Genomic DNA, 142581 nt, shown 5'->3' on the forward strand with positions numbered 1-142581 from the left:
TTCACATACCTGGGCAGCATCATCGACAGAGCGAGTGATTGGGAAAGCCAGAACAGCTTTTCTTCTCTTGAAAAGCATCTGGAATTCTAAGCCCATCAGAACTCAGACTAAGATCAGGTTATTCAACTCCAATGTCACAGCAGTTACTACTGTATGGAGCAGACACTAAAAAGAGGGGATACATTTGTCAGAACTGGAAAAGATCACCCAGGACAGGGGATGCTGGTGAATGGTTGTCAATGGTCTGTGCTCCAAGATGTAGGTGTGGAAGCAGCTTACTGCTGCTACTACTACTCTCAGAGGCAAACCCTAATGCAAGGAACAGATTTTTGGTCGTCAGTTTTTAGAGCCCGTCTTTTCACCCATCTTGAATTTTAAAAATGGGCCGAAATATTGAAAGTCTCCTGGAGACTTCACTGTGCTTCCTTCTTGTTCCAGTGTTCTTTGCTCTGAAACAGGCCGTATACACCTGGGCTGCTACCAGCTTAGTGGGAAAAGGAGGCTCTGCATGTCCGTAATTCCCTTTGTTTGAGGAGACTTGAGGCGTGTTCCGAATGCTGATGGACCACAACCTTGCGAAGGAGGCAGTGCCCTTGTGGTTGCACTGATGGGCATGTGGAGCATTGACTCTCCCAGCATCACTGAGGCAGTGGCAGGGCCAGGTCTGGCATGCAGGATCCCAGATTCCCAGTCCCCACCTCCTCTAATCAGTGGGCAGGGAGGGCTCTTCTTCAATCAGTGGCTTCCAAGAGGCCAGGGTAGGGAAGCCCAGCCAAGCGCTCGCAGTGCTATACAGAGGGGGGATATATGGCATTTTGCTTGACCCCTATGTCAGGAGCAGCAGTGCAGAGAGATTCCTGGGCCTGGGCCAGGAGCCAGGCTGTCGCCTTTTTGGCAGAACAGGTTTTATAACCAGAGCTGGCCCCCCGGGGTTCACTCAAAAGGCAGCTGGGGGGGGGGAGGGGGAGGGGGAGGAGGGACACCAAAGAGGTGCTGGCCATGCTGTTCAGGAGAGCTCCTATACAGTGTTCTCCACCTTTGTAAGCCCTGCTGTGCCCCACAGCAGGATGAGATCTGTGCCTTCCACGCGATCCAAGGAGTCAATGCTATCAGATACAGGAGGGGTCGCCACTGGGTTGCCTGGTCAGTGCTTTTGTCAGGTTGATGCCCTGGTCAGTGCCTGGAGGACCAAGCTGGTGCTGCAGCCAGGGAAAGGTGCTGCACAGGTGCGTTAATTTGGCCTGGATGAAAGGAAGTTCTGAAGGGTGCTATGGCATGGTGGGGTCACTGGGGTGGATTCACACTGCCTTGTGTCTGCACTGCTTTGGCCTGACCCGGTGTTACATGGAGGCGGCTGGCCTTTTGGTAGGCAGTCATACCGCTGAAAGGCCACAGGGTGGCAGCAAGTCCAAAAATTAATAACAAGAAGAAGTCCTGTGGCACCTTATAGACTAACAGATATTTTAGAGCCTAAGCTTTCGTGGGCAAAGATCGGCTTTGTTGGATGCATGGCTGCTGGCTCTGTTCTTTATCTGACTTGAGCACAAGAGGTGCTGCTAGCCGCAGCACCCAGGGGGTGGGGTATCAGAGGAGTGGACAGGGCATGACAGGGGCATTGTGCTCTGGGGAAGAGAGCTCAGAGAGAGGCACCACAGGGCTATCATGGTGCAAGGGGGCAGAGTGTAGCCTGCTTGTGAGCAGTAAGGGGTGTGTAAGCAGTAAGGGGTGTGTGATTGCCTGGTCAGTTGTGATCCCACCCAATAGCGGGTGCTCCCACCACTAGCCAGTTTGTTTTTCTCTCTCTAAGCAGAAACATGATGCAGCCCTTTGCTTGTGGGTAGGCCAGTGTGATTCTCCCCTGGGCTGCAGTCTGAAGCCAGCCCAGGTCAGCTGGCTTCATGCTGCCCTTTGGGAAACCAGATGGTACTCACTGTCTGGGAGGCTGGCTTTCCACGCCAACATATCTAGCACTAATTGCCTCCCTCCTTGGCACTCAGAAGCAGAGAGTCCAAGGAGAGAACTGGCTTGCTTTCCCACTGCAAGGGGTCCCTTCAGGGCAGGGCTGAGAGCATAGGGGGAACCTGTCTGCCTTGTTCCCAGGCTGTCCAATGGCTAACCAGGACATCAGTCTTCAGTGTCTTTAAACATAAGAGCTACCCTAATATCAGTGTCTTGTGCAGGTGCATCTGGTTCCCCCTCCCACAACAACCTCCTCCATATGGCGCTAACAGGTCCTACAGCACCAGGGCTCTGTGCTCTGCCTCGCTGTGTCTCGGATCTCTCGGCTAACAGGAAGCACTATGACAGGAGCAGCAGTGGAGCCTGCCCATGGCAATGCGTGAGAGGCACCAGTGCACAGGTCCAGTCACAGCAGAGGGCAGGTCAGCTGAGCTCACAGTGGACAGGGGGTAGTGCTTGGTTCTTCTCTGCAAGGCATTAAAGGCAGATACAGAGTGACCCCAGCTCACTGCAGCAGAGTCCCAGCTGTGCTGTATAGAACTAGGTGATTGATCACAAGCCTGGTCAGTGCTGGTCCCTGCCGCACTGGGATGTGTACCTGGGACTTACCCGCCTCCTTTTGGAGAGCTCTTCCAGTGTGCTGGGCACCGCCACAGCCAGACGTGATGACACAGGCTGGAATTTTCAAAAGGGCTCCACCCCACACTCAGGGCCCAATTTTCAAAAGAGTTCCGGGCCCACCGAGGCAGTGCTAAGCTGTAAGCATGGTGTGTGCTAAGCCCTTCAAAACCTGGCCCATAAATATCTTCCTCCTGGAGATGCCATGTCTGGACCAATCAGAATGCCCACAGAAGTTCAGAAGCAAACCCATATAACAAACCATGTGTTCTCCTCTAGCATCCTCATTGTGTGTCCCCTGATGCATATCTTTGAAATATCGCAATGAGAGAAAAGCTTAAGCTTAAGCAACTTTCTCAGCACCCAATAAAGTAAAGATTAGAATCCAGGTCTCCTCACTCCCCAACCTGGTCCTTATCCACTAGAGCCTCTCTGGAGTTTCAGTTAATTAATTGACAGTCCATCCTCCATCGGATCCAGCTGCAGCCTCAGTGCTTCAGGTCCATGTCTCGTTTACATCAGCGTGTGTTGTCACTGGTGAGAGCTACGTGCCACTGAGTCTCTTTGGTTCGTTTGCATTTACATATGTTTTAGTCATTCCATTTGCTTTGTGTGGTTTCTTCCTCCTCTGGAGGTTTGCTTTCAGGCTTGGGTTCCTGGCAATCTAGGAGGGCAAAGCTGAAACTCCAAACAGAACCCTTTTAAGCTCTGTGCATTGTGTCGTGGTGTGCAAGGGTTGTGGAGAGTCGGGTCAATTCAGATCTTTTGGGCAGGACTAAAGTCAAACCCCCAAACGTGGGCTCAGAAAGCCAATCTGTAGGCTCATCCCAAAAGAGATCGGTATTAGAGAGGTGCTTGAGATCCCCACAGTTAGCAGATGAATTCCAGGCCCCCCAAATTTTGGGGACGTTTGTGGAGGCCCATTATCTTAATGAAACCAGCTGCATTCATTACCCAGCCCCATTTCCACCCTGCATGAAGTTGGGAGCTGGGGTTTGGTTTGGATCCAGAATTTCCAGTGTGACAAAGTAAATATGCAAAGTCCAGCACAGTATGCAAAATCATCCTGACATTTCCCTTATATTTCCTTAACAAGTAACAGCTAAAAATATGTTGGTTCCAGCCAGAGGCTTGTGAACCAAGAGCTTTAAAGCCATAAACAGTGGCTCTAGCCTTGTACACAGTGCTCTCAGTTCTATACCACTGTAGCACCATTGGCTGATGAGAGTTATTCCTGATGTATGCTGTGTGAATGCTAGAAGTATCCCAGCCAGAGCCTTCAAATGGAGGTGCTCTTCTTGGGAGGGCTGGGGTGTAGTTTATAAGGCTCTTGACAGTGAAGGGAGAAACCTGGCCTTTGCGGACATTACTTTTGGTGGTGCTGCGAGTGCAGGGAAAGCATCTTTATTAGTCAAAACAGAGCTAGAATTGCACTGTTAGATCATCTGCAGTAGCGTTTGCTGCTCTGAACTGGAGCTGTGGTGCTGGGTGTCTTATGGATTAGAGGTCCAGTTCTGTGCTGCCTCTCTTGGAGGGACAGAAGGGAGAGGTAGGCAAAGGTGCCTTTAAGATCCCCAGATGCTGGCCCAAATGAGAGCCAGTTAGGTACCTTGTATAACTTAGAGCAACTCTGGGTGAGGTTATCCTTTGTGGCCACCTCCTAAGGGCTGTCCATCAGCTTTCATCATCCCCATGCCTGAAGTGTCATGAATTGCAGAAACTCCCTGTTCCATCTCTTGTACCCCCTCCACTGACTGGACTTGCCGGGTAGCAGGGCAGGATTACACTGATCAAGCAGCGTGCCAGGGGAATTCTTCCTTGGCCTTTGTGCAGTTTATAGAAGCCAGGGTGTTGGGGAAAGTGGCACCTGCATTTTAAAGGTATAGCTTCCCTGGCCTTTAAATAACAGATTTAAGTCTGTTTAAACCTTCTGCATTAGAGCGTAGCTGCATTGGTTTAGAACATCTGGGTCTCACAAAGTAAGATTCTGCTGCTAGCCTCCTGAATTCTCTTTTGTGCTGTTTCATTAACCGGCTGCTGAAAGGCTCCTGCTCAGTTATTTCTTATCCTGTGATCCAGGTCCTGTTTCACTCGTGATATTGTGGAAATTGCAGATGCCACAATATTAGGCTTGTGCCACTGTTTTTTTTTTAAATATAGCTTACTTTGCACACTGCACAGTTTTGCATACATTCTGAACATGCAGTTAGTACTGCACCAACATTCGCTGCTCGCTGCCTGTACAATGTAAAAGGTGAACGTGACTGGACTCGATTTCTACAGCAGTTGTGTTTAGACTTTGTCTTCTGGATTTTATATTGTACCAGTCACTTGGGCTTATTATTAGTCTTTTATTTTAATGACTGTAACATAGTTGCAGCAAAATGTCTGATTATCAAGAAATTTAACAGGTGTAACAATAATTGAGTGTTTATACCATTCCAGCAAATTTTTCTTTTAAAAAAAGAGGTCTATTCTGGCTTTTCCAAATTACTGGTATTCATAAAGACCTATTTTTACTTTTCCTTGTTTTGTCTGCAGTGGAGACACAATTATTTGGAGCCACATCCCCGCAATTCAAGTAGGGCCTTAGCCGGGATGGAAAACCAAAATTAGAGACATGCTTGTGGGAGCATCTCTGGAGCTGTAAAATACTGCATGTTGTGTGTTCCCACAGTTGCTTCGGGGAACAGGCTCCCTTCCAGAGGTAATAGCTAATCATAATATTCATTCCATGGTGCCTCTCTGGAGCATTTTCATTCCTAGACCTCAAAGCTGGCTCGATCCTCTTTCATAAATGGGGAAACTGAGGCAAGGAAAGGTTGGGGAATTTTAGGGCCTGATTTTCTGAGTTGCCAAGCACAGGCAGCTCCTGCTGATGCCAGCTGAAGTTGGCATGTGGAAATTATATTTGGAAAGCGAAGTCTGGCCCAAGTGTTACACGTAATTTAATGTCAGGGCCAGGACTGGAATTCAGGTGCCTGGAGTTCTGTTGTTCTGTGTAGTCCACTGGACTACAGTTTCCCCTTCTACTGAGTAGCATAACTCTGCTGGAGCTGGGGTAAGCATTCAGCCCTTCCTATCTAAAAGGGAAGCAATCCTGTCTGCAATGTGGCAGTACTGATCATTTATGAGTGCATAGAACGCGGGGAAGAACCAGCTCCAAGTACCATTAGAGCACTTAGTAGCTTGGGAATGACATTCTAATGAAATAATGGGCGTGTTCAGCTAGGAGAAAAGTTCCACTGTCAATTTACCTAGAGGCTATTGCCCAGGGAGCCAAGAACTCTGTGCCATTTTACACACAGGGCCAGGAGCTCCTGCTGACCACAGCTGCCATCCTCCCCTTGCAGAGTGCTGAGGCTGGTGCATCATGTCCCATCTCAATCAGGTTCCACTGGTTTTTCTGCAGGTGACTTCCTCTCTTCAAATTCTATCCTTGGGGGCAGAAGCGGCGTTTTCTGCTGGCTTTGTGCACAGGGCTGGAGTTTACCCCATGCTTAGTGTAGATGGTGATGTTCCTTATGAGCAAACTACTACATTGCCCATACCAGGGCAGCGCTGCCAGTGGTAACAAGATGCTTCTATACCAGTTCCCCTCCCAAACCCATTGCTCACAGAGAGGAAGGGATGGGGTTTCTTTCATTTTCCCCTTGTAAGCAAACCACACTGACTCATAACCAACACAGCTTGATGCATGCATTGACTATGATGGTAGCACCATGGACGCGGTTATAATAGGTGTTGCACACACATACAGTGAGAGAGACACTGGCCTAAAGAGTTTTGAACAGTGATGGAAACCTAAGCAAGTGCATGGGCTGCATGAGTAGCCCTCCTTCCTCTCAGTGGGCCACAAGATCGTTGCAACCAAGATGATCTTCCAGGATAGGGGAGTTTTGCTAATGGAACTTGTGTGTCTAGAATGAGCAGGCTGTGCCGATGGAACCGGAGCAGCACTTTGTTTGAATGCAGCAGCTCTCACAGTCAGTGTTGTGTGCAATCAACACATCACTCACTTCATGTGCTCTTGCTACCTGGAGAAAGAGCGATGCGTGTGGAAACCAGTGGAATTTAGCATCCCTGCACATAGTAGTGGTAAATAAAAGGCCTCATCAGCCACTCAAAGAACCTTGATGGACCACATGTGGTCCGTTGGCCACAAGTTGCCCCTGCTGGTCTATAAGCTCGGTAGACAAAGGGTGGGTGGGGATATGCACCATGATGAGCTCTGCCATTCAAGCCCCTTTTGCTTTCTCTCTCGGAAATATGTCCCCACATGCCCCAGCCTTGCCAGTCGCTATTCAGCTGACAAACCCTCTGTCTGGGCCAGTGTTCAGGCAAGTCAAGGCTGTGCCAGAGTCCTTGCATGGGCTGAAAATAGCAAACGGCTGAGCTGCAGGGTGCAAATGCCAGCCCGTTGATGGCCAATGCCGTGGCAATTGTGTAACTGGCCCTTGCCATTCCCTTTCAGCCATCATAGCTCCTCTCCTTGGAGAGGGCCAGCTGTGTGCATTGCTGTAACTTTTTCTTTCCATAAAGCTCAATTATACCGCCATGGGGGGCATTGGAATCCTCTTCTCTGAATCAGCTATGGGCAGGTGCTCTCCACCCAGCCCTACCTAGTGCAGTGGGCCTCAGAGCTGGGCTCCATCACCAATGTTCCTCTCATCTTTTCCACCCACATGTGGATATTTTCATCCATGTGTGGAATAACTTCTGTGTGCACCAAGGCATATGTGAATGTGCACCAGCAGTAGAAAGAAAACCTAGCTGCAGGCACCTTGCTCTTCAGATAGGAGGCATTTGAATCTCTCCTGGGTAGCTGTACAAGCGCACAGCTTACAGGGAATATTGCTAGGCAGCTGTCACAGGGATGTGATTGACATTGCTTGAGTGGCCCTCAGCACCACCAGCATTTCCATTCTGGTCCTCCCCTTTGTCGGTCACCTCTCTGCCTTTCCCCACACTTGCTCACACTCCCTGAGCTCATGTGCAAAGCCCCTTCCCTGGTAAGCCTATACCAGTGGTTCCCAACGTAGGGTCTGTGGACCTCTGAGTGTCCGTGCGGGTACTGTAGGTAGTCTGTGAAAAAAAAAAAGATACATAAGAATGATTGTAGAAAATGAGTTTTAAATAAATTGCAAAATTGCAATCAATTTTTATTTTTAAATTAAATATCTTTCAATAATATTATTAATGGCTGTCCAAAAATCTATGCTGTGGATTCCTTTTTCCTTGAATGAAGCGTACAAAGCAGCTAGAATTGGCTTTGATGGAGGCCTGCAAATGGTTTGGAGGGTGAGTGGGGATCTGCACTAGTGAAAAGGTTGTGAACGACTGGTCTACACCCTCCACGCCCCAAAATGAACCCCCTCTGTAGCACGGCTTGTCAGTGAATCTTGTTGATGGAGCTAGAGAGTCCCTTGTGCTCACCCCCATCTTTAACCTCTGTCAGTCCTTAGCCTGAGAAATTCCCAGGGCAGCCGCCTCCCTGTCTTGTCTGTCTGGAAAGGACTTGGTTCTTGGCAGGTGCTCTGGTTGACACATGAATGAACGAGCATCCGAGCTGCTTGTTTTCTAATGCACTCTCCCCGCAGGCAGATACCTCCCTGTAGCTCCTGCGGAGGCAGCCAAGTGCAGAGCGACTCCATGCCCATGTTCACCACTGGCAGGAGGGAGGTTTGCTGTATACCCATGGCCAAGCCAGTGGGACGAATCCCTTGGCTCCGAAAAAAGGGAAGCTTGTCAGTGAGTCAGCAGTGGAGGGAGATGGATTGTTCCCTGAAAGAACAATTTATCTCACCCCTGTCTGTTCAGCTCACATGGTGCCATGGTGGACAAGGTTCACGGCTGGAGCAAATTCCTTTGGCCGTGGTGTTGAACTGCTTTGCATATGAAATAGAGAGGGAGACCTGAGGGGTGCATATGACAACCTGGGCGTTGCCACATATATGGAGTGGGTTTCATCGTCGCTCTCCAAAGAATAAATAACAAAGATTTGCCCCCTCTCGCTTGGAATAATGAGATTGACAAATTAAGCCTCATAATTCCATTGTGAGTGAGGCTAGCTAACAGCCCCACATGTCTGAAGTGCAAATTGAGGGGCAGAGTAATCTGAGGCCTGGTCACTGCAGCACCTGTTGATTTAATCAAGAGTTCTCGGCAGTGTTCCCTGTAAGATGAGCGCCTGGGTGGCTGCCCAGGAGAAATTCAGGTGCCACCTAGCTGATCAGCAGAGTGCCCACAGTGGACAGTGTGTGTGTCTATTGGTGGTGCACATCCACACGTGCCTCCATGAACATACCATTTATTCCACTCATGGATGGAACAAATTAGAGGGAACCCTGGGTGTGTTTTCTCAGCTCATCTGGAGATCTGGCTCTTGTAGAGAATATAAGAACGGCCCTAGTGGGTCAGACCAGAAGTCCATCTAGCTCAGTACTCTGTCTCTGACAGTGGGCAATGCCCGGGGTTGCAGAGGAACAAGCAGAACACTCATCCCCAGCTGCTGACAAATGGAGGCTAGGGACGTTGTTCCTCGCTGTCCTGTCTAATAGCCATTCATGGACCTAACCTCCATGAACGTATCTCGCTATCTTTTTCCCACCGTGTTGCAAGTCTGGTCTTTAGAACGTCCTCAGGCAAGGAGTTCCACAGGATGTCTGTGCATTTTATGAAGAAATGCTGCTCTTGCGTTATATCACACCCGCTACCTGTTAATTTCATTTGGTGACCCCTTATTCTTGAGTTCTGGGCATCTCTCGCTGGGGATAGGGGAGTTCTGTTGACTACATTTGCATAACTAGAGTTTGGGTGGGGGGTGCACCAGTTGAACCGTAGCAGTGCTCTGAATGGCTGCAGAGGGAGCACACAGCTCTCACAGTCAATGCTGTGTATAGTCAGCACGCACCTCACTTCACCTGCCCTTGCTGTATGTGTGTGTCACTTCAGGAATACCGGTAGGAAAACCCACTATGCAAACAGAAACCAGCACAATCTGGCAACTCTGAAGATGGGCAACAGTGGACAAAGTGTCTCATGGGCCACAGCTAGAACCCCAATGACCCACAAGTTGCCCACCACTGATCTAATATCTGTCCCTCTCCCATGGAGACACTTTGGGCCAAATGCATTCCCAGCATTGTCAATGGAGGTGTAGCGATCGGCAGCCGTTAGAAGAGTGCAATTTGTCTCTGCGGGCAGACTCCCAGTTCTTGCATAAGAACTCAGGTCACTGAATTCCAGCCAAGCTTACAATTAGGTGCTTTGCTGAGTTCTTCACTTAACCTCCCTATCGCTGGCATAGCTATATTTGGTCCAGTGACCCAGAAGGGAGTTACCTGCATATCCTGTCCCTTTGCATTCCTCTCCCCAGCCAGTACACCTTTCACAGCCATGCTCTCCTTCCGATCCTGGGTGTGGAGCTAAGTTAGGCAGCAGAGGTCATGGGCAGCCTGGATTCCTGGAAATCTCTTATGTCAGTTAGCACTTGTCAGCCAGATCCTTGTATGAGCCACTTCTCCAGCAGATGGCTTTGGGTAAATAATTAGCAGCAAATATGTTGATTAATTGGGCCTGTGTGTCTCTACTAGGAAAAGGAAATGGTGGGGAGAAGCCCAGCGAGTTGACGGTGAGTGAAGTTCCACTGTTTTTCCCCCGGCTTGGGAGCCTCTTTGCAATGCAGGGCTTAGAAGGTATTCCCAGCCAGGGGAAGCCCATGTGGGTTCACAGAGCCCAGAAGCCCCAGCTTCCTTCTTGGAGCACAGGTGCCAGAGTAGTTAACGTGGACATGATCTGCCCATCTGTCAGGCACTATTTCTCCATTACCAGGGCCAGCTCAAGAGTTTTGGTGCCCTTGGCAAACTATGACTATGACTATTGAGAAAAGTGAGAGGTCTAGAATGAAATTTTACCTTTGTTCATTTCAAATGCCAAGTACACAATGTGCAAATAAATATTTGTATTGATTTTTTTTCTGTTTTTCATTAACCCTAAAACAGTTACACTGCTTGGGGTAAACCACCAGCAGTGGAAGGGTATGTTTATGTTAAGTGGTGTTCGTTAACATTAGCAGTCAGATGTTTGAAAATCAAGGCTTTACTGTTACTGGAACTGTACTATTCTACCATAAATACACAATTTTAATGTGACAAATACTTGTGATTCTCCTTTTACAATCTTTTACAAACCTCTTACCAAATTTTTCAAATCCGACACCATACCAATTCTCTGTGGGCCCAGCGTCTTCAGGGTCACGGCTTGTAACACAGCACAACAGCTGTTGTGGGTCGCAGACTGGCCTTACTCAACAGTATGACTGGCCAGTGCCAGGCTCCTGAGAATAGCTGAGCTGTCAGACCCTACCCCAATGCAGCCAACCCTGGCAGAGCTCTTTTGAAGCTCGTCTGTGACACATTTTAACTCTGTTTACGTACACAACTGTGCTCCACAATGGGAAACAATTAATATAACTCAACTTCTGATGTGGCAGTCAGGCATTGTTTTACAAGTACAATATGGGATACTTAAAATTCACTTCTAACTTAGCATCCTCAGAGCTGACTGCCCCAGGCAACCACCAAATTGCCTGGATGCTTGGGCCAGCCCTGATCTTTCTTAGAGCTTCCTGTCTCCCAGCAACTAGGAACCAAACTCTCTTGCTTTCTGTCTTCCCTCCGTCCCATTGCTCTTTGGAGAGGGTGAAGGTCCCCTCCCCCCAGTGCAGAGGCCTGACACAAGGCCTATGCACTACTTTGGTCCTGCTTTCAGCACTAACCTTAGCAAGTTCTGAATGCCTGCCTGGTTTGCCTGAGGTTTCCAAGCAAGTGATGCCTGTTCTCATGTCCACGAGCAATGGAAGGGGCAGAAAGAAGTCATTCTGAGCAGCACAGCCAAGGGTTAAGCAGTGCAAAGCGATGGCCAAACTTGGTGCCCTAGTCCTAAAGAGTCCTTTGAGTGGCAAAGAACGGCTATTGATTGCAAACCCATTGTTCGTTTTGCATGACCCTGCGTTTCAGCTTCTGGCTTTGCAGGATCCAAAGGCCATTTGAAAGGATTGACGCGAAAAGCGTGGAAAAAAGAGTTTCTGCATAATTTTTATTCCTGGCCTCTGGTTGCTAAGCGCACAGTTCTCTGGCTCTGATTGGCAGATCCGTTGTTATGGTGATGCAGCAAGGGCAAAATTAAGAGTCGTTGCAGCTGGATTTATTGTTTTCCTATTGGTCCATAGGTTGCTACGGTCAACTGTGTTTTGGCTGAGTCTATGTTCTTAGTTTGCATGAGGTGCGTAGTTCAGCATCCAGTAAGTTTAGTCGAGGGCCACAAGGTTGGCTGGTGGGGTTTCTTTTCCTTCCAGGCTAATGTGTGTCTAAGGGCATGTCTACACTGGACTGCAAACTGGGGCCTGGGCTTATGGGTCCACAGTGCAGGGTAAACCTGAGTTTACAGTTGCTGGACCTGGCTCTCAAGAGCTGTGTTAACATCTACGCTGCATGATACAGACTTTCGGACTCCAGTCCACACTGTATAATGACAGGGCTTGGACCTGGATCACCACAGAACGTGGGCTCTAAGGCACCTGCACCAGGAGGGTCGTAGGACTGGAGTCAGATTGATTTGTGTGTAGACGAAATGAGGATTTGGGCTCAAACCTGTGTCACCCTGCCAGATCAGTGTGTAGTGTAGACATACCCTCAGGTGATTAATCCTAGTGTGGGCTGATCCTGTGGTTAGTGCACTGGACTGGGGATGTAGGGCACCTGCGTTCATGTCTACACACTGCTACAGACTCCCTCTGTGAAAATGGGCAAGTCACAGCTCACTGGAAGTAGATACTACTCAGGGTAAGAGCATCTGAATCTGGCCTACTGCTTCCTGGACTTCCTGTAAAATCAGGAAAACAATATTCCCTTGATGGGTCTTGTAAATTTAGACTCTTTGAGGCAGGGTTTGTATCTCATTCTGTGTCCCAGATCTGTTACCTGAGTTGTAATCTGTCTTTGAGTGGGGCAGTTTTACTGTGCATGCTGGAACAGAGGCACAAAGAATGTCAGTTACAAGCTGTCCCTACAGTGACATAATAATTTTGATAATCTAGTGACCAACAAACCCTTTGTAGCACAAACAGGGTGGGGGAAAATGACAGGATGATGGCAGTTTAACATTCCTTCCTCTGAAGATCTGAGTGCCTTACACAAGTTAGTTGAGCCTCCAAACTTGGGAAACTGAGGCATGGAGCGATGTCCTGGCCAGCAAGGGTCTACACAGGCAGAAACAGAACTCTGGAATCTGGATGCCCAGCTGTCTGCTCCAACTTAAGACAGTAACAAAAATCACATGCATCAGGGCCAAACTTTGCAGATGTGGATGCTGATGTTGGACACCTGATTGAGGTGGACGTTTCTCAAAGGCAGTTGAGCCCTCACAGTTCCATGTGAAATTGGTGGGATTTTCAGGGTCTCAATACCCTGTGAAAACCAGGTCCATGGTGACTTACGTTGGGTGCCAAAAATCAGCAGCCAATTGCCAAATTGCAAAGGAAGCTTCCCATCATGAAGATAAAAGTCCAACCGAATGCTGCAGTGGTGTGCTTCTTGGCAGAGGTTTCCTTGTGCCTGCATTTGTATGTGCAAGAGATTAACATGGCTTGGGCTGTGTCGGGCGAACACGTTTTATCTCTGGGGTTGGTGCTTGTGTACCTCCCAAGCAGCAGGGCGATGGGAAACTGTAGTGATCCCTGGAAAGAGAGACTCTAGGCCAGTGTTTGTTAAAGTTTTTGAGACCACAGAACACCAAACAATAATATTTTTATGTGGAACACCTATGAACATTTTCTTTAAAAAAGCAAACAAAAACCCAGCAACATACGCATCAAAACCAAACTGAAGTCATTTAATCAAGTATCGCAGCAACAAAGAAGTTACATTATATCTTGTTTTTAAAACCAGAAAATACAGACTGTCCCTGTATTTTCCCAAATGCAGCAGCACACCTGCGAGTAGTTCCGGGCACACCAGTGTTCTGCAGAACATTGCTCTCAAACACAGTTTGTCCTGCTCCGCACAGGCCCGCCTGCCTGCTTCTGTCTGAGTGGAGCAAGTGTGTGTATGTGTGAGTTGTCTCCGGCAAGTGGAGGAGAAAACACTTGTGAGCATCTGTACGGGCTCCACTGTGAATCCCCCCAGGATCTGGGACAGCTGTTTCATTCCCCTGGTTCTCTACCAAGGAAAGAGGTGAAAGCAGACGCATTATGTAAAGAAAAGAGGTGGCTTCCCCTTGTGCTGGCGCTTGCTTCGTAGAGGAGTCGAGAATATGGTCTGAGTGAAGTGTGTGCATGCTGTGAATTCCTCACCTCTCCAGTCTAGTCTGTCAGATGCACCGGTGTCTGAGTGCTCCTAATAGGATTGTCATGGCTTTTTTATTAATGTGAATGCCTAGTGGTTAGAGCAGTAGGCTGGGCACCAGCACTCTTGGGTTCCAGTCCTGGTTCTGGGAGGGATAGGATTAGTGGTTAGAACACCAGACTTGGAACTAGGGCTTTATTTCCAGCGCTTTCAGTCATTCCGCATCCCCTTGGATAAGCTTCTTGGCCTCGTGCCTTAGTGTCCTCTCCAATGAAAGGAGGCAAATGTGGCCCTGCCTCACAGGCGTGCTGTGAGGGCTGAGTTGTTAAGGTTTGCACCTGGGCGTTGGGCTCCACAGATGGACGTTGCTCTGCGTGGGTGTGGAATGATACAGAGGGTGGTGCTGGTGCCTGATCCCCTCCCAGAGGGATGCTAGCAGCCTGCCTGTATGGAATGCCCAGCCAGGCTGCCTTTCCCAGCTTGGAGGCACAGAGCAATGTGAGGAGAGGTGACTGAAATCTCTGGGGGTGGGGAACCACATTCCAGGGCCTGGCCAGCTTGCAAGCAGGTCGCCTCCAGCCTAGCATGGGAGCAGTACGAGAGGTCATTGAGAGAACTGGTTGATGGCTTGGATGCAGTGGGCTGGGGTCTCAGTATGTTTCCAGTAGGCTCAGCATAGTACAAAACCACTGCTGCCTTTGGCCCCCCTCACAGCTAGTCTCAGCACAGACAGACTCTCTACCAAATGAGCCATAGAGAGTGGCCTCAGTCAAGTTAAAGCCCTATGCCTCAGTTTCCCCATCTGTTAAATGGGAATAATGAACCCTCCCTACTTTTCACTTGCCAGGCTTTTCTTTTAATTGCACCTAGAAGCTGCAACATGCTGTTCATACACCCAGGCAGAGATGTCTCTGCCTCAATTTATCCATCCCCCATGCCAACCAACATCAATACACAGCACATATGAGGCCACGCATCCAAAATGACAAATAGCCCAGGACATATTATCCAGTGGGAAGCAGGAAGGACTGCCCGTAAGTGCAGCTCCTCCTGGTGATGCCCAGCCGGGGTGGTAACCAACTGTTTCCCCATTGCCAGGCTAATACAGATTACCTCAGGAGCCGGTAGAAGGGGTGGCCTTGCACCTCCAGGTTTTGTACTGGTAGTGGTGGGCAAGGGTACAGCAGTATGGTCAGTGAGTGTTGTCTCCTGCTGGCCTAGCTACAGAACACTGGGATGCTGAGTCTTGCTTCATTTCTGGGGCCGGTTCTGCAAAGCGCAGAGGCGACAGCAGAAGAGGACCATAGCAATGAGCAGCCTGACCAGATCTCTTCAGTGGTCTGTGATTAAAATGCTGCTCAGAGCTCACCAACTTCTGGAAGACTCTCTAGCCTGCGTTCTATGGGCCAGAGAACCTCCTCCCCTTCTCTCGCCATCATTCTCATGGCTCGGGGGGTCATCCAGGATCTCTCTGCTGATCCTTGGGGTGGGGAGGTGCTGTGGGTTCAGTGGAGGAACATGGTGCTCTGTGTAGAAGGTGGACAAGCCCATATCGATATGCCCAACTCAAGGGGAACATACCTGCTGCTATGCATATTGCAGAAGAATCCCAACCCACTGCTGCCTGGGATTTTTCCCCTCTAAGGCCCATGTTGGTAACTTGACTGGAGCCCCAGGACTGTCCTGATTGATCTGAAACTGAGCAGGTCTCAGCAGCTGTCATTGCTCCCGTGGAGGTACATGACAGACCCATCAGAATCAAGATGGAGAGTCACAATCTGGGCTTAACTCTCCACTGCCATGCATCCTGGGTAGTCATTTCCTCCCCTGCACACCACCCCGAGCGAAATGAGTGAGCAGTGAGTGTAAAATACTGCTGTCCAGAACTGTGCCCACTCTGTGGAGGAGTGATTGCAGAAAATGCAAGGCTGGGGAGGAGCAGAGCTGATGTCTCCAAGGGATGCAACCTGTATCCAACTTGACAGCAGCCATTGGCTTCATTGTGACGCGCCTCTGACTGCATCCAACCCGTTGACTGCAACTTGGGCACTTGGCACTAGGAATTGCAGTTCAGTACCCAGGGTGCAGTTCCAGGGTTCACTGCACTGTCCAGCCGTGCAGATTCACTGAACAAAAAAGCCCTGGAGAAGCTGCCATGCTCTCAGTCATGGGCAAACTGGCACCTTCTAACCCACACCTATTTTTCAAAAATGTTCCTCACTGCATCAGATCCGTTTCAGCAAAATTGGCCTCTGGAATTTCACATGGTTGCTTGATTTCCCAGGCCTGGTTTGTGGCCACAGCAGGACATTGCAACAAACAAACAAAACCCCAAAGATGCCTTCATTTCAAGCAGCTGCTAAATTGCCATGTTGGAAAATCACCTTCCACGCTGCAGTGCAAATCACAGCATCAGAGAACCCTTTGCCCTTTGCTGATGTCTTAACCACAGTCCCTGCCCGCAGAAGACTAGAATATTGGGGTAAGAAATTTCTCAGTTACAGCAGCAAGGATGCCGACTCTTTCACAAAGGTCACATCCCTCCCAAGTCTTGGTTGGTACTTTCAGTGAGAAAGGTGTTAGGATGCACAAAACAACCTGACTAAAAATTCCTTCCTCTTGCAATGGCTCAGCCTGCACACTCTTGTCATGTCATCATTTGTCCAGTTCTGCAAGGAAATCCTCCAGCATAAAGCAGACAGCCTTGGTAATGCTATGTAAAAATAGACAGGGAAATCTCCTGGGATTTTCCCAACATGAAAAGGGAGAAGGGGGATGAGGGAACAGAGCCTATTTTCCTTCCTGGTTTGGGGGGCATTTCTGTCTACTTCTCCATTTCTGTCACCTACTGGCTTCTTGTATTCCACGTGCTCTTTCTCAGGGCACTTGTACCCTACCAGGTGCAGGTGTGTTATTAATATCCCCATCTTATTCCAACCCTCCTGTTTTCCCCAGCCACATTAACATACTCAGTTTAAACCCATGTACTCCCAGTGCAGCGTAGGTCATCTACAAGTCTCCTCCAGTTCACTCAATCCAGAGTGACAAAACTTCTACCTGACTCCAGGAGTACCCCAGGTGTTGTCCTTCACTCTCAGTAGGTCTTCTCCAAGTTGTTCAAGATCTTCCTCTTTTGCATTTTCCTGGTGGGTACCACTGTAGAGCTTGATGGACAATGAGGGAGTGTGGCGTAGCCATCCCCACTTTCTTCTCTTGATTTGGACATCAAGTGGTTTTTCCTGCTCTGCTGAAAAGCTCCTCATTTGTGGCAAAGTCTTGCCCTTTGTTGCAAAGGGAGTACCCCAACCATGTTATTAGTCCTAAATTTACTTGGATGATACTGAAATTTTCACCTAACCTTTCACTACCTATTGAAATTTTCGTGACAGCCAGACAGTGTTGGGGAGGGGGGTGGGAATGGGATAGCAAGTTATGTGAGAAGTTAATTAGTCACAGACAGATGATGTTGATACCTTAAGTAAGCCAGACTTATTTCCATGGGTGTCTATTTTCAGAAAGCTGAATGTGTTTGGCTAAATATAATACAGCAAAGAGTTACTGGTGAAGATGATCATGCTGTAAACGTGCAACTCGACAGAAACACATTAGGCTGATAAGTAGACATCTGAAAGGTCTGGGCAACCAGTGGCTCAGCCCTGTGTTTTCATGCCTATGGTACTTTGGGAAGGCAAGCCCACAAGCTCCACCCCCATGTGCTACAGCCACTCCACATAAAAGGAAGAGCTGGGTGGGGGCTGGAAGAGGGGTGGACACCCAGCCAGAAGGATCCAGGGCCCTTATCCCCAGCCACATTGGGCTGAGCATGACACAGACTCGGGGGTCAGGATCTGGACAGAATTTGGCCACCATGTCTGCAAGGGGCTGTATCGCACTCTGGATTTGCACTGAGTTCCTGATCCCGCTGTGTGGGCTTGGTGACCTCTTGAGGTCCCTTCCAGTTCCAATGTTCTGTGTGCCAGGGGATGGATTTTGCTGCTTGAAATGATAATGACTGATCGCAGCAACAGGGCAACACATTTCTGATGCTGCTTGGAAAGCTTATTAGACCCTTTTCCAGCAGCCACACTGCCAAGTGAGGGAATTACTAGTTCCCTGGAAACGACTCCTGGGATAGTCTGGGTTGAAAACCCCCTTGCACCAGGGGAAGGGAGTTTTGTGTGCGGGCAGACCCCTTGTAAGAGCCTGAGTTAACTTCCCATGAGGACACACAGTGGGCGTATTTGAGGTGGGTGGGAAAGGGGAAAAGAGACCTGGCTTGTTTTCCACGTGAGCAGGAGCAAGCGGCTGCTGCCACCCCGAAGAAGTGCATTGCACACCCATCCTTGGAACAGCTGGTGAAAGGACATCTCAGCAGAAGCCAAGGCTGGAATCCACACCCCAGGATTGGCAGCTGCCGGGCAGGGTTGTCAGCTTTGGGGTGGAGCCAGTGTCACACATGAAATACTCCAGCCGTATGGGAGGATTTCTCTCTCTCTCTCTCTCCTCCCTTTGCACAGTGCCTCTTGCAGCCCCAAGCTCAGGTCACAGCTGCGGGAAGAATCTTTCCCTACCTTTCCTGGGAGCCAAGTGCCCCAGGCAGGCGAGCTAGGCCGGTGCCGGGGAGAGTTTGGAGGCGGGCGAGACTTGGGGAAGCAAGAAAGTGGACTTGCTTTGAAAGAGAGGAAGGAAGAGAGTGAGTCTCCTAGCCGGGTGAGTACTGGCTCTCTGCGGTTTCATTTCACCAGCCTAGCAATGTAAACAGAGCAAAGGTACAGCAGAGTGAGGTTTGCTTTTAAAGGCACAGGTCCCCTTTTGTAGCCCCCTGACTTCCCAGCACAGCGCCCTTGCTGGGGGTTACTGATCTCTTTGTGGCTTGTGGTACTTCGTGGGAGCACGACAAGAGTGGGGGGTCAGGCAGTTGATGGCCAATCAGCTTCATGCCAAATGGAGCAGCAGGATATTCTAGCTGGCAGAAGAGATCCCTGTGTGTGTTTTGGTTTGGGGGGATGGTGTTCTGTTTGCCACTTCTCCAAACCCTTTTCCCAAACCCTGGGGAGTTTGCTAGCAGGGCGGGATATTGGCCTGTCTTTGAAGGAGGCTTGCAGGCTGGGAGAGGAGGGGAAAACCTGTTGTCGTAGGCATGAAACATGGCAGGGCTGCTCTGAGGGGCTGCTACTTGGTGTGACTTCTATTCACATGCTGAGGCTGGGGTCAGTTCCCTCCATGATGCACTTTGCTGCCCATGTGCAGTACATCTCCCTGTAGCTTTGCCACATTCTCAGGTATGTGGGGAAGTTGCCTCATAAGTGTTGCTCCCTTCAACTGCCTTATTATCATTTCCATCATCACTGTGGGGAGAAGTTCTGGTGGTTAATACATGCAGCCCAAATCCCTGCCAGGCCAGCTCTAGAATTTATCCCGGTGATGCTTTAAGAAACTGGCCTTTCTCTGGATGAAAACAAACCAGCATGAGCATTGCAGAGGGATTGGGATGAACACTGAAAAGGAAGAAACATCAGCCTCAGGTCTGAGGCTCTGGCATCGCTTTTTGCATCCTGGGCCTGCGCACGATTTGTGTGCAGGTGAGAGGGTGAGGTTGGCACATTACGCAGGAAGCAGGCAAAGGGTTAACAGCAATGGGCTTTGCTGTGTGTGGATGAAGAGCTGGTTACTGCAGGGTAACCTCTGGCTGTGGTTTGGTTGGACCACTGGGCATTTTCAGTGGCAGCTTAGTTTGGGCAGAGCAGACAAACAAACCAGGGACTGCGTGATAGATGTAAAACAGAAGCTGCACATCATCCTCAGCAACGAAGGGTCCTGTGGCACCTTACAGACTAACAGAAAAGTTTTGAGCATGAGCTTTCGTGAGCACAGACTCACTTCATCAGATGCAGCATCTGATTGAGCATCTGATGAAGTCTGTGCTCATGAAAGCTCATCCTCAAAACTTTTCTGTTAGTCTATAAGGTGCCACAGGACCCTTTGTTGGTGTTACAGATCCAGACTAACACGGCTACCCCTCCGATACATATCATCCTCAGGTGGCTGTGAAAAAGCTCCTGAGCAGTCAAGTCCTTGGAGAGGCCACCAAAACCCCAATTAGCTTGAAATCATTTGCCCAAAGCAAATGCCAGCTATTTAGGTGCACTAGTAACTGTTGGCACTTTTTGCTCTTCACTCGCGAAGCACTTCTATGAGCTGGCTAAGTAGCGTCATTTCCTAAGTATAGGAAACTGAGGCACAAAAGTGACATGACCAAGGGCTTGTCTTCTGACCCCTAATAGAATGGAATTGGGCACTATATCAGGGGAATTCCTAAGGATGAAATCAATTAGACAGCTGAATCATCTCCCCAATGGAGGCTGAAACCCACTCATTAAATAAAGAGTGACCTTGCACTGGTTTGCTCTTTTGGGTCTGCTTGGAGATGCTGGCAAGGCTTGTGCTTTGGAAGCACAGAGTATTGTGTTCAGTGTTGTATTTTTAGGGAAGGCCACTTTCACTAATTGACCACTACTGACTGGGCGCTTACAGATGTGGCTGAGCATGATGCAGTAGCCATGCACCCTGGCTTCACATTGGCTCTTTTAAGTGTGGCTCAGGTATGCCAGATGTATTTATTGTGGTGATAGTTAGACTCCGTCTGTGATGCGACCCCATTATGTCAGGCTCAGACACACAGTGAGAGTACTTGCCTGAAACTGTTTACTATCTAAACAGACAAGAGAAGGACTATTAGCTCTATTTTACAGAAGGGGGAACAGAGATGAGGGGACTTGCCCAGGTCACTCAGAGAGTCTGTGGCAGAACTGGGACCCACATCCTGAACTTGTGAATCCCAGACTATCTTCCCATTTCATATCTCACATGCAGAGCACTTGTAGTTTCATGTGCACCTGTGACACTGAGGGGGTGGCAATCGCTTCCCATCCATCATGTTTTCAGTCCTGCTTTGAGGCTGCACCATATCTCTGAGTCCATCAGTCCTTACTCTGTCCTCCTGAAGACACACCAATCAGTCATTACAAACCCTGAAATGCTCCTGTCTTTGTGACACACCCGACACTGGGGCCAGGTGGCATAAGAAAATGTTGAGTGTTTAAGTAGTCATTGGAGGTTCCCTGGGGCTGTGGGCATCTTCACTGCCTCTCTTCACACAAGCTGGCCAGTCACAGATGGGGAAACTGAGGTATGAAGGCGAAGTGGAATTGATGGTAGAGCAAGATCCCTGGTACCTGACTCTCAGTCCTGGTCCAGCCGGACGGAACTCACAAAAGGGTCAGAAGCGCCGTCTGGGCTGAGTTTTGCGTTGAATTCTTAGTGCATCAGCTCCTCTCCCTCTTTCCCCACTCAAAAGTCAGCCCAAACTAACGTTGCCTTGATTTTCATCCAGGCTGCTGCTTTAATGGTAAAGCAGCGTCTAATTCTGGAGGTCACTTGGCTTCTGTCAGCAAAGGGCAGCCAGGGGCTCTGCCCAGTCCATTTGTCTTCTCATCCCTTCCTGGCTAACTCATGACTGCTGTCTGGGAAAGAAAGAGAAGACAAAACACACCTGTTGGTTGCTGTAGGTGCAAAAGCCTGGACTGCAATCTTGTAGGCTGTGAGCTCTGTAGAGATCATCTCTTGCCAACTGCAGCATCCCATCCCGCTCCCGCTCTTTTATTTCCAATCCAGGTTCCTCTTAAGGGCATGTTTTCCTTGCAGTCAAAGCTGCTTCTCTGCTACCCAGTGGCTTAGCCTCCAACACTGCAGACCTCCCTCATTGCTGGAACAGAAGCTGGAGTGCAAATTACTTTCAGACATCCGTGAGAAGCAACCAAGCTTTTTAGACTTGGCAACTCTACACCGATGCCTTGTTGTTGCTGCAGTCTCTGCTGTCTCTTGCTTTTTTCCCCCTCTCTACCTCCTTCTTTCGGCATTCCAGGCTTGCTGGTTTTCTGGCCCTAGTTTGAGATCAGTAGTCTGCTATCTCCCGGATTTCCTCACTGTTTACAGAGGCTGTCTCAGACACAGATAGGAGAGTGCCCAGCACTCACAGTCAGGGCCAGCTTGTCTAAAGCAGTGTTTCTTACACTTTTTGAGATGGCAGAACATCAACATCAACAATGGAACACCTAAATTTTCTGCTTCAAAAAAATATTGTCAGACCAAACAAAAAAACCAAAAGCCAAAACAGCAACATACACAGCAAAAAGGAAGCGGTTTAATCAGGTATCCTAGCAATGAAGAAGTAACATTGTTTCTGGTTTTAATAACAGAAACTGTACACTGTCAGTGTCCTTTTCCAAACGCTGGCAGCACACCTGTGAGTTGTTCACGGCAGCCTCGGGTTCCGCGAGAACCACTGCTCTAAAGACCTCAGCACCCTTGCAGGCACTGAGGCAAGAACCAGATTTTCAGAACTTGTCAGCACCCAGCCAAGCCCTCTGGGAACCAGATTTTCAAAAGAACCTAGCACTGAATGCTTGAGCTCTCCTGCAAACCTGGCCCCTTATGTAGGTGCCTGCAGGTCAACTGAGCTCTCCTGAAAGCTTCCGATGAAGTGGTCAGTGCTTTGGGCAGAGCCATTCCTAGAGGGGAAAGGGGTCCAACGGTTTGGGCACTAACGTAGGACATGGGCTCAAGGCCACCGGTTTCCTGTGACCCCTGAGTATATCACTGAGCCTTTTGTCATCAGCTGCCCTTCTGTACAGTGGGAATGGCAGCTGTAGCCTGCCTGACCAGGTGTTGCAAGGGTAAGTATATTGAAAGCCATTTTGGAAAGAGAAACAGCCGAGCTGGCTTTTATATTCAAATTCGGCACATTAACACATGGTTTAAATCGTGATGGGAGCTTTCTGAGTCACTATAGGGGCTCGTCTGCATACTTGGCTCAATCTAATTCTTGACCTTCCCCCCCACCCCTCCACTCTCTGATTTGCTCACCTTGATTATCTTTTCTGATTTGTCCTCCTTGCTTACTGTTTTTGGTTCTCTGAGCCTTAAATATTGAGTCTGGTCTGGTCCGGCTATGGTCTGGAGAAGTGGGTCTGTCCCACGAAAGCTCACCTAATAAACCATTTTGCTAGTCTTTAAAGTGCTGCTTGACTGCTTTTTATTTTGATAGTGTATAGACTAGCACGGCTTCCTCTTTGTTACTATATTGAAAGGACGGTGTGATGATCGGGGTTAGGGAAATGGAGACTCCACAGCACCTAGAATAGTGAGAGACACTATTAGGGGGCTGATTCCAGAGCCTGGGTATTCTCTCCACACTTCCTGAAGATCCAGCCCCTTTAAAGTCTCAGGTTGGGTACCAGCCATAGAAACAGCCCAAGCCACCAATCACTTTGGAGTTTTAAACTGCGCAGCTCCTTGCTGCTTAGAGGGACAACACAGTGGTGATCAATACAGTAGCTTGAGGAAGTCCAGATAACAGATGCACTGACTACCCTCTCCTGGAACAACGAGGAGCCCTATGGCACTTAAAGACTAACAGAATTATTCCAGCATAAACTTCCGTGAGTAAAACTCACTTCATCCCACGCATCTGACAAAGTGGGTTTTACCCACAAAAGCTTATGCCGGAATAAATCTGTTAGTCTTTAAGGTGCCACAGGGCACCTCATTGTCTTTACAGGCACAGATTGAACTTCTTTACTCCGGCAATCTCTAGTCCGGCAACACTCATAATCCAGCATGATTTTAATTAGCTGGATGGCCCATTATTGTGGATTGTGGCCAAGTTTCCTGCAGTCCCATAAAGTTTGTTTCCAGCCACCAGTCCTGGCTGTTAGTGTGCTGTGCTGTCATTTAGCTGTAATGTACCCCCAAATGTCTTCTAAGAGACCAGCAACCACTGTAAATGTTGGTGTGCTAGACAATATTGACTTCCTGTGGTTCGGAAAATTCTCAGGTTCATCACCAGTCAGATCCCAAGGGTGTCAGACTAGAGAAGTTCAACCTGTGCAGATGGACGTGGCTGTCCATCTGAGGCTCTTCTGGAACAGCCACACAACTCTACCTGCTGCTTTGAGTGACGTGTTTGCACATCACTTTCACATGACCATTTCCCAGTCTGTGTCAATGTCTGATGCCTTTGGGCACAGCCTGTGTTTCACTTGTAAAATCTGTTATGTGGTGCAATAATTAGGGAAAATGAAACAGCCCTGCAGGAATAGGGCCTATCACTGCCACCTGTCCCCTTCACAACTGTGCATCTTGCATGGACTGTTTATAGGACTCCCCGAGCCAGCTGGGCTAAGGCCGGGAGGAGGTTGGGACCCAGATGTGAGTCGCCTGCTTTCAGCTCAGCAAAGGTGTCTATGTGAGCGCTTTGCTTGCAGCAAACTTGGTTGGGAATCTGCCCTGCACAAGCCTTCCATGCACTGTGTGACCGTGCTGGCACACACTAAACGTTGGATAATGGGCTTTAATCTACTCCTGTTTGAAAGAGGACTAGAGCAAAGCCTGTTATGAACCACATGGACAGTCAGTACCCAGCATGCTAGTGAAGGAGAGATTCTCCGCCCAGCTTCCAGCAAACTTCCAGCAGTATAGTTGCAAAGCTATGAAAAGTACACACAGCTCTACCCACCTCACCCCCTGGTGGAGACACTGCTGTGCTGACAGAGGGCTTCTCTCATCAATATATCTACTCTCCTTTAGTAACAGAGAGGGAGCCGTGCTAGTCTATACACTATCAAAACAGAAAGCAGTCAAGTAGCACTTTAAAGACTAGCAAAATAGTTTATTAGGTGAGCTTTCGTGGGACAGACCCACTTCTTCGGACCAACATTGAGTCTGTTCTGGTCTGGCTATGGTCCGAAGAAATAGTTCTGTCCCACGAAAGCTCACCTAATAAACTATTTTGCTAGTCTTTAAAGTGCTTCTTGACTACCCTCCTTTGTGGAGGTGAAGTAACTGAAGCCCTGCAGTGGCCTGGCTGCAGCATTTTCAGTGTCGACCTGCTGGAATGTGTGGGTGTGAAGGAGCCAGTATGGAGGGTGCCAGAAAATGAATTGGAAGGCAGTATGGCAGAAGGGCTGCCCCCTTGCCAAGGGCTCGGTGTGGTTTGTGAGCCACCCTGCACAGGGAGCTGTGTTCCCTGTGTGCTTGGATGTCTTCCCAGGAGAGATTCATATGCTTCCCAGCTGATTAGCAGAGCACCCACAGCCAGCAGGATGGGTTTCTACTGGTGGTGCACATCCACACATGCCTCAGTGCACATAACAAAATTTATTCCACACATGGATGGGAAAAATTAGAAGGAACATTGACGGGAGGTATCATATTCATACCCCAGAGTGGCATAAGTAGTGTAGGCCAGCCCTTAGCCTTATCTGATTTCCATGCCTTTCTTTTGAACAGAGACCTTGAGGTTATAACTTCTACAACTACTTTAGGCAAATTCTCAAATTCTGACCCACGGACCATAGTCTGCAAGTTACTTCATGGGACTGGCTTTCCTTTCCTTTTTCTGCACTATTAATTAGTATTAATAGCTAACGTCAAAGTATCTGAAGTATGTTGTTTTCTATGAGTGACTTGGGCAACTGCTTAGCTGCCACAGGGCAGTTTGTGATCCTGAATGGGAAGGAGGGACGGAGGGGTTTGATCTTCCACTTGGTCCCTTGTCTTCAAGTCAGCTGCGTTGATGGGAGAGCAGGATACTCTCGAACCCTGAGAATGACCTTTCCTTCCACAGTCCTGGAACCTCAACTTTTCATCACAGTTCTCATGTGCTGCTGTGAAACAAACAGCTGGCATGTGAAACTCTTTAAAAAAAATCCTTCTAGTTTTGGGGCTTGAAGTGCAGTGTGGGGATTTGGATGGGGTGAAAGAAGTTGGTCTGTTTCCCCAGCAGACCTGAGAGGTGCCATAATTTTTTTTTTAAAAATTGAATTTCTGAATACAAAAGAATTGTTCTTTGCTGATCTGAAACCCCGCAGCCTTGAGAGAGATACAAACATCTGCTTCCTGCAGGATGGTGGGGAAATCTCAACATCCCACTGATTTGTATTACTGTGAATTAAATAATAGTTTTAAAAGACACCTACCCAAAGCTCTAAGTCCTCTAACACACCACTAACAATCTTAGCAGCATTAAAATGAGCCACAGGAAGATGCATTGCAATATTTCTACCAGTAATGTCAGCCTAAACCCTGCTTATGTACCTTCTAGGGCAGGAGTGGGCAATCATTTTTGATGCGGGAGAGGCAGTCTGAGAATTTGGCAAGTGTTCAAGGGTCTCACTTTTCCATGATACTGATGGAAGAGGTGCAGGGTCTGGGATGAAGGATGGGGGCAGGAGGGAGTGTGGGGTCAAAGAGGGAGTTTTGGTGGAGGGAGCAGGTTGTGACCTGGGCATGGGGTTGGGGTGCAGGACCTGGGAAGGGGTATAGATGCAAGGGAGGCCTGGTGGCTGGCCAGATCCAGTGGCTGCAGGGGGAAGTGGGTACAGCCATCAGTTCTAGTAGCCAGGTATATGTTGGAAAGTACCATTTGATTAATGGCAGGTGATATGGAATTGAGGTGTGGCTAGTACTGCTGACTTGAATCCAGCCAGCTCTCAGAGGGGACAGATTTTCAAAGGCCCCTAACTTGCGTAGATTTCAGCCTTTGGAAGGTAGCTGCATCTTTAGGCACCTGAATGCTTTTGAAAACCTGGCCCAAACTGCTTTATTTAAAAATACCCGCGTAGGCATCTGTTCCCACCAGTGAAGACAGGGTGACCACCGAGTGGGAAAAGCCAGTACTTTTACAAACTGAACAGAAAAGGCAGTGAAGAGGGCTGGTCCAGGTCCTCAGCTGGAGCTGGTGGATCTGTGCTGACATAGGCCAGTGGGAGCACTGGCCCTTTTGTACCCTGCTGAGACGGCAAAGGGAGTAGAGTGTAACCGCTCAGTTGGAATTTGAGGGAAGGAGCTGTTGCATGTGTGCCATTGCCCAGCAAAGAGTGGTGGTGCTGCGGGTTTTATCAGGGCTCTTGTTGAGTGTATAAATAATTCTGTCAGGATTCATTCAAAGCATGGTGAGGCACAAGCAGCAGCGGTACAAGTTGTCTAGAGGGGAAAGAAATGGAGACCTTAGACACTAAGGTTGTGATGGAGCAAGTCTGTTAAACTAATGGCTCTTGGGTTAGATTTCCTGGGGTCTAGTCTTGGTCCTGCCGTCGATTTGCTTCGTGACCTTGAACAAGTCACATCGTCTGCTTGTGCTCCCACTTCCCCATCTGTATGCTGAGGATACTACTTCCCTGTCTCACAGCGGCTGGAGGGTAAATTCACATACAAAGGAACAGCAGCAACGTGTTTTCCACCTAGTCTGAGACATTAATGGTCCTTTTGCTACAGAAATCCACTAGAAGCAATCCGCCTGTAATTATCTCCGAATCATTAACTGGTAATTGCGTAAATGGCCAATTCCTGCGCCTGACCTCTTAGGAATCTGCCCTACCCTTAGCACAGACAGCATCCTTTGTCTAGCCCCAGTGGCAATTGGTTGCTTAAGTTGCCTATGCAATAATTGCACAACCCGCCACTGACTCCGGTAGAGAGAAGGAACACATCTCCACTTTTCATCAATTGTTAAATAAGGGGTCTGGGTAGAAACTGGCATATTTCACTGCTGTAAGTCAGAATCTCCAGTGCAGCTACACCCACTTACAACAGCAGTGAAGCTATCCTTCTCATGTTTGGCATTACTTGTATAATACAGGTTGGACCTCCCTCGTTCAGCACACTTGGGACCTCGGTGGTTCTGAATGAGGGGATTTACTGTACAAGGGGAGGTCAGACCTCCTGGCTGTCTTGCGGGGAGGCCACGAGTCTGCAGGCTGGGCTTCTGAAGGGTCCATGCCCCAGCTGGCTCCCCACTGCAGGGCTGCCAGGCTCCCACAGCCCCAGTGAGGTTGATGGCGGAGCTCCTTGACCCAGGCTGGGCTCCTCACATTGGGGCTCCCCCACCCGAGCTGGCTCCCTGTAGTGGGGCTCCCTGACCTGGCTCCCTGCCGCAGGGCTGCCCCTGGTGCTCCCCAGAGCTGCTGCTAGCAGGGCTCCCCTCCACCAGCCGGGCTTCTCTGGAGCTCTCTTGTCCAGGCGCTTTCTGGTCCAGCAACATCAGTGGTCTCGCCAGACAAGGGTTGGAGCCAGACAGAGTTTCAACCTGTAGTAGCATCTAGCAGCAGGAGAGTCCCACTGAAACTGGGGCTCTGCTGTGCGAGGGACGAGACACAGACAAGGGCAGTCCCTGCCCCCAAAGGTTTTGCAATTGGAGTAGACAGGACAGAACCAGGCTGGGAGCAAAGCGGGTCATGACCTCCATTCCGCGAATGAGAACCACCGTGCAGAGAGGTGAAGAGATGTGCCCAAGGTGACACACGCAGCACATGGCTGTGTGAGAAATCAGACCCAGCCTGTTTTCTTTAGGTTCTTATATTTTCCCATCAGAGTGGTTTCTGGCAACTGTGTTGTCTGCCCGCCGCCAAGTCTGCACTGGCACTTTACTGCACTTGTACCTTTCTGGCTCAGGGGTGTGGGAGAACACACCCTGAGCCCAGCAAGTTACCTTGCTGCACAGCACCCACGTGAAGCAGCCTGCAGCACCCTCCCACCACCTGTAGCTGTTGCCCTCGTGGAGGTGATTTACAGAGAGCTTTCTCCCAGCCCTCCTGCTGTGGCCACGCTTCCAGTGTAAAGAGCTGCAGCAGCAGTGCTTTAAACTTCTGAGTGTAGACAAAGCCTTAGAGTGGATGTAGCAAATCTATTTCCCGGTCCTGTCACTGGACTTTTTTATGCATTGTTTTGAGTGTGACCACACTGCAGACTGAAGCCCTGTGTTATTTTCATCCCCATGACAGTTGCTGCCTGTTGAGTGGCTGCAAAACGGGCTGTGTAGTGTAACTCTGTGTCCACGCTTCCCAAGCAGGGTTCCCTGTAAGCTGAGCACTTGGGCGTCTGCACAGGAGAGATTTGGGTGCCATCCAGCTGATTAACAGAGCATCCACAGCAACCCACAGCCTGTATTCCTCCTGGTGGTACACATCTGCACATGCCTCAGTGCACAGAAAAAAATATTCCACCTATGGATGGAAAAACTTAGAGGGAACCCTATTCCCAAGCCCTGTACTATGCAGACCACCTCTAGGGGCAAGCTCACCACCTCTGCAGCCTTCTGCATTTTTGTCTACCATAAATGCCCTGATAAGCTTTCGGTCTGCTCAGCACTGGTGAAAGGTGGTAAATTAATAGCACTGGCAACCACTGTGTTCCCTCTATTTTTTTCCACTCGTGTGTGGCACAAATTTTATTCTGTGCACAGAGACATGGGCAGGTGTGCACCACCAATAGAAACACATGCTGCCCACTCTCAAGCCCTTGGCTTACAGGGGTCGCTGCTTGTGACTCAAGACCTCTATGTAATTGGAAAGAAGGTTAGGCACAGGTTTGCATTGCCCCAGCACTGGCACACCAGAGTGCCTCCAGCACCGACCTGCAGGGTCCTCCCTTCTCCACAAGAGCATGGGTCAGCCACCAAGGCCCGTTTGGTCCCTGGCCTCTGCTGAACCTGGGCATGAGTCTGCGGAAACTGGAGTGAAACCATAAACTTCATGCTGCATAGGCCCATTAGCAGCCATTAGACCAGTGACAGGCAACCTGCGGCCTGCCTGCAGCCTAACAAGGTTCTGTGTGCGGCTCGTGAGGCATTTTGTTCACTGTTGTCCAGATGCAGAGGGCCAGCTGGTTTCTGTCCTTGTACTCTTTTCCCTATCAGTATTACTACAGTGACGCACAAGGTCACGTGAAGTGAGGTGCCTGCTGATTGCACACAACGCTGACTGTCAGAGCCAAGCGCTCTGTCTGCAGCCAGTCAAAGCACTGCTACTCTTTAATCATCACTCTCTGCAAATTCTAGGTGTATAAGCTCAGCTAGCAAAAAAACAACCTGGCAGACCATCTTGGGTGCAACAGTCATGTGACCCTCTGAGATGAAGGGTCACTCATGTGACCCACTCTAGCTTGCCCACTTCATTAGACGGTGACACAGAGCAACTGCAGCATGGCGTCCCATCGCCACTTCATCCCCTTTTTTGGGAAGGTGGAGGGGTGGACTGTAAAGTTCTGCCCGGTGCAGAGGACAGTTTTTCAGCTCAGAGGGTCTTAGATGGAAATTCCCAAGGGATTGCCCACAACTGCTCTGGGAAGAGAAGCCATGATAATTTGTATTTATTTATTGTGAAGTGAAAAAGACAAAAGACAGATACGACCCCTGAGATGCAGGCATGAGGGGTATGACAGCAGTGCAGAATTGCAACAGGTCTTCTGAGAAATATAGTTGAAATGGAGATCCTGCAAGCCTGGTTCTTTAGCCCAGAGGGAGAGCGGATATGCAGCAAATTAAAGCTGAGTTCTGAGAAGCCTACAGCTCTGAAGATATTCGTCAGGTTATAAGCCTCTGCTCTGCTAGCGAATGCAATTGCAGCTCCTTGGAACGGTCTCAGAGGGCCATGGATGAGTGTAACAGATAGGTAGGCTGGCTTGTATAGAGCTGTACTAGGTTTAAGGGAAGAAATTAAACTGTGTGTACATGCATACATAAAGAGGTATGTGCTGTGCCAGACCACCCTTAATGATCTTTTGGATCCACACTCAGGTTTCTTATGTCTTTTCTAAAAGACTGTGTTAAATGCAGATAATGCCTCCTCTTCCCAGTAAGATTCACTCCGCCAAGTAAACAAAACCCTCAATCTATGAATGCCCCCTTTGCTTCACTGTGGTTCTTAGCAGGCCCCTTCCCTTTATCAATAAATCTCCAGGACCCCAGCCAGAACAATGACCGCCCTTTCACTGCTGGGATGAGAATTCCTGGTACCGGCAATCACCCTGGGTGTTGCATGGTTTCTAAAGAGCTGTGGCTGTGACATTTCAAACACTTGGACTGCACAAGCAAATCCATTGTCTTGAATTGCTGTCAGGCAGATCCAAGGTGCAATTCTGCCAGGAAGGAAGGAGACAAAGTAGATTGCACACAGCACCCCTTTAACTCCAGTTTTTCTGCAGAGGGGCTGGGGAAAGGGATCCCTGGGAGTCGTTTTAAATCCATGAAAACAGGATGTGTGTCCTGAGAGGATTTCATAAATTAACAGTAGCAGCATGGGTTTGAGTTAATCACGGAATCAATCCCAATCCCCTCTTATTACAGTTAATTGTATAATTAGTGGCATTGTGATAATGGTCTGGGGAGTGCAGCTAACTCCCATGAGCCTGGCTGACTCAGAGACTTTCCCATCAGAAGGGGATGTGGCACAATGGTGAGAGCAGCCCAGTTAGGCTAGGATTGGCTCTGCCCTCTGATTTACTGAGTGAATTTGTGCAAGTCAAATGTGTATAATACTCACTTGTCTTTCAGAGATTTTGTGAGGCATAAACATGACCTGTAAAGGAACATTTAAAATTATCTCTTTTTTGCTTCTTGAAGTACAAGGACATCCTCTTAAGTCGTCTTTTACTTGCTTGGTGTTTGTGGCAAAACCAGTCTGTCTTTGCTGGCTTTACTGGAAGAGCTCTGGTGGGGCTCAGGTGTTTACCGTGAGCTCTCATTCCCAAACTGAAAGATTGTGCAGTCTTTAACACAGGCATACTCTCGTCAAGTGTTCAGCAGCCGTTGGAATTCAATGGGTGTTAACCAAAACCAGGCCATTTTAAAAAGTCTGGCAGAAAACCTCCTCTCCCTTGCTCACCTGTTGTCTTGATGTTGTGAAGTCACAGTCATGGCACCTTCCCCAGTTGTCCGTGGTGCTCCCCACTCCAGTTGTACACCAGGCCTGAACAGGTTCCACCGAAAATGAGAGAATGGAAGAATCTTTTCTGACACGAGACTTTCGGGGCATCTTTGTAAAGGAGCGAAACAGAGAGCATGGAGTCCCATCGTCCCTTTCCACTGTCGCTCTCCTTCGGATGCCTAAGGCAGTGGTAGCCTTCTCAGCATGGGTGGTATCTGACTGGGGGCACTCGAGTCACTAGCGGAAAACACAAGGATGTTGTCTTCCTTTATTGTTGGTATGACAGTAGGGCAGGAGTCTCAAACTCCCGGCTTGTGTCACCCCAGGCCAGAGCGACTGCGCAGTCCAGCCTGGGAGATCCAGCTGGCCAGTACTGCCAGACCAGATTGTGCAATGGGCTGTGAGTGTGAGACTGCTGCAGTAGGGCCTCGAGGCTTCACCCGTGCTAGGAGCCTCATGGTGCAAGACCATGCACATACGAGTCCTGGCCCTGGAGTGCTTACAGTCTAATAGACAGCAAAGGGTGGGACAAGGGAAATGCCTCCGTTGTGCAGATGAGGAGTAGACTCCCCTAAGGAGTCTGTGACAGAGCCAGAAAACAAGCCCAGACCCCCTGAATCCCACCCACTCATCCTTCCTTTGTGCAGCTGATGTCAAATTCTTTCCCGCTGATCTCCCATTTAGATTCATTTTAGCAAGCGAGGCTCCCTAATCCTAATGTTTTCCTGTCTTGCCTTGTGGCCTCCTGCAGCAGATCTCCTTCCTTCTGTGTTTGTCTCTTGCTGAACTCTGCTATTGTCCCCACTTTCCAGGGCTCAGGCATAAGTGCTTTTCACTCATTGGGGCACCAGAGCTGTGGCTGCATGCTGAAAAGGTCCTGACCCATGTTGGGGACTGACCTAGCAGATGGCAACAAAGGAGCTGGTAACTTCAAAGAGAGGAGGGGGCCAGGATGAAAGAGGCTGGTGGAAGGGATTGGAATGCACTGCAGAAGGGAGAGTAGTAACTGAGAGGAAGCCGTGCTAGTCTATGTACTATCAAAACAAAAAAGCAGTCCAGCAGCATTTTAAAGATTAAGAAAATAATTTATTAGGTGAGCTTTCATGGGACAGACCCACTTCTTCAGACCATAGCCAGACCAGAACAGACTCAATATTTAAGGCACCGAGAACCAAAAGTAGTTATCAAGGTTGACAAATCAGAAAAATATTATCAAGGTGAGCAAATCAGAGAGTAGAGGGGCAGAATGGGGGGGGGGGTAGTCAAGAATTAGACAAGCCACGTATGCAAAAGAGCCCCTATAGTGAGCTAGAAAATTCCCATCTCAGTTCAAACCACATGTTAATGTGTCTAATTTGAATATAAAAGAGAGTTCAGCAGCCTCTCTTTCCAAACTGTTGTGAAAATTCCTCTTCAGTAAAACACAAACTTTCAGGTCATTAACAGAATGGCCCACTCCATTAAAATGCTGGCTGACAGGTTTGTGGATCAGGAGTGTTTTTATATCTGTTTTATGCCCATTAATTCTTTGTCTAAGAGAGTTTGAAGTCTGTCCAATGTACAAAGCATCTAGACATTGTTAGCATATGATGGCATATAGGATGTTAGTTGAGGAACATGAGAATGTGCCCATGAATCTGTGAATAACCTGCTTAGGTCCAGTGATGGTGTCTCCAGAATAGGTATGTGGACAAAGTTGGCAACTGGCCTTGTGAGTGTATATGAAAGGTGGTTTCTATTCCATAAAACCACTCCAGTTTTGTCTACCCCTCTAATAATCAGTGCAGCTCCTTTGAGTCAGGCTGTGTGTGTCAGGGAGAGCACCTTGTACCACCACAGTTGTCTGGTTGCAAGCTTAGAACAGGGGGTGAGCAAACTTTTACATCGGGCCCCACTTTTCTTCTCTGCAATTAGCAGCCCACTCACAACCTGTCTAATGTCCTCCAAACCAAGAGAAATCTCACTTATGTTCAAATAAACAAACAAACTTTTCGGCTCATGTAAGAAAATAAGTCTGAAGAATGTAAAAACTGTATTAATCAGGGTGTAACTGTGAAAACACAGATGTAAAAACAGTAACCAATTTCAACATTTTTAATGAGATGGATGAACCTGAGACCCAGCCGCCAATCGTGCTGTCCCCCTTACGAAATTTCACATCCTCCTCAGGGGTCCACGCTGCATACTCTTGGCTTACAGTACTGTTCCAGCCTGTCGGATGGGTACTTAAGAACATAAGAATGGCCATACTGGGTCAGACCAAGGTCCATCCAGCCCAGCATCCCATCTGCCGACGGTGGCCAATGCCAGGTGCCCCAGAGAAGGAGAACAGAAGACAATGATCAAGTGATTTACCTCCTGCCATCCATCTCCTGCCCTTGTTCTGAAGGCTAGGGCACCATACTTTATCCCTGGCTAATAGCCATTTATGGACCTAACCTGCAAAAATTTATCAAGCTCTTTTTTAAACCCTAATGGAGTCCTGGCCTTGACAGCCTCCTTGGGCAAGGAGTTCCACAGGTTGACTGTGCGCTGTGTGAAGAGAAATTTCCTTTTATTAGTTTTGAACCTACTACCCATCAATTTCATTTGGTGTCCCCTAGTTCTTGTATTATGGGAAAAGGTAAATAATTTTTCTATATTCACTTTCTCCACACCATTCATGATTTTATATACCTCTATCATATCGCCCCTCAATCGCCTCTTTTCCAAACCGAAAAGTCCCAGTCTCTCTAGCCTCTCCCCATATGGGACCCGTTCCAAGCCCCTAATCATCTTAGTCGCCCTTTTCTGAACCTTTTCTAATGCCAATATATCTTTTTTGAGGTGAGGAGACCACATCTGCACGCAGTACTCGAGATGTGGGCGTACCATAGTTTTATATAGGGGAAGTATGATATCTTTTGTCTTATTATCGATCCCTTTTTTAATAATTCCTAACATCCTATTTGCCTTACTAACTGCCGCTGCACACTGCGTGGATGTCTTCAGAGAACTATCCACTATAACTCCAAGATCCCTTTCCTGATCTGTCGTAGCTAAATTTGACCCCATCATGTAGTACGTGTAATTTGGGTTATTTTTTCCAACATGCATTACCTTACACTTACCCACATTAAATTTCATTTGCCATTTTGCTGCCCAATCACTCAGTTTGCTGAGATCTTTTTGTAGTTCTTCACAATCCCTTTTGGTTTTGACTGTCCTGAACAACTTGGTGTCATCTGCAAACTTGGCCACCTCACTGCTTACCTCATTTTCTAGATCATTGATGAACAAATTGAACAGGATCGGTCCCAGGACTGACCCCTGGGGAGCACCACTAGTTACCCTCCTCCATTGTGAAAATTTACCATTTATTCCCACCCTTTGTTTTCTGTCTTTTAACCAATTCCCGATCCATGAAAGGATCTTTCCTCCTATCCCATGACCACCTAATTTACATAAAAGCCTTTGGTGTGGGACCGTGTCAAAGGCTTTCTGGAAATCTAGGTATATTATGTCCACTTGAGTACTGAAATCTAGGTATATTATGTCCACTTGAGTACTGAAGAGCTATGACATGGTCCAGAGACATGGGTCTTGTTTACTTTTTAAGGTGGAACAATGGTTTTAACCATTCTGTGTATTACAACTGGGTCCTGCTAGTATAGCAGGGCTTGTGGGATGCAGACTGCAGGAGGTTTCCCAACTGCTAAAGACATGTTTCCTTCTTTTCTTTCTGACAGAGTGGGCTGTCTGGGAAGGGTTTATTCTGGATGCATCATTATCGTCTGTGCAGGGTATTAACAGAAGGCACATAATCAGCTGGTGTTTACATTCCATCAGGGAGCTGCTGGCTGTCTGTCGCATTCCCCCACCAGCATTCTGCGCCTAAGGAGAGTTGCTTAGCTGGTGTAAGGTCCCTGATAGGACAGCCCTGGGCATAGAACAGGTCCAGCATGGATAGCTGCAGGGCAAGCGTCCCTGCCCAGATACCTCAGTTGTGACACAGAAGGTGGAGGACATCAGCTGTAAGCCTCACAGGTTCATCCAGTCTCTGTGGGCAAAGGAGAAGAGTTCATTCAAGGCAGCTGTTTTGTCATGCCAAGAGAAGGGTTGGAGATGTATGTGTTGGGAATGGGGGTAGGTTGCTGAGTTGTTAGCAATTTGGGCATTTGTCCACTGGCCGGCAGCCCACAAAACTCCTTGAACAAAGGGCTGCCTTGCATCTGCCTACTCACCACAGAGTTAGGCCAGATTTGATCCAGAAGTGAGAGTCCATGACATCGCTCCTCAGGTGGTATAAGCTGACCTAGCAGTGGTGAAAGCCAGCAATGAAGCTATACTGGCCAAGGATCTAGCTCTTACACTTTTTTTGGGTCTTTGGTTTTGCAACACGCTAGCCTGTAGCCAGAACAGCATTGGCTCTTTGCACAGTCAAGCAGCCCCATGCAAGACTGAAATTCTTTGTGCATGAGAAGGTGCATGGGGAGGAGAGCTTAGTAATATTGGTGGCTGATAGGTGTGCGAGAGTACTTGGCTCCCTGCAGTAGATGGGGAAGGGTCACTAGCTTAGCAGAAGCACAGCAGAGGCTGGTGACCTCTGAAAGCGGAGAGGTGAAACTGACCCATAAAGGAGCTACTTGGAACATGTTTGTATCAGGGGTGCAGATAAAGTATATGACCTGAACCTGGGCCAGCGCTGCCAAAGGCTGCCAGGCCTGTGGAATGTCCGCTGGCCAAGGGTAAAGGAGAGCACTTACAAGTTCATTTGAGGAAGCTGTTTGTTCTGCAGCAATAATGTTTTAAAGAGCCTGGCATCAAGGTACCACGTCTGAGCTCTTGCCAAGCGTGCAGCTCAAAACAATCACCTTATCGCAGGGGAATCCCTGGCAGCTGCCTCTCAGCCTAGGGGGATTTTATTTCCCTCTTTCATTTACGGTTCTTACAGGACTTGAACTGACACAAGCTCCTCGCTGTCTGGTAGCTGGGAGTGTATCCTGAAGTGGGCTTTCCTATCCCCAGTCATCCCTCTTCTACTGCCAGTCTGCACAGGTGCATAAAAAGGGAAGCTGTGCAAGCAGAGCAAACTACCTGCTGTGGGTCTTGGAATGTAGCTCTGCCAGCAAAACTTTAAAGATCCTGCCAGGATGGTTTCAGATAAGAGACCCACTCTTACCTAACATTGACATACAGTTACAGCAGCAATTAATTTGGCAGGGAAACTACAGGCTTACACAGTCTGTCAGAGATGTATTCCAACAACTGAGCGGAAGGTTGGCTGTTTAGGAATGGACTGGTTAAGGCATCGGGCTGGGAGTCAGGAGACTTGGCTTTGAGTCCCATCTCCGCTACAGGCTCACTCTCTGACTTTGGACAAGTCACTTAATATCTCTCCCTGCCTCAGTTCTCTGTTGGATAAAGATGACAGCATTCTCTTTTGTCTGCCTTTCCTGTTCAGACTGCATGCTCTGTAGGGCAGGGATCATCTCTTAATGTGCGTGCATGGACAGCACTGAGAATAACAGGGTGCCAGATCACCAAGAGCTCCTGTAATAAGACTAACTCTAGTGTTGAGAAGCAGTAGCCGCTGGGTTTAATCCCAGCTCTGATTCTCTCAGGGATGAGACTGAATCATCAGTCACAGCACAGCAAGCCAGGCTTCTGCCCTCGCTGGGCTTCTACAGCCAGTTACATGGGATTCTGATTAGCTGAACCTAATGAGTTTTGTACTCTCCAAAATCTGTGACCCTCTGCTGGCTTCACTGAGGACTGTATGCTGATAAGTGATTCACACACCCGTCCTTCGGAGGCTGCCCCTGCCTGGCACTACCCTGGTGACTCTTGCACCCTCTCAAAGGGGTGCAAGCTGTTTGTTCCACCCTGGGACCCCTAACCTGTGGGTCAGTGTTGGTTCTGCTATGACAAAACTCTAGGAAGTAGGCTTCACATTTGGGCTTCAAATGGCTGTTGTCCAGCTCATGGCTGGCAGTGGGGGGACTCGGACTCCTTTTTCCCCCAACTCTGACTCCCTCTCCCCTCAGCTTTGCCAGAGGAACCCTTCTGGCTAGAACATGATATATTCTCCCCTTCCCTGTTGGCGTTTTGTTTCCACACGTCTTCCCCATAAGCACTTTCTGAACGCTCGGCTGCAGGTTCACACATGTAGGGTCACCTGGATTTTAACAATGCCCTCTTGACTTTACGTGGTTCCAGAAGGGGAATATCACTACACACACAAACAACGTGTATGTGTCGAGAGGTAGGGTGGGCAGCAGTGAAGCAACTGAACTACGAATGGGCAGAACAGGCTGCTGTTCTCAGTTCTTCCTCTATATTGCTTTGCCTTTTTAGGCAAGTCCCTTAAGGCCTGATTTTAAAAGCTCTTTAAGCTCATTAAAATATAGCTGTGCCTCACGCACATTGGGATCAATGGGAGTTGGGCCTGTAGGTGCATCTGAAAATCCCACTAGTCACCTATCTGCATCTTCAAGCACTTAAATGCCTTTTAAAATGTGGACCTTAACTTCTCTGTGCCTCAGATGATACCATCTGTGTGTGTAGCAGTGGGGCCCTGGTTCCTTACTGGTGACTCTAGCCCTTATTGCAATACAAATACAAATGTGCCTGGAGATGTACAGATAAGAATTATAGAATCACAGAAAACTAGAACTAGAAGGGACCTCAAGAGGTTATCAAGACCTGTCCCCTGCCAAGCACCATCTAGACCAGGGTGAGCAAACTTTTTACATCAGGCCTCACTTTTCATCCCTGCAATTAGCAGAGCCCTCCCACCTGTCGAATGTCATCTAAACCGACAGAAATTTCGGTTGAGTTCATATGAAAAAAACCCTTTTGGCATGTGTAAGGAAATAAGTCTGTAGGATGTATAAAAACTTTGTTAATCGGGACAGAAATGGGAATGCACCGGCATAAAACTAGTAACAGATTTCAACATTTTTAGTGAGATAGGTGAGCCTGAGACCCAGCAGCTGATTGTGCTGTGCCCCCCTTACAAAATTTCACAACCCCCGAGGGGTCCTGTCCTCCACTTTGCATGCCCCTGATTTAGATCATACCTGACAGATGTTTATCTTAAAAATCTCCAGTGGTGGAGATACCTGAACTATTGGCTTTGTTTCTGGAAGCCTGCCAAACTTAGTGATTGTGCAGTGCTTTGAGATCCTTGGGGAAAAAGGGTTGAATTGATCTATTTATTCCTGTGCAGCTTTCGGATATCTTCAAGCCACTGCATTTCCTCCCCCACTAAGTAAACCACACGTGTGTGTGCATGCACACGCACACACACAGCCAGCCCAGGATGAGTACACAACTGGCTTAAGGTTAAATGCCAGATTAGCTCAATCCTTGGCAAGGAGGCAGAATTGTGGGGTTTGCTCATTTGCTTTGCCACCATGTGACTCCCAGAGCTTTAAATAAAACAGCTTTGAAACCCTGATGGACAGGGTTTTAATGCCTGATTCTAAGCAGCAGTACTACTGCCCCAGCACATGGCCTCAGACAGAAACCTAGTCAGTATCTCTTCTGGAAACTGTCCTGAAGGAGGGAAAATAGGTCAGGAACTGTGTCTTCTTTCATTAGCCTCTTCTCGTGCTGCTGCAGAAAGATGGGGCTGAGTTCTTGTGGCTTGTTTTTAGACTCAGATGAGCCCTGAGGAGTCCTGAGTTTGAGTTGAAGTCTGGAAGGTATGTTAGTCTTGTGCAGATCTGCTTGGACTGAATCTCTCCTGCCACCCCCCCACTTCCTCAGAGCGGGCTGCGAGGTGGTGGCATTTCAGATAATTTCTTAAGTGCTGACCCGGCAGGGCAGCCTCATGGGAGGGATGAAATCCAGGTATTAGAGAGTTTTGTGGAGCATAAATTGGCAGCAATTCAGACATTTTTGTCGGGGGCTTGTGTCAATGTGAGGCCAGACTAGTTGGATGCTATTTGGAAAGGCTCCAATAATTCCATTCCTGCAGGGAAGCTGCGGAGAGCGTACCAGCTCTTTATGCTTCTGGGGATTTTGGTTTGGTCTTATAAAACGTATTGCTGTGTTTATTGAGAGGGAAACGCCTTTACTGTGCCCTCAAAATGTTCTTTCACATACCGTGCATATCGAGGGAGGGGTGTGGAACTTGACTCTTGTGAGCAAAGCGCATCTCTCTGAAAATCAGGCCACGGGTCACTTGCTTAAATCCTCACTGGGAGTCCGTGGCAGATCTGGAAATAGACACGGTAATCCCGACTGTCTGTCTCTGGGGCCATCCACTAAACCCCGCATCTAGGAATAGAACTCGATGTCCCCGCTTCTGTTCCGTAATCCGGCATGAGTTTAGGGATGGATGACGATTTATCTTGGGTGTGGCCAAGTTTCCCATGCTCCCATAAAGTTTGGTTCCAGCCACCAGTCTTGGCTCTCAGTGTTCTGTGCTGTTATTTAGCTCTAATTTACCCCTAAATGTCTTCTAAGAGCCCCGTAATTAGTGAAAGTGTTGGTAATGCTGCTGGGTAATATTGACCTCCCGTGATTTGCCAGGCTTTCTCATCCAGCACTGGTCAGCTCCTGAAGGTGCTGGATTAGACAGGTTCAACCTGTACAATACAAAGAACACCAGTGACAATGGGACACAGAAGGACAGAATCGGGGGCCCTTATATATAGAAGCCCAGAGATCAGCACTGCACTGATCCGAGACCCATATTGACTTACAGTGATAAGAGCCTTACATTTCAATAATGCCTGAAGAGCCCTAAGTCGTATTCCAAACTCTGTTACCCTTGGAAAGTCATTTCTTCTCCCCGTGCCTCAGTTTCCCAGGCTGCAAAGAGTGGTTAATGATGCCCATCCATCCTTCGCAAAACTTTTTGAGAGTTGATGTCCTGGCACAAATACGAATCATTCAAGTACATTTCAGTTCCCCCAACTCTTCCACTGGATTTGGCCATACCTCATTACTTCTAGGCTAGCTGGCTGTGTGCTCTGAAACAGCTCTTACAGTCGGGTGTGTCTACGCTGCAGCATAAACATTTGTGGACTTGATGTTCCCATGCACGCACCAGAGCATAAACACTGCACTGTAAACCCGCTGAACCCAGAAGCAGTGTTTCCTGTAAGCTGGGCACTTGTGTGGCCACTTAGGAGAGAAGCTGCCCAGCTGATTAGTAGAGCTCCCACTGTTAGGTCTGTGTTTCCAGTGGTTGTGCACATGCCTTGGTGCACATGCGAAAATTTGTTCCATGCATGGATGGAGAAGATTAGAGGGAACACTGCCTCTGAGTCTCAGTTGAATGCTACATCTGCTCAGCCATGCTGTTATAACTAAGAGCTCCACGACTCATCTACTGCATGGCAGCAAATTAAACTTGTAATTTAAGCAGCTCCAGGAAATAAATGACTGCAAAGTGGAATGCACTTGTTTGGACCTTGGGTCAGATCATTATGTTCCCCGTAGCTAAGATTCTTATATGATTATAACCCCATTACACTCCAGATCCTCCACTGGTGTGGAAGGACAGGGCATTGTTGGTTTGAATGGGGCTGTGCAGCCTTCCATCAGTTGACATTCTGTCCCATTATCCCCCCGAAAATAAGGAGCGTGCCAGGGACACACTGACACAGCCACCTTGCCTACCACTCAGCTAGAACCCTTGTAGAGTAGCAGACAGTATGGGCATTCAACAGGCAACCACTGCTGGTGTGTGACAGGGCTGTCTGTGCTGGGCAGACAGACTATTAATGGCCCATTGTCCAGCTGGCCAAACACAAGATACAGCCTCTCAGGTTAACCCCGGCCAGGGACTGAGTTCTTGGCCTTTTCTGGTTGCCAAAATAATGACTGTCATTTTTAGTGCCTTCCCTCACAGCAGCAGTGACCCCGTCAAGTGTTGCAAGGCTGTGACAGAGGGGCCTGGTGTGGAGGGCTGACTACACCGCATGGGACTGCCTGCCATAGAGAGGCAGAGATACATACAGGCCCCCTTTGTGTGACCCTGTTACTGGGTTCATTGTCAGGACCTAGGGGAACCAGGGTGGAACTGCCTACCCAGCCAAACAGCTCTGCTGCCCATGTACGGCAGAGTGCTGAATGTAGGTTATGGCAAACAGATGCCGTTCCTGGAGGAAGCTTTCAATAAAACTTACCTCATGTCACCTGGCAGAGGGTGTGCATGTGTGTGTGTTTTGGACACCAGGTTTGGATATGGCTTCTTTCACTTTTTGCCCTCACTGTGCTCTTCGCTGCACCCCCTCTGGGTTACCTCCTTTCTTCCCAGCTCCAGGGAGTGAGGAGGGTTACTGGGGGGAGGAGGGGTTGAGCAAAGGAAGGGGATGAAAACCACAGTGCACGAGGTGTTGTACATGTGCAGAGTGTCTGAGAGTCCCTGCCCCTCCCAGTTGACAAGGGGAAGGCAGACAAAAGATGGGAGATGGGAAGATTTGTCCTCCCTTGGTTCACAGAGGGGGAAACTGAGGCACAGCAAGAGTAAGTGTGAGGTGGGAATTGAACCAACCGCTTCCTCTCTCACCCAGGACTGGGCCTCAGGAGCTCAGGGCTTTCCCTGGGCCAGAAATGGATGAGTGATCCTCACAAGCAGGTTGATGCTGTTACTGAAGCCCAGTGTGAGGGAGAAGCTGTAGCCCAGCAATTACGCTCGTCTCTCACAGAGCTAAGTTCTCACTTGGTGCAAACAGCCAGCCCTGCTCTTCGCTGCCAGACTCCTGTAGAGTAATAGTTTCCTCTTTGTTTCCTGCGTAGGAATGAAATGTCATGGCCCTTGAGAAACAAAGCTCAGCAGCAGGAGCCCTACGTGCAAGACAAGGCTGTGGCCTCGTTCTCTCTTCCCCCATCACTCAGGCTTCCTGGAGAGGGCCTGGGGCGGGGAGAGGGTTCCCAGGTCTCCAGCAATGAGTTTCTTGGGAGTAAACAAAGGTCATTGGGAACCCAAATGGGGGAGAGATTTTAGTCAGGAGGATGAGTCTGTTTTGTTGAGCGGGTGATAGGAATTGGCTGTAGAAGCAGCTGGGCAGTGGGCATGCCTCATCAACAGCAGGCAGGCTTAGCAGTAAAGGCCCAGGGCCAGCAGGTTTACATGTTTGGATAGTAATGCCTATTGAAGATCTAGAGCTTTTTGTCAGGAGGTGGCCAAGTGCTTCACAATTTACTAGTGTGTTTGTCCTCACTGCACCCTTGTGCTCTTACCCCTGAATTTTGTAGATTGGGATCTGAGGCATAGGGAGCCTAAGTGACTTGACCAAGGTCACAGAGGAATTCCTTGGCAGTAGCTGGGAATTGCGCTTGGGTCTCCACACCCTACAACAGTGCCCTAACCACTAGACCATCCTCCTTCTCAGTTTAATGGATAAGGTGGGATTTGAACTGATGTTGTCAGAGTCAGGTTCAAAATATTGTTGCTTACATGCTGGAGCAACCTCCCTGGAGATGTGCCTCCTTGTGAGAGGCCCCAGGCCTGTCCATCTCGTACCTATTTTGTGTTCAGCCCCCAGAATGTATTAAAAAATTGCCACGTGGCCCCTAATGAAGAAAAGTTGGACACCCCTGGTTTAGCTCATGTTTGTCACAGTAGCTTCTGAGCATGTCATTGGAATGGTGGTGCCCTCTAGGATACTGCAAAAGATACATCTGTGCAATCTGGATTTTTGGCTGCGGAAGAAGGGGCTTGTTAATTGGCCAAAGACTTATTGTCAGTAGGGGGGTGGGGTGAAAGTCATGAAGCAGTGTGATGTGTGATTGCAGCTTGAAATTCTGTGCCACCCCTCACAGAGCCAAAGGGATTTGCAGTCTTTGCTCCCTCAGGATTCTGAGCCATCCCAGGGGGGTCAAAAGGAGCACCTGAATAATTTAGAGCAACTGCAGGTGTGTTCTAATTTATCTCAGCCTCCCAAGAATCTGTGCAGTGGTATGTACCAGCTCCTTCCCCCATGTTTCCCCATCCTGGCAGATGTCCTGTAAGGAGCTAATATCAGGCTGTGCTGGGGGAATTCAGGACTGTGGCTGCTCAGAAGCAAATTTCCCTTCATCCTTCACAGTAGAGACTGGGATAATGGATGGACTGTCTCTAAATGGTTATGTGATAACCTCTGCTACTGCTTCTTAGCAAGAGTAGAACCCTAGCCCTCCAGGTCTGAGGCACAGGCCTATCATTCTTGAGCTTAAAGAGTAACTGCAATAGCTAGTAGCAGTAGTAGGCTGTTATCCTGTGTATCGTCGAGTCATTTGAAAGGGACAAGGCACAGTTAGCCAGCATGTTATGTAGATGAGATTTGGTCAGTCTGATGCCCATGTCTCCATGGGGATAGGCACGTAATCAACCAGTGCCTCGATTCATGATTTGCGTAGCCCTGTAAGCGCATATGGTCCTGTGCAGTGGGTTGTTTGCCAAGCAAATAAGAAACTGTGCTCTGAAGAGTCTCCAGTATCAACAATGGCAAGAATGTTACCTAAGTGTGAGCATTAAAAATAAAAACTGAACCACCCAGACACACTGAGATGGAAAGGGGAGAGTTACGTATGGTGATCGCAAATTATTTATTGGCTGTTCTCTGGACTATTTGTCTCTTGAATTCTGCAACAGTATATCAGTGAGTTTTTCTGGGTTGGGTACAAGAGAGATTCATCTGGCTAATTACATCCCAACTGTCTGTTGAAATAGTTTGCTGTGAAATATTGGGTAAAGATACTGCTAGTGCAGCTACTGTAGCTTTAATAAGCAGTAAATGATCTTGTCATCAGTCCATGTAATTAGCTTTCTTGTCTGGATTTGGATTTGGATTCTGTCAACAGTTTTATCCAAGTATTTGCTGTTTGTTACAATGAATGCCGATCATCCATGTCACTCATTTTAATTGTGGCTTCTCACCCAAATTCCAACAAAAATGATGTTGTTTTGTCTGCTGGGTCCTAAGTTTCCCATTGGCATTTCAGTGGGATTCTTCACTTGCTGTCCTAAAATGCTGTGTAATGGTAATCAGCTGACTCTTTCCGACGCTGGGGTGCTGCCTTTCAGCGGTGTCTGTCATAATTCACATTGGAATTCTTTGGGCTTGAAGACATAATAACCGGAATAATAAAACACCTACTGCTTGTATAGCCTTTGTCATCAGTAAGCTTCAGAATACTTTGCAAAGGCAAGGCCTCATTATCATAGACCTTTTTCCACAGTTGGGGAAACTGAGGCGTGGGGTGGTAAAATCACTTGCCCATGGTCATCGGCTGAGCTGGAAATGGAGCCCAGGTCTTCAGAGACCTAGTCCAGTGCTGTACATGTTAGACCACGCTACCAGCCTGTGTACAAAAGTTGTATGAATGCAGGTGACAGTATTATTTTGCTTCTTTAAAGGTGGCATTGACAAGTCTAACATGCTCCAATAGAGCGATAAAAACTTGTGGGGAAGGTCTGACAGAAGAAGAGGTGGAGCTCTGTATGGAAGATACCCTGGCGAGGTGGGTGGAGGCAAACAACAGCATTTGCTAGAGTGACCACTAATCTACAGCGCTTCTGTGTTTGGAGCCCAAATATGAGACACTGAGGACCAGATTTTCAGCGGTATCCAGCACACACTATTGTCACAGTTCTGACTGGTTTGGGTGCAGAGCTCTTTTGAAAACAAGTGCCTTAGTGCCTGATTTTCAGTGCTGAGCACCTACTCTTCCCACTGACTCCTTCCATCTGTAGGTGCTCAGAACCAGTGTTCCCTGCAACGTTCTTACTCCTGCCAGTAGGTTATCTGTTTGGAAGCAGCGTTCCCTGTAAGCTGAGTGCTTCGGCCGTCACCCAGGAGGGATTCAGGTGTTACCAAGATGATTAGCCGAGCACCCACAGCCATCCACTGTGGGCAGCATGTGTTTCTCCTGGTGGTGTGCATCTGTACACAGCAAAATTCATTCCACCCACAAACAGCAAAAGTTGGCAGGAACCTTGCTCAGGACCTCCGAAAAACCAGAGCTAAAAACATAGGCACCAAAACCAGGGGCAGCATTTGACAGTTTGGCCCTTGGTGCCTCAAATCGAGCACCCAAAGGTTACCATATCAACTTCTGAAAGTTTGGGCTGACCTGCTTCACTGAAGTCAGATGTCTGAAGCTGAGACGCTCTAGAATTAAGCATTGGCTCGGCCATTGTTGCAGCTGTCATGGAGTGATTCCCTCGTGTAGAAGTGATTCCCACCGGAATGGCGGTGTTTGCCCTGGTGCAATTTACCCAGGCTTAAAACTGGGATGTATTGCACTGTGTAAATCATATCTACTTCAGGGTTCTCCTGGTACCGCTATAAACCCACTGTAGAGCCTTAGAAACAATCGTGTAATGCATTTCGGCTGCAACTTGACTGCATCAGTGACATTTTGCAGCAGCCGGCAGGGCTAATCACGACAGGGGGAGGCTTCTCAATGTTAATGCAGCTAGTGCAAAGTAGAGTGAATTCTTGTTCCAGGGAACTGTGGGAGGGGAGGGAGAGGAACAATCACAGCCCTGTAAATTACAGCCTGTGGACATTTTAATTTGAACCTCTTCATCATATATCAGATCTTGGTTTGGTTGGAGGAAGCAGCCAGTGTTACACAGTGTACAAAGCCATAAAGATAATGAACACAGAATAGTCCAGGCACATTGCAGGAGCGGTAACTAACAATATTCTTGTGATTTCTTTGCGGCTATTTTTATCCCCAACCCACTTCCTCTCTGAGCAGGGTTATATTTAGTAGTTTATAGCCACTAACAGGTAGGTGCAATGAGTGGAAGAGAGATTCTGACCATGGTGTATGTGCGACTCAGGGTTTTCTCAGCACTGAGGGGTTGGTTTCTCTTAAGTCATTGATTGTTTGCTTTCATTTTCAGGGTGAGTGGGAGAAGGGTCCGACCTTTTCTCCATTATTGTTTGCACCGTTTCAGATTTAATTTCTTTTTATTGGCTGACTCTTCTGGGGTTCACCACTAGTGGACTCCAGGCTCTCACATGGTGTACCCTTCTGACAGTGATGCTCTGCTCAGAGATGGGGATCTGCTCTCTTACACCCTTCCTGAGCAAGGCAGACTTTCTGTCTGGTGGTTAAGGAATCAGAGAGGGACCCAGGAGATGAATGATCAGTCCCCTGTTCTGCCACAGACTGCTGGTGTGACCTTGTGCGAATCACTTCATCTTTTTGTAAAGAATCTTAATACTGAAGGGAAAAGGGAAGGGATATAAACTATCATGCTTCAGGGTATAAGCCAGCTTTTTGGTTGTGAAGAAGTTTTGCCTGGCGGCTGTACAGATTAAACCTCTCTAATCCGCCACCCTTGGGACCTGACTGGTGCCAAACAAGAGAATTTGTTGGACCATGGGAGGTCAATGTTGTCTAGCAGCATTACCAACACTTCCACTGCTCCCTGGGATCTTAGACATTTAGGGGTAAATTACAGCTAAAGAACAGCACAGAACACTGAGAGCCAAGACTGGGGACTGGAAACAAACTTTATGGGACTGTGGGAAAGTTGGCCACACCCCTGATGAGTGGTCTTCCAGCTAACTAAAATGCTGCTGGATTACAGATGTTGCCAGACAAGAGAGTGGTGGATTAGAGGGGTTCAGCCTGTATTCGCAAGAATGACCTGTGGATATCCATATCCACATTCATGGTTGCAGTTACCCATAGATAAAAAGTGCACAGCCTCTGATTTTTGGACCCTCTCTGGGTCTGCCTACCCTTGAGATGGCAGGTGTAATGTCCAACTCATGCAGACTTACTCTTGTTTGCTCTGATTGAGCTGATAACGCTAAAGAGGAAGGCCAGCTGTGCTATGCATATTGTGGGTGAGTTAGCCACTCCAGGCTGTACCTAGCATCTTGGACAGGTGCATCCTCAGGACAGCAAGCCCCCATGCTGCCATGGATACACTTCTCTTTATAGCACCCTGGCTTGGTCAGAGCTGGCACAAGCATGTTTACGTGAACTGAAAGTTACACATGCTGCTCAGAGTGTTGACGCACTCCTAGCCTTCAAAGAGTGTCCTGCCATGGAGTGGATGGCAACAGGGTTCTCTGTAAGCTGAGCGTGTGGGCAGCTGCCCAGGAGAGATTCAGGTGCTGCCCAGCTGACTGGCAGAGCGCCCACAGCTGGCATCAGGTGTTTCTACTGGTGGTGCACAACTGCACATGCCTCGGTGCATGTGACATTTGTTCCACCCCGGGGTAAAAGTTAGAGAGATCACTGGTCGGGAGCCCTGCTTGCTGCCTCAGCTAAAGGGCAGCGCCTCCTGCTGGGATGTGGCTGAACGCTCCCTATTCCAGCACTGACGCAGGTCTGGATTTTCCCTAGAGCTCTCCCATCCCCTTTCTGTCAACTAGAGCCCCAGTCAGTGCCTCACAGCATGGGCACATGGCCTGGGTGCTTGGTCGTGTCCCCAGCGCACGCCCAGTGGGGGTGAGATACATCAGATCCTTTTCGCTCCAGGGATGCACATGGCATGAATGACATTGATGTGCTTGGCTGAGACCTTGCTCAGCTTGTGAGCTGGATCAAGATCCCAGCCTGACTCATCACTCAGCCCCTCAGAGATTAGTAAATATCGGTCACTATGCTGGGGCTTATTCAACCGTGGGGTCAAGACAGAGGGGGCAAACTACACTCTGAGGGCCACGTCTGGCCCATCAGACATTTCAGTCCAGCCCCCAAGGTCCCACCAGGAACACTTCAGGGTCAGCACAGCCTTGCCCAGGAGGTGCCCCAACTCCCGGCAGTGTGGCAAGCACTGGCGACCAGCCCCTGGCCTCTCCCCCTCTGCCACCGCTCCGTCACAGCTTCAGCTCACCTGCTGACAGTGTCGATGTTCCAGGATGGTGCAGTGGGGTGGGGAGGAAGGAGAGTTGAATAGGCAGTAGGGACCCTGGGGAGGGAGGCTGTCAGGCGTGGGGAACAGAGGAGGAGATAGAGGGTGGGAGCCCCAGAGGGGCTGACAGGGCTGGGTAGCATGGGATGTTGGGTAGGGGGCAGAGCTAAGCGGAAGCTCTGCTCCCCGGCTTTCCCTGTTCCCAACCCCGTGAACAGCCGGCTGTCTGCTGTGGTTCCACGTGTGCTTGGTCCATGGTCGGCCCTTTGTCTGTAGATAGGGAGGTTTGCTAGGCTGGGGGCAGAGGCAAGAGAGTTTGCAGGAAATGTGGGCGAGAGCAATATTTGCTCAGGTTAATTCCTGGGGTTCCCAGGTCCCCAGGAAAGTGAGAGGTTGCACCACGACAGGGAGGCTGGGTCTGCAATGTGTGCATGCTGGTACAACAGTGGCTGGGGCCCGCACTGAATGTTTCTGTTACTGAGACGTGATCTGTTAAGATTTTGGATGCAAGCATGATAACCCAAGTGTGCCGGTTGCCATGGTGATGTGATGCATCAGCTCCCAGATACGGTGTCTGATCCCATCCGTCTGGAATGTGATCAATGTTTGTTTGTGCTCATACCACGGGGGCGGCCGGCAGAGAGAATGAGCTGCCAACAGCCAGCAGCACAACACACCCTGGCTAGCTTTGAGGGTCCTAACTGGGGAGAAGTGTGGGGCAGGACCCCTTGATGAGCAGGACTCAAGTGGCTTGATAGGCCCTTTAACATGCCGCCTGTGCTGCAGGATGAACAACTTCAAAGAAACTCAGGGCACCTGAATGGCAGTCCCCTGCCAGGTGCAAAGGCCAGGTGGAGGGGCAGCTCATCTGCACGCTATCGTCACCGGGAGATTGTTGCCAATTCCAGGAGACTGGGCTGGTCCTGGAGGCTGGCAATCCTATTCGTCATGGGGGAAAGTTCTCTCAGGTCCCCACCTGTTCTCAGTACCACCAGCACCCTTCCAGTCACCGCCTGGGCCAGGAGAGGAGACCGAAAGTGGTCAGAGACACAGCACCTGGAGGAGCCAACGTCAGCCCTTTCCCATCCCACTCGGCAGCAGAGGTGTGAAACAGATGGAGGTGCAGAGTGGCAGGACCCTGGCCTGGCTTTCCCTGCATCCCCACCCTGGTGTGCCAGCTGGCAAGAAAGACAAAAGGCTGTCTGTCCCGGAGCTGCCGCCATCCCACCCCCAGCTAGGGGAGTCTGGCTGTGGGTCAGAGCGAACTAGTGAACAGGGTGTGAGCTCGATCAATGGCTTTGCCTGGTGTGCTGTGTGGCCAGCAGAGGGCGATGGCCGAGAGCTACTGAGCCATCAATTAATTCCTCCCTTCCGGTTAAGCAACAGCTGCTATGCTCTCTCGGCTGCTGTGCAATGGGAAAAAAAAACATCAGCGGGAAAATAGCTTCTCTCGCACTTGGAGGGGGCATGAAGTGGGCACTGCCTGCCCTTGTGAAGGCAGGCTGTTTCAGGCCAGTGGAATTCCCTTTTCTCTTTATGGTGAAGGGGTTCACTGACTGGGCAGCAGCCTACCCCCTCCCACCAGCACGCCTCATCACTTTTGTGCCCCATGCTGCTGCTGCACTGTTGCAAAGCAAAGTGCCTGCTCAGGGCTGGAAGAGTAGAGGGGCTGCATATGAGGACTGGAGGACTGTGGTGGGTTAAAAGAGGGTGGCAGGTTTCCACTGAGAGGTATCAGCTGATCTCCGTGGGTGGGAAACGTACCTAGAATAGCTGGCGGATGTCCAGGTTGGAGGGTCTTTGCCAGAGCTGTGCTGGGACTCTCTCTTTGCTGCGTTTGTCTCAAGGCACTGTGTTACCCTCCCCCTGAAACTTTCTCCCCAAACCATTCTTGCAGCTCAAATGCTGCATCCGTTTCTAAACCCCAAGTGCACTGTGTCCGCACCTGGAAGCCAGGCCCTGTCTGCACTGCTGGGCTGGGAGGGAAGCTGCAGTGGCTTCGAAGCACTGGGAATTAACCGGGCTGTAGCCCAGCCCTGCATGTGCCCATTTAGTCAGACAGCCAAACAGTGAAGTTCGCTCTTTGTCCTGTGGGGGTTTTCTTCATTTAAGGGTTTTCTTCATTAGTCAGATCTGTGGCTAAGAGGATTCCGGTGTCCATACAGGATTTGAATCAGCCGACGGACTGTGAGCTCTCAGTATCTCCCTTCTTCCCGTAAGTCTCAGGAGTCTCCTGCCAGACAGAATCTCTGTCCTGTCTCCCCTGGGAGTCTGCAGAAGGTCCACCATGATCAGCACTATGGGAACCTGGGAGCCTTAGAGCCACCGTATTTGGGTTCGGGGCATGTGCCCCAGCTGCCCTGAGACCCTTCAGATGCAGCCTGAATCTGTTCTACAGTTGCTGAGACTGAAAGGTAGAACGTCAGCCATTGCTGAAACTTTAATGGGAACGTTTCACTTGCCCACAGTGGTTATTCCTTATGGAATTCGGCTTCATCAGCTCACATTATTAGACAGGTGCCATAGCCCATGCTAATTACCCTGTTCAGGTGCCAGTAGTTTTGCAGCTCAGCTGACTGCCAAGTGCAAGAGAAAGATGAATATTTTAGGCATCTTCTCTTCACCACTGTGGGGAGAAGAGAGGCAGATATGATCGTTCTATGGGCTTAGGCCCTGATCCTACATTCCCAGCCTTCCGGACAGACCACAGCGGCCAGGCCACGTCCTGCTGAAGTCAGTCAGGCTGTGCCTGGGTGTATGGGTCTGTCTGTGAGTTTACGTAGGTAGGAGCAGGAATTTGGGCCTGACCAAAAGCCTGCTAAGTTCAGTGAAAAGGCTGTCAGTGGGTCCTGGATCAGCCCTCTGTATTTGTAAACTCATCAGTAGCACAGCCTATGCCTCAGGCCTGGTGTTCAGTAAGCCTAACCCTGCATGCAATCCAAGCCCTTCAGTGAGTTCTCCTTGCCTTTCCCTTCCTTACAGGACCCCGCTGTCCCACCTCATTACAGGACAAAATGAACAAGATGAAAAATTTCAAACGGCGGTTTTCCCTCTCGGTTCCCCGAACGGAGACCATCCAGGAGTCGCTGGCCGAGTTCACGGAGCAGTTCAACCAGCTCAACAACCGGAAGAATGAAGGTGAGAGGCTGGCAAGGGAGGAGGGTTAATTGGTGCATCGGGGAAACCAGTCCGGGCTTGGCCAGAATCCCCTCCAGGCACAGACAGTTGGTGCAGAGGCAGGATTTCTCTCCACTTGACCTTTAACTTTCTAATGGGGTCCCAAGAAAGCAGCACAAATAGCATGTGTGACCTTGTGCAAGTCGTGGGCTACTCTGTGCCTCAGTTTCCCGCTCCAGGGAACAGGAATACTATCTCCCTGACATTCATTCCTCTAGGGGGAGCACTGCGGGTAGACAGTACTGTAGGCGGACAAAGCACTGTTGTTTTTACATATTATTACACAATGCAGACCCCAAAATGAGGGAGGAAGCAGCTCTTCTGCTTAAGGCCTGTGCTTGGTTAAAGCACAGGCCTCCTTGTTTCCGTCCAGAAATAATAGCTATTGGCTTAGGCTCTCTGCAGACTCAGGCCTTGTTCGCCTGGAGGAAAACCTCTCTCCCCACCCCAGCAGTTGTCTCAGGCTCTCTGCAGACTCAGCCACGCACCTCTCCCTCATGTCATTCAGGCCACAGTTAGGCTTTTCTCTGCAAACGTAACAGCTAGAAATGTACCTGTAAAAAAAAAAAAAGTCTGAGAAACACCGACAGAATCACCTGGCTCCTCCATCCAGCTCTCCGCCCCTTAAGCCAGAGCTGGCTTTCTTTCCTCCCTGTCACAGCTCCCTGCCCCTCAGCACTCCATCCCTGCTAACAGATGATGTCCCTTCACTCGTGTCAAGCTGCCAGCACCTGCGTCCCCCTTAGCAAGCAAGCCAGGCTTAATGCTCAGAAGCAGCCATGGTGCCTGTCTGCTCCCCCCAACCCTGGCAAGCTGACGGGGCTATAATTAGAAACCAGCCCTTAATTAACAGGCATGGAAGCTGCCGGGATGAAACAGCGCAAGGCTAACGAAGTTCTGGGTGCTGACAGCAGCATCTGGCTGCTCCTTCCTCAGGGGACATCAGCCCTGGGCTCTCTGGCCCTTGGCTTATTAGCACTGCGCACTGGACTCGGGTTCTGTCACGTAAGAAAGCAGCTTTCCTGGTCTCTCATTTTAATGAGGCCACAACCAGGGCTGTGCCTTGCCCTTCGCTTTTCAAACTAAGGCCTGCAGCAGCCCCCTTGTCCCAGGCCGTTGGGTCCCTCTCCCCAGAGACCTGAATAGACTAGAAACAAGGGCAGAGCTGACTATGCAACTGTCTCCCTTTCATGGGCCATGAGCCTGTCAGTGTGTTGAGGATCCCTGAACCAGGCCCAGGGATGGGTCTGTGCCCCTTGTGAGGCAGGAGAACTTAACACCAGGCCCACAGATCCGTTTCTGCTTCAATAGGAAACAGAAGTCCCCAGTACCAGGTCCAGTACTCCCCACCTTGGAGGTAGAAGAGCCTGGCACCCGGCCACAGTTTGCTTCCCAGAGTACATGGTAATTTCCTCACCCTGCAGCCTGCTGTACCACCCAGGCCTGGTGCCTGTCTCCACTCTCTCCAGTTCTGCCAGGGTCCAGCAGCTGAATTCCTTCCCTCTCCTACAGCCCACTCCATCCCATCCCACATCCCTTGATAAAGTTTCTCACGGGTTGTAAACAAGCCTGTGGAGTCACCTCTGCCCTGCCCTTAATCTCTTTCCCCTGCAAACTGTGGCTGTTCTTTATTAAGAGCCCTGACAGCCACATTTGTCTGACTCATCTCTCCAGCCCTGCGTGGATGGCATTTAATAAACCCTTTGCCACTGGGAGGTCCCTGCCTGCAGCACTGCACCATCCAGCATTGGTGGGCTCAGCAGGGGAATGTTGTATACGGAGATGCTAGGTGGTCTAGCCTGATGTGGGTTTAATCCACAGCCTGCTGATGGCAGAGGGCATCTTTCTATAGATTTCAGTGGGCTCTGGATGAGGGAGGGGGACCTGGTTCCTGCAGGTTGGGCTTCAGCAAGGAAAGGGACTTGTTTCCGGAAGGGAATCGAGTTGGGTTCACTCCTAAGATTCATCTCTCAGGGCAGACTGGGAAGTTTGCAGGCGCTAGGAGAGCTGGCTGCATGCAGTAGCACCACTGGCAAATGTCTGGGTCTGGCCCTGTTTTACAAACCTGGATGCTCTCAGCCCTCTGCGAGGTATTCTCTTCCCCTCCGTTCCACAGCTGGAGAAATTGTGGCACAGAACAGAGCAGGGACTTTGCCTGTGGTCACACAGTGAGTCAGTAGCAGAGCTGGGACAGAACCCCAAAATCCTGATGTTGGGTGTTGTGCTGCAGCCACTCTTGCAAGCTTCCCCCCTATGCAGACCTGGCACATCCATTACCAGGCGTGTGCTTTCGACACTGTCGCACAAGGTTCCTGCTGCCCATGTCTTTTAACAACACAACATAAGAACGGCCATGCTGGGTCAGACCAAAGGTCCATCTAGCCCAATATCCTGTCTGCCGACAGTAGCCAATGCCTGGTGCCCCAGAGGAGGTGAACCAAAGACAACGATCCAGCGATTTGTTTCCTGCCAATCATCTCCCGCCTTTGACAAAAGGCTGGTCACCATACCTGACCCCTTGCTAATAGCCATCTATGGACCTAACCTCCAAACATTTATCGAGCTCTTTTTTAAACTCTGTTAGAGTCCTGGCCTTCACAGCGTCCTCTGGTAAGGAGTTCCACAGGTTAACTGTGCGCTGTGTGAAGAAAAACTTTCTTTTATTAGTTTTGAACCTGCTACACATTAATTTCATTTAGTGTCCTCTAGTTCTTATATTATGGGAACAAGTAAATAACTTTTCTGTATTCACTTTCTCCACACCATTCATGATTTTATATACCTCAGTCATATCGCCCCCAGTCTCCTCTTTTCTAGACTGAAAAGTCCCAGTCTCTCTAGCCTCTCCTCATATGGGACCCGTTCCAAACCCTTAATCATTTTAGTTGCCCTTTTCTGAACCTTTTCTAATGCCAATATATCTTTTTTGAGGTGAGGAGACCACATCTGCACGCAGTACTCAAGATGTGGGCGTACCATAGTTTTATATAGGGGAAGAAGGATCTTCTTTGTCTTATTTTCTATCCCTTTTTTAATTATTCCTAACATCCTATTTGCTTTACTGACTGCCGCTGCACACTGCGTGGACGTTTTCAGAGAACTATCCACTATAATTCCAAGATTTCTTTCCTGATCTGTTGTATCTAAATTTGCCCCCGTCATGTTCTATGTATAATTAGGGTTATTTTTCCCAATGTGCATTACCTTACACTTACCCACATTAAATTTCATTTGCCATTTTGCTACCCAATCACTCAGTTTGCTGAGATCTTTTTGAAGTTCTTCACAGTCTGCTTTGGTTTTGATTATCCTGAACAGTTTGGTGTCATCTGCAAACTTTGCCACCTCACTGCTTACCCCTTTCTCTAGATCATTGACAAATAAGTTGAACAAGATTGGTCCCAGGACTGACCCTTGGGGAACGCCACTAGTTACTCCCTTCCATTGTGAAAATTTACCATTTATTCCTACCCTTTGTTTCCTGTCTTTTAACCAGTTCCCAATCCATGAAAGGATCTTTCCTCCTATCCCATGACCACGTAATTTACATAAGAGCCTTTGGTGAGGGACCGTGTCAAAGGCTTTCTGGAAATCTAAGCAAATCTCTGCCCATTCTGCATGGCAGGGATAAAAGCAGGGCATGTTGGCATCTCCCCAGGTGAACATGTGCCCAAGAATAACACATGCAGGGAATCAGATTTCATGTGCTGTGGAGACAGCTAATCATTACAGGGATCAGGAAGTAATTTTCCCTTCATCACACTGCAGAGCTGGGAGAGCAGATCATTTTAGTGTTTTCCCCAACTTCAGCCACTGCTAACAGCAAGTTATTGGAACCAATAGGCTCAGAGGTAGAATGGCTGATCTTTGGGCTGGGTGGCAATCAATGTTTCTTCAAAATTTTTCCATCCATGGGCGGAACTAATTTTGTTATGTGCACCGAGGTATATCCAGATGTGCACCCCAATAGAAACGCACACTGCCAACTTCAGGCAGCTGTGGGCACTCTGCTAATCAACCGAGTGGCGCCTGAATCTGAGTCCAGTCTGGAGTCCGTGTCCCAAGCAAAGGGCTTTCACGTATCTCTCGCTGTCTGGCAGTTGTTCGTGATAATCAACCTCAGCTTCCCCTGTTTCCTCCCAGTTGTTGCTAACCTCGTTTGCAGAGGTGTGGAGCCCTGACTCTCCCATTAGCTTTTCTAGCCTTTGTGGGGTGCTCTCAGCAGATCTCAAAACCAAGCTGCTTTAAACCCCTTTCTCAGCTGCCTTTGATAACCCCCTTCCTTATCTGTGGCCCTTGCACACTTCAGATGCTTGTGGATTCCTGTCCTCCTTCAGCCTGCATGCAGCCTCAGCTGCAAAGAAGCCGCCTCTGCATGGTCATGCAGCAAACCCAGCTGCCTGGGAGAGTCCCCTTGCAAAATATTTTCCTGTTAAAAAGGAAGAAAGGAAGGAAACATAGGCGTGATGGGCTGGAAGGTGTCTAAGGAAAGCTTTGTACATCCATGTGCTGTGTGGTACAGCCCACTAGCCAAAGCTTCCAATCCTCGCTGTGACACTGGACTTCTTGTGTGACCTTAGGCATGTCCCTTCACCTCTCTGTGCCTCAGTTTTTCTCTGTCCACTGTACCTGACGTACAGTGGGGTGGTGAGGCTGAGTTAACATTTGTAAAGTGATGCATACAGAGCTGTGGCCGGGGCCATCCTCAGACGGTGGCTTTCTCCGTCTCAGCTAATTACCCTTGGGAGAGAATCCTCCAGTGGAATTTTGTTTGATGTGCACCGACTTCCCAGTGTGCAGCCTCTGGCAAGTGCTTTCTTGCTGTGCCCTGCTCTGTCTTCACTGCCTTTGCATCATGGAGCCAGTGTGGCAACGCTCTGGGTGGAGCAGGGAAGGGGTAAAAGCTGGAAGATGCCCTTCACCATTTGCCTCTGCTCCACGGAAACAAAGAGGATTGTCATGCCATCCCACCCTGCCAGTGCCTCACAGGTGCAGTCACAGTTGAGGAAAGCTGGAAGGTGGAGCTGTTCCCTCTTCAGCCCTGATGTCTTGCACATGTGTCGCAGCTGAGTTCTCATATTTTTAGTGCACGGTAATATTTAGAGTGCTGTGAATTGGTGGATGCCAGAAATTGATGTGTGGAGAGCTGCTTTGGCATCCAGGGAAATCACAGTGATGTGTCAAGCAACTAGTATCCCATTGTTGCACCGTCACATTGCAGTGCTCTCTCATATGGCTAGAAGCAGGAGTTGCACGGGTGAGCCAGTTCCTGGTCGTCGTCGCTGATAGCTTATGCTCCAGAATCTAAACTTCTGGGGTTTTTTTAGAACCTCTAGCCCTTATAGTCATAACAAAGTGGCAGTTAGGGGGTAGGCTGTGAGATGATATCTGAGTGGGTCTGCAGACATCCTGAGCCAATAGCTCGGAGAGGTTTGAAAGGTTCTGATCACTTTGGTGGGGTGTTGACTTTGAAGACTAGTGGCGGCTGCCAGTCTTGCTCAGTGTTTCACTTCCAGCAAGGAAAGGGTGGAATGACTGCACTAAGTGTTGGGAGCAGTCTGCTGTGAGTAGCATTTCATTGCTGTGTGCCTGGTGAATGGAGGCTGGGTTCTGGTGGAGCTGCAAGAGTATCACCATTTATTTTTCCCCAGTCTGATGCAGCGTCACAACCTGGTGTTGTGCAAACCCCTTGCTCCCTCTTCTTTTCTTGGGTGCTGGCTGGAGTGCAGGGAGGTTACCCTGCTTGCTTCTCTGGGCCATCCTTATCTTCCCTGGGGCAGGGGCATATGATTGGAAATGAATTCAGACAGCTTCTGCAGCAGCATAGCTGTGTTTCCGCCCCACCTGCCCCGGTGCCTCATTCCCCATCCCTCCTGCAATGTGTCCAGCCAGTTACACCGCTGCAAAGTGAGTGTAATAGCGTGCAAGACTTTCCCCTGCAGTGCACTCCATTTGCACAAGTGTAAATGGAAACGCAAGGTATAAAGCAGGACAGAATCAGGCCTGAGTTTTTACCGGGCACAAATCCTGTTGCACTGATGTAAGTCACAGTCATGGTTAGCTACCCCCATGGCTGAAAGCCTTGTCACTCTGGTAGCAAATCCAGAGTCTCCCCTGATTTGCAGGGGTATAAATCAGAGGCAGACCTGGCTTTTGCTTTGTCTGACCTCCCGAGAAGCAATACATAAAGGGAGGAAAGTGATGTGAATGATCCAAGTTCTGAATGGGGCTGAGCCAAGCAAGTTTAATGGAGATTTAAGAGGCAAGTTCGCACTTAGTAAGTAATTAAAAGTTGTAACTCAAGTAAGCAGCAGAGGCTTTTGGCCCCGTTCCCTGGGAGATCAAAGCTTGTTTTGGCAGAGGCAGTGTTTAAATATATTTATAAAAGGGAAGAGAGAGACTCGTCTAAGGCAGCTGCAGAGTCTGCCGTCTCACTTTAATTTGCTTTGATATCTTTGGCAGCTTCATTATTCTCCGGACGTTGGGGCCTACTTTAATCCACATGAAAAGCAGAGCAGAATCAATCAGCCTGGCGCTGGTTCACCCGGAGCCTGACGTTGTCTCCAACAAACACCCAAGCAGGGCAGCTAACATGCAAGTGCTCAGCAGGCAAATACAGTCCCTGCTGGCACGTCCCCTTTCCCTGTGCCTGCCATTCACTTCCACGCTGCACATGCCCCACAGCATGGGGGTGTTAGGGAGTGGCTGCTTGCATGGGACATGCCTTGTCTAGCACAAAGGCCTCACGCTGACTTGCTGGAGAGGGTCAGTTTCCATCCTTCTTTGCAGGATGTGCAAGCAGATTCAGGACTTCATATTGTGCCCATTCCAGGGCACATCTCTGCCTGCTGTCAGTGGGAGGTTTGCACAGGCAGGACAAGGCAACGTTTAGGAAGGAGCATGCAGCTGCAGCCTGTGAGAAAATCTGTTCCCCTTTAAGCGCCTGCTCCTGTGATCTGCTCTGTTCCTTCCCCCTCTTTTCACTCTTTCTCCCCTTCTCCCCACTGTTTTTAGGAGTCTTCTCCTTCCTTCCTTTTCCGTATCCTGCACTGCAGTTCATCCCTCCCCAGGGGTTTCCCGCCCTCCCACCTTCTTTCTCATTCCAGCTGCTGGAGGGACCAGCTGGGGAATCGCCCTCTTGATCTTGTAGTGAGCTTTAGCATTGCTGTCCCAGTGAGATCAGTGTGGAGCTGGGTAGTACAGGTGCCTGAGAGCTGTTGTATCAGGCGTTGTGCAGACTCAGGCAAACTTCAGAGAGACACTTCACACTCTCTTCTCATTTGGATGGTTTTCTTCCCAACCATGAAGGATAGAAACTGCTGTGTTCTGGTGGGGAGTTGGTAGGGTTTGGTAACAGACCAGGGTGTTCCTATTGTGAGTTTCACTTGCGGCAGAAAAGCTTTCTCAGAGAAGGTTTTGCCGTGGATGGGTGAGGTCTGGATTCACGTGTTCTCTGGACGATGGTTCCCAACTGTATCCCCTCAGCAGAGAAGGCTTTGTCCCCAGCTTTCACGTGCTTCACCCTGTGCATCAAGATCTGCATTGTCCCAGGAGAGTGCAGCCATCCCAGTGGTTCCCTGACAGAAATTTGGTCTTGGAGGCAGCTTGGGACTTGACCCATTAATGGCTTTCAAAATGAGACCCAAAGCCATAAATTGGTGTTGGTGCTGACTGGGAGCCAGTGGAGGGGCTTGAGCGTAGACTTGATATGCTCCTGTCAGCCTGAGCTGTGTCGAAGTTGGGCACCTGCTTTCTGTGCCAGCTGGAGCCTGTGCATCACACACCTCTTCAGACAAGGCGAGTTACCATAACCCAGTCGGGAGGTGACACGTGCATGGACCCTTGTTGCCAGATGATCCCCCAGGAGGAAATGAGCATGGGGTTTAGTGACCAGTAAGTGAACACAGGCATTTTTTGACCTGATGCTACCTGGTCACAATGCTACCCGCACAGCCAAGTTCATCTTCACATCTCTCTGATGAATGGGGGAAGGTAGACACAACATCTTGGCGTGTTCTCCTCTCGGACCAGCATCACTTCAGTCTTACCTGGGTTTCTCCCCAAGTTCTCATGCAGAGAGTGAAGAGAGGCGGAGCTAGCAAGGATTCCTGCAGACCCCCACCAGCTTACAGAGAGGAGGAGCAGTCACTCATCACCGCTTTCTGAATTCGGCTGTAGAGGGACTGTAGGAGCCAGTGTTCCCGCCGTGTCACACCAGACACGTTCACAGGTTTTTGTGCTCCACTATGTCCAAGGCTGCAGGGAGTTCCAGCAGTGTGAGCACATGGGGATCTTACCTCCATGCCCCTGACCACAGGAAGGTTGTTATCTAGAGCCACCAGAACTGCTGTACCTTGGTCCCCAGTGGCTGACATTGCAGACTGCTGAAGTTTGATGGTTACTTCTTGCTCGGTTCTTTTGCCCAGGGGTGGGAGTTTGGAGATGGAACAGTAGTTGGAGAGGTCTTCTGGATCGTGCAAAGGCATCTTGAGGATTGAGCCAATTATGGCATTTCTCAAGGGATTTGGTAGGTGTGTGTATCGAAAGGAGGCCCTACTGCCATTAGTAGTGGGCACAGTTGTTTTTCACTAGCTTTTACCAGCCAGGAGGGAGACGGGTCCCTTTCACAGGCTGTGGCTGTAATGTTTTCCTAAGAGGAGGGAAATGGATCCTTGAATTGCTAGAGAGCCTGGGCTGGACTCTTGCGGTCCAGAAAGTGGGTCAGAAAGGAAGCTGGGACTGTGATGTGAGTATTTAAGGCTGCACAACAGTTCCCCCATTTCTGGTGCCTTTCTTCCTCTTGGTCTGTTACAGCTCCAAGCTCACTTGCAGAATTTCTTGCTCATTCCCCATCACTAGGTGCTGTCTTGTGCACCTCTTACTCACACTGGCAAGAAGTTGCTATTGTTAATTGTATGACAGTAGCACCTACGGACCCAAAGTGAAGATCATTATGCTTGGGGCTGTACCTATGTATCTTGAGAGATAGACCCTGCCCCAAAGACAGAAGACTCCAAGTAGACAAAGCGGAGGGGGAAGGCAGAGGCCCAGGAAAGGAGTGGTCACAGAGGCAGAGCATAAATAGAATCCCAGTATCACTCTGTTCCATCAATGCTGCATCACTTAATCTATGGACCTCTCTCACCCTTTCTTCTCCCTTCATCTCATTTTCCTCTGCAAGCTGCATGCTCTATCTCTCTGAATGGCTTGTGTGAAGGGTGGCTGTGCCAAGGGCAGCTGCCTTATGTTTGTACCTGTGCACTCACAGTGGAGGGGCCTGAAGACTGTCATATCTGCTGAAAATCTTTTTTTAAGGGACTCAAAATTTCTTCCACTCATCCTCTCAGGAGAGTTTTGACTCCTATTTAAATATCCAGACTTCATTCAGCAACGTCTGATTAGCAGAGGTGCTTTGTTATTAATGGTTCTCCTGGAAATAATGCCCCTGTGAATTTGGAGAGTCCATCTCACAGGGATTCAGGAGGCCTGTGTTGAACTCATTAATTGTTTCACCAAGCCATGGTGTGGGTCCCGGCACTCCAGAGCTTCCTAGCAACCCACTGTTAATCACAGACCAAGGAGAAATTAAGTGCAGAAGCAAACCTGAAGTCCTCAGGAGCTTTGTGGCTTATTTTGTTCTGATTTCCTGCTCCTTTCATGGCCCCTGGGACTTGATGATGCTTCAGTTTTGTAATCCCCACAGAAGGGTTATTATGTGGAATCTCTTTGGCCTTCAAGAGGCCTGTTGTGTTTTAAGAGCATCACTCAGGCCCACGTCATCTGCTTAGACGTAACGAGTTGACACCAGGGACCTAGTACGTTTCTCTGGAGTCTGATGGTTTTAGTGTGCAGAGAAGGGTGTTTTCTCAGCTCCCCTTTAATCCCAAAGGCCCTTGGCTCAGAATCATTCAGGTTCCCTGCAGTGAATAATGACATGAGCTGGGGAGAGAGAGAGAGAGAGCGGTACACCTCGGGCGAAGATGGGGCCTCGTAGAAGCAGGTGACACTCCATGAATAGTAGAATGTTAAGTAGCGTTGCCTAGTGCACAAAGCACTACACAGGGACTCAGAAGACCACAGTTCTAATCCCAGCTGTGCCAGAGACCTGCTGTAGGACATTGGGCAAGTCACTTCGTCTCCCTGGGCTTCAGTTCTCCTCATCTGTACAATGGGGGTAAAAGCCCGAGTAATCAGTGCTGAAAGGCTATCGCAGCCTGTTTCTGAGATTGCCAGTGCTTTGGGGCAGGGAGCAGTCGTTTCTAGCACAGGGGAGCCCTGCTCCCTAATTGAGGCCTCTACGCACTAACTCACTCATAACAGCAGAGCTGCTATAGTTAGTAGAAGTTCTTAGTACTTATATTCAATTGCAGATATACATGAGCTCCTGCAAGCTCCCTGGGGCCAGAGCAGCATTACCCCAGTGTTTCTGAGTGGCAGAGAGGTGAAGAGACTTGCCCCTGGCTGCAGAGCAGAGATTGGAGTCCAGGGGTTCCTCAATCCCCACCCTGTGCTCAGACTCAGCAGTGACACGTGGCTGTCCCATGCATTGATCAGTCGTGACTTTTTGGTGCTGTCCAGTCTGTCCACTCCATCTCTGCTTCCTCTCTCGTCAGACCTGGCACAAGGCCATCTGCCACTGAGCCACCTGGGCAAGGGTTTCCAGGAAGGGCACACCTCCATATCCCCCTCGGAGGTGGAAGGCCAGTCCCCGACAGCTGTGCGCTATCGAAGGAGCAACCAGCGCCGCTTCTCCATGGAGGCAAGTACTGGGCAGGGCTCTGGCTGCAGCGGGAGGGAGAGGGCAGTGAGTGGAGGAGGGCCTGGAGGTGGGGTGAGGAGCATGGGGTGGACGTGGGCTGAGTGAGTAGCTGTCAGGCGCTGCCCCCTGAATGCCCGTTTCAGGTTCTCAGCAGCATCGGGCCCTGAGACACTAACTCTGCGCTGGCCCTGTCTGCAGGATGTCAGCAAGCGGCTCTCCCTGCCCATGGACATCCGCCTGCCCCCAGAGTTCCTGCAGAAGCTGCAGATGGACAATCCGGAGTTCCCCAAGACCTTCAGCAGGATGTCACGACGAGCTTCCCTTGTGAGTCCCACAGCTCAGAGATCTGGGGGAGAATTGTGCTGGGCCCACCACACCATGCACATCAGCCACTGTTTGCAGCTATGTGTGTAAATCCCTGTGCACTCACAAGTGCAGGCTCCTGTGTGTGCCCATCCACCCACGTTCCCATTCCCACATGTGCAAATCTCTGCCTGCCCATCTATACACACTGATGCATGTAAATCCCTGTTGCAGAACTCACCCATGAGTGTAAACTGCCACACACTCATATGCCTAAACTTGGGTCTGTCCTCTCCGTGCACCTACTTTCACCTATGTGTGCAAATTTCATGTCTGTATGGTACACTGCTATGAATGCAAATTCCCTGTCGCGTGCCCCCAGCCTTGCCACTCCCCACACTGCCCCTCACAGTCTTACCCCTGCACGAGCTTACATGATGGTTTGATTCTTTGAAGATGCCACTACTTGATTCCAAACACCACTTGACATTTAACAAACACCTGCCACCGCTCGTAGTTAAAATGCAAATGCCAATAAATAGTGAATTCGTCTTTGTGCTAATTTCCAAGTTTCACTTTCTTTATAAGCACAGCACCAGGGCGATAGCGCATTGCCTTATTTACAAATACACAGCATGCTTCCTAGTCACTGGAAACACTCCCTGTTACCCAGCTGCTGGGTCAGAGGCCTTGGTGAGGCTTGTTTGCACATCTAACCCCAAGTGGGAAAATGGTGTGACAGTGTACTCTTGTGTCTTTTGAATAAAATATACCTGGGAAAAGTGGACGTGCCATAAATATTAATAAGCCTATAAATGAATCATGAACGTTTCTGTAAAACGCCCCATGTGGCATGCAGTTGTTTGCAGGCCAGCCTCTCGCACATTCTAATGGTCCCAGGAGCACCGCCAGCTGTGTGGCATGGTTGCTCCTGGCGTACAGGAGTGGAGGGACCAGTACTTCGGGGGCATGGTAATAGTGGTACCAACACCTTTGCTCTTCTGAGTCGCTAGTTCACATCCCCCTACCCCAGGCGAGCAGTTGTAAGTTTCCCTTCTCTGTGGTTGGTGGCTTGTGGGCGGGACAGGTGCTGACTGGAGAATGCGAAGCAGCATGATGGCAGAGTGGCTGACCTGCCATCTATAGTTCGTTCCTCCAGGATCCCATTTTTCAGGGGGATTGTGTGGAGCCGTGATGGGAAACCTGCAGCCCAACAGGTTGTGTGTGTGGCTGACCGGGTGTTTTGTTTACTGTTGCTCATGCCCAGCTTTGCTAGGTTCCCCTGGTTTCCTCAAGTGGCACGCCTGCAAAGTGAGGTGTGTGCTGATTGCATACAAAGCTGACCGTGAGAGCCGTACGCACCCTCTGCGGCCACTCAAAGCGCTGCTAGGGGTCAGCAGGCACACCCTGCAAATTCCAGCCATGCAAGCACAACTGGCAGAACTATCCTACCCCAGGAGACCGCCTTGGTTATGATGATCCCCTTGCCCACTGAGATGACAAGGGCCACTAGGTTGTCCATTGCTGGTGTCGAGAGAGCTTTACCTGCTATAGCTTGTGCGGTTCCTGGTCTGTTGGTAAATGGTCTTTGGGACTTGCCACTAGTTTGAAATTCACACACAATTTTCCTGTCCAGCTGCAATCAGTCGCCCGTGATTGTTCTTTATGCTGAGAGAATACGGCAAAGTGTTTCTCTGCTCCATGGACTGGGATTGCGCCCTTCCAAAGCTCCCTGTCTAGCGACTGTCTCTCTGGCACCACCTGCTGATGGAGAGATGTATGTGGCCCATGTTATATCATTATCCTCATCATCATCAATAACCGCGGGCTCAGCGCCCGTTGGTGTCTGATGCCTCTCTCACTATTTCCTTCCATCTTACCCTATCCAGTGCAGAGTGGCTTAGTTTCTGTGGACTAGCTCCGCACCAATCTACTACATCATCTATCCATTCTCTGTGGGGTCTGCCTCTCCTATTCAAATCGTCCATTATGCCGAATACCAGCATCTTGATTTTTCATTCGTCGATCATTCTGCAAATATGTCCAAATAGTTGTAGCTTCCATTTTATAACCTTCTGCAGCAGGTTCTCTTTTGGATGTGTCTTCCTATATAATTCCTCATTGGTGACCTTCTGCATCCATCCTATTCTCAGAATCTTTCTGTAACGACTCCTTTTGAACGCCAATATTCTTCTTTTCAAATCTTACATTATCACCCTGTCTCACATCCACACAACATGCTACTGAATACACGTTTTCAAGATGCCAAGCTTCATTCTTGCTTTGTTTTTCCAGATCTTATCCATCACCTTCACACTCGCTCTTGCTTTCGCTATTCTAGTCACTATTTCCTTCTTACAGTCTAGATCATACATTATGTTGCTCCCCAGATATATGAACTTCTCTACATTTTGTAGTTCAATACCATCGACACTGATCTTCCTTCCCATTTCCTTATCTCCAAATACTATTGTTTTTGTTTTATCAATGTTCATAATCAGTCCATACCGCTTCCCTTCCTCGTTTAACACGCGCACCGTTTTCGCTAGCTTCTCCTCATCTTCCTCAATGATAACTATATTATCCATGAACCTCAGGTTATTAATTCTTTTCCCATGCACAGATATCCCTTCTACCTCTTCCTTGATCTTGTCCATCGCTCTCTCCAGGTGTGCGATGAAGATACTTGGCAATATTGGATCTCCTTGTCTCGTACCTCTACTTGTTTTAAACCAACTGCCCAACTCCACACATGTTCTCACCGCTGCCTCCGCATTATCATTGATATCTTTCAACAAACGTATCAGTCTGCTGTCCACTCCGTATGACTCCAACACTGCCCAAGTCACTTTCTGATCTATACTGTCAGTTGCCTTTTGAAAATCGACAAAGCAAGTGTATACGTTTTTGTTCTTTCGTCGAGCTTTCTCCGCTATCCGTCTTAGTGCCAATAGCTGCTGTATGGTACTTCTGTCTTTTCTGAACCCTGCTTGCTTGTCTGCTATATATTCTTCTATCTGTGATCTTAATCTCTCAGTCACTATCATCATCAGCACCTTACCTAGATGACTTGTTAGGGCAATTGTTCTGTAGTTCTTGCACTCCAATGTACTTCCTTTCTTGGGTATTGTCACTAGCACAGATCTTGTCCATTCCTTAGGCACCTTCCCTTCTTTCCATGCTACATGACATAGTCGGTGTATTTCCTGAATCATGCTTTCTCCTCCGTATTTGATCATCTTTCCCATGATCTTATCATTTCCAGGGCTCTTGTTGTTCTTTGGTTGTTTCACTGCTTTTTCTACTTCCTCCTTTGAAATATCGGTCTTGCTCTCGATGCTCGGGGGAGATATCTCTTTCATTCTTCAATCAGTCTCTCTGAGACACTTGGGTCCAACTGTGCTTTGTATAGATCGGTGCAATATCTCGTCCATCGCTGCACAATCTTCTCTGTGTTCTTGAGCACTTTTTGTTCTCATCTTTGATTTCCATCTGCTTCAGTTGCCATTTCCTGTTAATATTCCTAATTGTTTTATACACCTCCCTGGCCTTACATTTGCTGTAATACCTCTCCATATCTTCACATTGCTCCTCTAACCATTTCTCCTTATCCTTTCATGGACTGGGTTTGCACTGTTCCAAAGCTCCCTGTCTAGCGACTAACTGTCTCTCTGGCACCACCTGCTGACGGAGAGATGTATGTGGCCTGTGTTATATCAGCGATGGCTCATATCAAAACGTGGAAAGCCACTGAAGTTCCCAGAGATCAGAATTGCGTTTGTGACTGTCCTGTACATGAATACGTGCAGGTTTGTGGTAATGACAGAAACAGTAGTTATGTCACTGGAATACTGTCCCAACAAATTCTTCTGTCAGCGTAGCAGTATGTCCACAGGGGCTTAGATTGGCTTTAATTCATTCCACCGGGAGAAGAATTTTTCACAGCAATGTAGTTAGGCCAGTTTAGGGCTCATTTACACTGAATGTGAAATTGGCTCTCCAGAGAGGGATATTCCTGGCAGTCGATTTAGATGGTCTAATAGGAACATGCTAAATCAACTGCTCATTGCTCTCCTGTCAACCCTGGTACTCCACAGGATGTTGCAGAGTAAGCAAAGTTAACAGAAGAGTTTCTCCAATTGACCTCCTGCTGTGGGGATACTGAAGAAATTCGGCTTAAGGTACGTTGACTCCAGCTGTGCTATTCATGTAGCTGGAGCTGTGTGTCTTAAGTCAACTTTCTCCCTAAGTGTAGACCTGCCAGTAAGGTTATAGTGTAGACATCAGGGTTGCCTGTAGGCTGAGTGTTTGGGCAGCCACCCAGGAGAGATTCAAGTGCTGCCCAGCTGATTAGCCGAGTGCCCACAGCCACTCGTGTGTGTTTCTATTGGTGGTGCACATCCACACATGCCTTGGTGCACATAACAAAATAAAAGAATAGAGGGAACATGGGCATAAACCAGACTCAGAGACAGTCCCTGCACTTCAAGTGTTTAAAATCTACATAGACAAAGGCAGTGTCATTTTCTCATTGAGAAATGGGTTAACAGACTTGCTGATGGTCACACCAAGAGTCTGTGGTAAGGACTCAACGCAGACCTCATGAGTCTTCATCCTGTGCCTTACCTGCAAGACTATCCTTGCCATGGCTGTCTCTGTAATACAGGTTGGACCTCTCGAGCCCAGCACCTGCAGGACCTGACTGGTGCCAAACAAATTTGCCAGACCACAGGAGGTCAATAGTGTCTAGTATGTTACCAACACTCCCGCTGCTCCCTGGGCTCTTTGAAGACATTTAGGGGTAAATTACAGCTAAATAACAGCACAGCACACTGACAGCTGGGACTGGTAGCTGGAAACAAACTTTAGGGAACTGTGGGAAATTTGGTCACACCCATGATAAGTAGTTGTCCAGCTCACTAAACTCATACCAGATTACGGACATTGCCAATTGAGGGAGTGCTGGATAGAGAGGTTCAACCTGTATTATTTTTCTCAGTGTGACTTTAAAGTGACCATTGCAAACAGTAAATGTCTCTTTCATGGTTGATTTGAAAAGCACCTGGAATCAAGGAATGGTGGTTTATTAAACATCAATGTGTGGGAAATGTTGCACAAGGAGGGGGCCAAATACGTGGTATAATCCCACAGTAGGTGTCTTTGGTGAAAGGAGCAGTGCTGCATTTTTTTTTAAGAGCTTGGGTTTAAATTCAGACTTAGGAGCTCAAATGCCATGATGTTGGGCGAGGGAGAGACCGGTGGCCAAAATGATAATGGTATCATAGAGATTGAATCAGTGGAATGCAATATTTCAAGACAGAGCCACATTGCAGAAGAAGACACTTAGTGCAGGGATGAAGTTAATAGCTTGCACCCTAGCTCCATGAAAGGAGAAAGCAGGTATCATTTGTTTCCATTAAGCAACCAGTCAGGTGTGGTTTCACTGTGATTGGTTGGCTGGCCAGCTGCTCTCCCCTGCAAGTAGTAAGAGCCATTTTGTATCTAGAACTGCTTCATGCAAACCCCTGCCTTGATTTCTCCCCCGCTCCGCCCAAAGCTCATGCTTCCCAGCCTCCTTGATGTGACCTTCAGCCGTGGGGCTACTCTTTCCTAGGCCATGTCTACACTAGCCAAAAACTTCAAAATGGCCATGCAAATGGCCATTTCGAAGTTTACTAATGAAGCTCTGAAATGCAGATTCAGCGCCCCATTAGCATGCGGGCGGCCGCAGCGCTTTGAAATTGATGCGGCTCGCCGCCGCACAGCTCATCCAGACAGGGCTCCTTTTTGAAAGGACCCCGGCTACTTTGAAGTCCCCTTATTCCTATGAGCAGATGGGAATAAGGGGACTTCGAAGTAGCCGGGGTCCTTTCAAAAAGGAGCCCCGTCTGGACGAGCTGTGCGGCGGCAAGCTGCGTCAATTTCAAAGCGCTGCGGCCGCCCGCATGCTAATGAGGCACTGCTATGCATTTCAGAGCTTCATTAGTAAACTTCGAAATGGCCATTTGCATGGCTATTTCGAAGTTTTTGGCTAGTGTAGACGTAGCCCTCGGGAGGGATGTCACCTGCTGATGTTCTTTCCTCTTCTTTGCAGTCAGACATTGGATTTGGTAAGCTGGAAACCTACGTAAAACTGGAAAAACTGGGAGAGGTAAGGAGAAAGTGCAATCACCTTCATGATCCTAAACTGCAAAGGACAGAGCCAGAGCCAGACTTCCTCAGCACATGGGAGTGTTTGGACCTGGGGGCTGGCTCTAGCCTAGCAGTGGTTGTAACTAACAACAAATACTCAAATGTAGCACTTGCATCATCCTTATGACTTGATCCAAAGCCCACTGAAGCTGTCAGGGAAGCTGACTTTTACCTTCAAAGCAATTTAAAAACACTCTGTACAGCTCCCACCTCTTCCTTCTGAGGTATCTAAGTGTTAACCCCATTTTACAGCAGCAGAGAGGGTAAGGCTACAGAGGGAATTGATGTTGGAGCGTGGGGAAGGGCTCAGATATTCCTGGTACCCAGGTTTGTGCCTCTCCCAGTAGATCATTCCCAATGCTTAAAGCACCATTTTCAGATAGCGGTGGCGAACCTGCACCCACAAAGCCCTTGGTTATACAGGACAGTGGTTAATTGAATGCTGAGCTCTCTATGTTTCGTGCATGTTGACAAATGAAGAGGGTGACAGCTGAACTCCAGCCTTGGATAAATCTTGCCTTCGGGGGTTAAACCCAAAACTTAGGACCCTTCTCCCAAAACTCTGGGTTTACAAAAGGTACTACGCTGTGCAGTGTAGTACCATATCTACAGGTGGGCAAATTGCCCCCTGATCCCCTGCATTACTGAAGCAATACATTGATTCTTATGATTATCTCAATTTATGTAATGATCGCAACCATCTTCCATCAGCAGGGAAAACACCTGGGTCCAGCAGCACTTGAGTTCTAGGAGCAACTCAACTCCATTAGATGGTAGCAGTAGTGGCTATTATGCCCTATGTGAACTAGCCACTGGTGAGCGACTTAGCCTGCGTTCACAGTTGCCAGTGTTTCTGATGATCATAAAATTATCCTTCTCTTGATTTTCAAAGCCTTCCCGTCGGCATGGTTCATGGGACATGCTGGGTGTCTGACCCCTGCTCCCCGTAGAAGCCCTGCTCCTGTGCCATGCAGATGTGAGTGCATGACCCGCATTTCTCTCTTTTTTCCCCCAGGGCACTTATGCCACTGTCTTTAAAGGGCGCAGCAAGCTAACTGGGAACTTGGTGGCGCTGAAGGAGATCCGTCTGGAGCACGAGGAAGGGGCGCCCTGCACTGCCATCAGGGAGGGTAAGGGAAAGGAGGCTGTGCTAAAAAACATCATGCACAGTGATGGACCACAGCTCTGGGACTTGTGATTATAAAGTGATTTATATATGCTTACCAGCTAGTCCTAATTCAGTGCAGGGGCTGGATTTTATGCCTTCTCAAGATCCCTTCCAGACCTGCATTTCCAGGATCCAAATGAGCCCATAGTTAGTTAAAGGTCAGTGACCTGACCAGCCCATCTTCTGCACCTCTGCCTAAGACAATAAAAGCTTCCAGCTTGCCTTCTCTATGAAGATTTGCAATATGGGCAGTGGGTGACCCCAGGGCTTAGTGAGGCAAGCACCCCAGTCCTGCCCTTCTGCCTGAGGCCCCACCCTCACTGTGGCCCCGGCCTCTGCCTGCTCCGCCTCCTGTCCCTCCTTCACTCCCCCCAACACACATATGCATACAATGCGGCCGCTGGCCCTCAGCCCAGGATAGCATGGCCCAGAGCTTGGGGACCCAGCGGGTGGCACATCTGCAGCCTCGCCCAGCCCTGGAGCTCCAGGGTGCCAGCAGGCTCTCCCAGCCCCAGAGCTCCAGCCTTTGCCACCGCAAGAGCAGGCTGAGGGAGGGCACCTGAGGTGTCTGGTGGTGCAGGAACAGCGCCAGGTGAGGCAGTCTGGGAAGGCATTGCCTGCTGCCATCCATGATTCACAAGGGAGGTTTTGGGACATGCCAGCCCTGCCCACACAGGTTGCCACCCTTTCTGGAGAAGTATGCCACCCACAGGCCCTAGCAGCTCATGCTACCTTCTTGCCTTGCAGTTTCTCTGCTGAGGAACCTGAAGCATGCCAACATTGTGACCCTCCACGATTTCATCCACACCGAGTGCTCCCTCACACTTGTCTTCGAGTACCTGGTCAGTCCAGCGGCTGCTTGCCTGGGGATTTGCTCTTGGGCTGGGGCATTCTGGGGCAGCCAGCCTTTCCCCTGCTGGGAAGGAGACAGGGCTCATTCCACACGCAGAAATGCTTTGTGGAGCGAGGATAAGTACTGCTTTGGGGGGAATCACAGCCACCAAAATATATTTGAGTTTTTGAAAATTCTGACACTGTCTAGAGTTTGAGAGTTCCTGACCAGCTTTGTCATTGGTCAAGGAAGGGGAACATTTCACAGTAATTTCATCAAATATTTTTCAGTGGGGCGGTATTCATTTGTGTGTTTGTTTTTGGCTACTACAGTAAACTCTCTCATATCTGGCAGCCCCAGAACGGGGAGGTTACCAGATATTCAAATGTTCTGGAGAATAGAGGGGTATACCTACCAATGAAAAACACTAAAGAAAAACAAGATTAGATATTAAGAAACAAACAAACATGCATGCAGAGTACTTTATTTGCCTGCAACAGCAGTATTGTACACTGTAAACATACACTGTATTTGCTGTATTTATTTGTATTTACTTTCACTTACGGAAAACATAACTCAGATTTACTTATGGTTAAAATACCTGTTGTCTGAGAGTTCCAGATGATAGAATACTGGACATGAGGAGTTTTCTGTATCTGTTTCTTTAGGAAGTATTGATGGGTTTATAAATCCTTGCCATGTAAATATCCAAAACAACCTAATCAGCATTACAACAATGAGTGTTTGTTTAAGGAGACATTATGCAGGAATCTAGACTGGAAATCTCTCTGTGCAGAGTGAGCATCACTACAACACCCACACGTTATGAACATTTGACAGACAGGCCTCAGCTGTTCAATGCATGTAACTGGAGACTTCCACTTTTTTAAACTAGGAAAATATTTATTCACTTCTACTAATAATTATCTGCTCCCACATAGCAAGGGCCATAGAATTTCACCCACAGGTTGCTGCATCCAGCCTGTTCATTTGTATTTGAAATGAAGGAGAAAAAGTTTCCCTACCCCTCCATCTCCACCCATGCCCCCTAGTCACTTGGAGGAAGGTTAGGGATGATGATGATAATGGGTCTGTCTGACCATAAGTTCTGTACATCTGTGAAAAGGGCTCCAGGGTATGTTAAAATTATCCATGGCTTTTAGCCACCCAGCCCTCATTAAATCTTGCTCAGCTTGTGCACAGCAGCTTGATCACCGCTGTGGGGTGTCAATAACTTGCTGGGCCAGCAGTTATTCTGGGTCCCTTAGTCGGTTCCTTTGGGACCTGCTTGTCGTTGCAGGACAGTGACCTAAAGCAGTATCTGGATAACTGCGGGAACCTGATGAACATGCACAATGTGAAGGTATGAGACCACTGTCTTGGGGAAGGGGCTCACAAACTGTGAGGGGATGCTCTTTGGTGGTCATGTTGAAGAGGCAGGGAACTGATCTGAGCAGTTCTCCCTGTGAGCTGAGTGCTTGGGCAGCCACCCAGAATAGATTCAGGTGCTGCCCAGCTGATTAGCAGAGCTCACACAGCTGGCAGCCTGTGTTTCTATGGGTGGTGTGTGGCCACACATGCCTTGGTGCACCTAACAAAATTTATTTCACACATGAAATTAGAGGGAACCTGGGACCTGAGGTGTATTGCAATTGCTGGGGACTCAGACCTGATTACTCAGAGCGTCAGATGCATTGGACATTATCTTTTACTTGTCAGCAGTGAATATCAGCTGCCATCGCACAGCCCATTCGTTTAGTGTGTTTGATGCCTCTACAGTTCTTTCTGTTTTCTCTGGCCTTGAATTGTAATAGCTGGCGTCAGAATAAGTTGTTACCCTGTTCAGTCCCTTGCCTCACCTGTAGATAAATAGCTGAAATATATGTCTGTATTCCTGGTCATCCACGGGTGATTTCATTTCCTTCCTAGCGTCTTATTGCAGGACATTCTCAAGGTTTTCTAGAGAGAGACTCCAAGCTGGATCCAGCTCCTAGCATAGGGTGTGTTCGGTGTTAGTCTGGTGGCAAGTGAGGAAACTGACCTCATGAAGAACGGAATGCCACTGCACGGTGGGGAGGCCTTCTAACTCCTGCAGGCTGAGGTTACCACGCACTCCACGAGCTCCTGGCATCCCTCGCATTCCCCCACAAGCACCCTCCCACTCCCCTCTACTTCAGGGCCTCCTGCAACTGCTCCTCAGTTACCCCTCCACCAGCAGTTCTGTGCCCTTCCATCTCTCCTCCACCATCCCAGAGTTCCCCATTCTTCCCCCACTCATGTTATGGCCCCCACATTTCCCCCCTTCCGGTTTTCTGGTTTCCCCTAAAGTCAGGTTCTGCCCGCTGACACCAGGAACATTCTCTGATGATACGGAATTGTTGGGATGTGGCAGAGAGAAGCCACAGACAAATACAGAAGGACCATCAGTAATGATGATGATGATACTGAGATGACTGTACCTAGCACCTTTTGCCAGTAGCTCTTAAAACACTCTTCACCCAGGGCCATGTACGGTATTGGTATGCGCTGCCCAAGAGCATAGAGGGAGAATCTGACAGTATGTCTGTGCTGCAAGGAAAACAAATTGCTGTGGCCAAGAGTCTCGGGATCGGGGTGGAGATGCGGGTTCACAGGGCTCCTGCTCCAGGGTGAAAAGCAGCTGTGTGGCAGTTCTGGCTGGAGCCTGGGCCCGGAAGCCCGAGGAATGGAGATTCTAGCCTGAGTCAGAGGGGTTACATGGCTATTTTTAGCACTGAAGCTCATGTCTGAGTCTGTTGAGCTGAGCTCTGAGACTCCCTGCCATGCAATGCAGATGCATTCATAGAGTCAGGTTCGCATTGACACCTTGAAGGCCTGACTGTGTACAGAAGTCCTGGCTGTGTAAAGGGGCCTTAAAGTGGACATGAATGTAATTTAGAAGTCCATGTAATTTGCAGCCAAGTTAAGGCCCCTGCATGCTGCCAGATTATTGTAAAAGGGCCTTAGTGCAGGTGTGAATCTGGCTCTTACATTAGTGCTCCAAGCCGGAGATGCAACACTGCTGGCTTTGCATGATGCTCATCCATGGGCGTCACCTCTCCAGTCTGGCACGGGGGTCAGCAACCCCTGGCACAGATGCCAGGAGTGGCACATGAGCCAGTTTTCTTCGGCACACGAGGCGGGAGCTCAGCCCCGCCCCTCCTCCCCCATGCAGTCGGGAGCTTGCTCAAAGCCAGGCCGCCTGTGGACTAACAAAAGACCAGCTAATGCTACCAACCGCCACCTGAACGGTAAAGCTCTGCATCTTCATTTATTTATTAATGAAGCTGTGGTAAGTAGTACTATTAGTGACTCTAAAATGTATCATCAGCCCTTGGACTGTACAGAGAGGTCAAAGGGTCAAATGTCAGCACTCTGCCTTGGAAAGGTTGCTGACCCCTGGTCTGAAATCAATCCAGAGCTGTCCACTGGGAGTTTTACTCCCCTTTGTAGCTAGTGATCATTACTGTTGCTGCACCCTGAAAGGGTCCTGAGCCTATCTCAGGTTCTGCTTCTCCCTGTTCTCTGCGGAACAACATGCCAAACCCTGCTCTCCATGTTCTCTCTCCAAGATCTTCCTGTTCCAGCTGCTCCGTGGCCTCTCATACTGCCACAAGAGCAAAATCCTGCATCGAGACCTCAAACCCCAGAACCTGCTCATCAACGAACAGGGGGAGCTGAAGCTGGCTGACTTTGGTGAGAAGGGCAAGGCGAGAACAGCCTGGGCCTGGGGTGGGGCAGAGGCTGTGGGGACAGACTGCAGTGAGTCTGCAGAGGGCTTGGGGCAGGGGTTCCCACAGCAATTCAGGACCCAATAACCCTTGGAGCAACCTTGCAGGCACTTGGAAAGCTGGTGCTTTTGTCACCCCCTGCGTGGAATCTGCCTGCTGCACGTAGCCAGGTTCCACCCTGGGGCCTGGTCCTGTGAGGCAGGGGTGAGCAAATTTTTTACGTCAGGCCCCTCTTTTCATCCCTGCAATTAGCAGCCCCCACCCCACAACCTCTCTAATATAGTACAAATCAATGGACATTTCAGTTATGTTATGAAAACAGCAACTTTGTAGAATGCAGAACCTGTATGAATTGGTGTAGAAATGTGAATACGCGGGCATAAAAACTGTAACAGATTTCAACACTTTTAATGAGATGGACGAGCCTGAGACTGAGCAGCTGATCACGCTGTGCCCCCACTTACAAAATTTCATGCCCCCGACTTTGTGCCCCCCTGGTCAGAGGCACAAGCTGGCAGGGATGGGGGACTTCGGCTGGGAAGGGTGGGGGCAGAGCTTCTGCACCTTACAGCTCCTATGTGAACATCCAAAGGGAATGGGCCAGATTGCCACACTGACAGCTCCCCGTTTGACCCACTGCATAGAGGCGCCTAGGTGAGAGCTGAACTCCTTTGCAGATCCAGCCCCGCAGCTTGCTGCGTTCCTCCTGGGAAGAGACACAGGGTGGCCTTCAAACACACTAGCAGCAGCCTTGATAATGTCCCTTTCGTCTCCAGGTCTAGCTCGAGCCAAGTCAATCCCAACCAAAACATATTCCAACGAGGTGGTCACGCTATGGTATCGGCCGCCAGACGTCCTGCTGGGATCTACTGAGTACTCCACGCCCATTGATATGTGGTGAGCCGGCATCAGCAGGTGGGCTGAGAAGGGAGGGCTTAGAGTCCCAATCTGAGATTTCAAGCTGTCCAGAGCAGGGTGTTTGTTGTCTGTTGTGTGCACACAGCCCCTGGCATGTTGCTGCCCAGTTAAATGATGATAAATACTAATCCTGGGCTGCTGCTGGCTTCGGATTCTGTGCCATGTCCTGCAACTCAGAGAACACAAGCTCTTTGGAGCTGGTGCTGGGTGCATGGTTAGCAGCAATCATAGTGTGGTCACTCTGGGCGGTAATTTCTCTTCCACTGGAACAGGTGGGCACACCATCTGAGGGCTGGGACTGGAAGGAGCTCTGCTACCCTAGACGTGGGGTAGGGCTGAACTAGGGCAGCTTGCTCATCTCCAATTCCCATGTCTCTGGTGCTGGTTTAGGGGCGTGGGCTGCATACACTACGAAATGGTCACAGGACGACCCATGTTTCCTGGTGCCACAGTGAAAGAAGAGCTCCATTTAATCTTCAAGCTTCTTGGTGAGTCTGCTGCATTCTCCCTTATCCCCACCAGAGGGAGGTGGCTGACCCAGGACAGATGGAGAGCCTTAAGCCTTCCTGGTCCTGCTAGGCTGGCCTGCAAGTTCCACTCTGTAAAAGAGTAACAGAGAGAGAGCCATGCTAGTCTACATACTATCAAAACAAAAAAGCAGTCAAGTAGCACTTTAAAGTGCTACTTGACTGCTTTTCTGTAAAAGAGGTGGGATTTACTGAAAAATCAGACCTTTTTCGGAGGGTTGTATGGCCTTCTCCTGGAATCCAATAGCAGGGAGAGAATGTCTGTTCAGTTTCAGGGGAATGGCTTAAACCGCATCTAGAGCTGCTATTGTGGGACTTTTCCATAAAGCGTGAGTCTCTCTTGTGTGATCTAGTGTAGTTGCAAGTGGCTTTCCATCATCCTTGCACAGGGTGACGTGTCTAATCCTGCTTTCGTCCCCCAGGTACCCCAACAGAAGACTCTTGGCCCGGAATCACATCCAACGAGGAGTTTAAGGGTTATAGTTTCACACAGTACCGGGCGCAGCCTTTGATAAATCACGCACCCAGGTACCTCCCTGGGGCGGAGACCCACACTTGCACTGAGGTTTTGGGCTGTTGACCCGTGGGAGACTAGGACAATGCGAGAGGGGCCAGATTGGCAGCCCCGCTTATCAAGGATCTCTGCCAATCTGCAGACCAGCTGCAGACAGCATCAGAGCAGGCCTCCTCCACCATGCCCTGCTCATGTGCATATAGCTTACCCTGCAAAGACCCACCCACCTACCACTTCCTGGGGCTCACAGAGAAGTACCCATCTCCAGGGCTTCGTCTGTCCTTTCTTCTGCTGAAACTGCCACTAGGGTTGGGCTGGGACAGGGTGTGGGGGAAATAGGATCCTATCTAAGACACAGCCCTAAATATCAGGACATTGGGTCACTCTACCAGTGGTGCCAATTAATACTCAGCAACCTGCCCAGCAGCAGTGCAGGATAGTGCTAGTCCACATTGTGCCAACATGGCCCTGCAGCCAGAGACCCTGAGCCCCAGCATGGAGCAGTGCAGTCTGTGGGGTATGGGTCACAGTCTCCTTTTTTCCCAGGCTGGACACAGAAGGCATCGACTTGCTCACAAGCCTCCTCCTGGTAAGTGGCCTGACCATCCAGCCAGCCCGAAGGGGTTTATCTTGGGGGCAGATTGTCCCCCTGAGCACCTTCCACTTGCGGGGGGCGGGCGGGGGGCTGCCACCTTCCCTTCTGCTTTAACATTCGCGCTGTCTACCTGCATCCCTCTCAGCGAGAGTGGGACAGGTGGCCTGGCCAGGTGGGGGCTGAGAACACTCCTCCCCGCAAGGCCGATCTGAGACACGTTCTACTGAGATGCTAACTTGTGGTCAAGGCTTTTCATGGAGGGGGGGCTCCTGGGGAGGGACTTGTATCGGAGGGGCCAGCTGGGATCTGTGCTGTGGCCATCCACCTTTATGCAGATATCTTGGGCTGTGGCTACACAGCAGTGGTATTTTGAAATAAGCTATTCTGGAAAGGATATTCCAGACTAGCTTATTTCAGAATAGCGCAGCTACAAACAAAATGCATGTGAAAATAGCGCACTGCTCTTTTGAAACAGAGTGTCCAGGCACAGCAGAGCCTATTTCGAATTAGAGCCTTCGGAGGCACTGTGGCTTATTTTGAAATAGCCCTTGTTCCCTGTCTACACAGCCCTTATTCCAAAATAGCTATTTAAAAGAGGCGCTGTTCCTTGTGGAATGAAGTTTACCAAATTTGAAATAAGCCATCTGCTAGGTTGACCTTGTTTTGAGAGAGTGCTGGCGTGGTGTAGACGCGCACACAGTTATTCCGAAATAGTGGCCGTTATTTTGAAATAACTTTGCTGTGTAGACACACCCAGAGTGACTGATCATGCAACTGCTGGAGTACTCGACTGAGCTTCACCTGACACTGGATCCAGCCCACCAAGCCCTTTCTCTGAGCGTGTTACCAACCTGCTCCCATTACTCCAACCTGTTTGCTATTCAGCATTCCCTCAAAGTCTCGGAAGGTCCCTCTGTGCCCTGGGTGGCCCTTCCACCTTCTTCTCCTGGTTTAGCATCTCATTGATCAAAGCCCTTTACACCACCCCACCCCCCTCCCCCCGAAGCGACACCTTCCCTTCGGTTTTTGGAGGCAAGCCTCTTTGTCCCTCTCTTTAAAGTCAGCGAAACTCCATTGTCACCACTCACCTTGTCTCTGCTGCCAAACTCCTGGTTCCCCTGAAACACGGCCCTGCCCTACAGCCACTGCTGACCTGAAGCGAATGCCATTTCCGGCATGGCATTTCACCATGGTGCCAATGGAGGTGCCTCCGTCCAGGATTTGGATGGCCTGCAGGGGGGCCTTGATAGAAGACTGGGGAGCTCCCCTTCCTTGTGAACTCCTTCCCCCCAGACCTGAACAACCCAACATGGGTGCACTATGTAACTATCTACACAGCGCATGAGTGAAGATGTGCACGTGCACAGAGCTTGTGTAATAGTTCACACACTCAGAGCTCACATCACTGCATGCGCAAGATGTGTTAACCCCCCTCCCCCCACTTTCTGTGGTTTTACAGTATGAAGCCAAATCCCGGATCTCTGCCGAAGAAGCCCTGCGACACCCTTACTTCAAGGCTCTGGGGGACCAAGTCCAGCTGCTCCCAGACAGTGAGCACACAGATGAGCCTGTTGGGATCTCTCAGAGGCAGGACACAGCACTTCAGGGGCCGCCCAGCCAGTTGTTATGTTTCTTACTTGTACACCGTGGGAAGTAGCCCCACCTTCCTGGTATTGCTGAAAAACTCCTCGTCTGAGTAAAGTCCCTCTTGTCTGTGTTAAGGGAGAGGGGCACAGATTCAGACGCATAACAATAATAACTGGAGAAGAAGAGCACTTTACAAAGCAGTTTGGGATCATTATCACCTTTGTACGTATGGGGAAACCATGGCATGGAGAAAGGCCATTTCTTGCCCAAGCAGGCCAGTGGCAGAACTGAAAATAGGACCTTGGGCGCCTAGTTCCAGTCAACTGCACAGGGCCTAGTAGGGCTGCGTGTGTAGGAGCTCTGCTCCCTCGTCCCTATGAGCCCTGCATTCCGGTTCAGTCCTGCCCTGGGTAGGCAGGGAGTGCTTCTCATGTCAGGGCCTGGAGAAGGTGATGAGCGGAGCTGGTAAAGAGCGAAGTTTAATCAAAAATGAATTTTTCTGTGGACAGTGCTTTTGACGGTGTTTTGCACTGTTTGAAAAAGTTTCAAACTGGAAAATTTCAGGTTGCAGGAAGAGAACGTTTTTGGTATTTTGGACATGCTTTATGTTGCAAATGTGAGGAAACTTTGCTTTGTTTTCCCCTACAAAAGCAGGCAGCAGGGTTAAGAACGGTGTTGCTACAGGCAAATGGAGACCCTTTTGACCCTTTCCTACTGTTACCCAATTGGCACAAGTTGGAAGACAGTTGGAAAGTTGGCATAAGTAGGTTTTCTCACATGCTCTGAAAATTTTTCCCATGGGAAATCCATGGTTTCCTCTGGGAAAACAGCACTTTCGTATGGGAAAACATCAATGAGCATTTTTCCTGTGAAGAATTCCCGGAGAAAGCATTCCCTTTAGCTGCCCAGTCTGAGCACTGATGAGGACAGCAAGCAAATGGGCTCTGCTCCTGCATGAAAGAGACGCTGCTGAGTCAGCCCTGCCCGACAGCTGGCAGTAAGCCTAACAGGCAAAGACAAAGCCTCTCTCACACCCAAAGGATTCTGCCTAAGCAGATGTTTCTTTAGGGCTCCCTATTCTGTGGCTCTGGGCCTATTTAAAGAAAGGCAGCCACATGCTCAGACAACTGGAAGCTGTGACATAGTAGGGAGGTGAAGTGTGGGACAAGAGCATGAGGCGGGCAGGGGCATTACAAGCTGGGGAGTTCTGGACCAGTGGGCGCTGTGTGGCTGGGGATTCTGGGCACAACGGGATGGGGGATTCTGGGATCGTGGGAGCCTTGGAGCGAGCACCCTGGGTGAAGCTCAGAGGGTGCATTGGGCCTGTGGAAAACTCAGTTCCCAGCGCCCCTGGCCGGTCGGCTTAAATCTCAGCTTCTTTTCTTTTCTCTTCTTCACCCAGACGCCTCCATCTTCTCTCTGAAGGAAATACGGCTCCAGAAGGACCCTGGCTACCGAAGTTCAGCTTTTCAGCAGTCAGGTAGGACACTGCAGCAGGGTGCAGAGCCCAGTCTGGGCCCTGTGGAACGAGAAGCACGTTACTGATGCACAGCGCTGGGAGGCACCATGTTCATCTGAAGATCCCAAAGCACGGAACAAACATACATGCAATTAGCCTCACGGGCACCTCTCCTTCCCCCAGGAGATGTACACCAGTGGGGGAAACTGAGGCACAGAGCAAGGACTGGTCCAAGATCACACAATGAACCTGATTCCTTGGGGCCTTGTGTCATGGGGAGTTGTTTTCCACCTGGGTGTAAAACAATGCCAAGCCAGCACCCTTGCTCTCCCGGTGGCTGTGTTTCACACCCACTTCCCTGAGGCTTGAATCACAACACAAGGTGCCAGACCTAGTGAGTTTGAGAGACTAGAATTCAGGGGTCAGATCTTGCTCTTGCCCACACCCATTTATATCACTGTCAGCTGCAGTTACTCAGGATTCGCACCAGCGTGAGAGAGAGCTGACTCAGGCCTGTTTCCCAGATACAGTCCTCTTGCTTTCACCACAAGAGATCCCCCTCCCAGTCACAGGGATATACCCTGGAGATGACAAGGATCTGTCTGCACTGGAGCAGCAGGTGTGACTCCCAGCTCGGGCAAACATACTTCTGTTGTGCTGATGCAGCTAGCACAAGAAAAATAGCAGTGCGGCCATAGCCGCAGGGCAGCTGAAGGGGCTGCCAACCCCAGGTGTAGTTCCGCCTCCAACATGAGGTATGTCCTGAAGCCACTAGCCCACCCTGTCTCTGGGGCTGTTCTGCTGCCTTTGGGGACACTGGTTCAATCACAGCTCGCAAGGGTGTGTCTGCCTCAGCTGCACCGTAGAATCATAGAATCCTAGGGCTGGAAGAGACCCCAGGTGGTCACTGAGTCCAGCCCCCTGTGCAAAGCAGGACCAATCCCAGCCAGGTCTTTGACAAGCTGGGACTTAAAAACCTCTAGGAATGGGGATTCTACTACCTCTTGAGATAACGCATTCCAGTGCTTCACCACCCTCCTGGGGAAATAGTTTTTCCTCGTATCCAACCTAGACCTTCCCCACTGTAATTTCAGACCATTGCTCCTTGTTCTGTCATCTGTCACCACTGAGAACAGTTTCTCTCCATCCTCTTTAGAGCCCCCCCTTCAGGAAGTTGAAGGCTGCTATCAAATGGCCCCTTAGTCTTCTCTTCTACAAACTGAATAACCCCAAAAGTCTCAGCTTCTCCTCATAGGTCATGTCCTCCAGACCCTTAATCATTTTCGTTGCCCTCCGCTGGGTCTTCTCCAGTGCATCCATGTCCTTTCCATACTGGGGGGCCCAGCACTCCAGATGTGGCCTCACTAGTGCTGAATAAAGGGGAATAATCACTTTGCTAGATCTGCTGGAAATGCTCCTCCTAATGCACCCTGAAAGCATTACTGCCTCAGCTCCCATGTGGACAGACCCTAGGCACAGCAAGGCCGGTGGGGGGAGCCCTGCCTCTCAGGTTCCGCTTCCCCCAGTCCAGCCTTGGGAGAGCCTGGCCTGCCCTGTGCAGGTGTGGTCACTCTGACGCACGCTGCAGTGCTGACATTGGACCGCAGCCAGGGAAGACGCTTTAAGTGCCTCGTATCCTGCCAACCTTTCCACCGCAGCCTGGCAGTGCCACGTCGGGGGTGTATAAGCCACACTGCAGTGACTTTCTCTACCTGCCATTGTTTGGTTTTCGGATTCAAGTCAAGTCTGTTTCAATTAGTGGGAAATCCCTCAAAGCAGCCTCCCTCCAAGGCCTTCCCTATGTGCAGGTGAACCCACCTCAGAGTCCCCTGTTGATTGGTAAGACCTTATTAGCGAGTGGAAATGATTGAGCCAAGTTCTGGTGTCACAACTATCATCAGGACTCCTGGTTCTAATCCCAGCTCTGCCCCTGGCCTGCCATGTGGCCTTTGGAATGAATCAGGTCCCATCTCTGTGTCTCCTGGAGACTTTACTGCCCTGCCCTGGCAGAGGGGAGTGGATCCTCAGGCAGTGCTGAGGGATCCACAGAGGAAGGTCCTGCAGAAAAGGAAAGCAGTACAGTACCTGCAGAGCAGGGCAGCACAGTCCCAGGCTCAGACCCCACAACACCCCATGTCAGATGGTTCAGATCCCGATCTGGAGAGTGGATCAAACCAGAACCCTGGATCAGGGCACTTGTGAAGTGTGGATCAGAATTCAGAGGGCTGACCCTGGACCAAACTGAACACACCTGATCACAACGTCCCTGAGCTTTGGGCATGTTCAGCTCTGGAGCCTGGCACGCAGGGGCCCTTCTTCCCCAGCTTTGTGTTACTGGTCCATTTGTTCACAACCAGACGTGCCCAGAGAAGCATGATGGGCCCTGTGGCCCCGATGTAAGTCCAGTGGTTTGGATGCAGCTATGTCAGGGAGTGGTCTTGGCCTGAACCACACAGTGTATAGTCTGCAAACTCTGTTTCCTTGTTGCAAAGTTTGTAGTGGATCCATGAACTGGAGACATCGCGCCGGACTCTGTTAATGGGTTATATGAGCAAGAGGCTCCTCTGTTCTAGCCTTTCTGATCAGTCTCTCTCTCTCTCTCTCTCTCTCTTCCAGCCCGAGGGAAAAACAGGAGGCAGAGTATATTTTAGACCTGGCTCCCTTTCCCTTTGTCACGATGGAGATCAAAGCACAGAGAAAGGAGAGGACTACATGCTTCCACCAGACCCACCGGCAGAATTACTGACTCCAACAGGAAGATACTGGAATGCCCCTCTGCCATGGGGGCTGCCCTCTGCCTGTCCCCCAGAATCCCACTGCTGACACCAGACAGCTTGCCAGCAGGCTTGTCTTGCCCCTAGTAGCTCATTTTTCATGCAGCACCACCAAGCATAAGCTACTGTGTTCCATACCCGGGTAAGCTACTTTGTCTAGTGACTAGTTACACTGGGAGAAGTCCGGCACTCAGGAGACTTGTGTGCTGGCCTCGTTACAACCCTGTGCTTCAGTAAAAGGAGATGAGCTGGAGTGAATAGGGATGCTGCAGGCAGAGGGCAGGGTCGCTGAGGGTCGGTGGACAGCTGGGTTGTGGCGAGTAGTGATCCAGTCGCACAAGATGTTTCTGTGAGTGCCCAGTGTGCCTGTGCTTGGGCACCCTGCTGTATGAACCACTGGGGAAGATAGCCCTGGCAAGACGTATTGCACTGAATGAAGGGCATGCTGTCACCAGCAGGGGACACCCTACTGGAGCCCCATCCAGGGCTTTCTGACATCAGACGTTCAGTTGGGGGCTCAAGCATTTAACAAGAGGGGGCTCCTCTTCGGCCCCTGCCCCCGGTTATCAACCAAGGATCCCTCTTCCCACCGCCTGCACAGTGGCTGGTGATACCTGAATGGCTGCCCCAGGTGGTGCAGAGGAAAGAGACAGTTTATGAGAATTACTTGTATCCCTTCATTTTCCCCAACGACCTCTTCCCCAGTTTATTTTTCTCAGCTCTGGCATCTGGCTGCTGTCTAACGACATCCCTCGTGCAAGAGCGTGCAATGATGTAGCACGGCTGGGGGGCTGGTATTCAGGATGCAGACTTCGTCGTTAGATCCAGGCAAAATGGGAGCAACATTCCGCATGATGTCTCTTGTGCTGTGTTTCACAACCCCTCACATTTAGCTTTCCAGAGAAATCTTCCAGATCCCTGGTGTTTCTAATCTGCCTTGTGCAGAAAGGTGCACTTTCCTACGGGACCCATTTCCTAGCAAGCAGCTCAGGGACTGCAGCCAGTTGGGCCCACTGATTCACTCATTGCAAAACAAGGAAGAGCACAAGTAGTTTCATCTTTGGGTGCAAATGAGCTGTGCATGCACAATGTGACATAACATTCCATCTCTGTTGTGAGCTACTGAACTTACCACGGCAAGGTGATAGGGTCATAACCAGACTCAAACATAACCCAAGCTTGTACATAGAAAACATCCCCAAACACACCCACCTTTCACTATCTACCAGTTCCCCCAGGACTAAACATATTGTATTGGTCCCACTTGTTGAATACACACCACATTCAATAGGGCTCAAGTATTTGCTAAAAGGTGAACATGTGATTAAGTGCTTTGCTGGATCCAGGCCACAATTAACATATTTTCTTTAGCCTCTATTCTTTAGGCTATGCCAAATCCATTCTGGTAAAATAAGGACCTTCTCAAACCTTCCTCCCAAGCTCTATCCAAACCTGAAACTTTTTTTTTTTTTTTCAAAATTTGAAAAATTTGTCAGAATGGTTTTTGTTTGGTTGATTTGGGGATCTTTTAAGTTTTCATCCCTGTGCTAACTACCTCATCCTCTCCCAAACCTATCATGGCCCAGCCAGCACCAGGAAATGATGGGGATTTGCCCAGGAGCTCATGCATCAAGTGCTGGTAGACTGACTGTGGGACTGGTGGGTAGGAAGTCCTGTGTTCTTTTAACCCAGCCTCTCCTACTCACACACTGATAGCCTTGGGTGAGTGATGGCACTGCTCTGTGCCTCAGCTTTCCCCTTCTGTCAAATGGATCTAATCATCATTAGCTGCTTCCCTGCAAGGTTTACTGTTGTACAGCTTTCTGACAATTCAAAGCATAAGTTACAAATGGATCTGGACCTGAATTTCCCCAGAGTTTGAGGAGCTTTGATTCTAATGCAGGTCACACTCTAACTGGTAAAGCCTTATGATTCCCAGCTCAATGAATACACCTGAGCAGTTTGGACCAAGTCAGGCTCATCCCTGATGAACATCCAGGCCTTTGTATTGCTTGAGTTTTGCCCATCCCCGGCTGGTTTCTCTCCATGCGTGTCCTGTTTACAGCGAGCTTAGGAAAACACTTCTTGTTTCCGTTCATTAATTTCTCCAGCGCTTCACAACACACGAGTCGTGTGGTCAGCCTTTCCATGCGTGCACATCAAGTCTGTTGTTCCCAACTTCACATTCTCTGTTCCGGCTGTATGGGGTGATGTGGGGGGGAAGGGGACTTTGGAAGTGTGAGAGGGAGGTTCACAAATACTTGGTTGGTGTTAGCTGGAGTCCATTCTGACACCTGTTCCCCTGTAGCTGTCCTTTAGCAAAGCCTTTTGCATGAGCGTCCTAGGTATAGCAGGAATCTACGCCATGGATTTATGCTTTCCGCTGCAGACAAGTCTATTCATGGGTGAATGACTGAATTGGCTGTTCACCCCCTACATTAAACCTCTAACGTACGTGCTGATTCAGCCCAAGGCACTTAAATACATGCTGCATTTTAAGCACATGAGTAATGCCACTGAGGTTAATGTGCCTACTCACATGTTCTGAGTTAGGCACCTGTTTTAGGAACCTGGCTGAATCCAGAGCCACAGACCTAATCCATCTGCCCGCTTGTGCATTACAGCACCAAATCCGTCACTGTCGTGGGACATTGCTCTCCTGCAAGGCTCCATGCCTGGAATTTAGAGCACTCGCACCCAGGGCCAAGTCCATTGCCCAACTCTTTCGTTGCTTCTCCTACAGGCCTCGTGTGTGTTCTCCCTGGTCTCACCAGCCCCGCCCCTGAAGACTCCTCTCATCACATAAGCCTTGACAAATTATGTGGTACCATCGATGAATCACAGTTGCTACAGGGCTGTGCTTGGGGCCTGGTTGGGATGTCCTTGGGTAGAAGTCAGTGCTTCCTGCCCCAGAGTCACAGAGACCTGCCAAAGCACCGTGGAGCATTCTGATGATGCCCAAGTCAGCAGGTCTAGCTCCATCCTGGAGAGGGCAGAGAGGCTCTACAGCCTCTACAAGTTCTTGATGTCCAGCATAAGGAGGATAAGGAGGTTTTTGGGCAGCTAGATTTGTTACACTATTTGTTACATTGTTAACAACAATGTTTTTGTTGGTTTTCAGGCAGGGGAGGAAACAGATGCCTGCTGGTGCTTGTGGTCTGTTTTCCAGGGGTGCCGAGCACCCGCAGCTTTTGCTGAAAATAACTTCTGTCAGAAGTGTTCAGGGCCTCTAAAAATCAGGCCCTGGCTCCGATGAAACCCTTCCGAGTGTAGGGAGCAGATCTCCAGAGAAAGCACAGACCAGGCTTTCAGAAGGGTTACAGAGGAGGGAACGTCAATAGAATCCAAGAAAGTAAAGGTGGGAAAAGATGTTAAGTCAGCTCATCCCCTTTGGTCTTTTGACTCTAACAACCCAGGCTTCTGCTGCTGGCGCTGAAGGAGAGTTCCTTTACCTGGCGTCCGCAGTAGGCACTTTGGCCGCTTGACAAGCTTAGCCAGTGGGGTGCTCCACCAGTCTTATGGACAAACGTGCCAGTGTACGCCTGACTCTGGCACCCATCCCAGTGCTGGTGGGGCTGATTGTGAGAGGTGCAGCTCCTGTTGTCCTAAGCTGAATCAGTCTGCCTTCTTCCCCATCTTTTGACATGGTGGTCACACTCCACACTAGAGGGGCTCTCCACAGAAATACCATGAGAGTGGAATCATCACTGGGACAGGGAGGTTAGAGAATGACCGTGACCCTGCAGTGGTGACTGCTTCCTCCAGGTTCCGCCTGCAGAGGAGAAAGTTATCGCTAAGCCTGTAACCTTGTGTGCTGTTTGCTCCTGCCTAGCTCTGTCTGTTCCCCCACCAGACCCTTCCTGAAGGAGATCTCTCTGCTGGGAACCCTATTGTTTATTAGCCTAGTGAGCTGCTATCAGTGTGAGTTTAAGATAATACCTTCTGTTCTACTGCATTTTGGTATTTATTCCTATTCAAGAGAGTGATACCCCGGGTAAATATTTGACACCCTGCTGAGCAGGAGGGGTTGATTTATAAGCCCCCAGCACTCCTGACTGGCAGAGCTTGGCAGGCTGAGTCCTTGTGGTTTGGTCCTTGTATTCCTACACATGTGCTGCCAGTAAATGCCTTCCAGACACCTACACCTGAGCTGAAGTGTAAGCACACAGGCATGAGGACACAGGTCAGATCCTGAGGTAATGGAAATTGTTGGAACCCCACTGACGCTAGGGCCAGAATACAAAGGTATTTAGGGGCCTGAAGAGGCAGATAGGCTCTTGCTGAGGTTTACAAAAGCTCTTAAGCAGGTTAGGTGCCAAACTCCCCTTCAAAGTCAGTAGGAGGTAGGTGTTCAAATCACTTGTATATGCAACTAGGCACCTACCTGCATGTTTCGGAGCTTCAATCTATGGTTAGAAATCTGGCTGTGAAACCAGTTTGCATCAGCTCAGCAGTGTAAGCTGAGTGCTTGGGCGGCCATCCAGGAAAGAATCAGGTGCTGCCCAGCTAATTAGCAGGGCGCCCACAGCCGCCAACAATGGGCAGCATGTGGATCTATTGATGATGCACATCTGCACATGCCTCAGTGTACTGAACAAAATTTATTCCACCCCAGATGGAAAAAAATCGAGGGACTGCTGCTCAGCATCCAGCTCACTCGGTCTCTTTGGCAAGTGAATCCAGTTCTGTTCCACTGTGTATTTAGAGGGTTGAATGTGTTCAAAGCTGCAGCATGTGTTGCATTTTGTTTCCTAGGGTTTCCTGGACATAATTTGCGAATTGCTTGGTGCCCTGGGCTGGGAAATGGCAAATGCAGTGGATAATGCTGTAGATTTAAGAACTAGAATACAGATTTGGCCAGGAATGGCTGACCTACCTCGCCCATTTGCCAAGCATACGTTGTACTGTAAGAAGGCCTTGGCATTCGCTGGCACACTCCAAATCTGTGATTGACTGGATTGGCTACTCTGGCTTCTTGGATGATCAGTGACATTCTGGAGTGCATTAACCCACTTTTTCTTGCTGCACATCCAGTTCTTTGGGTCTGGCACTCTTAGCACTTAGCAAGGTGTGTCTCAGCAGCCAACTCCTCTGAAGTCAGAGGAATTACCCTTGTGTGAGACTTATGTGAGCCAGCGGGAAAGCAAACACTGTGTGCCGAATCCAGTGTTAGATGTGTAACCAGTGTGACCACAAGGAGTTCTTTGCTGGAAACAGATTTTTATTTGGCTCTGTCCCAGTCTAACAGCCAGTGCAAAGAGGGAGTCTTTGCTGAAACCCGCTCTCCCCCCAGGGAGAGGGGAGTCTTTTCTCCCCTGGTGACCAGAAAGTAGAATTACAAAGACATAAGAGCCTCCATATGGTTTCAGATCAATGGTTCATCTGGCACACTTTCCTGTCTCTGACACTGGCCAAAGCAGAACAAAACAGGGCAATGCTGAGTGAGCCATCCCCTGTCATCCACTCCCAGAACACGAGCCAGCCAACGCTCTTGGCTAATAATAGTGTCTCCCTGAAAAATCCTTGTTATGAAACCTAATAGAAAAATGGCCATGGTTTGAATTAACTCAGTACATTTAAGTCACTGGATTTAAACATTCCCCAGAATAACAACACTGAGACCAGGAGCTGAAATAGATTGGTCTAATGTCTCCTGGTGGAGCACACACCTGGAATACCAGGTGAAAAAGGGAGCTGGTTAACAAACTGAAAATATCTGAGATGTTTTTAATATTCATATTTGTAAATGTTTTTGACCAGCCTGTAGTGTGGTTGAAATTCTTCCAAAACTTGGGATTTTTTTCTGTTTTTTCTTTTAATTTGGGGGGAAGGGCTTGCAGGCTTTTTTAAAATTTCTTGACTAACACTAGAGAAGCATGAGTTGGATTTTTTTTTCCAAATCTAGGCAGTATTCCTTTAAAACTCTGTATTCTTCCATGACAACAACTGATATCTAGCCACAGAAATGCCGATAATGCTAATGTCAATAACAATGTCTAAGTCACAGGGCAACAATAAAACTTTGCAGGCATAGTCATTTTATTTCCTGCTCCTCATAAACATGCACCTTTCCTGGCTCTATACATTTACAAGTTTTTGTTGAGATTTTAAATAGCAAAACTGCAGTGTGTTTGTTCTTATGGGAACGAGAAAAATAAGGATTCCACCCCCGCTCCCACCTTTTGACTTAAGATGGAAATTGACAGGAGCTTTTCCCCTAACTTCCAAGCTGTGTGTGTTTTCTCACAACTTGTCTTCACTCAGAAGTGAAGCTGTTCTTGGAACATGATCTTGAGGGGCTGATTAATTGAACATGATAGCTGCGTCTACACGTGCACGCTACTTCGAAGTAGCGGCACCAACTTCGAAATAGCGCCCGTTGCGTCTATACGCGTCGGGCGCTATTTCGAAGTTAACTTCGACGTTAGGCGGCGAGACGTCGAAGTCGCTAACCTCATGAAGAGATAGGAATAGCGCCCTACTTCGACGTTCAACGTCGAAGTAGGGACCGTGTAGACGATCCGCGTCCCGCAACGTCGAAATTGCTGGGTCCTCCATGGCGGCCCTCAGCTGGGGGGTTGAGAGATGCTCTCTCTCCAGCCCCTGCGGGGCTCTATGGTCACTGTGGGCAGCAGCCCTTAGCCCAGGGCTTCTGGCTGCTTCTGCGGCAGCTGGGGATCTATGCTGCAGGCACAGGGTCTGCAACCAGTTGTCAGCTCTGTGTATCTTGTGTTGTTTAGTGCAACTGTGTCTGGGAGGGGCCCTTTAAGGGAGCGGCTTGCTGTTGAGTCCGCCCTGTGACCCTGTCTGCAGCTGTGCCTGGCATCCCTATTTCGATGTGTGCTACTTTGACGTGTAGACGTTCCCTCGCTGCGCCTATTTCGATGTTGGGCTGAGCAACGTTGAAGTTGAACATCAACGTTGCTGGCCCTGGAGGACGTGTAGACGTTATTCATCGAAATAGACTATTTCGATGTCGCAACATCGAAATAAGCTATTTCGATGTTGGCTGCACGTGTAGACGTAGCCGATGTTGGACATGGCTTCGCAGTCAATGTCACCTTTTAGGGAAAAACAGTGCTTAGCATCAGACCAATTGCAGAAGTATGTGTGGCTGCTCAATGACGTTGTTCTAACCAGCCTCATTTTTTAATTAGGACAAAGCCTCTGTGGTGATGCAAGAGCCTTGAGTCACTGAGGCTGTGAAGAAAAGCAGACAGGTGGAGAAACAGGGGGAAGGAGGAAATGGCTTTGCCCGTACCAGCTGAGTACCTCAGCATCTCTGTGGGTGTGCATAAATATCTGATTACAGAGATGAAACCAGGCTCTCTTGGGCTTGATGCTCCTCTTTGTTATGTGGGTGTTATACTGGTGTAACTAAAACCAGAAATAGATCCCTTTATCTTAATTAGGACAGTGTCACTCTGACAGGAAGACCCACATCATGTGCAGCAGCAGATTTCTCATGCCTGCAAACCTCACTCCTTGAAGTAATCCCAACTCAGGAGAGCAATCCCCAATGGAGTCCCAAAACCAGGCATAACCAATGCTACAGCAGAATCTGTATCTATTTGACTGACCTGCTTCTGGTGCCATCTCTCCACACATAGAGCCTAAGCTGCTGCTCACCAATGTCTAGGGAAGTCTCTCACTGACTTCAGTAGACTTTGTTTCAGGTCTGGGGTGCACACGACTCTCAAATCTTAATGCCAGGGTGACTTATAAAATCATCAGTGATGTGGAGAAGGTAAATAAGGAAAAGTTATGTACTTGTTCCCATAACACAAGAACTAGAAAAACAAAACAGCAGTCATGCAGCACTTTAAAGACTAACAAAATGATTTATTTGGTGATGAGCTTTCGTGGGACAGACGCACTTCATCAGATCAATAGTATTTCCAGTACAGACTGACATCTATAAGTAGAGAGGTACAAAAAAAATTGCAATAAAAACTGACAAATCAGGTACATAGAACTGAAAGAGGCGGGTGGGGGGGATGTTTTTTGGACCTCTGTAATTTTTTTAGATGTCAGTCTGTACTGGAAATGCTATTAATCTGATGAAATGGGTCTGTCCCATGAAAGCTCATCACCTAATAAATCATTTTGTTAGTCTTTAAAGTGCTGCATGACTGCTGTTTTGTTTTGTTAGAATACAGACTAACACAGCTAGCTCTCTTTTACTTCAAGAACTAGGAATTAAACTGAAATTTAATGTGGGTAAGTGTAAGGTAATGCATGTTGGAAAAAATAACCCAAATTACACGTACTACATGATGGGGTCAAATTTAGCTACGACAGATCAGGAAAGGGATCTTGGAGTTATAGTGGATAGTTCTCTGAAGACATCCACGCAGTGTGCAGCGGCAGTTAGTAAGGCAAATAGGATGTTAGGAATTATTAAAAAAGGGATCGATAATAAGACAAAAGATATCATACTTCCCCTATATAAAACTATGGTACGCCCACATCTCGAGTACTGCGTGCAGATGTGGTCTCCTCACCTCAAAAAAGATATATTGGCATTAGAAAAGGTTCAGAAAAGGGCGACTAAGATGATTAGGGGCTTGGAACGGGTCCCATATGGGGAGAGGCTAGAGAGACTGGGACTTTTCAGTTTGGAAAAGAGGCGATTGAGGGGCGATATGATAGAGGTATATAAAATCATGAATGGTGTGGAGAAAGTGAATATAGAAAAATTATTTACCTTTTCCCATAATACAAGAACTAGGGGACACCAAATGAAATTGATGGGTAGTAGGTTCAAAACTAATAAAAGGAAATTTTTCTTCACACAGCGCACAGTCAACCTGTGGAACTCCTTGCCCGAGGAGGCCGTGAAGGGCAGGACTCTATTAGGGTTTAAAAAAGAGCTCGATAAATTTTTGCAGGTTAGGTCCATAAATGGCTATTAGCCGGGGATAAAGTATGGTGCCCTAGCCTTCAGAACAAGGGCAGGAGATGGATGGCAGGAGATAAATCACTTGATCATTGTCTTCTGTTCTCCTTCTCTGGGGCACCTGGCATTGGCCACCGTCGGCAGATGGGATGCTGGGCTGGATGGACCTTTGGTCTGACCCAGTATGGCCATTCTTATGTTCTTATGTAGGAGTCACCAAATGAAATTAATGGGCAGCAGGTTTAAAACAGAAGGGAGTATTTCTTCACACAAGGCACAGTCAACCCCTGGAGCTCCTTGCCAAAGAAGGTTGTCAAGACCAGGATTTTAGCAGTGTTCAAAAAAAGAGCTAGATATATTCATAGAAAGTAGGTCCATCAATGGCTATTGGCCAGGATGGGCAGGAATGGTGTCCCTAGCCTCTGTTTGTCAGAAGTGGGGAAAGCATGACAGGGGAGGGACTACTTGAGAATTATCCATTCTGTTCATTCCCTCTGGGGCACCTGGCATTCGCCACTGTCAGAAGACAGGACACTGAGTGAGGTGGACCTTTGGTCTGATGTAGTGTGGCCAATTTTTTGTTCTTATGTCCGCACAACCCCCAGGGATCAGAAGTCCACAGAGAGCGGAAACCACCGCACCCCACACTAGCACTCTTATCTAGCACTCATTGGCCAGAGTTTGCTCTATTTGACCAGGACAAATCAAGCATCAATGCCACTAAAGTCTGCATTTACACTGGTGTAACTCAGAGCAGTATATCCACCCAGTGGATTCTATAAGTGCAGTCCAGTCTTTGTGAGAAATGGGGTTGAAACTGACAAGGCCTCTAGCACCAAGAGGCACCGATCTTTGTCTGAAAATACTGCTGTAGCTATGCCATCCTGTTTTATTTCTGTACTCTAGAGTCTTGTATTGACTGCATCTTGCTGTCCCCTTGGAGCTCCTCACTAGTGATGTCCTGTGTTCAGAGGTGCAAATAGTAAGACACCTGCTTTCTGGGTTTTTTTCTTCAACATCATCATCCTTTGTAGCTTGCTTTAGCTGGGAGGGGAAACATGCACTCATGCCTCCTGGATAGCCACACTGTAAATGTTCTCTGGGGTGATTCATCTGCAAACACAAATAATATATTTAACCACTATTGTGAAAAACAGAAGATGAATTTTAAAAAGAAATAATTGTAAAGGTTTATTCCAAAAGATGCATTGATTATTTTGTATGGAAAGCTTTTCTGGAATTAACCGAAAGGTACAAAAATAAATAAAAGATTGTATCCCTGTGTCAGAATGCTTTATAAATTGATTACAGTTTTTGTATTTCCGATGTGCCATGGGCTGGTTTGTGAACATGCTCATTTTCTTGCTAAGGCTTATATTACAAATGTATTGCGAATGCTACAGAGCCAAGATTGGAAAATAAACTATTGCATTAATGTTAGTTTTGTTTGGGGCTTTATCTGTCCGGAAGGGATAAATGCCTGCTTAGGTGCGTAGCTTTGAATCGTAGAGATTGGCTAATGCAGTCAAGTCACTAGAGCTTGCTGAATTTTTTTTCACCTTACAACTAGGATTTTAGCAGTAGTTTGGTGCTTTGAAAAATCCCTATAAATGCCTATCTGCCTGTTTAGGTACCTCAGTACATTTGGAATTCTCACCCAACGGGCCAGATCTACAAACGTATTTAGGCCCCTAGCAGTCATTGACATCAGTGGGAGCAGGACACCAAGGTGCCCAGTTTAAATCCAGACCAAGGGCTCAGTTCTGCAGTCAAGTCTGCATAGTCTTCAAATCAGTGGGATTCCCACATGAGTAAGAATCCAACCACCTGCTGCCAACTGCAGGCTCAGGGCCCAAAAATATTGCTATCTGGTGGTGAGTCACTGAAGGACCTCCTCAGGACCTGGCAGGGCAGAGGTTAATATTTTGTTGGTCAAGGAAAGCTCAGAGCTGGGCCAGCTGTGGATAATTGGTTAATTTTCCTGCACTGTGCTGCCTGGAGCTAAGCCCTGAAGCTGATTTGGGCAGGGAAGATTCATGTGAGCGGAGCAGAAACCAGAGGTGAGCCCTTTTGTAGGATGCTTTCTAGGTTACAAATGTTTAATTTTGGGAGTTTTCAAAGTGTGGGTTGGGCCCTCCAAATGGGTCATAACCTTGTTTTAATGGGGCCTCCATGGCTGTCATTAAACTTGGTGGGGCCCAGGGTCAAAGCCAAAACCTGAAGGCTCAAGCCTTGAACTGTGAGCTTTGGCCTCAGCCCTGAGAGGCAGGTCTCTGATTACAGACCCCTGCTGAGGACAGAAACCTTTTGGCTTTGATCCCCACCCCTACCTTTGTCCCAGGTAGTGGGGTTCAGGCTTCAGCTTTGGTTCCCCCCCAGTGTTTTTTGACAGAAGGGGGTGGTTGTGCAAGGAAGTTTGAGAACTGCTGTTTTACTTGTATTTGTTTGGTCAGCAAAGGAGCAGGACAATTTATTTGCAGGAATTCTGCACCATAATCTCATTTCCCAGTGTCTCCAGGCCTGGTACCTTTTATTTTTTCACCTGTCTCATCTGCGATAACCTGCTGACACTTGCTAATATCGTGTTTGTTTTCTAGACTTAAAACTAAAGCACTGAGCAATGTGTCAGTCTGCTGGGAGCACTGGGTTCCTCCGCAGAGAAATCGGCTGCTTGGTTAAGTTGCAAGATTGGGGAACCTGGTCAATCTGCAAAGGGACACAATGGCACAGCATCAGGGCTTGTGTGAGGATTAATGGGACCAAATCCTCCAGCGGTGTAAATGGATGCAGCAGTGCGGGTTGGCAGCACAGGAGAATTTGGTCCCTTGTGTCTTTAAAGCAGAGTTCCCCTGATCAGAGGTGCTGTAGCAGAGCACAGCTGGGCGCATTAGCTCGTGGCCAGAGCTGGGCTGTCCTAGCTTGAGGGGTGTGACCTTAATTAGAACCTAAGCAGAAGGCCTGGCCAGGCAGTAAATGGGGTGCACTCACATTGGAGAGTCTCATAATCTCTGGCTCAGACCTATAGAGACCTTGCTGCTGACTTTTGTTCCTGCTTAGCACGGTATTTCTTTGCTTTCTGTCCACTTTTGCATGGCCCTCGTGGAGAGAATCCAACATGCAATTGGCACTGTGGAAGAGGCAGCCTTCGCTAGGGGACTTTCTCCTTTTTCTTCCCCCTGTGGCAAAAGCTTAGATCAGACACGGTGCTTTGTCGTAGGGTGAGACTTCTGCTCCCTTTACCCAACCTGGACTGAGACACAAGGACAGAGGGGTTTGCCCACAATAGAAACCACAAGCAATCCCAGAGCCCCTGGCCTTGAGGATCTCAAAGCCCTGCTTAGACAGTTCACTAACCCTCACAACACCCCTGTGTGGGGTGATTATTGGACAGATGGGTTAACTGAGGCAAAGCACTGACATGACTCCCCCCTGGCTACCATGCAAGTAGAGGGCAGAGCTGTGAATAAGAACCCCAGTATCCTGAGAGTCCTGACCATTCAACAATGCTTCCTCCTGGTGCTCAAACCTAGGTGAATGGCTGGTTTTAACCACCACTGGGAGTGGGGTGGTTAACCCAGTTCCTGGACTGATCTGGGGATTATATCAGTGTTTCCCACCCCTTTTCTTTTAAAGTGCCCCTTTTACCAAAAAAAAAAAAAAAAAGCATCCCCATACTTCTCTCATGTACCTCTAAGGGTACGCATAACACCAGCGAAAAAGTAATCTGCGGTCTTGAAACAAGGGCCATTCAACCTGTCCAGATTACTGCACCCTTTTCAGGAGTCAGATCTGTTTTGCATATCACCACATTACACCCCACTTAAAAACAACTTACTTACAGAAACATGCAAAACTATCACAGAAGATGACTGCTGAAAACTCACTGACTTTCTACCATCTCACTATCAAATAAAAGAATTGGAATAGAAATACTGTACTTACATTTCAGCATAAGGCATAGGAAGAAGTAGAAACAAGTCATTGTCTGAAATGTTGGAATGTACGGACTTCACTAGTGGTTTTTTTTAATGTAGGCTGTTGTAAAACTAGGCAAATCTTTAGATGAGTTGATGTACCCTGAGGTTGAGAACCACTGGACTTTATCATGCTGCTGAAAGAAAATCCCAGGCCACACCACAATGTGGAGGGATCCCAGGCTGGACTCCAGCCAGCTTCCTGCCTAATCAACCAAGGCTGCAGCTGACATGGGTGCGATGTGTGGGCATGGTCAGATCCTATAGGATGAAGTTGTTGTTTGCCAAACTGGTCTCCTCATTGCTACAGTCACACTGCTGGGGCAGTGACTGACTGTGGCCTGCTGGAACGTGGTCCTGTGCTTGGGTCGTTCCCTTAGGGAGCTGTGATGTACAAGGCACCCAAACAACTGTGCCCTGTTTTAATGAGCTGGACCTCATTAGCAGATCTATTTTGGATTCCTTTTTTGACTGCTCTCTTTTTCCCAGGGGTGAGCTCTCCTGCCATCCTTCCCCAGATAATACTTCAGGAGAGCTCACTGGAATTTTGCTGACAAAATTGGGGATTTAGTTTTCAAGGGAAAATGTTTAATTTTGACTAAATGCTGTAATTTTTTCCACTGGGAAAATTATAAGTTCAGTGTTTTCACCTTGGTTGAAAATATTGAAATGTGGCACTATGACATTTTTAAACTGGAATTTTCCCAAGATTTTTGTTCTATTAAAAATTGCTATTTTGACTTTGGGGATGCAAACAAACACAAATAAGCACAAACATTGGATTTTCCCATGAGAGAGAGATTCCGTTTTCCAGACAGCTCTGCAAGTCAGTGATCCCATCCAGCCCCACAAGGATCAGTTCACGTGACTTGAGCCAACCACCTCTTTCTCTCTCTTGCTCTCTGCCTCAGTTTATCCATCTGTAAAATGGATATGATATTGACTCTCCTGATTAAAATTAAAATGTAGCCACCTCTGAGGAGTAGCCCTTTTATAGCACAATGCAGTAATACACAACAGTTGCAGGTTGGTAAGTGAGGAGGGTCTTTGAATCTGCAGAGGGAGTTTAGATGAGAGGAATGATTGGATGTTTGGAAGAAAAGAGTCAGGGGAGCTTCAAAGATCAGGCCAGAATTTCAGTGTTACATTTAACCTGGATGATGCAATCTAGGGCCAGATATCCAAATACTCAGCCCCCACAGCTTGGGCCACAGCTCCAAAGCATCTAGCACTCAACGTGCTGAGAGCTGTTCAGAAAATCTGGCTGATAACATCTTCAGAACGTGACATTGAGGTGCTGCGGGACTAGCTATCCTTGCCCATTCATGCCAGAGGCACTGGTGAAACAACACGCTCTTGCTCTGAGTGTGTGTGTTCTGTAGTAATTCAACCCATTGTTTTGAGTTTCCATTGTCTTGTGGGTAAAGAAACACAAAGTCTTTTCTTATTATGTTTCACTGACTCTAGCTGGGTGTTTCCATTTCCGCACAAATTCACTTAAAGGTTCTTAGCTTGGCGACGGCAGTGAAAAGGCCTTTAAGTCTGGTACAAGGTCTGGTGCAAGGGCACGCTTCCCTTGCTGTTCCCATTGTGTTGCTGTCGCTGGATGCCGACACAATGCATCCATGTAGCAGTACTTACAAGAACATGGGGCCTGAATCTGTGGCTCCCTGGAAAGGGTTGGAGGGACAGGACAAGAAAAGGGCTGGGGAATGCATGCTTCACCTTGCAGAAGCACAGGCTCTGCAGGCCACAGGCTCTTGTGCCTGGGAATCCGTAAAGAGAGGTTGCTCAGCCAGGAGACAAGCAGGAAGTGGAATGCACTGGAAGCATCCTGGTCCTGCACCTGGGGATGTATTGCCCCACATTCTGTTCTGAAGCCTTGCACCCCTCAAGCCTAGAAGTATTTTGGCATTTAACTCCCACTGGTTTCAGTGCTATAGCATCTTAAGAGACTAAGGCTTGATTTACACTAAGGAATTAAGTTGATTGCAGAAACAGCAGTTGCTTAGCTAAAATCGACTTACCTGGCCATCCACACAGAGGGAGGTTGATAGGAGAAACTAAGCATCTGAGCTTTGACCAGTGTTACTTGAAGCTTCTGCTCAAGTGCTGGGATGGTACTCTCCACTGCCAATAAGTTCCCATTTCTTGACCTGCAGCATCCCTCTCTCCTCCAGTGCTCTGTACAAAGACAGGCTGTCCCATCCTGCTGCTGCTGCATTTGTCAACAAGAGAACAACCAAGCCTGCTCCTGGGCCTGGGATGAGAACAGTGTTCCCTCTACTCTTTTCCATCCATGTGCAGAATAAATTTTGATATGTGCACTGAGTCGTGTGGAAAAAAAACTAGCTCTGCTAATTAGCAGGGCAGCATTGGAATCTTACAGAGAACACTGAATGAGAGTTAAGTCAACTTTGCTGTTTGTTTTCACAGTTTGCTTTGGTGTTTGCCCAAGAGAAAATCTAAAACATACCGTCTTGTTTTAACTCCTTACTTGAGCAGTGATTTTCCCCACTCCTGGAGGGAAGCATGACCAGCACCATAACACTATTACATTAAATGAGGACCAGTGCTCCCTGTTTGCTGAGTGTTTGGGTGGCCATCCAGGAGAGATTCAGGGGGCACCCAGCTGATTAGCAGAGCGCCCACAGTAGGCAGCCTGTGTTTCTATGGGTGCTGCACATCCATGTCTGCCTTGGCGCATGTAACAAAATTTGTTCCACATGTGGATGGAAAATTAGAGGGAATGCTGATGAGGACATGGAGCTGGATTTAAACACAGTCCTTGCAAACCATGGTCCATTGGATTAAGAAAGTAGTGAATCTATCATCCACCAAGAGGAACATGTGTTAGCTACCAGGCAACTGAGATAGGCTTTTGTGCTGCTCACAAACAAGAGGAGCTGAGGGCAGCAGGAGGTGAATAGGAGGTGTTGCTTAAATATGCAAATCTCTTTGATCCATGTTAGCAAACATCAAATAATGTGGTTGGCTGTAGCTCTGCTACTGATGATAATTCGTTCTTGGGTTTACCTTGAAATTCGCAGCAGGCACAGGAATCTGGCTGTTAATTTGCTGTGAGTACAGGATAGATACCAGGATTTGAAACTTTGCTAAGATGTCACCTTGCAAACCTAGTTCTACTGTTAGGCCAGTGTTACTCGGTACATGGCTCTGCCCTCTGGGGACACTGAAGGATCTGTGTGTTCTTAGGCAAACAAGGTCAACTTTTTACAAATATATTTTCTTTCACGTACCTTCTCAGTAATGCTGAAATGACCAGACATTCCCATGAGCAGCTTTGGTATTTAAACCCTTACTTGCTAAGGCAATATCCGATCAGGCCTCAGCTGGAGCACTGTGTCCAGTTGTGGGCTCCGCATTTTAGGAAAGATGTGGAGAAATAGGGAAGCACACAGAAGAGCAACTAACATGACAGGTCTAGAAAATATGACCTGTGACAGAAGAGTAAAAGAATTGGGCCTATTTAGCTTGAAAAAGAGAAGCCTCAGAGGGGACATGATCGCAGCTTTCAAGTACCTAAAAGGGTATTACAAAGGAGGCAGAAAAATTGCTCTCCCTGGCCTCTGAAAATAGGACAAAAAGGAGGGGGTTTGAAGGCAGCTCAGGTCACTGTGTGGCAATTCATGGGAGTGCCTCCCAAGGGAAGGGCAGCAGGGGAGAAGGCAAAGCCAGAAGCACAGGAACAATTTTTAGGGGGGCTGTTGATTTAGACCCCCCCTCCCATGCACCCTTTTCATGCTCCTTCAACACTCACCAACTCTCCTGGACCAGGCCGACTGGAAGATGTTTGCAGCAATGGCATCCAGTCCTTACAGGCCTGGGAGAGTTGGTTGCCCTAACCCCTCGCTGCTCCCAGGCTGGAGATGCATCTGGGGTAACTGCTGAGCCCCAGGAGCACAGCCCTGGGCCAGCAGCCAGACCCCGGGCAGCAGAGGAGCTTCCAGAACCAGTAGCCTGGGCCTCATGGCCGGTGGGCTGCAGAGCCACAGGGGCAGGGCTAATGGGAAAGGGAACCCCCAGGCTGGCAGATCCCTCAAGCCTGGTGGGCAGCATTGGGGCCGGGGACACTCTGGAGACCCCACAGAACCTCACCGGGTCTGCCTGGTGCTTGCTGGTGAAGCTGGCAGCAGGTCGGCAGTGGGGTTAGTCCCTGGATATGGGGAAAATGGGTCCCCCACACACACTACTTCCCACACCTATGGGCAAAGCACAGAGGGGCTTGTCTGGAAATAGAGCAGGGGGGCAAAGGTGGCCAACTGGAGGCAGGAGTCAAGCTGATAGGGGAGGAGAGAGGACAAGGAGCTGGGAAAAGCTCCTCACAGCAGCATTCTGAGCAGAGGGAGGTGAGGCCAGGCTAGGGGGAAGTAAGTGAGACAGGAGGTAATGATTGTCCAACCGTCTCTTCTGCCTTTAACATCTGTAGCTCTTCCCTGGCAAGTGGGTATCATGGGCTGGGGGAAGCCAGGTGTAGCCTTGACCCCAACCCCATCCTGCTTCCCACTCTGCAGTGGCCACAATGGCTGGCCTCCCTTGTGCCACCCTGGCTCCAGCTGGTGGTGGTACCACATTGCCTGCTCTCCTGGAACTCGAGTTAGGGAGACAGGGGCAAGGCTTCCCATCATGGGGAGGCTGGGGCTATGCTGCCTGGTGCTCTGGGATGGGAGAGGCTGGGGCCCTGATTCCTGGCCTTCCAGCACCCCACAAGGGGTAGACTGGGGCCGTGTGACCTGGCCTCCTGGCACTTGGGGGTGGGGAGGCTAGGGACACTATCTTGTGGATGCTGGCCTGGGCCAGGAGCCAGTGGCCACAGTGGTGGAGTTTGGGGATGTACAGTAAAAGTCAGCAGCCACAGTGGTAGAGGGCTGGGAGCTCCGGGCAGGGATGGAGCAGAGCCTCAGCCCAGGAGTTCTTCCCAGCCCTTCTACAAAGCAGTGCACAGATGATTTTCCTCCATGCTGTTGGTAAGGACCACTAGCCGTGTTCCCCATTAGCCACACACTTGTGCGGCCGCTCAGGAGAGATTCAAACACCGCCTGGCTGCTTAGCAGCATGCTCACCACCAGGTTGTGTCCCTACAGGTGGTGCACATTCCACAGGCCATGGTGCACATAAAAATTATTCAGCACATGATCGCAAAGATGAGAGGGAACACTGGTCATTAGGCCCATTTAATAGAGGGAGGAACTAAACTAGAGAGAGGAAACATTTTCTCTAAACTATTCTCTATTCTGCATCAGAATCAGGACCTGAACCCAGAGCTTCCAACCATCCTTTCTTGCTATTATTCCTATGTTACCTAACCTACCTACTTAAAAAGTGGGTTTGGGTAGATGAGTAGGGTAATAGTCTGTCTCTGTCTCTGCCACTGACTCACTGGATAGCCTTTAGGAAGTAATGTTCCCCAGCAGCCCAACAGGCTGATAACCTTGACCTAGCTCACAAGGAAGTTGAGAGGTTCCCTCTGTGGCTTCATTTTCCCCTCACTTAACAAATGAGGGAATTCTCGCCCTCGCCAGGGGCCTATTCATTAAGGTTTCGTTTGCTCCCCTGCTTTTGTTTATGAAGGTGGCGTCTTTGGCGTCTGCTTGTCTAGAAAGGAGATGGACGATGAGGGTCTGATCGTGAGCTCCCCAGTTGGGTACAGTTCCCGCTGCCTGCTGGGATGTGTGACATGTTAGCAGTCGAAAGGGCCCTTTGCATTCACCAAGTTCCAGAGTACCAGCCCAGTGTGCAAACAAGCCCCTGCAGCAGCGTTTCCCTGGGCTTACTCGAATGCCCACACGCACCCTGCCGCCTGCAAAGCCCATGGTGCAGTGGGGTCAGAACTGACCCAGCCAGCATGGTGTAGCTTTGCCCCATGCCTGGGCCTTGCCAGCTGTTCTGAGAGTGATTGGGCGGTGCCAAACGAGGGGTCGCATCTTCCTGGGGTTTCCTTTGGCTCTGCAGGGTGTTTGAAGCCAAAGCTGCTTAAACCGAGTTCCGGGGAGCACTGCTGTGCCGTGACCAACGTTGCAGGTGTGGCAAGAGACAGGGCGGGTCTGTCTTGTCGGCTGCTGGCACCAGACAGAATGTTAGGGCTCCTTCGCTGCCAGAGCGCACTCAGTGCCCTGGGTCGCGTTGCGCGGGCTGGGGTGCGAGTTGCCTTTTCGTGTTGGGGCGGGCAGAAGAACCTTCCCAGGGCTGCTCTGCGCACAGACGCTCGTGTGAGGTGTTCCAGGCGCTGCAGGAGGTTGAGGACCACTGTTCGGCAGCCCGCGGGGAGGGGCAGGCGCCTGACAAGTGGGGGCGGGAGGGGTTTTTGGAGCCATAAGAAGGGCCTAGAAATTAACCCCCTTTCTGGGCCTGAGCTGAGCCCTTGGAGGGGGGAGCCCTGACCCCCGCTCCGAGCCCTGCGTGTGCCGGGAGGCAGCGCCACGCGGCGGCCAGCTCCCGGCTGCTCTGCGCTGGCATTCCCGGTCCTGGCTCCCGTGGCTGCTGCAGGGCCCGCGCTGGGCAGGGGGCTCCGCGCTCCCCTCCTGGCCCTGCGGGCTGGTCGCGGGCGCTGCCAGGCCTGGCCCGGCCCGGCCCGGCCGCTCACCTTGGCCGTCCCCGCCCCGCTGCCCCGGGAGGCGGTGGCTGCTGGCCCCAGGGCGGGGCGGGGCGGGGCCAGCGCCCGCGCCAGGCAGGCACACCCCGCGGCCCGGCTCGCACGGGAGGGAGCGCGGCGCGGCGCATGGAGCCCGGGCGCTGCTGAGCCGAGGATGGGGTGGGATGAGCGGGTGGCTGCCCTGTTCCGGAGGAACCTGCAGCCCACCCTCACCTACTGGAGCGTCTTCTTCAGCTTCGGCCTCTGTCTCGCCTTCCTGGGGCCCACGCTGCTGGACCTGCGCTGCCAGACGCACAGCTCGCTGCGCCAGCTCACCTGGGTCTTCTTCTCGCAGCAGTTCTGCCTCCTGCTCGGCAGCTGCCTCGGCGGAGTCTTCAAGCGCACGTAAGCGGCCGGCCCCGCGCTCCGTGCGCCCCGGAGGCGGCGACGTCCCCTTCGCTCTCCCGGCCCGCTGCCGCGCTCCCAACACCTCCGTGCTCGGCGCTGCGCAAACTCAAGTCGGTGCGGGGCGCGGTTCCAGCTCCTCCCGGGAGCGGAGGCTGCGGGGTTCCTCCTGTCGGGTGCGGAGCGTGGCTGGGCTTCGCCGGGCACCGCTGACTCGCGCCCTCTCTGCGGCGAACCGAGCGGTGTAGAAGGGTTGTGGGCAGCCGTCCCGGCCTCCGGGCAAACAAGAGCCGACCCCCGCCAACAGTGCGCCAAACGCCAAGTGGCTCCCGGCTTTGCCAGGCGGAATTTCAGCCTCGCAGGCGGCGGGGGCGGGGGGGGGGGGGTGCCGCTGCGCTCCTTCCCCGGGCTTCCAAGTGCAGCCCGGCAGGGTCTGTGGCCGCTCCCGTGCCAGGGGCTCCGGGGAGCAGAAACGTTGAGCCGCCCAGCTCCGGGTTTCCAAGCCTCCGTGTGCGCGGGGTTGGTTTGAGGGCTGTTGCTCAGCCCGCCCCGTGGGTTCCCCGAGGCGTCATGGGGCAGGGTGGCTGGGTTTGTACAAATGGGTCGAGTTCCCACGTGTCTCCAGATCATGATTTGCAGGGTTCCCTCCCGGGTATAAGGGGTTGCGCAGAGTGGCGTTCAGCTGGTCTCTTGGCTTGTGAGGAGGCGTTCGGAATTGCACCCGGAAAGCCCTGGTGCGCAGCGCTGGCTCGCGTGGCTGGTGGCCTGAGCAATAAATATGTGTTCAGAATAACGTGGCTCGTTCCGAACTGGCTGGACACCGCAGCTGTAACGGGGCTTGAGACTAGAGCAGGGGTGAAATTGCTCCCTGGTCGGTGCTCACTGAACCACATGGAGGTGGTTGTGAGTAGGGGGCTGAGAGCCAGTTGTGCTTGGGGATGAAATAATCCTGGAGGAGATCAGCAGAAGCATCTTGGCCAGGTGGTGCATACTGGACGGGACAGTGTTTGAGAAACTTGCCCTGCCTGTGATGTGCACAGTGGTATGGGAACAAATTTTATGGTGGTGGGTGCAGACAACCACTGAATCAAACTGTAAACGCTGGGTAGAACGGAAACCCCTTCAAGTCAGGGGGTGCTGTGCCCCCCATCACTGCTTCCATTACCTGTGGCTATGGGCAGTGGATTTCAGACTCAGCTCACACCTTTTGCCAGCACTTTATCTACTAGCCTGTGTGTTTGAAGGTGACATTGGGCACATGCAGACCTATGATTACTCAGTTGAAAATGCCAGGTTCATGCTGGGTCTTCCCATAGTCCAGTCTGTGCAGAATGGACCTTTCAGGCTTTCCCTAAGAATGGATTTTTTGTGTCTCGGATTGTTAACATTTTTCAGAATTCTGCCCAAATAAACCAGTTCTCCTTTTTTACGTTTTCACAGCATGGGCAGCCTGCTTAGAACAGTTGCCTGAATTACTATTGAGAAGCGGTGGGAAGTGTGGGCAGTGGCACATGTTTCCCATATGCCAAGACACACTGAGCAAACTTACAGAGCCAACTTTAAAGTGAGCTCTGGCACCCCACTTTAGGTATATTACACGTGAGCTAGTGAAATCCCAAAAAGCCCTGAAGCAGTTGATATTGTCCCCATTTTACAGATGTGCAAACTGAAGCACAGGGTTGTAAAGTGACTTGTCTGAAGTCACTGTCTGCTAGAATGATGCAGGGTTGTAAAAGCTAGAACTCAGGAGCTCTTAATTCCCAGTCTGCTCCTCAGACCTCTCGGCAATACTACCTCTGCCTAAACAGGTGATAGCTTCTGCTAACACTTGCTGCAGCCCCATTGATGTAACAGTCACAGTCAAGACAGGAGACTTGGCTCTGATTTGGCGTGTAGATGGTGTCTATGCTTTGTTCTTATTTGAGATAAATCCTAGGATGTGTTCCGGTTCTCGCTGCTCTACAGAACTGAATGTTGTAATCAAGTCGAGGGATAACTATGCTGTTAAGTGGGCCACTGATTATATATGGGGCTCAAGATGTCCTTTGGTTCCTTAACCCTCAGAGCTTAAACTAGAGCCAAACTTTGCTCTTGTGTCACCCTGCTGAAATCTAGGCGTCTTCAGGTGTGTAACAGAGCGGAACGCAGCCTGGGGTGTTCAGGCAAGATCAGCATCTCGAACGCCCTCTGACTACTGTTCCTGAATCTGGGAGCTGCTCTTTCATCTGACTTTTGGCAGATGAGACTATAGGGCGAGAAATGCCTCACATAGCCACCAGGAACAGAATGTAGCTAAAGCGCAAATGTATTCATGAGACTGCCATGTTACTGTCTTATGAGACAGGCTGTTCAGAGTTTTTGTATTGTACCATGGTGGAGAGTTCAGAAGAATACAGCTTTTTACAAGCTGAACAGGGCATAGATGATGACAGCTTTTAAGGATGTTGCTTGCCCTGTATTGCACCTTAACACTCCCTTAGCTTTGTTAGAAAGATGCTAAATTATACGTCAGGTCCCTTTGGGCAAACCAGGTTTATGTGCATCTTCGACTTGGCTGCTTGGCTTTGTGTAAGCAGCTGGTTGCTCACTGATGATGGGAATGCATAAAAGAATCCCATTTTAGTGTGTTCTCTGGACCAGATTTTCAGATTAGCTGAACACAATGAGTCCCTGCTGAGAACCGAACACTTGTGAAAATCTGGCGTTAAGTGTCACACTGGGTATTAGGGAGAGAGGGGGGATCAAATCTGGCTTTGGCTGCTTGGACAATCCATATCTGACAGTGGGCACTGAAGACTAGGACAGAGGCAAGCAACCTTTTTACATCAGGTCCCACTTCTCCCTGCAATTAGCAGCCTTCCCCACCTGTCTAATATCATCCAAACTGATGGAAATTTTGGTTATGTTCACAAGTAAAAACAAAAACAAAACCAACCTTTTGGCACATGTAAGAAAATAACAGAGGGAACCATGCTAGTCTATATACCATCAAAACAAAAAAGCAGTCAAGTAGCACTTTAAAGACTAACAAAATAATGTATTAGGTGAGCTTTCGTGGGACAGACCCACTTCTTCAGACCAGAACAGACTCAATATTTAAGGCATAGAGAACTAAAACAGTAATCAAAGTTGACAAATCAGAAAAAAATTATCAAGGTGAGCAAATCAGAGAGCAGAGGGGCAGGGAGTCAAGAATTAGATTAAGCCAGGTATGCCAAAGAGTCCCTATAATGTCCCAGAAAATTTGCATCCCAGTTCAAACCATGTGTTAATGTGTTGAATGTGAATATGAAAGAGTGTTCAGCAGTTTCTCTTTCTAAAGCAGACTGGAAATTCTTCTTCAATAAGACGCAAACTCTTAAGTCATTAACAGAATGGCCCACTCTATTAAAATGTAGACTAACTGGGTCATGGATAAGGAATGTTTTGATGTCTGTTTTGTGCCCATTAACTCTTTGTCTAAGAGAGTTTGAAGTCTGTACAATATACAAAGCATCTGGGCATTGTTGGCACATGATGGCATATATGATGTTAGTTGAGGAACATGAGAATATGCCCGTGATTCTGTGAGTAACCTGGCTAGGTTCAGTGATGGTATCGCCAGAATAGATATGTGGACAAAGCTGGCAGTGGGCTTTGTTGCAAGGAAAAGTCCCAGGACTGGTGTTCCTGCAGTATAGACGGTGGCTATTGGTTAGAGTCCTCATAAGGTTGGGAGGTTGTCTGTGGGAGAGAACAGGCCTGTCACCTGCTCTCTGATTTGCTCACCTTGATAATTTTTTTCTGATTTGTCAACTTTGATTACTGTTTTTCGTTCTCTGTGCCTTAAATATTGAGTCTGTTCTGGTATGGTTATGATCTGAAGAAGTGGGTCTGCCCCACAAAAACTCACCTAATAAATTATTTTGTTAGTCTTTGAAGTGCTACTTGACTGCTTTTTTGTTTTGTAAGAAAGTAAGTTTGTAGAATGTAAAGAGTTTTATTAATCATATTTTGTAAATGTGAATACACAAACATATAATCAGTAACACTCAAAATGTTGAACTCTAAGACACATGAAGCTGAGAGCCAGCAGCTGATTGTGCTGCCCCCTCTTAGGAAATTTCACTCCCCCCCCCAGGGGGCCACCTCCCATTTTGCACACCTCTGTCCTAGCCCATCATTAAGAAATTGGCTTAAACACCAAAGCGTGAGGTTCCATATCCCTTCCTCTCATTCCCCTTGCTTTTGACAAGTTGTGAATATTTCTGTGATCATGTTCTCGGTTTGTACAGGAATCCCTCAGCCCCAGTGCAATGTCATCCCTTGTGGGAAGGGAGATAGCAGGTTTTTATGCCAGGCAGAGCTTACAAAAGGTTAGGATAGGTCACCACTGTCTCCCACTGAAGCCAGAAGCCAACAAGACAGCAGGAGCTGCTGAAGTTGCACTCGGGATGTGATACTAGTGTCAGTACCTTTTAAAAAAAAAAAAAAACAAAAAACAATGAGGCATTCAAGGATTTTTCGTCCTCAGGACCTGGGTTGACTTCATGCCTCTTACCAAGATTCTGGAAAAGAGCTGAGGTTTCCCAAGACACCTAATGAGTTAGACCAGGGGTGAACAAACTTTTCACCTCAGGCCCCACTTTTTGTCCCTGAAATTAGCTGCCCCCACCTTCTGCAACTGTCTAATGTAATCCAAACTCACAGAAATTTCGCTTATGTTCATATGAAAAAACCCCCAAACAAACTCGTCAGGTGTAAGAAAAGACATTTGCAGAATGTAAAACCTTTAATCAGTATAGAAATGTGAATACACAGACCTAAAAACAGTAACAGATTTCAACATTTTTAGTGAGGTCGGTGAGCCTGAGATCCAGCAGCCAATCGTACTGCGCCCCATCTTACAAAATTTCGCCCTCCCACTTTGTTCCCCCCGGGTTTGGCCAGCCTGCTCACACTGCCTTGCAATGGGAGGCCAAGACCCACCTTTTGGAGAGAGCTGTGTGCTCCCTGAACAGACCTAAAAGCAAGTGACTTCATTTTGAGCTCAGGGGCGGGAAGCAAGCGATTCCTTCATATTCACCAAGGCCAAAGTTGGGGGGAACCCAGGGGAGAGAATACAAAGTGGGTGTTCTTGTTGCTTGCTACAGGAGCTGTATAAAGACGTGATTGTATCGGTAGTTGTGTATTGCTAGAGGCAGACATTTCTGCTATATTTTTAAATAGAACCTATCTTGTTAGTGCTTGTTAAGGACATGAAATAATTCACGATTAATGTTTAACCCTGGTAATGAATGTGCTGTCTAACCAAGCAGTGGCACTTGTTTTGCTAACACTGCAGAACACAAAAGGCACATCTGGGATCTCTCAGTGCATGTTTCTGCCCTCTCATAGTGACTGGCTGCTAATACCTACAGCAGCGGTTCCCACCACGAGTGTGGATCCCATCAAAGCCAATTGTAGCTGCCATGTACACTTCTTTCAATGAATAGGAAACCACAATGTAGATTTTCAGACAGCTATTGATCACATGATTGGAACAGATTTAACTTAAAAATAATGATAGATTTTTAACTTTGCAATTTATTTAAAACTTATTTTCTGTGATCATTTTTATTTACCATTTATTTTATTCATGGACCCCAGCTCTCTTCCGGGTCGGGGGGAGGGAATTGCCATGGTCCCGAGGGCTGCCTTGTCCCTCCGTGACACCTTTCCCTGACTTGCCCGATTTAGTCTGTCACCGTGTGCCTTTGGGGTTTGTGTTTTCTGCATCTTGTGAATTTGCTTGTGGGGATCAGGGTTTTTAAAAGGGCAACACAGCAGGAGAGGCTAGGAAGATGCTCTGCAACATGTTGAACCCTCAAAAACAATTACATTTTTTTTTAATTGAATGCGGGGAGCTGAGCTCAAAGGGTTTGAGAGTCCGGAATATCAGGTTCACGCCATGCAGCCAAGTAAGAAGGTCAATTTGCAGTTAGGTCTGCTTTGCCCAAGGATTCCAAAGTGTATTAAGAGCTATTAAGCCTCCTGCACTCTGCAAAGGTGGAATTGCCCCTTTTGCACATGCGGGAGTGGTGGTGCAGAGAGGAGAAGGCCAACACACAAGTAGTAGTCAGGACTCCCTAGCAGAAGTCCTGGCTCCTCGCCAGCTGCTCCAATGGGTAGGCAACCTGCTTGGGAGGATGGATTTTGGTTTCCCACAACCCTTTTCGTACTCTTCTCTTAAAGCCCTTGGCAAGGCAGGGAGATAGCTACAGGCTTAGCAAGCAAACGAGTGTGGCAAATGGCTGCTGCCCAGCCACGGCTCTGACTGGGTGAGTGGCAGGGAGCAGCATATTGGCTGGGAGACACAAGTTATTCTCCTATTCAGAACATTTGCCAACCCTCAGGAACAGGCCCACAGCCCTCAGATTCCAGTCCCCTCTTGAAGGGCACAGGCCTCTGTGCTGCAGGGTCAGCTCCGGGGGCCTACTCAGGTGGGCGAAGCCAGGACTTGTGACTCAGATGCTGCCCATGGAGCGGCTTGGCTTGGAATGAGATGTGGCCGTGGATTTCCTCTGTGCCACGCATCGCTCGGGTGTGAGGGGGAAGGATTCTGCAGGTGGGCAGGCAAGCAGGTGGGATAGTTTTTCTGCCAGTGCGGGGAGTGAGGCAGGGGGGCACTTTGCCGTTGTTGGTGATCCCTTTGTCTCCAGCCTGAACTGGAGTGTCTTATCACCCAACAATGCCCCCCATCTGGTCAGGTCAGCAGTCATACTTCCATATCACCCAGGGAGCAGCCCTGCTCCACTGGGGCGTCCGAAGGGGAAGTGAGGTGCTAATGCTCTCGAAGGGAGCTTGTCTGTGCTAGCTGTTTTCTGCCGAGGATCTACAGAGGCTCACATTTTGCTAGTCTTGGTCTTTTCAGGGCTTTGCTGTCTGGTCTTTATTTCCTTCCTTCCTTCCTCCCTTCAAACTTGGCTGCTTCACAGCAGTACAGTGCCAACCTGGGCTCACTCCTCTTATGCAGTGAGCTGGCCGCGCCCAGGGAGAGCAGCATGGCTCCCTGCTTAGCTCCTGACAGTCTGGGCAGAATGCGGGGAGCCAGCTTATTGCTGACGGGGCCTGTGACATAAGGCGCTTGGCCACCTCCTGCTAAGATCCTGTAGGGAGAACTGACCTGAGGCAGTGGCTGGATAAGTAGGAGCTCTGGGCCCTTTCATATGATTACAAGGGGAAACTGACCAGGTCCCACTGTTGTGGTGGAGGGGAGCTCCACCTGGGGGTATAATGAGCTAGTCTGTCCCGCTCGTCCCTACCACAGCAGCTGAGCCTGTATCTAAGACACCTATTTCTGTGGCCTTTGTTAGACAGGAGCAACGTTTCCTCTACATTATTCCATCCACCTGCACGTTTTTCCCCTCCGTGGGTGGAATAAAATTGTTACATGGACCCAAGCGTGTGCAAACATGCACCAGCCCTAGAAACACAGAACCTCACTGTGAGCGCTCTGCTGATCAGCAGGGCGGCATTGGAGTCTCACCTGAGTGGCTGCCTAAGCGCTCAGCTTACAGGGAACACTGAACAGGAGGCCAGGCTAGGTATTGTCATGGTCCCATCTGGGCTTCACCCATGGAAAGGGCCAAATCCTGCCTGCCATCAGCGCAGCTGGATCCTACGCCATCTGACATAGGAATATGCCCTGTAATCCTTTCCCCTCTGTGTGCTGAATGGTAATGCAGTGCATGGTGCCTGTGCTGATCTGTAGTGCTCCAGGGGTCTGAGTGCAGGGGGATGGGACAGGCAAGCACGTGGCAATGCAACTTGCAGGTGATCTAGGGGTGCGTCCCCCAGTAAGCAGGTAGACGTCATTGTTGGACAGTGCTCTCCTGGCAGTAACTCTGTCCCTCTGGTTCCTCTCTCCCGGCTCAGGCTGGCTCAGTCTCTGATCGCCCTCTTTGCATCATCCCTCGCCATCTCCGTGGTCTTTGCCATCATCCCACTCTGCCACAATGTTGTGGTGCTGGCTGTGGTCATGGCCGTGGCAGGTCTGGCCATGGGCTGCATCGACACCATCTCCAACATGCAGCTGGTGAGGATCTACCAGAAGGACTCGGCCATCTTCCTGCAGGTGAGGCAGATGCATTTGGCTTCCCCTGGGGGCAGCTTTATTGGGAGGGGATGGCTCTTGCTGTATTTCTGTGGTCAGGTCTTGGCCTTTTAGAAGGAGTCGCCGGCAGCTTCTCTGCAGGGGAGAGCAGAAAATGAACCTCTTGGTGTTTGCCCTCTCTTCCAGGCTCTTCACTTCTTTGTGGGGTTTGGGGCCTTGCTCAGCCCACTCATCGCCGACCCTTTCCTCTCAGACTCCAACTGCATCCAGTCGAACGCCACGGTCAACGCCACCAGCAACCTCCCTCACATCCGCAAGTCGCTGGTCCCCCACCACCCCGGCAACCTGTCGTACTACGAGCTGCCCATGAAAGGGATGGTGGTGACACATGTGTCGTATGCCTTCTGGATCATGGCCCTGATCAACGTGAGTATGGCGGCTTGGTGCACCAGTGGGAGTCCTCTGTCTCCCTTGCCTCAGCTCTTCCTCAGCATGGCCTGTTGTGGGTCCCGCTCCCCCTGGGGCACTGCTGTTTGCCTACCCCCAGCAGCAGGGGGAAGCGGCGAGACCACAGCCTTTCCTCCAGCAGCCAGGTGGGAGCTGAGTTGGTGGATTAGCTCAGTAGCCAGGGAATAAGTCAGCAGGAGGCGTCACACCCTGGGGCCTCACTAGTTACTAGGGCCCCAGACTGGGCTGTAGTGGCTCCGTTTCTTCACTGAACTGTGGTGGTTAATGCCTTGTGGGCTGGCAGCATTAAGGCCCCATCCCTGTCCCATTGTGCCCTGACCTGAAATCCAACCAGCAGTGAGATGCTGGGGAAGCCCCACCAGGTCCATGCCAGGGCCTGCTCCTGCCCCCCAGATGCTCATTGCCTCAGTGCTGGAGTTCAGCTCAGTTCCCAGCTCTCTCCTCTCATCTCACAGCCAGAGTGGCCCCGTGGCTTGGGGGTGGAGGTCACTGCAAAGGTCGTGCTGGCAGCTCAGCCAGTCTGCATGGGTGACTGCAGCTGGTGAATATTCAGACAGGGAAATAGGATCACTGCCAGCCCCCTCTGACCTTTCCCATTTGCACCAGACATTGGAACCTCAGTGCAAAGGCCCCTCTGCTGCCCGTCCCTCTCAGTTCACTCCATGCAACGTAGCACACGTTCAATAGGCTGGGGATTGGTGTGGTGTTTCCCAGCAGCTCTGGGAAACCTGGCGGGTATAGGCTGCTGGGCCCTTCCATATCCTCAAAGCCTTTCTGGTGTAAGCATCCCACACCCCATGATCTGGGTCTTTTCCCTGGAGCAGGGAGGCAGGAATACACTGAGAGCCCAGCCCAGTGTCTCTCTCTCACTTCTCAACTCTTGGCTCCTCATGTGCCAGGCTTTCCCCTGTAGCACATTCCTGGGGCTGCAATGGAGCAGCTGTTGGTCAGCAGGCTATGATACATCTAGTCTTCCCTTTGATGTGCTACCCCTACGGAGGCGCCAGGCATTCGCCACATGTTTGCCCTGAAGGGGAGCACGTTGCACAACGTGAAACCATAAATCTGATCATGCCCACCTGATGCCAGGACCCCTCCAGCGTTTAGCAGGGCCAGGGCAGGTCCATGCCTGACTGAGAGACCATGAAGGAACAGAGAGGATACAATGGGAAGTGGCATAAATGGTTCAATAGGAGGCATTTTTCCAGGCAACACTAATTAAATTTGTGTGATTTTCATCACAAGATGTGCTTATAAAATTTCACTGTATCTTTATGTTAATAATGTTTCCAAAGATTTTAGGCATAACAAAGGATTTCATATCTTAGTAAGGCACTGATTGTGGTGCAGGATTCTCTTAAAACTAGCTCATCAAATAGCTAGAAGTAAAAGGGAAACTCATTTGTCCAGCTCTCTGGAAGAAAAGGGATGTTGTCTCTTTCAGGGCTCTCTTCAGCAAGGGGGCTGAAAGAGAGCAGAGATGGATTGAAGGGACAGGAAAACCTTGGAAGCCAGTATTTGTACTACAGTAATTACAATTAAAATGTGTATTTTCGATAAGGGTGGTCTTCAAAGAATTTGTTAAAAGCTATGTCAGAAGAGTCAAGCATTTAAGGCTAAAGCAGAATACTCAGATTGTGCATCTGTCTGTGCAAGGATTTTTATAGAGGTGGGATTTTATTATCTTTCGCAACAATCTAATGTAATATGTAAAGCAAATTTTAAGCCAGGGGTCTGCAGAGACAGTAATGCACATCTCTTTTTTGTCAGTAAATTCAGGGTTGGCACATGCCTGTTAAATAGTTTCATTACTTAATGACTATCACAAGTTCAATGTTATGCTAATAGGTCTGGCAAACTGGAAAGCCTTTCACTTCTAAAGTAACCCACTCATGCAGGGGAAGAGCCACCAGTCTGTCGGCTGCAATAGCTGTTGTGGGAGACTTCAGAACAGGGATAGAAAGAGGGGAAAGTCTGAGCACTAAGACCCAGGAAGGGCTTTGCCTCCCCTTGCCTGTTATACCAGCCTTCCAGGGCACATAGGGAGGCAAGTGTTTTAAGGTGCAAAGAAGCAGAGAGCTCAGCTTCTGGCCTTGACTAATTGTGTGAACTCTGAGCTGGGCTCACCCATTCTCCCTGCCGGAGTGCTTTCTCCCCTACTGCAGTTCCCATTGTTATTAAGTATGGCCAGCATGCATGGCAGGTGGCTTTCCAGTGGCATAAAGCAGCTGCTTAAAATGGCACCTGAACCAAAATGAGAGAAGACGAGATGTGTAGAATGACACAGCTTTGACTTGCCACCTAGCAGAGGGGTGGGGAGGGACAATCGGATGTTATGATTATATTATGGCAGCACCTCCAGCCCCCAGCTGAGGTCAGGGTGTCAGGTGCTGTGTATAGCATTGGGAGAGACAGTCCCTGCCCTGAGTAGCTTGCAGGCTAAGTAGACAAGCATGAGTAGGACAAAGGGACCAGTGGTGGCCCTGTATTCCAGAGGGAGTACTGAGAGAGTCCTAAACAACAAGCGGTCCTCTATCAGAGGAGTAGCCGTGTTAATCTGTATCCGCAAAAACAAGGAGAAGTCCTGTGGCACCTGATAGACTAACAGAGTTATCGGAGCATAACCTTTCGTGGGCAAAGACCCGCTTGGTCAGACGCGTATAATAATACAGCGTAATTTGCGGGTATGTTGGGGCAAACTCACTGCCACGGCGCCGCCTCCTGGTTGGTGAGAGAATTAGCTTGTTCTCAGCAGGGCACCTCCCTCTAGCTGGCGTGTTGTTTACCACTGCTCTCTGCTCTAGTTGTGCTCCATTCAGGACCTGTGTTGCCCCCTTCCAGGAGTTTCAGCAGTCCTTGTTCAGGGCACTTCCCAGTGCGGCCAGCTGCAGCCTCTATCTAGCCCTGACCTCCAGGACAAGCCACATCCCACATTGGCCAGAATTGGTGTGGTTGGGAGCAGTGCAAGGGGAAAGGGAAGAGATTCAGGCCTGTCCGCTGCTCTGAGTCTCAGCCCAGGGACCCTTTGCTGGCAGCCTTGTCCTGCCCTCCTCTTCCCTTCCTCACTCGCTGGATCACTTCTCCTATGGCCCCCTTGCACCTTCCAGGCCTCCCTATAGGGGCCAGCAACCTGACAGGCATCAAGCTGGAGCCTCTCCCTAAGTTCCCTGCCCAGTATTGTTCTCCTGAGGTGCTTGCTCTTACTGGGAGCTGGTCCTGCACCTTCCCTAGTCAGGATCTAACTGACCCAGCCTTGCTGGACCAGCTCTTTATATGCAGGGCTGCTCCAGCAAGCTGCCCTCTGATTGGTTCACCCAGGAGCCCTTCATCCAGTGACTGGGATGCTGTTCAGGGTCTCACTAGCTTTCCTTAACCCCTTCCTTGCAGTAGTGGAGCACTCGCCCCACTACATGGTGAAACAAAGGCCTGTCTTGCCCTCTTCTCACCAGGCCACCAGATGCAACCTCTCCTTCTGTACAGATGGTATCAAACTCAGTGGTCTTATTCCACTCCCCCGTCCCCAGCTAAGGCTGAGCACTCTCCCTGGAGGTGCCAGAACCAATAGAGCCAGTAAATGATGCTGATCAGCCAGGTGAGCATTCCCTTTCTGCCTGTTCTGGAACTGATGTATGTGCTGTTATTCCGGTAACCAGTGTTCCTGTAAGCTGGGCACTTGGGCCGCTGCCCAGGAGAGATCCAGGTACCACTCAGCTGATTAGCAGAGCACCTATAGCTGCCCACAGTGGGCAGCATGTATTTCTTTTGGTGGTGCACATCCCCATATGCCTCAGTGTGCATAACAAAATTTATTCTGCCCATGGATGGAAAAGATAGAGGAAAGACTGCTGGGAATCCCTCTGATCTCAGCAGTCTGAGGCAGAATCTGAACCCAGGACTCCGAGTAGCAAGCAGTGCAGATAATCCAAAGCACTGGCTGGAGTGTGCTGAAAGAGGAGACCTCCTGGTCAGGGCAGTCGACTGGAATTTGGGTGGCTTGAGTTCTATTCTAGAGTCTCCCAGGATGACTTCAGAGGAGTCATTTCAGCTGTGTGTGTCTCAGGTCCCCCCCACCCCAAGGAGGGAAATAGGCCTTCCTATCTGGAGGTGTTGTGAGGATGTTAACTAACATGTCTGAGTAGCTTGGTTATCATGGTTGTGGAAACAGAGATGTCCCTGGAGAGCGAGAGAGAGAGCACTGATAATTCTCTGCATCCCTCAGAAGATCTCAAAACTCAGTCATGAGTTGATTTTATTTATCTCTGTTCTTTCCATATGCTTCCCAGGACTCCCCTGCTCTTTAGAGCCATCTCTCCCTACAGACAGTTGGATAAAGTCAGAGAGTTGACTGTGGTTGACCTCCTAGCCAAGCAGTGAGCTTGTCTATACTTACTGGTAGATTGAAGCTTTGGTGATAGATCTCCCAAGGTTCGATTTAGTAGGTCTAGCAGGGACATGCTAAATCAACCGCTGATTGTGTTCCTGCCAATTCTGGTACTTCACTGGGTTGTGAGAAGTCAGGGAAGTTGATGGGAGAGTTTCTTCCATCCCTCCTCTGCAGCAGGGACACTGCTTAAAGTCAGACTAAGTTATGTCAACTCACATGTTGCTATTCACGCTTCTAGAGTTGCATAACTTAGTTTGACTTTGTCTCCAACAGGCCTTAAGATCCTGGCCCATTCCCTTTCCCAGCCCCAGACTGAAGCAGGGAGCAGCCCACAGCCCCAGTATATACAAGCTCTACTAGGCAGAGGAACAGGTATCTGCACACCAGCCTGGTTTGTCTGTGTGCTTATAAACCACAACGTGGCTCAGTGTGGCTCGTAGCTGGTTTTCGTTAAGCAGAGATCTGTGTGATGCACTTCTCCCAGCATCCGCCTAACCAACCAAGGAAATGGTACAAAGCAAGACTGTCGGGGCTCCCAAGGGGGATGGAGTCCAGGGCAACTCCCCGAGTACCACAGGCGACATAAAACTCTCCCTGCTCTGCACCACAAGCCCCAGCCCTTCCCTGCTCTGCTCCCACCCCGTAGGTAAGCCATTCCAGTGCTACATCACTCTTAGTTAAATAGTCTTTCCTCATCCAACCTAGACCTCTCTCACTGCATCTTGAGACTGTTGTTCCTCACTCCGTCATCTGTCAGCACTAACAGCCTCTCCCCATCCTCTTTGGAACCACCCTTTGGGAAGTTGAAGGCTGCTGTCAAATCCCCCCGGCTCGTCTCTTCTGAAGACTCAATAGCCCAAATCCCTCAGCCTCTCCTCCGAAGTCACACACAGTCCTGTGTTTTCTCTTCGAAATTTCTGCTGCTCCCAAAGAGAGGGAGGATTTCCTCGCCCTCCCACAAACTCAGCGGCCCCCTCCTAGCACGGGCGGGGCTAAGAAAGGCCAACCTTACCAAGTCGCTGTCCGAGCAGAACCTCCAAGCCATTTAGAAGCCGGGGGCCCTGGGAGCTCTGTGTGGGCTGGGGTGCGAGAGAGCAAGAGCACTGGTTGAAAATGAAGGAAAATAGCCATTTAAAGCAGGCAGGCGAACTGTGCCATATATGCTGGGTGTGGGGCAGTAATCCCTGGCTGCCCAGCAACCTCCAGGGAGATGCTGCATGGAGGAGAATGACGGTTCGCAGCCTTGTTTCCTTCCAGGGCCCGCCCTGGTGGACCGCCCGCCCCCCAGGCAGGATCTCTTGCCCCTTCAACAATAGGGAAACAAGGGGTCTGGAGGCCTGAGGCGAAACCTTGCCCCCTTCCAGGCCACAGGGACGTGCTGGCAGTGGTGCAGAGCTATCAGCTGGATGCTGCTCTAGCTTTGCTGTGAGGGTGGCACTGAGAGCTCCTGTGGGGGGTTAATCACCTGGCATGGCCAGGATTCATGGTGGGGGCACTGGCCCACTAGAAGGACTTTGGGCCTGGTGCTGGACCTAAGGTGGATTGAGTCGGAGATCCCTGGTGGAGGCTTTAATGCACTGCTGAGCTGAGGTGCAATGGTGGAGCTTGAGGGTTTTGGGGTTTTTTCGGGGGGGGGGGCCCGATCCTGCTCCCAGCAATACCAATGGCAGCTTTGCTGTTGATATCATTAGGTGCAGGGTTGGGCCCCAAATGATGTCTCAGTCCAGACACCCAAAACTGACCTCAAGAATTGTAGTTGCCCTTCTCTTTGTCCCCTGGGTGACCACCGGGGGTGTCTTCCCTGTAATCCTGGTGCATGACTGCAGCCCAGCCCGACCTGGCCACGCTAGCTCCACTGCAGAGTCGTGAAGCTGCTGCAGCGCACACTTCCGCATGGGCTGTGTAAACCCACCAGGAGCCCTGGATAATGAATCCCAGGTAGGCCCATGCTTCGTGACTGAGTAGCTTGACTAAAGCTAGCTTGGGTCTGTCCGTGGGCGCTGCAGTCCTTTCCTGCGACTGTGTGGTGTGGGCCTCCCAGCAGAAACCCCCAGTGTGAAGAAGAGAGACTTGCCCAGGAAAGCTCATTAGCTAATCAGTAAAACTGTCAGTCTTTCAGGTGTGACCAGACTGCTTCGTGTCTTGTGAAGCTACAGACTAGCACAGGGACCTCCCTCAGGCTGTGAAACACAAATGAAGTTTGCTCGTCCACCAGGGTGGCGGGTTTGCAAACCTGCCTGAAAAATTGTGGATGTAAAAACAGAGTCGTGCTGAGCGGAGGCCTGGGCAGTGAAGCCCTCTCAGAAACTTAGCTCTTTCTGTGGTATGAGACATTGGTAAGCATTGTAAGGGAAAGCCAGGATGCAGGGCACACCTTCTGTAAACTTCTTGGGTGTGGGTTTGTCCCTGTTCTCTTTTCCAACTTGTCTTCTGGCACTTGGACTAAAATTGGCCTTCCCATTGAATTACATCGTCCCACCTAGTAATTCACGCTGAACGAGAGCAGTGTGTCGAGTGGGATTGGCATTGTTTCTGACATAATACATGCCGAGAGTGAGCAAAGAGCTGGCAGGGGTGGGTTGGATTGAAGGCAGAGCCTGAGGCAATATCAGCCTCATACAGAGAAACGTTATAGTTTCTATTTCTATCCTCCATGAAGCTTTTATCTCTGACAAAGGGAGAGAAATGCAGGTCTCAGTTACTCTGGGAATTTGGCATTCTGGAGTTCCCAAATCAAGTTACTTTTTCCTTTCCTCACCTTGTCACTAACCATGCTGAAAATCTGTTTAGATGGAAACAATCCAACTTTAACCCAGGTTAATATGTATCTTAGAGAGGCAATCACACCATCCGTGTCTGAAAGGTGTAAACCCCAAAGAAAGAGAGAGAAACTAGTTATTACAGTGACTTTAGGAACAAGTGGATGAAATGAAGTAGGCTGTCAGTTTTTTGGGACCCTGTCTAATTTGACATCATTTTCTGCAGAAAAAAGTCAAAAAGTTGCTACTTTCTGTTTCAGCATTGGTATTGTAGTAAAACACTGGATGTTGTTGTTTACTTGATGACCCAACTTTTTGCGTTGTTTTGGAAACATTTTTGGTCTCATCAAAGCAAAATGATTTGACAGTCCCCAGGCATTTGGATCATTTTCAACTGTAAATTTTCTGCATCTTCATTTTGTGGGAAATATTGACATTTCAGCTTTTGGTTCTGATTTGGAACCAAAGCAAGATTTGACGTGTCAGAGTTCTCCCACAGAACGGAAACTCCATTCATGCTCTTGCAGGCTAGACATCCATGTAAATTCCTGAGGGTTGTATCTGTTTGTCTGTGGGGGACTGGTGGAAGCTCTTTAGCTTGGGCTCTGTGGAAGTAGGCTGGGGTAGTCCCGGATCCGGCAGGGAGCTGGGTTGATAATAGAATCTGAAGATGGATGAGTGCTCTGATTATAACTGTGTTTGCCGTCTTGATGCATCTATTTATTGCATTTTGTGCACAGAGCAATCGGGAGACAAACTGAGAGGAGGGTTGCTCTGATGGTAAGAGTGCTACCCTGCGACTCAGAACAGCCAAGATCATTCTCTGCTCTACTACGAACTGTCTCCCCTTGGGCAAGTTACTCAGTCTCTTTGTGCCCAATTTCCCCTGTCCAAATGGGCACAATAGCAGTGCCTCCTGTACAGGAGTGTTGTAAGGATTGTGAGGCGCTCATTTATTATGTACTAAACACGTAAGACAGACCAGGGAAGAGGAATAACACCTGAGTTCGTTGAGAGAACTGAAATGAAACAACAAGCTCAGGTGAGAGATTCTGGCAGTTTCCTTACAGTGCCATTTCCCAGCACCTTAAAAGAAAAAAAAAGTCTGAGCCAAATTCTTTGCTGCCGAAGTCTGGGAATTACTCTAGGAGAGACTGCACCAGGAATCAACCTGCGTTGTCTAGCTAGCTGTTCCTCTGCTATCAGCTTGGGGAAGCGGGAGCCTTTCCAATTGTAGACAATGCCAAGGGGTGATCCTTTAATGGGTGTGGCCCCACACAAGGGGACACACGATCAGCCCCATGCCTGGGGCAGTTAGCCACATAACACCCGTGTCTGCTGTCTGTTCTTTATAGTCCTGTAGCATATGAGAGAGGCTCTGTGGGCCAAGCAGCCGCAGTGCAATCAGCGTGTTAACTTAAGAAAACCAAGCCTGTCCAAGGAGCCAGTCCGATTTAATAAACATATATATCTTGGCAAACAAACCACACCCATGAGCCAACCCAGCTCATCACTGTTTGCCCTTTTCTGGTGCACTGTATGGAAATATCAAAGGAGGACAGAGGCAGCTGGTTCTATGAGACACTTGGCCAGACTCGGACAAGCCACATGAGTGCGGTAGAGGTGTGAGTAACTAGTGAGAGAGCCTGGGCTAGTACTGGACACAGTTAATGCCTGTGAAGCTCTGAGCAGCTCAGGCCAAGGTGCTACAGAAAGGTAAAGAATGAGGAAGTCCTGTGCGTTGAACCAAGCCTATGGATAGACTGTGACCTTCTCCTAGCAGAATTAAACATCTCCTGCTACTTGGCTGTGGGAACATGGGATTGTTTGGCTACCAGAATGGGACTGAGGTGTATGTACGTGCTCAGTCTGCTCATGAATCCTAGAGTTAGGGTAGCCTCCTTCCAAGACTGTGGCTGCCTTCTAGAGAAACATCCAGTCTCAGCTGTTGTGGGGTCATGGTAGCAGATCTGAATGGCCCGAGAAAGGTGGTAAACCTATTCTGTAGTGAAATTCCATCCATCTCTGTGAATGAAGAAGCTGATGGGCCGTTCTGATTCCCTTGGCTGCATGTATTTGACTGCCACATTTCACTCCAGAGGGGGCTGCCTTGTGTTGATGGCTGTGTTGTGTCAGTGGCTCAAAAGCTGACAGCGTGTGGTTTGAGAGAGGGTTGTAAATGTTTGTCACCCGCTTCTAGGGTTTAGGTCAGGCCAATTGCTAATTCTGGTGTGGGAAGGTAATTTACGCTTAGCATTATTTGTGTTAAAATAGCTCCCAGAGGTCCTAAGTAATGTTAGACCCCATTGTGCTAGGGGATGGATGTGTACACTGAGACAGTCTCTGCTCTGAAGAGAGGACAACTGTTCTCTGTTCCCTCTATTTTCTTTAACCAGGGTGGAATAAATTTTGTTATGTGCACCACCAGTAGGAACACATGCTACTGGCCATGAGCACTCTGCTAATCAGCTGGGTGGCACCTGAATCTCTCCTGGGTGGCAGCCGAAGTGCTCAGCTTACAGGGAACACTCATCATTGGACAAGGTCGCAGAAGAAGTTTGTGCTCAGGATTCAGGAGTCTCAGTCTAGTGCCATGGTGTCCAGCCAGTTCTGAAGCAAGAGCCACTTTCCTGGCAAACTAGCCACACTATGCTGAAAATATATTTATTGTTTAAGCCAACTAGCCACACTCAACCAGCGGAATAACCACGTGGTTGGTTGCTGGTGTATTGGATACCATGGGTCTAGTACCTTGTCCACAGAGGCCTCCCTTTTATTCACATGTTGGGATCCTTTAGGGTGGAAGGTGTTCTGTAGATGCATGGTGAGAGCATCTGCAAGGTCTGCAAAGCTGCTGTTTTATTATTGTTGCAAGTGCACAATTAAAATACAGTCCTGACCTCCGGAAGGATTAGAACTATCAAGTTGAATGCATTTTTCTTCCATGGGACTGAACTAATAGTTCCCATTCCCATTGTTCTGGGAACAATGGAGTCCTCGTAAATGAATTCAATAGAGAAAGGGGAGGGGGAGAAATCCTCCATACTCTTAAATAATACCCTGAGCCAACAAAAACCCGGAAATTCAGAGTTAGCCCTCACACTTGCTCACAGATGTGTAGAAAACAAAACCAAGTGGCCAGAGCAGGGGCAGAGGGTGAGCTGTAACTTATGGATTTCCTGGTTTTCTCCCTCGGTTTGTCACGAATAACAGGGCTTCAGCTAAAGCGGGGGTGGGGGGGGGGAACCTGCCTTTATTTAATTCCCTTTATTTTCCCTTCAAACACAAAAAGGAATAAATCCCTGTGGGTCTAAAGGCACCACCAAGTCGTGCGTGTGAGAAGCCCAGCCTAAGCTGTGACCTTGAGCCGGTGCTGCAGGGAAGTGCCAGGAGGCATAGCACCAGTGTGCATTGGCACAGTGGCAGCTGGGGAGACTGGAGTCCTCTGTCTGCCCCCAGAGCGAGTGGAGCATAATGTCCTCGCTGCTTCACCAGTGAGCTGCTGCTCTCGCCTGGAAGGGCTGGAGCTAGTGGGTTGTTTGGCGCAGTGACTATCCTGGACTCCGTGGAAGCCTCTAGGTGACACTGGATGATACGTAGGCTGAGAGGGATAAGTAAGTCTCCATTCAACCCTTGGCCTTTCAGCTGAGGTTGCCAAAGAGGCAGCCACTGATAGCTTGTTGTGGGATGTGCCACAATCCTTGTGATGTGGGCATGGGACAGAAACTCGAATTCGTCTGATGCCAGAGACTAGTTAAGCACCGAGCGCTCACAGAGAGGGCTGGCCAGAGGGATCTGTGCAAACTGGCTCTGGGATGGAACAACAGGTTTTGTGCAATGCAAACTGCCTGCTTTCCACAGGAAAACTGGGACATTTTTCGTTGAAAGGATAATTCTCAGGAACCAAAGTGTTGCAGTTGCGAAATGCTGTCACAGTGCTTCATGGCATTTCGTATTTCAGGAGCCTTCGTGTTCCCATTCTCTTCTGAGTTGGGCTCTTCAGCTGGATGACAGTTCCCATGATGCACTAGGGCCACAGTGCCCAGCTTCTCGAAGTTGTGAGACCAGAGTGCCCCATAGGAAATGGAGTCCTCTCTGGGCTGGGCTCCCTGGTAGAAAAATGGGAACATGAGGCGCTGCTGCAGCATTTCGGAACTGAAATACTTCAGCTTTTGAACGGCTGCTGAAAATGTGACATTTGTCAACCACTTCTGCTTTCAGCCCCTTCCTGCCCTTCCTTCAGTCCCCAGTTGGTTGGGCCCACGGGAAGGCCAGGTGTTTGATTAGCTGAGGGTCTGCTCCCTTAACCACAGCTTAAGGCAGGCTTATGCTCTTTAGGCTGGATTCACATTCACCCAAGCTCACGCCCATTGGAAGTGGAGTCCAACTCTGTAACCACTCAGTTGCATCTGACAGTGTGTGTTTTACCCACGAAAGCTTATACCCAAATAAATGTGTTGTAAGAGCCACAGGACTACTCCTGATTTTGGCTGAAACAGACTAACACAGTGACCCCTCTGAAACTTGTAACCACCCAGCCATCCTAGTGAGGACTCCTGAAGGTGGGAGCAACTCTTACCACTGGAGGAAAAAATCTGGGGACTTGGCACTTGACTGAGGGACAATAAATCTATGCAGGCTAACCTACCTTTCCCCATTGCTCCCCCAGCTACCAGTCCCCATTGCAGTGTTCTTCCTGCTCTACAAGGAAAGGCTGGTGCCCTGCTTCAACAATGGGAGCCGCCCGCTACTTTCTGCAGATGAACTGGCAATGGAAACGCAGCCGGCCGAAAAGGACAATCATCCCGCCACGTTGCAGACAGCCCAGTTGGACAGAGGTGAGGCAGCGACGGCCCCTTTTCCCAAGCAATGTGCTTTCCAACAAGGGGACACACGAGGGGTTCACACTGAATATTTAGCAGTGAGGAGAAGTCAAGTCAGTGTTGCAAAGGGGCAACAATCCTCCATAGCTCTCGTTCGTATCGGCAGGCATCTCGTAGGCGGTGATGATGCCTATTGCTGGTGTGTGCAGAGCAGCCATGTGCTCAGCACCTGTGTGCCTTCATGGGTTTCTTTTGTGGTTTTCCACTGTAATGGCTTGACCTGCCTGTGGGGTCACAGATCCAGTTTGAAGGGGTTGGGCTTGATGCGGGAGTGACTTCCCCTTTAAACTGCCTGGCATGCCCAGCAGGTCCATTGGGCATTGAATTATAGCGGGTGGTATCCATTCCTGCACGTTAGTTTTGCCCCAAACAGGACTGCTGGTTTTATTATTGCTTGTATTATGGTTCTCCCCTGAAAGCCCCAACCAGGATCACCCCCAGAGTCAGTGGCTGCCCAAAAGGGACAAGACACATAGCGGGTGGGAGCAGGAGCAGGGGCACTGAAAGTGTTTCACCTGAGGTGACACAGCTGGCGGATGGCAGAGCTGTGAATAATTTCCTGACTCCTCTTTTCACTGCCTGAACAGGAGAGCTCACTGCCAGCCCTGTAGACAGAGCACTAGACTAGAGAGGGAAATGTCTGAGAGCTGCATTCCCTGTAAGCTGAGCACTTGGGTGACCACCCAGCTGATTAGCAGAGCACCCACACCCAGTAGCATGTGCGTGTACTTGTGGAGCACATCTGCACATGCCTTGTGTGCATAACAACATTTATTCCGCTCATGGATGGAAAAAATTACAGGGAACACTGTCTGAGAGCCTAATTAACTTGAGCCCAAACCTTGTGGCATGGAAGTCAAGGCCCCTGGATTGAAGGCAAAGATCCTCATGACCAAGGGCAAAACTTTCAACAGCACCCAAGTGATTTAGGATCCCCACATATAGTCGATCGCATTTTTCTGCTACGTTTGTATCCCATGCCCAAGCAAGAGTACCTGTTCTAAAAGTGAGGAAAGCATTTGGTAAAGAGGACTTGGGCTGCTAAGCCACATAACCCTTTTGAAAGTTCGACTCTATTTCTTTTGTTGTTGGTTGTTGAGTTTGAAACAAACTCGTGTCAGCTGGATTTCTGTGTCCCCCTGCACCATCCTCACACGGCAAAGGAATTTCACATGCTTGGTCCTACGTTTTGGCCCTGAAGAAAGTGAACTTGTATCAAATCCAAGAACAAAAGAAATTATCTCCTTGATTTTGTTTAAACTCTGCCCTTCGTAAACAAATGTCCTTTTGTATTATGTGCTGCCCGGACTCCACTGAAGCAAACCTGTAACTGATCCATTGTACAGCTGAGAGGAACGGATGCCAAGCATATTTAACCAGCAGTAAATAGTGATAAGTGAATGGGAATTTTAAAACACTTTTAATTTCCGTATCACAGTTAAAGCTAGGTCATGCCTACACTCGGGGCACTTTGTGGTTTAGGAATACTGGTATGCTATCCAACAAAAAAGGCTTCCTGGCTGTGTATGCAGTTATACTGGGGAGCAGCAATTTATAGCAGCAGTAAAACCATCCTCTTTGAGCAAAATGAAACAATGAAATAAACCTCCGCTTTGTCCATATAACTGCATGTATGTTAGGCACTGCAGCTGTCATAGCTTTGGGGTCAGGGATCACTACCGTACACACCTTGGCAGACAGCTGGCCTGGCAGAGTGCAGCAGAATAAAGATGCATTTTTTTTTTCTTAAATAAAAGGCTTGAGGCAAGTCTCTTGGGCAGAGGGAATGAAGGGCAGGGAGACAGAGTGGCACGGATGCTTAACCACATCTATTGTCTATGGCATCTTCTGCTTTGTCAGTTGGGATGATTCCTGACCCACAGTGCTGTCCAGGACAAAACCCTAGTGTAGACTTATAGTGACATCAACAATGCTGGCAAAAGCACAGTCGCTCATATAACCTGTGTTCACACTAGGTGTGCTTTGGGGAAGTAGTGTACCGGTATAACTATACCAGCAAAGCATATGTGTAGACATAGCAAAGGATCCAAAGATGTGCATGCCTTAAACCTAATTTTTCCCCCTGTCTGGACATTTATACTATGGAGAAATGTGGTCAAAACTCAGGGTGGCTGGCCTGTGAAACTGCAGCAGCATAGGATGTCTGAGCCAGCCGAGGACCCTGAGTTTGGACGACCACAGACTGCAGGGTAGACAAGCCTAAGACTGTAAGCTCTGGGGCAGGAATTTTGTCTCCCTGTGTGCAGGTGTGGTGCCCCACCCTATGGAGGCCTGATTTCTGGCAGGTCCTCAAGGGGCTACCACAATGCAAACAATAATAAATCTCTGGTTGGGCTGGTATTGAATGCAGCACTGTGAATTATCTGCCACATCAGTGCACAGGTGCCAGGGAGCATGGAGTGGACACCACCTGCCCTTACGCTGCGGTAAGATTTCACACTGGCAGGGGTTATCTGTGTTCCAGGTCATATGCAACCCTTCACAGCGCTGTGTGTTCGTGATTGCCATGTGTCCTGGGGCAGGTTGCAGAACAAATCCCCATTGTGCGTGGTAGAGTGAGCAGCTAGTTGGGAGCTCCCCTGATGTTTGCTTTGAATTTTTTTTTTTTTTTTTTTTTTTTTAAATGCAGGGCATGACGACCTATTTAGCTGCTGCCAAAGCAAAAACTTCAGAGGAGCTCCTTACTCCTACTTCGCAGTCCACGTCACTGGAGCTCTTGTCCTCTTCATGAGTGATGGCATCATTGTAAGTACAGCTGGCAGAGGAAAACTTGCAATCAAAGCTACGTGGCACTTTCTCCACCCTGAATTCATTATACTCAGGCTAAGCCTCAGGCAAAATACAAGCAGTCAGTTCATTGCACCTGGATCTCTATGGGTTATGAAGGAGCCTCTCCCTCTATCCCATTCATGGAGCAAGAGCAAATATGCTTTGCAGATGCTACTTCAGGGTCTGCAGCCCTGCTCTGGGAAAGCTAATAGCTGTGTGCCGTGCTCTGGGACCTTCCCTGAGCCCAGAGGAGCCCTGCTGCAAGCTCGCATGTAGCTTGTTTCCGTGGCATGCTGGGACTGTGCATTCCCTGCACCTCCACTCTCCACCCTGATCAGCTTGTTGCTGAGCCTCTAGTATTACTGCATTTTTTTTAAGAACTGCCAACACTTTTTGAGAGCACCTTTCTGAAATCCATGTGCTGACATAGGGGTCCTCCCTCCCCTCATCTGGGTGCCATCCAGCTTGCTCCTGCAACACTCTTTGCCTGCTTTTGCAGTCCTACTAACCATGGTAAAGGACAATGCATATCAGCAGCAGAGATCTTAGGTCTGCCACAGTTCCCAGAAGGCCATGGTGAAAAGGCAGTAAGGAGATGGACTTGCCTTCAGTATCTAGTAAATGAAGGGGTAAATTCTGCTCTTGGGTATCATACTAACAATACCAAGGGCTTATGCAGTACCTCTCATTAGTAACCATCAAAGGGCTTTAAGGAGGTCAGTATCATGCTTGCTGCCACTGAAACTTTCCCCTTAATTACAAGGTGGGCCAGAAAAAGGCTGTGTGTGGCTCTGCAGATAGTTGGTTAGACTGCTGACCTGGAGAGCAGGGGAGCACTGATTCCAGTGCTATGGCCAGACCATGACAGATGTGGGTGGTGGGGTGCTTTCTGCTTGAGGCTGTTCCACTTTAATTAGGCAAAACTGAGCCTTGGCTGCTACCTGCCCTCTCAGCCTAGTGGTTGGGATATATTCCTTAGGTGTTGGTGTGCTTAGTTCAGGCCATCCCTGTGGAAGGGTTAGTGCAGCCAGTGTCTTTCTTGGTGGAAGTTGTTCTATTTTAACTACTATTTAATGGGCCAATGCAAAGCTGCCCTGTATGTGGCCTTGTATAGCCTGGTGGCCAGGGCCTTCATGGGGGAGGGGAGCCTGGTTCAAGTCCCCCCTGCCTACTTGAGCAGGTCTAGGAGCGGGTCTCTGTGGCTTTTTCCTCTTGAGGCTGTGCAACTTCAATTAACTAGGAATCGGGCCAGTAGGCTGCCCAGGGTCACTCCTAGTCCAGTAGTCAGGCTCCTTCTCTTTGATAGTAGATAATACTGGTTCTAATCCTTCTTCTGCCTACTTTTAAAAAGGGTTTGAAGAGGCTGCACTGCCTCCCAGGAGAAGTGGGAGGTTCCTGTTTAGATTTCCCCTTTTCCCCTGGCCTTTCTGGAAACAAAGGGGGTTTGAACAGAGATCACTCACTTCACTGATGGTGGGGGTGCGAGCAGGGTTGGTTTGGGGCAGGGTACAGCTCTTGAGCTATTTGCACAGTAGCTGCCTACATGTACGACACCCGGTAGCATTCTGGAGCAGGGAATTTCGCTTCCTTTTCCAATCGGGCTCAGTCCTGCAAGCCGTTCAGAGAGGCTGAGAGAAGCTGACTTGGATTGTAGACTCACTGAAGCAGAAAGCATCTCTTTTTGTTCTGGGGTTCCTGACACAGTATACACCTTTCCTGCAGAAAGCATGTTAGAGCAGACCTGTGTTCTCCCAGAGGCTAGGCCTTGAGATGTAAAATTAATGAAGAATGCTGTTGGTTTTCCCTACAGGGCGAGTACTCTGGCTTTATATACAGCTATGCCGTGGAAGAACCTCTCTCTGTTGTTCACAAAGTGGCTGGCTACCTGCCTAGCCTGTTCTGGGGGTTCATCACCCTGGGCCGGCTCATCTCCATCCCAGTATCCTACCGAATGAAACCTGCAACCATGGTGGCTGTAAACATGGTAAGGCAATCTCTACCATAACCCTCCACAGAGCACTGCTGGGTGGGAGACAAAAGGGTCATCCCCAGAAGTGGGCAGTGGTAGCACCAAGGCTTGGCCTCTGGGGCTTCTTCCATGGGAGTAGCTACAGCTCCGTTTCATGGCTATGCTGCACCAGTGCAAGGAGTAACTTCCAACCCCATTTAGGCTGGGATGCATAGGCACAAATCACCATTCACACAGTGCAGGTACATTATTGTAGTGACTCTGGGACAAAGAACATAGGCTAAACAAAGGATGAAGATGAAGACTTTTTTTAATTTTTATTACACTGTTGGTTTCTCTCAGAGGCTCAGACCGGGCCTCTCCGATCTCAGTGGAAATTCTGAATGATATGGACATCAGCTTTATTTACTCTGATCTTTGACATAACAGACGAGCACGGGTGGAAAAAAAGGATTGGATATTTTTGGGTCTACATTCTTCAAAAATGACTAGTGCCCCTTCTCACAACCACATGCTTTTGAGCTGTTTCAGATTGGGCACCTGCACATTAAGGCAACTGGGCACAAGTCACTTAAAAAAAAGGTTGCAGAGAAATAGCCACACTAAATCATTTTAAAAGATTGGGAATATCGGAAGCCAGAGGGCTTCAGAACCTAAACTAGTCACTGACTGCACAAATTAGGGAGAAATGTCCAGTCACGGCCAAGCTGTTTCAACTTTTTCCACAGTTATGACAATTTATGCATTTTCCTGTCACCAGACTAGATGGACCACTGGTCTGATCCAGCATAACTGAAGATAAGAGGGTTTCCTGGCTTGTACCGTTAGCTAGAACTGAGCTGGGGGCTGCTCCTGTTCCTACTGATTTCATTGCAAGTTTTTCCTTTTACCTCACTGGCAACCGAAGGTGCATTACACAAGTTTGCTGACTGAAAGAAAATTACACACCAGTGCAATTATTACTAGTGTAGATACACACTTAACATCATTTAGGATTAAATTTTAACTTAATTCTAATATTGTTATATTTAAAAAAATGGCCTTTAGCCTCCAGTTTGCTCTGTGCATAGGTTTGCATGCACACATCTTTTTAAATCCACCTATCACTCAATCCTGAAGGTACTAAAGGGGCTGGGGGCTGGGGGAGAACCGATATTTGTAGCTGCAGTTATGTTTGGTGAGCACTCCCCCTGCTGGCATGTCACTAGCAATTCAGCAAAACAGCAGAGTTGTGATGTTAGTAACAACTGCCTTCAAAGGAGAAAATCGCAAAAATCTGTGTTAATGCTCCCTAGAAACATCAAATGCACCATGTAGCAAGTCAGAAGGGGATCTTAAATTCTCTAATTGTGACCGATGGTGCTTGTCGGGTTTTCAACCAAAATCAAATGCAGTTGGCTTAAGTCCCTCTAGTAAGAATACTGAATATTGCATTTAAAGATGATTAGGCTCTGTCCTACCTGTAGCTGTGAGCCCAGCCAGTGAATAGGGTTATTACCATGAGACTTGCAGATAATGCCTGTAACTCAACTTTCAGGAGACAAAGATCCATTTTCTCTCTCCCTCTTTCCCACCCTTAGCTCTTCTATTTACAAGCCCCCTAGAACTCAGTGCTATCTTCCCCAAAAGTGACTCTGGACTTGTGTTGTTGCAGATTGGAGTGCTTGTAACTTTCCTCCTGCTCCTGATGTTCTCCTACAGCGTTGTCTTCCTGTTTGTGGGCACAGCATCCCTGGGTCTCTTCCTCAGTAGCATCTTCCCCAGCATGCTGGCATACACTGAAGACATCCTCCAGTACAAAGGTGAGTATCCCAACCACCACCCCCACATTGGATTTTGAGCAGAGGGAGGAAGTATCAGCAGCAAAGAGTAAGCCCCTTTCACGGCCTCAAGAACACACTTTGCAGATGACCCAGGAATAGCTCTGGCTAAGTTGGAAGGTTGATATCTACCACCAGTTACCATCCCATGAGCAACACACAGTGCTGCTTCCATGCACCAAACTAGTAGGGTGGTGGGAGGAGGGGAATGAAGAATGAATGGCTCTTCATAAGCTGAGTGCTTGGATGTTTCCCTGGGAGAGATTCGGGTGCCACCCAGCTGATTAGCAGAGCTCCCACAACAGGCAGCATGTGTTTCTATTGGTGGTGCATATCCACACAGGCCTCAGTGCACACACAATTTATTCTGCACATGGACGGGAACACTCATTGAAGATGCTTCTGCACACAGTGGAGAGTGGAAAGCTCAGCTTTTCACTGGCCCCTTGCTGGCTGCAGCTATTACTTTAATATCTTGTGCTGTACATAAGGAAGCAGGGACTTGTCTACACAGCCAGCCAGTGTACAGCAAAATAAATGTTGCCATGCAGTAACTTTCTGTGGAGACAAGCAGAATGCACAAGGGCCATGCTGGTGCAGGCTCACTAATGTACAACAGGTGGGTCTCAGCTCAGAGACCTGCAGCCTGGGGTGATGCTTGGCCTTTTCAACTTCATTTCAGCAGTTCCCACAAACTTGTCCCATTTGTTTTCAGGCTGTGCCACAACAGTGTTAGTGACTGGAGCCGGAATCGGAGAGATGGTGCTGCAGTTACTGGTGGGGTCGGTAAGTGCAGAAAAAAAAGGATGTCGGGGGAAAACATGATATGCCCTGAATTGACTGGAATTTTAGTTCAAGCACAGACAGGTGTACTGAGTCAATGAAAGTCCAAAGGCTTCCCTACATAACATCTATCCGGCCCCAGCCTGCTGCCATGCAGTAAAAGGTCCCCTAGTGCACATCCATCTCCCCCACTTAGAAATGGGAGTGGATTAAAACACACCAAGAGACTTGCATTACACAGCAGCAGGGGTTAACATGGACGCTGATTTACATAATCCTGCTCTCCAACCATTCTGAAAGCTAGAGAATCATTCTGCAAGGAAGGAGAGATCAGGGTTCTGTAGAGAAAACAGGTAATAGCTATCAGGGAAGCTTCCACGATACAGCTTCCACCAACCATTTGAAGAATGCTAGGAGTAATTACATATAGAAGCACCCACTGCTGCAGCAGGGTGTCCACTCTAGAGCTGGAGGTGTAGTTTCCAGGCTGGGTAAATCTAGCTAAAAGAACAACATAGTCTTGGTGAGATGGGCTAGCTCCCCCGCTTCATTTCTTATCCCCAAGCAATGCTACTAGGGCAATAAGTTGTTTTGCATTACCTCTGGTGTTAGGAATTGAGGTGCTAAAGTTTGAAGAACTGTGGCGGCAACATACACATTGTGTGATGTTCCTTAGAGCAGAAATGCCCATAAACATTGATCTGAGCCTTGTAGAAGCTTCATTCCCAGGGCCCTTTCCCACTGAGTTGCATCACTTTGGAGGCAGAGGGGGATCACTAAAGCCTGACAGGTGGTGAAAGAGGCATATCCATTCACTGGGCATGTGATTCACTTAGGTCTTGACCAGGCCATTTTCACAGGTAGGGCTTATTTGTAGAATACACGTGCATAAAACTAGCCATATGCAAGAGACTCTATAGGACTAATACAGCCTGGGAAAACAGAGGGGTCTTGGCACCTGCCTTGCAGGTCAAAAATTTTGCCAGACCAGCAGGGGAAATGGACTCCTGAGTTGAAGGTTCCCCTTATGTTCAAACAAAGGGACATTGCTGACCTCGGACAGGTGTATATAAAACAGCCTGTTGGTCCCTGGGGTTTGCCCTGGTATGAAGCACCTCTCTCACTGCACTTAAGACCCTTATTTTCCTTTACCGCAGATTATCCATGATCAGGGCAGCTACAGTTTCCTGATTTGTGGGACAATCTTTGGAGGTCTGGCCTTCGCGTTCTACGCTTTCCTCTCGTTTTTCCACAGGATGTACCCCAAGCCCTCGTCAGGTAAGAAAATGCCAGCAGTTCAGCCGGCTCTAGAACGACAGGAAAAATGACATGTGCATTAACATACAGCCAGCATGCAGCGTTCCAAGTAAAATGCAAGGAAATGTTTATTTTCCCTCTGCTTCCTGTTCTCTTTTCCTGCTCTGACTTGCCCACAAAGCCCTGGCAGACAGAAATCTGAGTCTGCTTTCTTTGCTGATATTGGAAGACACTAAAACTAAGCAGGTTGGGGGTGCTGGGGAGCAGAAAATACAAACTGAGTGGAATGACAGAGTGATGTGGTTTCTCAGTTATGTAACTAGCAGAAACAAGTCCTGACAGTTGCAAACTGTACTGTATCCCTGACCTGCTTCCCTGGGAATAATGCAGCCTTTCTTCTGACAGACAAAAAGCCAAGGGCTTGTCATAGTGATGATGTAACACACTTTGACTTCTGGAGGTGTTTGACTTGCTGTCATGAGGGTTCCCTCTATTTTTTGCCCTCCATGGACAGAATAAATGTTATGTGCACCACCAATAGAAACTCTCACTGCCCACTGTGGGCACTCTGCTCAGCTGGGCAGCATCTGTAGCTCTCTTGGGCAGCCGCGCCTCAGCACTCAGCTTACAGGGAACACTGGTGCCATGTGCCATTTTGCATAACAACTAGAATGATCTAAAATTAACATGGGACCCATTAAATGGGGTGAAGCAATAGGTCTCAAAATGTAACTGTAAATGAGAAACGGTCCCTGAGCAGTTGTTTCCAGTGGAGTACGCAGGGATTGATTCTCAGCCCTCTGCTATTATCATTGGTCACCTGGCAGAAAACCCAGTATTGGCTTCTGGTGACAAAACCTGGGGCAGTGATAAATGAGAGGAAAGGTCACTCATTCAGAGCAATTAAGAGCACTTGGTGAGGAGGCACAAGTAAACAATGTGTGTTAATACAGCTACATTGAGCTGGCCACCCATAGGAACAAAGAAGGCAGAAGATAGTTGCAGGGTGAGGAATTGCATTCTGCAAAGCATCATCGTGGCAGAAAAAGATTTGGGGGTTGGATAATCAATTGAACACAAACTCCCATTGTGGAGCTTTGGCCTTAACAGCTAATGCAACCTTGGGATGCAAGAACAGGGGAAAGTCAAGTAGGAAGAGAGAGATTATTTCACCTCTGCATTCGGGACTGGGTGACTGCTGTGTGCACTCTTGGTCCCCACAAGTCGGACAGGTTCTTGATCAACTGGAATGAGTTCAGAGAAGAACGGCGGGACAGGAAACATGCCTTATGGTGACAGACTCCAACTGCTCAATCTACTTAGCTTAAACAGGTTAAGGGGTGACATGATTAAGTCTATCTACAATGGGAACAAATATTTGAATAATGGTCTCTTCAACCTAGCAGAGGCTGACAGAATACCATTAAAGGGTTGGAAGCTGAAGTTAGAGAAACTGAGACACAAAATAAGGGGTACATTTTTAACAGAGATTAATCACTGGAACAATTTACCTAAGATTGTGGTGGCTCCTCCATCATTGACAATTTGTACATCAAACTGGAGATTATTCTAAAACCTCTGCTTCAAGAATTATTTTGGGGAAATTCTATGACCTCAACGAGAAGTCTTGTGGCACCTTATACACTAAGATGCCACAAGACTTCTTGCTGTTCTCAAAGCTACAGACTAACATGGCTACCTCTCCGATATCTATGACCTCAGTTATGTTGTAGATCAGACAATTCTGTCCTTGGAATCTATGAAAGCAGCCTCCCATCTGTATAATAAAGACAGCATTGATCAATTCTATCCAGATGAGACAGGACCTTTCATAGGTTGTCCCTTGACCAGTGGGCTGTTTCAGCACCTTTGAACCAAAATGACTGTTCCCCAGAAAGAGATTAAGCCTCAAACAACCCTGTGAAGTAAACCCATTTGGAAAGCAAGTGAAGAAAAGTCCTGCAAAGTTGTGACTTCCCAAGATAAGTCAGGCAGTAGCAATGCTGGACATAGATTCAACTCCTGCTGTAAAAGCCATTCAACACTCCCCTTCACCTGCCATTGATTGGTACTAAACATCTCCCAAAAGTAAAGCTGCTACCTCTCAAAGGCAGAGGAAACCAACTCTGCATATCAACGACGTCAAGAACTACTGGAAGTAAGTGTATAAGCTGAAACCCTCTGCTCTGTTGGATGTTTTCTTTGAAAACCTGTGGGAACATATGCTTAATGATTCTGTATAGTTTCTACTGACAAGTGAACTAATCTTATTTTGCAGAGGTCATGGATGCCTCCTCACCTGAAAAGCCACCAAAGACGGGTGACTCTGGACTTTATCAGGGCTAAAAAGAAGGCCTCTCTCTCTGAACAAGGAGTTTTATGTATTTACAATAAACACAAATCATCAAGTGTTATTAGTAAGGATGATTGCACACTAATTACATGGCTAAATTACCTGAGTTTTCTGCAATCAAAAAAAAAAAAGTTAAATTTGAGTAAATCAGAACCAAACATCTTAAGTCACCTTGGGAGGCTAAGGACTGCAAGCAGATGTTGCCATCTGTTGTTCTATTAAGAAGAATGTCAAACTGCAGAATCCAGTATAGCCTAGAAATCTGCAATTTACAGCAGCTTAGTGGAGAAGAATTCCTCATGTAAGCAAGCTCCGCTTCAGAGGGCACACTGGAGCTTGTAAAGTCTATTACCATTCCATATGTCATATTTTGGGTATTACCTAGGTTAGAGTTACTATAATCATTGTTTCTTAATTGGTGTGTAAACACAGGACTCATTTGTAGCTATGGTGCTGAGAACCTAGAACACCAACTCTAGCTTTTAATTAATACACTACTACCACTCTCTTCATAATGCTCTGCCTCAAGAGTGGTGCAGAATTAAGAATATCCAAACCTCAAATGTGTCCCCAGAGGAGAAGTTACAATAGTAGAGGAAACTGAGGAAAGAGAGTTTTGGTGGTTTATTTTTGCTTAAGTCAGGGGTGAGCTGCAGAAGCATCCGTTTCAAGTAGCAGTATTTTAGGGAGGTTTGTGGTCTAGATTCTATCTGAAATCTTAAGTGGGTGCATCTAGGCTAAACCTCCACCCATTTAATCTGTGCAATGCCAACTATATCAGGTGCCTTCCATGAGAGGAACTGTAGAGGTACTGTATACCCCAAGAAAGAGCTGTTACAATACTAGCACCTGTGATGATGCTAGCTTTCTGGAGATACCTTGGGAAAGCCTAAAGAGATGTAGGCTTTCATGTGATTGTATGAGGATGTACATATGTATGTGTGTATATAAAGCAATGTTAATTAAAAGTGATTATGCTATTCTCTTTAGGCTGTAAGTGTAACTGTCACAGGCAACCTCCAAGAATGAGATGAGCAGTGGCTCTCAAATGATACAATTTCAGTTATCTAGAGCCATTTGACATAAGCTCTTATTTATTCTGAGCAGCATGCACCACTCACTATGGAATTCCAAACTGCAGTACCCTCCCTAAATCCAGGAAAGGGTTGCATGTGCTTTTAGAATCAGTACCCTAACTACCATTTCCTCTATACTTAGCAAAGCAAAATCTCCTCCCAGAAAATTCCCTGAGAAGGTAGGACTTCTGTAAAAGTAGTTTATGTTCATGCATATGAAAGGCTGAGCATACCCTAGCCCTGACAATAGAGAAATGAATGTGTTGTGTTGAGGTGAATGGTTACTCACAGGGGCCCCTTTGGGAAGGGCGAGGGGGCCTTTTTTTGGTAAGGAGCTGTTGACCCATAGAAAAATCAGTCATGGCCCACACGCTAGCCCTCACCTCACCGACCATGGCCTTGCCTCTGAATGAAAAGCAAAGAACAAAAACAAAACACACACACCCCTTCACTCTGACCTGACTCCTCCCACTCACACAACTCAGGGTGCCAGGGCTCCTCTCTGAAATTACCACCGAGCTGGAGCACAAGTGCCAGGTTGGTCCACTGCAGGGAGAAGCCCCAAGCCTTGCCACAGGCTGGATCAAATTAATCCACAGGCCGGTTCCTCACCCGTTTTAGGCCTCTTGTCTACACTTACCTGCTCTGTTGATCTAGTACAGAGGAAATCAACATACATACCACAGAGTTTTGTGTGCAGTAAGGTCAGAAGGGGCTGCTCGCCCGTTGATGCTGGGTATTCTGCTCATCTTGGTGGAGTATTGGTGTCGACAAGACAGCTCTCGCAGATAGCTTTATTGTATTTACAGTAGATGCAATAAATCAATGGTCAGTGGATCAACTGCTGCTGGATCGATCCACCATGTAGCAGAGACAAGGGCCTTAGTTTTTGACCTTCCTCCTTCATGTGAACTTGGAAATGCATTGTAATTCCTTTGTACCATGACCTGATGCCACTCTGAGTGCACAGGGGTCAGTGAGGCAGGACAAACAGATTTAGTGATTGATTATTCTGCAAATACTCCCTTCTATTACTTCCAATAGCTGGTATCAGGATTCATTTCAAACGCCTCAAGGAAAAATCCTCCTTGAAGAGCCAGTCAGCTGCCTGAGCAGGTACAAATGGACTGATTTAGATTATGCACCAATGTAATACAGGATCAATATGAAATAGCAAATGACTGTATTTGTAATATTACCTTCAAAAGAGTCTATTCCAAATAAGACATTAGAGATCCTAGTATTTCATCTTCTGAAAAACAGCTTGGGTCTGTGCAGGGTGACAGCAGCAGGCTAAATACTGTTGCCAGCACACAATGCTTTGCATGGCCTGGCCCTATAAATCCATCTTAAGAAAGGAACTGCCACAGGAAGAGCTCTTACCTGGAGGAAAGCAACACTGAGCTGTGCCAAAACGATTGTGCAACAAGCTCTTTACCTCTGCTGGACAAGACGCAAGCACGCCTGTAAATACTTGCAGATAACGAACATATCAGGGAGTTAATTATGCCAGTACAGCAACTGTGACTCTTTCCTCTAAAGGAGAGAAGATCAAGGACTTTGTTAAAAATATTTATTTAAAAAAATACAATTGTTTTCCATGTCTGATTGCATGTCTCTATTAACATATAATTGACTTGAATAATTTGCTACAATGCTTTTTTCTTTTTTTTGAAAGCCAGCTTGCATTATCATACAAAGCAAAGCCCTTGAACAATTGTTTTGTTATACAAAATAGCTTCTCGCCCCTTCCCCACCCTGCCCCCCACTTTTTTTTTTTTTTTTTTAAATTGCCACACACTGGATTTTCTTCTGCACAAAAATTGAGAACAAGTCACCTGATTCCTCAGGGAACACCTTCATGATGTTTCAATGTACTTTAGCCAATGCACCAACCTTTTAAAGCCAAGAGTCGCTACAGTGTAGTTCCTCAACAAATGATGCTGTGCCTTTGAGTTTAGTCATTTTCCTCAAAGATGAAACACAAGGTGGTGTAAATCGACTATAGTCAGTATCTCGAATGCCATCAGATTAGTTTTGATATACTGAAGGTCTCACTAATCTCTTATGCAAGGAGGTTCAATAAAAGCAGCTTTAGGAACACAGATGGGAAATGCTAAATAGTTTCTCAAAACTTTGGCTAAATATGCATTTATATAACATACCAGCAGTTTTTTTTAACAGCACAATGGCTTTAAGATACTGGCTATTACAAATACAAGATTTGCAAAAGAACAGAGTTACAATGAAAAAAAAGCTACTTTATTCCCAGTTAATTTTGTCCTGGTATAATCAGAACACCAGGACTGCCCAGGATTACAATGTTTATCCAAAACTACGAGATCATGTGTAGAATACATAGGAGGCTAGCAGATATATACAACTCTGCCCCAGAGCAAAAATTCCCATTATCTTCTGACTCTGTACTAGATTAAAGTGCAATTCTACTCTGGAAAGAGTAAGTGAAAATGGCATCTACTTCCCCCTGTGTATTCATGCAAAGGTGCTGATTTTAGTAATTAGGGTTAGATTCTTACCATTGTGAGCTCTGCAGAGCTAGGATTACAGAGAAGTAAGAGTGGTTCTTTTTCGCATTTCAAAAAAGAACAGGTTGATAATTCTACCCTCTGCTCCACACGTTCACCTTGGTGAAGACAAAAGGCTGCATCAGTGAAAAGGACTGCAGAGTTCAGGCTACAGACCTCATCCACAGGTGGTGATACCCGAAGAAGAAAAGAATCCAGCTTAACTTTCAGATCCTACTTTTGAGTTTGCAGGTGGTTTTTTTCCCCAACTTGTAAACAAGGCAACTTTAAATCTGAAGATGCTCTACAAACTTTGAACCTATTCTACTTAATTAATTTTTTAAAAAGTTACTGAGCCATGTTACCATAACTGACCATGTTGCTTAAGTTTTCCCAAAATTATTTCACATCCCCCATGCTCTGAGCCCCTTAGATAAGAAGCTAAAAGGGCCGATTCTCTGCCAATGTACATTAGTTCATGTTTATTGGAGTAAATTATCCCAAGTTACACCACCTGTAAACTTTCAAACTTTCCAGTGAGAGCATCAGCTCCCTCAGACTACCCTCCCCCCGACACCCAACTCTTCTGTTCTTTAGCTCCCTGCAGAGTTTTCTATCAATATTTCCAGCTATCTTAATACAACTCAGAGGAGATAACTGCTGCTCAAGTCAGTACTCCCAGTTCAAGTTGAGAGTTTTCTTGATCACTAAGACTATCTCAGCTATAAACACGGAAGAAGAGGAGGGATGCCCATTAAATCCGCAACTGTACCTATCACAAACACTGTGACATACATAAGGCCATTTGGTAACACTGCAATAAAAACACAATATTTTAAAAGGGAACTTTAGAATATGACTTTTAAAAAATATATAACAAATAACCACAACTATGGTTACAAAGAAATAACATTAGAATCTAGCACATCATATAGAAAATGTTGTGCAACTGAACAGCAGAACTAAGTCAACACAACTTTATAAAGCAGTAGCCTACAGATTTAAGACATCCTAGCCAAAAGGAATAAAAAAACCCACAACCACAAACAAAAACCCCACAACACATCAAAGAACCTACACCAGCAAGACTGGGCATTCTAATCCTTTTTCTTACCCATACCCAGTATATGTTTCAGAAACTGTGCAAAAGCCAACCAGAAAGCCTGCTTGTGTGAAACTGTTGCCAATAATAGCTTCCAGTTATTAGCGTGCCTTTAACTATTGCTCAAAGACTGAATGGGGCTACAGCTGAACTCCTGCCAAGTATCTTCTCCTCCCCCAATGCCATGCTTCTTAGAGTCATGTCAGCATGTCTGCTAAATGAACTGTGCTGTTAAGAGGTTCAGAGCTCTGCTGTTAAAAAATTTCTTTGAGATGATCCTTTCAATGTGAGGTCTCCACGGAGGCACAAATATTCATTTCCAAGTTTCAAAAATAAAATGTGTGTCCAAATTTGAGCATAAAACTAATTCATGACCAATTTAAGTCACTTCTGGGGGAGAAGTACAATAGGTCAAGAACAGGTTAAAAAAAAAAAACACCTGGTATGCTATTAGCCCAAAATATGGCACAATGGATTTTAGTACTCAATTCTATTTTAAAAAATAATTGAAATGTGCAAGACGTTAAAAAGTGGCAACTGCCAAGTGCAGTATTTATTTGTCATCTACATCTTAAGCATTTTTATATCATACAAGTCTGGGACCCAGGCTAAAAAATGACCGTATGTCCCTAAAAATATATATATATATATATATATAAATATGAATATTCATGAGATTAGAGCCATTCCAGTAAGTTAAATAACACATACAAAAACAAATCTTCAACTGTCAAAAAAAAAAAAGTGTGCATTTACCCAGATGGCTGGAATAACTTCAAAGTCAGCATTATTTTGGTTGGGAGGGAAATTAAATACAATATTAACTAATTAACATATGGGGCTTTTGTAGAATCACCTATCTTAAAGATGATGTGACAGAGACATAGAATACTAGAACTGGAAGGAACTTTGAGAAATCATCAAGTCTAGTCCCCAGCACGTACAGCACCAAGCACCATCTTGACCAGCATGAAAGATGGAGAGGTACAATGGTGTCTCTCTTCCTGAATGAACAACAGGTTTTGCTTGGTTTTCTTACCTTGTGACACTTTTTTTTTTTAAAAGCATAGTCACTGTTGGCAAGACTGTGTCGTCCACAAACGATCTGTGTTCCGCACTGACTGTTCTCTGATATCAACATATTCCTTTAAAAAGCCAAAGTCCTGGCATGTCTAACTTCATGCTCCATCAGTCATCTGAGGATAAAATTCTGTTCTTTCTGCCTCATGAATCACCAGAGCCAAAAAATTTATACAGCAAACCTGTTGATGCACAAGACAGACGGCAAGACTGCTTTATTTCCTGCAATTACAATTGCCCTGGAGTGCCAAAAGCATTATGGTCTTATTGCTGATTATGGGGAAAGGAGTGCACCAACAACAAAGTTTCATTCTGAAAGATCTTTCTCTGTCCTGAATCACCACCCTTTAAAGAGGCCCTATCAAGAATGACTCGCTCAAAGCATACCCATTTTACTACCTAATAGTATTCTCTCAATAGGCAACTCATGACTGTGACCCAACTGTATTCTAAAGGAAGAGACCTTTAGAAACAATAGTCTACACTGCAATCCATCTGTAAATCTTAACTTGGCAGTATCTGCAGTACTGAAAGGATCAAGCCTCAGGATTGTACATAATACCCGCAACTTTAGTGACTGGCATTAGCCAAAAGATTACACAATAAGTGAAAGTTCTTCTAATACTGTCCATAATAAGCAGCAGTTGCTGCTATTCGGTATCATCAAGCTAAAAATCAGTTCCTCAAGAGACTTTCTATTTAAGCAGGTCACCTGGTGCCTCTTTTTTAGGGTACCCCAAATCAGCTTTGCAGCAGTGATGGCATTTTCAGCTTTGCTGGTGAACCCTGGATTTTCTATACAATGGACATACTGTCCTTATTCTATTCTTAAGACAGAGTAAAATACACACAAGTTCTGGTCTCTGAGACCTAGGGTTAAGTACATTTCTTGCACATGAGAACTAAGAAGAGATGCTGAGCAAAGTCCTCGCAGATACCCACAAACCCAAACATCAAGTTTTAATGTCTTGTCAACCTTGACAGCGTCCCTTAACTACTGAATTAGTTATTTTATGTTTGACATATACCAAGATAGCCTCTTGATACAACATTGAGATGCATCTTGTAAACACATAGGCATCAATGGAAAAATTGGTGAAATTGTATAGTAAAATACGATTACATATAAAAATACTATAAAACAGTAGCAAAAAGGTAACTAAAAAGTACAAATATGATGATACAGATATATAAGACCTGAAGCAAAGCTCTGCAGAGCTCAAAAGCCTAACTCTTTCACCAACAGGAGTTGGTCCAATAAATGACATTACCTCGTCATTACATTACACTGAGAGACATTACATTGTCTCCCTTTATACCCTGGGACCAACATGGCTAAAAGAACACTGCACACATCCAACAGATTGTCAGAACTACAGAGATTGTTGAATGCAGCGTTAGAAAACCTTTCCATAAATAGATCAGAATTTAAAATGTGTGTTCACATGGTGAGCAGCGTTATATAGACAATACGAAAGCAAGTCCTTGGATTTGCTATAAAAGAGCTTGCATGAAAGATGACTGAATGAGAGATTCTTCCCATAGTAAGCAATGATTTATACAACACGTTAACTTTTCAAAGGAAGATATACATGCCACAGAACTGGACACAAGTGGCCTTCACTGTGGTTAAACTCAACACAGAATATACACACACTTGCTAGATAATGTTGAGGTTGTGAAACCATAGCAAAGAGATGTGTTTTCCCAAGCAAAATTACTGAATGCCAAAGCCTTTCAGAATGCATACCCTATTTATAAACGAAGCAATGATAGTCGCTGAAGCCTGGGAAGTTTGAGGCACAAGAGTTTTGAATTTAAGGAACCTGTCGTCTTTCATTTTAGCCTAAGCTTTTGCAAAACACAACCTGAACTAATGGAAGATGCATAGGAAGAAGTGTCGTTGGGAATGTGCCAACTGGAAAACTACGCAACTACGCAATTACAGGATGAGGTACACAATGGCACTTTTGTAAACTGACTTGGAAAGGTAAGAAGGGGAATGAAAAAAAGATGTAAATTAATCTCATATCAAGTCTCTTCTTCCCCACCCACCTCAACCTGCTTCCCCTCTTTGAATCATATTATACTGATTTCCAAACATACTCCCTAACAATATTTTGCCCTAATTGGGAATTTTTTCTCCACAGTCATTATGGGACAATAAATAGTCCTCAACAATATCTGTCAAGTAGTTAGAATGACACTGACATCGGCACAAATAATCAGCTTGTTAGCTGCCTCCCAGAAGGTATTCTCCTGTAATGAGTACACCCTTGAGAAGGTGAACATATATCATCACAGATGGTGTGTGCTACTTGTCAACAAACTATGGCAGTGCAC

The 142581-nt window shown here is 48.7% G+C and overlaps 3 protein-coding genes across 4 annotated transcripts in view; 2 read left to right on the forward strand and 1 right to left on the reverse strand.

The window, feature by feature from the left end:
• Positions 1-18457: 18457 nt before the first annotated feature.
• On the forward strand, positions 18458-89407 carry CDK18 (cyclin dependent kinase 18). 2 transcript variants are annotated; one of them, XM_074977403.1, is made up of 16 exons: positions 18458-18632; positions 51474-51629; positions 62282-62427; positions 62626-62751; positions 68825-68881; positions 69938-70052; positions 70838-70932; positions 72223-72285; positions 74513-74636; positions 75448-75568; positions 75980-76077; positions 76539-76644; positions 77177-77219; positions 78685-78775; positions 80215-80292; positions 82888-89407. In XM_074977403.1, exons 2-16 carry the CDS (start codon positions 51506-51508, stop codon positions 82920-82922), a joined length of 1422 nt encoding a protein of 473 aa, XP_074833504.1. In that variant the 5' UTR covers positions 18458-18632; positions 51474-51505; the 3' UTR covers positions 82923-89407. The 2 variants fall into 2 exon arrangements, with proteins under 2 accessions (XP_074833504.1, XP_074833505.1); XM_074977404.1 differs by lacking the exon at positions 18458-18632 and adding an exon at positions 45028-45127.
• Positions 89408-102426: 13019 nt separating this feature from the next.
• Positions 102427-135273, forward strand: MFSD4A (major facilitator superfamily domain containing 4A). Its single transcript, XM_074977332.1, has 10 exons — positions 102427-102915; positions 110812-111010; positions 111176-111415; positions 123270-123438; positions 126134-126249; positions 128084-128257; positions 129897-130044; positions 130778-130848; positions 132003-132123; positions 134381-135273. Exons 1-10 carry the CDS (start codon positions 102686-102688, stop codon positions 134446-134448), a joined length of 1536 nt encoding a protein of 511 aa, XP_074833433.1. The 5' UTR covers positions 102427-102685; the 3' UTR covers positions 134449-135273.
• Positions 135274-135581: 308 nt separating this feature from the next.
• The window catches only part of ELK4 (ETS transcription factor ELK4), a 27210-nt gene continuing 20210 nt past the window's right edge, over positions 135582-142581 (reverse strand). The window contains exon 5 of the mRNA XM_074977333.1: positions 135582-142581. This exon is cut by the window's right edge and continues 2680 nt beyond it. The gene's annotated coding sequence lies outside the window, so the exon portion shown is untranslated.

Source organism: Carettochelys insculpta, chromosome 26 (genome assembly GCF_033958435.1).
Source record: "Carettochelys insculpta isolate YL-2023 chromosome 26, ASM3395843v1, whole genome shotgun sequence".
Classification (NCBI taxonomy): Eukaryota; Metazoa; Chordata; order Testudines; family Carettochelyidae; genus Carettochelys; species Carettochelys insculpta.

Bases quoted from the DNA above. Each gene is read 5' to 3' on its own strand.
- CDK18 (XM_074977403.1), top strand. From the start codon at position 51,506: ATGAACAAGATGAAAAATTTCAAACGGCGGTTTTCCCTCTCGGTTCCC. The intron at 62,428-62,625 runs GCAAGTACTGGG...CCCTGTCTGCAG, and splicing joins AGCGCCGCTTCTCCATGGAG to GATGTCAGCAAGCGGCTCTC. The intron at 76,645-77,176 runs GTACCTCCCTGG...CTTTTTTCCCAG, and splicing joins TTGATAAATCACGCACCCAG to GCTGGACACAGAAGGCATCG.
- MFSD4A (XM_074977332.1), top strand. From the start codon at position 102,686: ATGGGGTGGGATGAGCGGGTGGCTGCCCTGTTCCGGAGGAACCTGCAG. The intron at 111,416-123,269 runs GTGAGTATGGCG...TTGCTCCCCCAG, and splicing joins GGATCATGGCCCTGATCAAC to CTACCAGTCCCCATTGCAGT. The intron at 128,258-129,896 runs GTAAGGCAATCT...GTGTTGTTGCAG, and splicing joins CCATGGTGGCTGTAAACATG to ATTGGAGTGCTTGTAACTTT.